Source organism: Nicotiana sylvestris, chromosome 2 (assembly GCF_000393655.2).
Source record: "Nicotiana sylvestris chromosome 2, ASM39365v2, whole genome shotgun sequence".
NCBI classification, from domain to species: domain Eukaryota; kingdom Viridiplantae; phylum Streptophyta; class Magnoliopsida; order Solanales; family Solanaceae; genus Nicotiana; species Nicotiana sylvestris.
The window spans coordinates 86,964,386-87,099,805 of NC_091058.1; the positions used below are offsets into that span (position 1 = coordinate 86,964,386).

The window sequence follows — 135,420 nt, forward strand, 5'->3', positions numbered from 1 at the left end:
ACCTTGAGGACGCCATTGTTGGTTTGAAGAGTTACCTCTATTCCCTTGATAGTTGTTGACATATTGGACCTCTTTGCTTTGATCCTCATAGCACTCATTTGAATAACCACCACCATCATTGTTGTTGTCATATTGTTCACAATTACCTTGAGGTTGTTGCCCTCTTTGACTCCTTTTCAACATAGAAACACCTTCCATTGCGTTGACTTGGCGCGAGTTTTGGACTTGTTGCAATTGCGCCTTTGCTAATTGATTCATAGTTGTTGTAAGCTCGGCTATAGCTTGGCCATGATCGTGCAATTCCTTGTGCAAATAGATGATCGTGGGGTCACCTTGGGGCACGTTTGCTCGGCTTTGCCATGCCGAAGAGGTGTCGGCCATTTCATCAAGTACATCACATGCCTCTTTGTAAGAAAGTTTCATAAAGTTCCCTCCGGCCAATTGGTTCACGATGCATTGATTTCTGGTGTTGATGACCCGATAAAAGGTTTGTTGAATCATAGCCTCGGTCATGTCGTTATTAGGGCACTCTTTCACCATTGTTCTATATCTTTCCCATATCTCATGCAAAGGTTCCGTTGGCTCTTGCTTGAAAGCTAGAATTTTATCCCGAAAAGCTGCCATATGACTTGGAGAGAAGAACTCGGCAATAAATTTGTCCGCCAATTCATCCCATGTTGTAATAGAATGATTGGGGAGACTTTCTAACCAATCCAATTCTTTACCCCGAAGATAAAATGGGAAAAGCCTCAATCTCAACGCATCATCGGACACGTTTGTCTGCTTGCTACCCCTACATGTATCCACAAACCCCTTCAAGTGCTTGTAGGCATTTTGATCGGAGGCACCCGTGAAATAACCTCTTTGCTCGAGCAAGGTCAGCATAACATTTGTGATTTGAAAGTTCCTCACCCGGATTCAGGGAGGAACAATAGCACTGGCGTATCCTTGATTTGGTAGAACTCTGGGAGCCACTCTTGGCGGTGCCGGAGGAGGGTCTGGAATGTTGTTGTTCTCATTTGCATTTATATTGACATGTCGGCCTCTCCGTGGAAGTTGAGATAAGACCTCATCTTGTTCTAGATCCTCTACCTCCTCCCCCGCTATCACATTGTCGAGAGGGTCATTTGCATTAAGAGCCATTGTACCTGATTGATCGACACAAACAAAGTTAGTAAATAAGAAGGAAAGAGAAGCAAAACACAATACTAGCTACACAAATAGTCAACACCATAAAGCTCCCCGGCAACGGCGCCAAAAAGTGATCGCAGCGGACTCAACCTAAGGAAGAGTGGGCGCTAATACTTTTACCCAATAGTGGTATCGGGGTCAATTTTCCACAGGGAGCTTCAATTTGGAGTTGAGTGTTTGTATGGTCTAGGACTATGTTTTAGCTCCTAATTGATCTTCTAACATTTTCGGTTTTCTTTTGACTATCAACTACAATTTATCAACTACAAGTTTAAAGCTAAGTTAGGCTAAGATATTGATTCTAAGTTGTATGCAATATAGAGAAAGACACTAGGGTCGTGGCAGGTACCTAGAGGGTCAACTAACGGGTAGAGATTTCTAATGCAAGAATGATGAATATGGGACTTATGCTATAACCGTTGCACTTTTGCACCCACTCTCACACCTCTCGGTAGAGAGACTGATTTTGCCCAATTGACTCTCTCGAGACCAATTGGGTAGGCCAATTTTCACAAGCAACTTATGGACTCTCTTTCCCAAGAAGAGTCAAGACTCACTAAGCTACACTTAGTGTTTGCAACCACCAAATCTTAATAAAAATATAAGATTAATCCAAATAACAAATACCCAACATCATTCATGCACCAAACAATCACACCCATTAATTACCCATACTAGGGTTGAGCCACAACCCTAGCTAATGGGTTTAGCTAGCCATAATAAAAATAGAAATTGAAGAAATAGTAGATGAAATTGACATAATAATTAACTACAATGTTAATCTACTCAAATTCACGTTAATACTAGAAGAAATTGCCCAAAATAGGCTAAAACTATGAAATCTCGAGTTCAGCTGCTATCTGATAAAAACCAGAAACTGAAAACTGCATCTAAAAAGTAAAATGTTCTATTTATACTACACAGGAAAAATCGGATAAAAATACCCCTGAGGGTCTGGTGCGGACCGCGCACAAATGACGCGCGGCCGCGTATGGGTTTGGGTCTTCATATCTTGCGTCTCACACTGGGGACGCGGACCGCACAAATGTGACGTGCGGCCGCGTAGGGTGTTTCTAAACTTTATCCACGCAGACCGCACTGATTAGGTGTGCTGCCGCGTGGGGTTTTGCCTTGAATGACTGAGTCTCTGACAGTCTTGGGCACGGACCACGTGGAAAGGAGCGCGGACCGCGCATCTAGACTTGAAAATTGCATGGTCTCTGAACTACCTTGCGCGGCCGCGTGGCAAAGCAGTGCGGACCGCGCAGGTTGACCTTGAAATTGCATGGTCTCTGAACTATCCTGTGCGGCCGCATGGCAAAGCTGTATGGACCATGCAGGTTGACTTGGAAATTGCCCAGCCTCTGAACTCTCCTGTGTGGCCGCGTGACACATCAGTGCGGACCGCACAGGTCATTTTGTTCCCCACTTCAGTTGTCTTTTGACACTTGGCAGATTTCACTCCTTTTTGAGTCGATCTTTGGTATTTGTCATCTTGTCGCTCAAACCTGCAATCAAGCGCAACTTGTAAGCATTTTGGGACTAATTTATGGCAGTTAATGCACAAGGCTTAGGTAAGAATGGGTATAAAACATGTAGAAATCACAGTTATCAGCAACCCACCTGCTCTCTGGTGCTCACACTTCACCTGCTGAGAGTTGAGACACCGAGCTACGAATCCAACTATATCTTTCTTTATCCGCCTCCACCAATAATGCTATCTCAAATCCTGATACATCTTCGCAACACCCGGATGAATGGAATACCGTGAGCTATGGGCCTCCTCTAGAATCGACTCTCGAAGCCCATCAACATTGGGTACACAAATCTGACCCTGCATCCTCAATACCCCATCATCACCAATAGTCACCTCTCTGGAATCACCATGTTGAACCTTGTCCTTGAGGATAAGAAAATGAGGGTCATCATATTGCCGGATATGATCAAATAAGGAAGATCGAGAAACCACGCAAGCTAGAACCCGACTGGACTCCCAAAGATCCAATCTCACAAACTGGCTGGCTAAGGCCTGAACATCCATCGCCATAGGCCTCTCCGGTGCTGGTAAATAAGCCAAACTCCCCAAACGTTTTGCTCGGCGACTCAAAGCATCGGTCACCACATTGGCCTTGCTCGAGTGGTACAAAATAGTTATATCATAGTCCTTTAGCAACTCTAACCACCTTATCTGGTGCAAATTTAGATCCTTTTTGCTTGAACAAGTGCTGCAAGCTCCGATGGTCAGTATAAATCTTACAAGGCACACCGTATAAGTAATGGCGCCAAATCTTCAGGGTGTGAACAATGGCAGCTAACTCAAGGTCGTGAACAGGGTAGTTCTTCTCATGTATCATCAACTGTCTGGATACGTAGGCAATCACCCTACCGTCCTACATCAACACCGATCTAAAGCCAAACCCTCAAGGCATCACAATAAACTTTATAAGACCCCAAACCTATAAGTAGTATCAAAATTAAGGTTGTGGTCAAAGTTGTCTTGAGCTTCAGAAAGCTCGACTCACACTCCTCCGTCCACTGAAACGGAGCACTTTTCTGGGTCAACCTATTCGTAGGGGCTGCAATCGATGAAAACCCCTCCACAAAACAATGGTAGTAACCCGCCAAACTAAGGAAACTACGGATCTCTATAGCTGAGGATGGTTTGGGCCAACTCTGCACCGCCTCTATCTTATTTGGATCCACCTGAATACCCTCACTCGATACCACGTGGCCTAAAAATGACACTGAGTCCAACAAAAACTCACATTTTGAGAATTTAGCATATAACTTCTTCTCTCTCAAAGTTTGAAGCACAGTCCTCAGGTGCTGCTTATGATCTTCCCGACTCCGGGACACCAGAATATTATCAATAAAGATAACGACGAACGAGTCAAGATATGGCCGGAACACACCGTGCATCAAATGCATAAAGGCTGCTGGGGTGTTGGTCAGCCCAAATGACATAACAAGGAACTCGTAATGACCATACCGAGTCCTGAAAGCAGTCTTTGGGATATCTGGCTCCCGAATCTTCAACTGATGGTAATGATAACAGTTCTTCACAGTAATCATGTACAACTGGCGATAATCAATACGCATACGCATAGAACCATACTTTTCTTCACAAACAAGACAAGAACGCCCCAAGGTGATATACTAGGCCGAATAAAACCCTTATCAAGCAATTCCTGTAACTGATCCTTCAACTCCTTCAACTTAGGAGAAGCTATACGATACGGAGGAATAGAAATGGGTTGAGTGCCCAGCAACAGATCAATGCCAAAATCAATATCTCTATCAGGCGGCATGCCTGGAAGGTCAGCTGGAAACACATCGGGAAAATCTCGTACTATTGGAACTGAATCAACTGAAGGGGTATCAATATTGTCATCTCTCACATAAGCTAAATACGCGTCACACCCCTTCTCAACCATACGTTGAGCTTTAAGAAAAGAAATAACTCTACTGGGAGTGTGGTCTAAAGTACCCCTCCACTCAACACGCGGTACACCTGGTATAGCCAGTGTCACGGTTTTGGCGTGACAATCAATAATAACATAATGGGGCGACAACTAGTCCATGCCCAAAATAATATCAAAATCAACCATGCTGAGTAACAATAAATCGGCCCTTGTCTCAAAACCACTAAGAGCAACCAAACATGACCGATAAACATTGTCCACAACGAGAGAATATCCCACAGGAGTAGAAACATAAATAGGAGAACTCAAAGAATCCCGAGGTACTCCCAAATGTAGAGCAAAATAAGAAGACACATAAGAGTAAGTAGAGCCTAGATCGAATAGAACTGATACATCTCTGTGGAAAACCAATATAATACCTGTAATGTCAGAATCGAAGGCAATAATCTCGGTACGGGCAGGAAGTGCATAGTATCTAGCTTGGCCTCCCCCTGTAGGGTAACCTCTACCTCCCCGACCTCTACCTCTAGCTGGCTGAGCAGGTGAGATAGCAACTAGAGCTGTAACCATAGCCTGAGAACTCTGCAAGGCACGCTGTGGCTGAGAAATCTGTGGAGGTGCACCCCTCCCAAGTCTGGGCCAATCCCTCACCATATTACATGTGTCACCACACTCAAAATAAGCAATGGGAGGATGTGGTGGCTGTGACTAGCTATGGCCAGGTCTGCTGGACTGACCTCTAAAAGCACCCTGCGCAGGAGGCGCGCTAGATACCGGTGGTGCATAATAAGGCTCTTGAGGTCTAGGAAGAGCTGGAGCACTGATCGCTGCCGACTCAACACTACACTATGGTAGGAAAAGCGGATCGCAATAGCTTTTACCCGAATAGAGGTCCGGGATCAAATTTCCACAGGGAGCTAGTAGTGGAGTTGTATTTTCTGTCTAGCCTAGACTTGCGGTTGTGCTTCTAATGTCACTTCAAGCATCTTTTGAGTTTTTGTATTTATAACTACTATTATAAAACTACGGATTAAAGCTAGATTATGCTAGGAGAATATTGCTAAGTTGTAATTATTGGGAAGGAAGAGCACTAGGGTCGTGGCATTACCTTGGTGGCTAATTGACGGGTAGATGTTACTTAGGTTCGATTGACTTATTTGGGGCTTATGCTATAACCATTGCACAATTTTACCCACTCTCACACCTCTTGGTAGAGAGAGTGATTTTTCCCAATTGACTCTCTCGAGACCAATTGGGTTGGCAAATTAGACCAAGCAACTAGGGTTCAAGTAGGGTGATTACTCTCTCGAGATTTAACCCGCTAATTGGGACTATCATTTCTTATGAGTCCATTCCAATTCCTTATTGGGTCAATTTTGAGGTCATAGACTCTCTTTCTCAAGAAGAGTTAAACCCACAAGGCTTGAATCAGTGTTTGCAACCACCAATTCTAAATTAAATCATAAAATCAACCCAACTAACAAACACCCATAGTCAATCTAACCCTAGATGGCAACACCCATCAATTACCCACACTACGGTTGAGCCACAAACCTAGCCAATGGGTTTAGCTACACATAATAAGAGAAGAAACTGAAGAAATAGATGAAGAACTACACATATTAATTAATTACTAAGAAGAAACTACAATAATCTATTGTTAATGGGAAGCAAACATGCCAAAAATGGCTACAACACCAAGCTCAGTTGTTCTTCTGTTCTCAGATATGACTGCTCTCTTAAAAAAATAGTAAAATGTTCTATTTATACTAGGCTAAAAAGTTGAACAAAAAAACCCCTGTGGGGTCAGTGCGGGCCACACAAAATAGACCGCGGCTGCACTGGCTCTTGGGCTTCAGTTGTTTGATGACTTGAACTGGGGGATGCGGACCGCGTGGGAGCGTACCGCAGTCGCGAAGGCAACTGGTGCGGTCCGCGTAGACGTGACCGCGGACCGCGTAAGGACAAATGCCCTTTGCTGAACCCTATGAACGTGGACCGCACAGAGCACGAGTGCGGTCGCGAAGCTTCTCCGCGGGCTGCGTGAATCCTACCGCGGCCGCGTGCCCTTAAGCTTGAAAATGTCCAGTCTCTGAACCTCCTAGTGCGGCCGCGGTCACTATTATGCGGTTCGCATTAGGCCCCTTTTTCTTCACTTCTCTTGGTCTTTGATACTTGAGAAGGTTTCACTCCTTTTTGAGCCGATATTTGACATTTTGTCACTTTGTCAATCAACCTGCAATCAAGCATAACTTGTGAGCATTTTGGGACTATTTTTGTATTAATTTATACTCAAAGCATAGGCAAGTAGAGACATAAACACTTTAAAATCCTAACTTATCAACTCCCCCAAACTTAAAACTTTCTTGTCCTCAAGCAAACAAAATAAGACCCACCCCTTAAAGTAACATCCAAGTAATTTCAGCTATCCTAAAATAACCTCAACAAGCATCAATTGGGACTAACAATTGCCCTCAATACGAATGCATCATTAACACATTTAAAACTTTGAAAACTATGGATCAAGTGTGACACAAGAGCATCAAGAGTTGACACATTTCATCAAAGAGCTTTTCTCACTTACTTTGGTCATTGTGGAACCCAAACTCTCACATCCTCAACTCTCCCTAAGCGAACCTCACCTTTTAAATATTGACACACAAATCGAAGCAAATGAAATTTCACTCATCTCTCTCAAAAAGGAAGGTCACAAGTCCGGCTCTAAGTACCATATGCTTGCCTCTTATGCAAGTATCCACTAATGTAAGCTCCTTTTAACTTGAGATCAAATAGGATTTTTGTGAAGTCGTTGTGAAGGCTTTTAGGCAAGGTAGGACATATTTTTATTCACGTGAGTTCAATCTTCCCTTAAGCACTTCTTTTGATTCATTTCGGCGCAACTTTCTTGGCTCTTTTTGAGGATTTCACTTCTTCACAAGGGGTTAGAGAGACACATTGTCACTCTTTCTTATACAATTCAAAACATTTCTCCTTTTTCTACTTTCTCCACACCTTTTTCACTTTTGTTTTCCTTGAATCCCTTTTTATTCTTGTTCACATGGGACTTTCTTTTTGTCCTTTTTCTTTTCTTGCTTTTTCATTGCCTTCTTTTCTTTCTTTTGTACCTTACTGCTTTGCTTCCTTTCTTGTCTCTCCCCCCAAACTTAGATTTTTGCCATTACTCAAGGGAAGATTTGGGTGCCGAGAGAGGGTAATCGTTTAGAACGGGTATAGGCTTGTAGCATTGGTTCTTGAAAGAAAAAGGTTTAAGGCTCAAAAGGGTTAACTAGGGATTATTTCATTGGAAGGCTATGAAATTGTTCAACTTAGAATTTGGATCAAGGAGAGCCTATAATCATTTCTCAAGTCAAATTTCACCTAGGATTTCGCCACAACAGACATTCAGGGCAAGTTCTAGACCATTGGCTCTGGACTTGCACTCAAATTTCAATTCCTCACCACACACGCTAGGGATTTGCTAAAGACATCGAGTCGAGGGCCTACAACGACCTTAGTTATGATTTAAACACACAATGGTCCAAAAAGACCACATGATGATCGTTTGGTCAATGCAAGAGTCTCAAAGCCACGACTTTCACCATCCTGAACATAACATTATATCTTTGACCATGAGATCAAAGGCAAATGTGCTAGGCCCAAGTGAAGATTTTCTTGAGGTGCCTTTAACTACGCTATCAAAAACAAAAGAAAAATCAAAGAAACAGACTCAAACCCCTAAGAAGGTTGACATGCCATATATCATTGGGAAGAGCCACCCGGTTCACACAATACTCCAACCTTGGAAAGAACCGTGGCATTAAGAAAACCAAGGGCTTATTGGAAACACCAAAATCAAAACAAGCGTCTACGATCCTAACTACAAAGCTAAAAATGCAAATTTAGCGAAAATAGAAAATAGAATAAATATGTACAATAGGGGAGTAGAATATACAACGGGGGATGAATATATACTGAAATGTAAAGTTATATACAGCCCAAAGTAAGAAAAACACAAAATCAATAAAAATAAACTAAGAATCTATATATATACAGTCATCCAGAAAAAAGTAGGGCGCACCCCCACGAATAAAAGCTGGCATTGTCCTCAATGCCAACTATCAAATAAATATCAAAACAATAGAAAAGATATAGGATCTCCCAAGGCCTGGTCCGTCTGCATAGGATCATCAGTGGTCCCAAAGTCCTCTGTATGTATGGGAACCTTAGACTGGTTCCCGATCTCCTGCTCAGCTGCTAGAACTGGGGCTTGCTCCTGAAACGGCTAACTGATAGGTGCATCACTAGAGGGAGTCTCATGTGGGTCTGGTAGCTCTATAACTGCACCAACTGAACTGGGGAGCTTCCTCTTCTTTCTTGGGTGCCTGGGTGCCTGCTCCTGCTCTTGTTGTGGCTGTGGCACTGGTGCTGCTGCTAGGGCTAGATCCCTGAATAACAAGTCTTAAGGCATCTGGTCTACCAATAGCCTATCCACATCAGTCTGTAGCACTCTCACCGACTCCTTGGACGCCCTTGACTTCCTAATCTTCTTGTGCTCCTTGGCAAGCTCCCTCAAAGACTTGCCATGTGAATCCACCGCCATAGTCAAGGCGTCCTGAGTCCTCATAATCTTCTCCTAATTTTCCAGGAGCTTCTTCAGTGTGTCATCAATGGACTGAGGAAACTGAGTAGTGGAAGGTGCTGAATGGGCCTCAACTGTAGCAGACAATGTAGACAACTTGGATGTTGCTGCTGACATCCAGTTTTTCAAACTGGCTAGTGTCCATCTCAACTGCTGGGTCGTGAAAGGATGAGTCCGGGAAGAAGGGACCCCCGTGTCAACTGAAGTACTGGGGCCAGCAGAGGAGGAGGGTCGTGGAGGCAAATCATCATCAGTGGTGACAGTAGGCATGGTGGAAGGCTCCAAGTCCCACCTCCAAGTCCCGAAAATACATAGTAAGGGTGCTGGGAAAAGGGTAGTTCCGGTCATGCTCAACCCCTACTGCAGAAATGGTGTGGGACATCACATTGCCCACATTGATAGGATAACCTGCCATAATAAAAGCAATAAGAATCTCCCGGGCAAGTGGAATAGTCTGATCATAAGTAGTCGGGTCGAGCCGACTACATACAAAGGTCAACTACCCTCTAGCCTCGAAGTTGAAAGTTCTCCGAAGTATTTTGGTCCCTGCTTGTAACCATTTTGGAACCATACCCGGGATTGCTAGGTACGAAGCTAACCGCGGACGAACCTCCTTGCCCATTGCTAACTTTTCATTGTACAGGGACTCATCTTCGTCAATGAACCCCAAATACTCATTCAACGCCTTCCTGGTAAAAACCATATTTTTGTTTCTCACTTTCGTCACTTTAGTGCCTTTCAAGATATGAGCCACATTGTTGTAAAACTCCTTGACCATATGCTCATTTGCCTTCAAACAATTGTCTTTAAAGAACTCCCAACCTACTCGAGCCTAGAACTGTCTATGCACATTGCGGTTTAGGGGTAGAGGGTCTTTGTCAATAAAGCTTCGCTCAAGTATCAACTTCCGTGACGGCCACCATTTTCCAAATTTGTGGAACGCCACCAGGCTGACAAATAGATCTTCCCAAACTTCAGGTTTTCTAGTTTTCTCAACACCCCCAACCTGGGGTACCCCACTGTCCGGCACCTCATTATCACTATTAGTCCCGCCTTCTGCACTCTCCCCAGATACTGAAACTGTGGGGGAGGTGGAGTATTCACCACTGCCTGCTGCTGAGCCATCAAACGACTCATAAGGTATATATTGTGGGGCTTGGGCAGTATGTGAAGCCGGTACTGTAGTAGCTGGCCCTGAATCAGAAGAGAGGTCCTGAGAGGGTATGTACTCACTCCCCAATTGGTCGTCTATAACAATTTGTTTCCTTGATTTCAGTTTAGGTCGGGAAGTCAGTTTAACTTGTTTTCCTTTTCCTCCCCGGGAGGAGTCACCTCGGCCAGGTTGTTTAGCATCTCTTCCTCGTTGTTTTACCATTGTCTGCAAACAAACACATCTAACATTGTTAGTTGAAGCACATGCAGTGAAACATGTGAGTGAATTAAAATTGCAGAAGCAAAATAAAAGTTACAGACACTGCTGCAGAACCAGGCACCGCAGACCTCCCCATCAAGAATGCAGCCGCGTTGGAGGCACCGCGGACTGCGCTAAGGCGATCGCGGGCCGTACTGAACAAAACCCCAGGAAGGGTATTCTCTGAATATCACACCGCAGTCCGCACAAAATAGGGTCGCGGCCGCGGTGGGCCAGCGCGGACCGCACAAAAGTTACCGTAGCCGCGCTGGACACAAGTTGTTCCTCAGTTATTCAAGCATTGCGGACCGCATGAAAGCATAACGCGGACCGTGTTAGGGCACCGCGGACCATGATAAGGCGACCGCGGGTCGCACTGGGTTAGGTTCAGTGAGTAAGCTAGGGATTGCATGCTTTTGTTCTATTTTTGTTCAACTTTTTACCCCTACTTGTCCCTACTCATGTACCCAATCCTTAGTTATTTCAAACTAACATGGAATCTACCCTAGACTAACAATTCAAAAACAATTGTGAAGGCGAAGAAGTTACAGACTACTGGCAAGCAATTAAAATAAAAATAAAAGAGTAATAATCAAAAATGCATGAAATGTTACCAGGATTATGAAGAATGAATGCAATCTATCCACAAAAGCAAGAATCTCAGTCTTGGACGGGGATGAACAGTAGAATTAGGGTTCTGGGTTTCCAATTTGCAAAAAGGGTAAAATGAGACCCTTGGTCTCTATTTATAGAGCTCCAGTAGGACCCGTACTTACCTACCAGCACGGACACACAAAAGTGACCGCGGACCGCGCTGGGTTTATTTGTGTGACGCCTCATGATGAAACCTATGCGGACCGCACAAACGTGTAACGCGACCGCGTCAGCCCACCGCGGACTGCACTAACTTGACCGTGTCTGCGGTGAAGAACTTCAGAGAGTCCCCCTTTTGACTCATGCCAGTGTGGACCGCAAAAAATGCACCGTGGCCGCGCTGGCAATCTTCAGAGACTACGCCATTTTCCAACTTTGTTTTGCACTGCTTCAACACAATCCCTGCAACATCTCATAAACAGTTAGCTAAAACATCCTAATCTACACATGGGTTGCCTCCCAAGAAGCGCCTGATTTAACGTTGCGACACGACGCATGTTACCACCACATCACTTTAGATGAAGAAGCACCACTACGTGGCTGCCATCGAACTTTCCGAGATAATGCTTGTCCTGATGACCATTGACTCTGAAGACTTCACCATTTTGTTTTTTAGATCAAGAGCACCAAACGGGGTCACGAACACAACTTCAAATGGCCCACTCCACTTTGACTTGAGCTTACCCGAAAACAGACGTAACTGGGAATTAAACAAGAGAACCATATCCCCAACTTTGAACTCCTTGCCCCGAGCATATTTGTCGTGAAGGTACTTCATTTTGTCCTTATAAAAGGACGAGCTGGAGTATGCATGAAATCTAAACTCATCGAGATCATTAAGTTGTTCAACCCTCAGATTCGCAGCAACATCCCATTCTAAGTTCAACTTCCTCAAGGCCCACATAGCCTTGTGCTCCAATTCCACCGGAAGATGGCAAGCTTTCCCAAACACCAACCGGTACGGGGACATACCAATCGGAGTCTTGTAAGCTGTCCGATAGGCCCAAAGAGCATCGTCCAATTTTTTCGACCAATCGGTCCTATTTGCATTTACAATTTTAGACAAGATACTCTTAATTTCTCGGTTGGAGACTTCCACTTGACCGCTAACTTGAGGATGATAGGGGTGGTTACTTTGTGATTAACTCCATATTTGGCTAGCAATGAATCAAAAGCTTTGTTGCAAAAGTGAGATCCCTCGTCACTAATGATAGCACAGGGAGTGCCAAACCTCGTGAAGATACTTTTTTTAAGAAATTCCACAACACTCTGAGATTCATTGTTGGGAAAATCCACGGATTCGACCCACTTGGAGACATAATCTACCACCACCAGAATGTAAGTGTTTCCACAAAAGCTCACGTAAGGACCCATGAAGTCGATGCCCCAAACATCAAAAATGTCTACCTCGAGAATTGTATTGAGGGGCATTTCATCCCTTTTTGAAATTCCACCAGCTCGTTGGCATTCATCACATATTTTGACCACATCACTAGCATCTTTAAACAAAGTAGGCCAATAAAATCCGCAACTAAGCACTTTAGAAGCCGTTCTCTCCCCGCCATGATGGCCACCATAAGGTGAGGAATGGCAAGCTTCCAAAATACCCAATTGCTCCTCTTCCGGGACACATCGTTGAATCACACCATCGGTGCAAATCTTAAACAAATAGGGCTCGTCCCAATAATAATCCAAGTTATCCCGTTTGAGCTTCTTCCTTTGGTTAGAAGAGAGCTCACACGGGATAATTCCGGTAACAAGATAGTTTGCAATATCGGCGAACCATGGTATTCCACTCATTGACACCAAAAGGAGTTGCTCGTCGGGAAATGTATCATTGATCTCAAGGCTGTCACAAGGCCTCCCCTCCTCCTCCAAACGGGACAAGTGGTCCGCCACTTGATTCTCGCTACCCTTCCGGTCAACAATTTCTAAATCAAACTCTTGAAGGAGAAGAACCCATCTCATCAATCTTGCCTTTGAATCTTTCTTGGTCATCAAATACCTAAGGGCGGCATGGTCGGTGTGCACAATAACTTTAGCCCCCATAAGGTAAGGACGGAACTTTTCCATAGCAAAAACAATAGCCAACAACTCCTTTTCAGTGACTGTGTAGTTCATTTGAGCCTCATTCATGGTCTTACTTGAGTAGTACACCGGATGGAACATCTTGTTGATCTTTTGGCCTGAAACCGCCCCCACCACAACTTCACTCGCGTCGCACATGAGCTCGAATGGTAAGCTCCAATTTGGTGCGGTGATGATGGGGGTAGTTGTCAACTTTTGTTAAAGGAGCTCAAAAGCCTCCATGCATTTCTCATCAAAAACAAACTTGGCATCTTTCTCTAGCAATTTGCACAACGGGTTAACTGCCTTAGAAAAATCTTTGATGAACCTCCGGTAGAAACACGCGTGCCCAAGAAAACTCTTCACCCCTTTAATAGAAGTAGGGGGAGGAAGCCTTGAAATAACCTCGATCTTGGCCTTATCAACTTCAATTCCTCGCTTCGAGATCTTGTGACCCAACATTATACCCTCTTCTACCATAAAATGGCACTTTTCCCAGTTTAGAACAAGGTTGGTATCTTAACACCGGGCCAACACTCTATCCAAGTTTACCAAGCACTCCTCAAAATAATCCCCAACCATGCTAAAATCATCCATGAAGACCTCCAAGATATCCTCCACCATGTCGGTGAAAATAGCCATCATGCAATGTTGGAAGGTCGCCTGAGCATTACATAATCCAAATGGCATTCTGGAGAAAGCGAATGTGCCATAAGGACATGTGAAAGTCGTCTTCTCTTGGTCCTCCGGGGCAATGAGAATTTGATTGTACCTCGAGTAACCATCCAAAAAACAATAGAAAGCCCGGCCCGCAAGACGATCAAGCATTTGGTCAAGGAATGGCAATGGGAGATGTTCTTTTCTAGTCACCTTGTTCAGCTTCCGGTAATCCATGCAAACTCTCCAACCCGTCACTGTCCGAGTCGGAATAAGCTCATTGTTGTCATTGGTTACTACAATCATTCCACCTTTTTTCGGTACGCATTGCACCTGAGAAGTCCATGAACTGTCAGAAATGGGATAAACCACACCTGCGTCAAGCCACTTGATAACATCTTTCTTTACCACTTCTTGCATAGCCTCATTTAGTCTTCTTTGATGCTCAAGTGAATTCCTCGCATCCTCCTCCAATATGATTTTATGCATGCAAAAGGCGGGGCTTATACCCCGAATATCAGATAGAGTCCATCCGATTGCCCTTTTTCGCTTTTGAAGAACCGCCAAGGTGGCCTTAACCTTCATGTTAGTAAGGCAAGAAGAAAGAATGACAGGTAAAGTATAATTTGAACCCAAGAATTCATACCTGAGGTGTGGAGGAAGTGGCTTCAACTCCAACACCGGTGGATCCTCAATCGATGGCTTCGTTGGTGGAGTTTTGCGGTTTTCAAGATCTAAAGATAGCCTTCTAGGCTCATAAGAATATGAACCCATACCATGCAATGCATTCACTCACTCCACTCTACTAGCATCATCATTGACATCCATGTTAAGAAGCACGGCCTCAAGAGGATCTTTAACATTGATCATGGAACTTGTGTCATCCACTATCACGGTTGTGACAATGTCCACAAAAGAACACACCTCCGTGCTATTTGATTGTCTCATTGATTTGCAAACATGGAATATCACCTTCTCATCTCCCACTCGGAATGTCAACTCACCCGCTTGAACATCAACTAATGCCTTCCCCGTAGCTAGGAAAGGTCTTCCAATAATAATCGGCACTTCAAAATCCACCTCACAATCTAATATGACAAAGTCGGCCGGCAATATGAATTTATCAACACGGACAAGAACATCATCGATAATGCCCAAGGGTCGATTCATCGATCGATCCGCCATTTGAAGTCTCATTGAGGTAGGTCAAGGTTGCCCAATTCCCAAAGTCTTGAAGACCGAGTACGGCATCAAATTAATACTATCCCCAAGTCACAAAGGGCTTTAGCAAAATCCGCACTTCCGATAGTACATGGGATAGTAAAAGCTACGGGATCCTCAAGCTTGGGTGCCATTGAATGCACTATGGCACTCACTTGATGAGTCATCTTAATTGTTTCACACTCCATCGACCTCTTTTTTGTAACCAAATCTTTCATGAACTTTGCATACCCCGGCATTTGCTTAAGTGCCTCAACCAAAGGGACATTGATTGTGAGGCTCTTCATCATGTCAATGAATTTTTTGAATTGATTGTCACTCTTTTGCTTTGCTAACCGTTGAGGATAAGGTGGAGATAGCCTAGGCAAAGGTGCCTTGGCTTTTTGTACAACCGGCTCAGGCATGTCAATCACGTGTTCCCTAGACGGGTTCACGGCATCTTGAGTCTCTACCTCGGCCTCATCATTAATATCAATCCACACATCATTACTCGCATTTTGATTAACCACATCATCAACAATCAAAGGTACATCATCATCCCGCAACTCAACATCTTCATCCATAACTTGCTTTTGCATTGAGGCATTCACATCACCGCCTCTCCCACTTTTTATTGTAAAGTCATCACATGATTATTATTCCCACCCTTTGGATTCACCACCGTATCACTTGGTAGCGCACCCTTGGTACGAGTATTCAATGCTTGAGAGATTTGGCCTAATTGCACTTCCAAGTTTCGGATAGATGTGTTATGTGAAGCTAGTTGGGCCTCAGAATCTTGGTTCTTTTTCATCATTTGCTCGAACATGCTTTCAATTCTCCCCATATCACTTCCGGACGAACTCGGACCTTGAGAAGGAAAGAGGGGTGGGTTGTTCGGTTGTTAGTACATGGGGGCCTTTGAAAGCTTTGCCCCCGATTACCTTGGTTCCCGCTATTGTTCCACCCTCCTTGAATATTGTTGTTGCCCCAATTATTGTTAATACCATTCCAATTTCCTTGGTTGCTTTGATTACCCCAATTGTTGTTTTGGTTGTTGTTATTCTAATTACCTCTGCCTTGTTGTTGATTGCCCCAATTTCCTTGAGGACGCCATTGTTGATTTGAAGAGTTACCTCTATTCCCTTGGTAGTTATTGACATATTGGACCTCTTCGCTTTGATCATCATAGCACTCATTTGAATAACCACCACCATCATTGTTGTTGTCATATTGTTCACAATTACCTTGAGGTTGTTGTCCTCTTTGCCTCCTTTTCAACATAGAAACACCTTCCATTGCATTGACTTGGCGCGGGTTTTGGACTTGTTGCAATTGCGCCTTTGCCAATTGATTCATAGTTGTTGTAAGCTCGGCGATGGCTTGGCCACGATCTTGAAATTCCTTATGCAAATGGATGACCGTGGGGTCACCTTGGGGCACATTTGCTTGGCTTTGCCATGCCGAAGAGGTGTCGGCCATTTCATCAAGTACATCACATGCCTCTTGGTAAGAAAGTTTCATAAAGTTCCCTCCGGCCAATTGGTTCACAATGCATTGATTTGTGGTGTTGATGCCCCGATAAAATGTATGTTGAATCATAGCCTCGGTCATGTCGTTATTAGGGCATTCTTTCACCATTGTTCTATATGTTTCCCATATCTCGTGCAAAGGTTCCATTGGCTCTTGCTTGAAAGCTAGAATTTCATCCCAAAGAGCTGCCATATGACTTGGAGAGAAGAATTTGGCAATAAATTTGTCCGCCAATTCATCCCATGTTGTAATAAAATGATTGGAGAGCCTTTCTAACCAATCCAATGCTTTACCCCGAAGAGAGAACGGAAAAAGCGTCAATCTCAATGCATCCTCGGACACGTTTGTCTGCTTGATACCCCAGCATGTATCTACGATCCCCTTCAAGTGCTTGTAGGCATTTTGATCGGAGGCACCCGTGAAATACCCTCTTTGCTCGAGCAAGGTCAGCATAACATTTGCGATTTGAAAGTTACCCGCCCGGATTCGGGGAGGAACAATAGCACTAGCATATCCTTGATTTGGTAAAAATCTGGGAGCCACTCTCGGTGGTGCCAGAAGAGGGTCTGGAATATTGTTGTTCTCATTTGCATTTACATTAACATGTCGGCCTCTCCGTGGAACTTGAGGTAAGACCTTATTTGGCTCTAGATCCTCTACCTCCTCCCCCGCTATCACATTGCCGAGAGGGTCATTTGCATTAAGAGCCATTGTACATGATTGATCGACAAAAACAAAATTAGTAAACAAGAAGGAAAGAGAAGAAAAACACAAAACTAACTAAACGGATAGTCAACACCGTAAGCTCCCCAGCAACGGCGCCAAAAAGTTGATCGCTACCGACTTGACACTAACTATGGTAGGAAGAGCGGATCGCAATAGCTTTTACCCGAATAAAGGTCCGGGATCGAATTTCCACAGGGAGCTAGTAGTGGAGTTGTATTTTCTATCTAGCCTAGACTTGCGGTTGTGCTTCTAATGTCACTTCAAGCATCTTTTGAGCTTTTGTATTTATAACTACTATTATAAAACTACGGATTAAAGCTAGATTATGCTAGGAGAATATTGATAAGTTGTAATTATTGGGAAGGAAGAGCACTAGGGTCGTAGCATTACCTTGGTGGCTAATTGACGGGTAGATGTTACTTAGGTTCGATTAACTTATTTGGGGCTTATGCTATAACCTTTGCACAATTTTACCCACTCTCACACCTCTCGGTAGAGAGAGTGATTTTGCCCAATTGACTCTCTCGAGACCAATTGGGTTGGCAAATTACACCAAGCAACTAGGGTTCAAGTAGGGTGATTACTCTCTCGAGATTTAACCCGTTAAGTGGGACTATCATTTCTCATGAGTCCATCCCAATTCCTTGTTGGGTCAATTTTGAGGTCATAGACTCTCTTTCTCAAGAAGAGTTAAACCCACAAGGCTTGAATCAGTGTTTGCAACCACCAATTCTAAATTAAATCATAAAATCAACCCAAATAACAAACACCCATAGTCAATATAACCCTAGATGGCAACACCCATCAATTACCCACACTAGGGTTGAGCCACAACCCTAGCTAATGGGTTTAGCTACACATAATGAAAGAAGAAACTGAAGAAATAGATAAAGAACTACACATATTAATTAATTACTAAGAAGAAACTACAATAATCTATTGTTAATGGGAAGCAAATATGCCAAAAATGGCTACAACACCAAGCACAGTTGTTCTTCTGTTCTCACAAAATGGACCGCGGCCGCACTGGCTGTTGAGCTTCAGTTGTTTGATGACTTGAACTGGGGGATGCGGACCGCGTGGGAGTGTACCGCAGCCGCGAAGGCAACTGGCGTGGTCCGTGCAGATGTGACCACGGACCGTGTGAGGACAAATGCTCTTTGCTAAACCCTATGAACGCGGACCGCACAGAGCAGGAATGCGGCCACGAAGCTTTTCCGCAGGCCGCGTGAATCCTACCGCGGCCAAGTGACCTTAAGCTTGAAAATGTCCAGTCTCTGAACCTCCTAGTGTGGTCGTGGTCATTGTTACGCGGTCCGCACTAGGCCCCTTTTTCTTCATTTCTCTTGGTCTTTGATACTTGAGCAGGTTTCTCTCCTTTTTGAGCCGATCTTTGACATTTCGTCACTTAGTCAATCAACCCTGCAATCAAGCATAACTTGTGAGCATTTTGGGACTGTTTTTGTATCAATTTATACTCAAAGCATAGGCAAGTAGGGACATAAACACTTTAAAATCCTAAATTATCAAGCACTACTGGCTGCTGGAAGAGCTGAATGAAAAGGGCGACTAATATAACCCCTACTATGACGACCTGCAGCTGGGGTACAGGCACCAGAATAATGGCCCGACTCTCAAGACCTCTTGGCCTCCCTCTCCTCTCTCTCCCTAGAAAGCATACCCTCGATCCTCCTAGAAATACTCACCACCTGCTAATATGAAATATCCATATCCAACTCACGAGCCATGCTAGATCTGATGCTGGGAATAAGGCCCTCAATAAACCAACGAACCCTCTTGCGGACAGTAGATACCAAGGCTGGTGCATGCCTAGCCAAACTGGTGTAACGGACAGCATACTTTGAAACAGTCATAGCACCCTGGTGCAAATGCTTAAACTCTGCACGCCATGCATCCCTAAGGCTCTGAGGAACATACTCCCTCAGGAACAGATCTGAAAACTGAGCCCAAGTCAGTGAAGCAGCCTCATCTGGACTGTTTAAATCATAGGTGTGCCACCACTCATAGGTGGCTCCTTGAAGCTAGAAGGTAGTGAAAGAAACCCCACTCGATCCTGAGATACCCATGGTACGGAGAATGCGGAAACACTCATCAAGAAATCCCAGATCATCTTCTAATGCTAGACTACTAAATGCAGGAGGCTTGTACTTCTTGAACCTCTCAAGCCTCAACTGCTCCTCCTCGGAAGTCACTGCCCTGTCCTCGGGATGAACTGGCACTGCCGGTGGTACAGGGATAATCTAAGGGACCTGCTCAATAGGCACTCGCTACTCAGGAGTGCGGGCGGCGGGAGTCCGTGCTCCTCCCTCAGCTTGGGACGTGGCTGCAGCAAGGGGAAGCACCCCTGCCTGAGCCAAAGTGGTGTACATGCTCATGAACTATGCCAAAGTCTCCTGAAGAGCTGGAGTGGTGGTAGTAGTAGGTGTGTCAGGTACCTGGACTCTGGCTAGATATTTTGGTGGTACCTCGGCGGCAGCTCGCGCAGGTGCTCTGGTTGTACCATGTGCGCATCCTCGACCTCTACCCTGGCCCCGAACTCGAGTAGCATGTGTCCTCACCATCTGTGAGAGAATAGAAGATAGAAATTTAGAATTGTGATGTCAAAATATCGCACGACAAGGAAATCAAATGAAGTGGAAATTTTCCTAACAGTTACATAGCTGTTCGTAGATAAGTACAGACGTCTCTGTACCAATCAGCGAGACTCTAATAAACCGACTTGTGATCTGTGACTCCTATGAACCTAGAGCTCTGATACCAACTTGTCACGACCCTGTTTCACCCTCCGTGAACCATTGTGACGGCACCTAATCTCTACAACTAGGTAAGCCTAAATTGCGGAATAAAACCAAAATTTGCGTAAGTAAACAATTTAAAAGAAGAAATAAGGTAATAACAGTGTTTAAATGTGCCTCTCGGCATACACCATGTATATAAATCTCAAAACCAATATCCTAATACAAGACCTGGAAACCCATGAATCACAAGCTAAGAAGAAGAAATACTACATAGCACTAACTCCAGAATTTGTCTAATAAGAACAGAAAGTACAGATGGGCTAAATACTAAAAGGCAGAAATAGAAAGGGACTCCTCAGTCTACGGACGCGGCAGATGTACCTTGAAGTCTCTAAGTAGTCGCCTCCCTCAAGTATGGTAGGCCTGAGTAGAAGTACATGGATCTACACATGAAAAACATGCGCTGAAAGGGCATGAGTACGCCACAACGGTACTCAGTAAGTGTCAAGCCTAACCTCGGTTGGGTAGTGACGAGGAAGGTCAGGGCCCTACTGAGGTTAAATACAATATAAGGGTTAACAGTGTGTAATAAAACTGTATGAATAAGTGCAAGAGTAAGAAATAACATAGAATTGATAGAACAACAACGACTAGAACAGAGATAAAATAAGCCACAGAAAGAAATTCAGCTCAACACAGAGATAACAACCGGGGCACCTTCTAAGATACCGTTCTGTAGTCCTAATTACAATTGTCCAGTGGATCTCCCGGGATACCATCCCGTAGTCCATCATATATATGTCCGAAGGATCTCCCGGGATCCTATCCCGTAGTCCAACTATCAATGCGCGAGGATCTACCGGAATCCTAATCCGTAGTCCTAAATGTAAATACTCAGTACTAGGGGAATCTACCGGGTGCATTCCCATATAACTGTGCAGGGGGATCTAATGGAAATCTAACCCGTAGTCCCAAAGTAAATAGACAAGGGGGAGATACCGGAATCCCACATCCATAATCCCAAAATAAATACACAGCATCAGCAGCAGGAAGATATACATAAATGGCAAAATTTCATATTAAGGAAATAAGTGATTCTAGCCTAGCATGATGCACAGAATTCAAGTAAGGTAGGTTGAACCAAATAAAGCAATTAAGTCACTTAGGCATGCTTTCCTAAGCTAACAATAGGTTTAATAGTGCAACAAATAGAAATAGGAAAGGAAACATACTAGTAATTGCTTAAAGAAAACCGGATTTCCAACAATTAGCACAAGTACGCACTCGTCACCTCACGTACAAGGCATTTCAATTACCAATTATACCAATCCTAATGGGAAGGTCCCCCACACAAGGTTAGACAAGCCACTTACATCGAATAAGCTCAAGTCAACCCGAAACCACGTTTTTGCCACGAGTATTCGACTTTAAATGGCTCAAATATATTCAATTCATTCGCATAATGTAAATAACACTTCAAGTAATTGATTCTACAATTAAATTCTAAGCTAATACGCGAAATTATGTAAAATGACGAAAATGCCCCTCGGGCCTACATCTCGGAATCAGGTGAAATTTATATTTTCGGAATCCTCATACTCTCACAAGTCTATGCATAACAGGAACACTAAAATTGGAGTTCAATTGACCCCTCAAATACCCCTTTTTGTTTCTCTTAAACTCAAGCCCTAATTACCCCTTTCTTCCAAATTTTCCACCATTAATCAGGTATTTAATCACATAAAAATTAGTTATGAAGTCAAAGATGTTACCTCCAAGTGATTCCTCTTGAATCCCTCTTCAACCATCTTTAAAAAGCTTCAAAATTGCCTAACAATGGAGGAAACTAGGCTAAAATTCGACTTTATCCATTCTGAGGCCGTCTTCACACTGTTCCGACTACGGTCAACTTTTCAATACTTAATCTCTCATTTAGGGACCAAGTGTCCCAAAACTTTCCGAAACTTAAAATCGAACATCCCGGCAAATCAAAATAGCAGAAATAAACTTGGGGAAAGCAGTTAATAGGGAATCGGGGCATTAATTCTTAAGACGACTGACCGGGTCATCACAGGTAGAGATGCTTCAGTGCTATTTGATCCATGGTCTACCTATTCATATGTGTCATCTCTGTTTGCTCATTTTCTAGATATTCCTTGTGAGTCCTTGGGTACTCCCGTTCATGTGTCCACTCACGTGGGCGATTTTGTGGTTGTGGATCAGATCTACCGGTCCTGTGTGGTCACATTTTGTGGTTTCAAGACTACAGCAGATCTCCTATTACTTGATATGACTGCTTTGAGGTCATCCTGGGCATTTATTGGTTATCCTCATACCACACCGTCCTAGATTGCCATGCCAAGACTATTATTTTAGCGATGCCAAAGTTGCCAAGGTTGAAGTGGAAGGGTTCCTTAGTTAGAACATCTAGTCGGGTGAACTCTTTTCTGAAGGCTCAACATATGGTCAAGAAGGGTTGTTTGGCTCACCTAGCCTATGTTTGGGACATCACCGTAGAGTCTTTGACTATTGATTCAGTACTAGTAGTCTGAGAGTTAGTCGATGTATTTCCTTCTGACCTTCCTAGCATACCACCAGATCATGATATTAATTTTTTCATTGATTTGGCTCCAAGTACCCAGCCAATATCTATTCCACCATAACGTATGGCTCTGAAAGAGTTGAAAGAGTTGAAGGAGCAGCTTGAGGAGTTGAAAGGGGTTTGTTAGACTAAGTGTGTCACCTTGGGGTGCACCAGTGTTATTTGTAAATAAGAAGGATGGGACCATGCAGATGTGCATTGATTAGCACCAGTTGAACAAGGCTACCATCAAGATCAAGTACCTATTGTCACGCAATGATGATGTGTTCAACCAGTTGCAGGGTGCTAGGGTGTTTTCTAAGATCGACTTGAGATCAGGGTACCATCAGTTAAAGATTCGGGACTTAGATGTTTTGAAGACTGCTTTCCATACTAGATATGGTCATTATGAGTTTCTGGTGATGTCCTTTGGCTTGACTAATGCTCTAGAGAGGTTTATGGACTTGATAAACATGGTGTTTAGGCCTTATATTAATTCATTTGTTATCGTTTTCATTGATGACATCTTGATATACTCACATAGCCTGGGAGAGCACGAGCAGCATTTGAGAGTAATGCTTCAGACCTTGCGAGAGCAGAAGTTATTTGCTAAGTTCTCCAAGTGTGAGTTTTGGCTAGAGTCGGTGGCATTCTTGGGGCATATTGTGTCAGGATAGGGTATTAAGGTGGATCCCAAGAAGATTGAGGTGGTTCAGAGTTGGCCACGTCTTACTTCAGTGACCGAGATCAGGAGTTTCTTGAGGTTAGCAGGTTATTACCGTCGACTCATGCAGGGCTTTACATCTATTGCATCACCTCTAACTAGATTAACCCAGAAGGGTTCTCCTTTCTGTTGGTCCGATGATTGTGAGACGAGCTTTCAAAAGCTCAAGTCAGCTTTGATTACAACATCGGTTCTTGTGTTGCCTTCCGGTTCGGGGATATATATGGTCTATTGTGATGCTTCACACATCGGCTTGGGATGTGTGTTGATGCAGGATGGGCGAGTTATTGCATATGACTCATGTCAGCTGAAGATTCATGAGAAAAACTACCCTGTGCATGACTTCGAGTTAGCAGCAATTGTTCATGCTCTTAATATATGGAGGCACTATCTGTATAGGGTGTCCTGTGAGGTTTACACTGATCATCGCAGCTTGCAGCATTTGTTCAAGCAGAGGGATTTTAATTTGAGGCATCATAGATGGCTTAAGTTACTAAAGTATTATGACTTCACCATTCTTTATCATCCGGGCAAGGAAAATGTGGTCGCAGATGCATTGAGTAGGAAAGTAGATAGTATGGGTAGCTTGGCATTCATTTCAGTGGAGGAGAGGCCACTAGCCTTCGACATTCAGCCCTTGGCTAACAGACTTGTGAGCTTGGACATCTTAGAGCCCAGCCGAGTCCTTGCGTGTGTTGTTGCTCATACTTCACTTTTGGGGTATATCAAGGCTCGGCAGTTCGATAATCCGCATTTGGCAGTTCTTAGAGAGACGGTGCTACATGTTAGTGCCAAGGAGTTTTCTATTGGTTAGGATGGAGTTCTGCGACTCTAGGGTCGCCTATGTGTTCCTAATGTTGGTAGCTTGAGGGAGAGAATTCTAGAGAAGGCACACAGTTCATGATATTCCATTCACTCAAGTGCTACGAAGATGTATCGTGACCTGAGACAGCATTATCGGTGGCGGCAGATAAAGAAAGACATAGTTGAGTATGTGGCTCAGTGTTTGAATTGTCAACAGGTTAAGTATGAGCACCAGAGGCTAGGTGGACTATTACAGCAGATGCATATACCTGAGTGGAAGTGGGAGCGCATTACTATGGACTTCATAGTCGGGTTGCCGTGGACATTGCGGAAGTTGGATACGATTTGGGTCATTATCGACAGGTTGACCAAGTCGGCACACTTTATTCCAGTGGTGACTACTTATACTTCAAAGAGGTTGGAACAGATCTACATTAAGGAGATAGTTCAGTTGCACGGTGTTCCCATCTCCATCATATCAGATAGAGGCCCTCAGTTCACTTCACATTTCCTGAGAGCTATTTAGAGTGAGTTGGGGACCCGTGTGGAGCTCAGCACAACATTCCATCCTCAGACCGACAGACAGTTAGAGCTAATATTTTAGATGTTGGAGGACATGCTTAGATCATGTGTGATTGACTTTGGAGGACAGTGGGATCAGTTCTTGCCTTTGGCCGAGTTTGCTTACAACAACAGTTATCAGTCCAGCATCGAGATGGCTCCATTTAAGGCTTTATATGGCCGGCAATGTTGTTCTCCTATTAGGTGGTTTGATCTCGATGAGGCTAAGTTGTATGGTATAGATTTGGTGAAAGATGCCTTAGAAAAGGTAAAGTTGATTCAGGAAAGGCTCCGCACAGCTCAGTCCAGACAGAAGAGTTACACGGATCAGAAGTCGCGCGATGTATCATTCATTGTCGGCGAGAAGGTTCTCTTGAAAGTCTTGCTGATAAAGGGTATTATGAGATTCAGGAAGAAGGTCAAGTTGAGCCCAAGGTTTATTGGCCCATTTGAGGTGTTGAGGCGAGTTGGGGAGGTTGCTTATGAGCGTGCTTTACCTCCCAGCTTCTCGGGAGTTCATCCAGTTTTTCATGTATCTATCCTACGGAAGTATCACGCCAACTTGTCCCATGTGTTGGACTTCAGTACTATTTAGCTGGATGAGAGTTTGGGTTATGAGGAGGAGCCAATTGCCATTATCGATAGGCAGAATCGCCAGTTGAGATCCAAGAGGATTTCTGTGGTAAAGGTCCAGTGTAGGGGCCAACCAGTCGAGGAGGTGACCTAGGAGTCCGAGGATGACATGCAGAGCAGATATCCACGCTTATTCGGCACTTTAGGTATGAATCTAAACTCATTCGAGGACGAATGTTTGTTTAAGAGGTGGAGAATGTAACGATCCGACTGGTCATATTGCTTTTTAGAACCTCGTGCCCCTAGATAAAACTTCCCCTACTTGCTTTTACTGATTTATGACTTTTGGAAGTAAGCTTTGGAGCGAGGTGAATCTCCTTTCTAACCTCGTAAGAGGGAAATAAACCCCTATGTGAATCTCATAAATGTATGCGATTGTCTATGAGGGCTACATACATACGTGGTGACGAGAGTCTGTACATATCTACTATCATGCTAATTGTCCGGGTAGTTTAGGACCCGTACCATGCCATACTTGTAAATGCTTATGTTCTTACTTGCTAATGAGATCACTTAGGACATGTTAAGGATTGAAAATAAATATAAACAAGCGTATTCACTTACTTGAGAACTTGTATGTTATTTGATTAAAAATGCGCCTTTATGTGCCTTCTTGATAATAATTGATATTTGTGGATCGGGCCGATCGCCTCGGTAGAAATAGAAGCATCTATGGTTCGCGCCATTCGACCCTCTGGCAATGCACAATTATTATTATGTTGGACTAAGTTGTACGACCTTGGCATAATGTGCACATGATATTTATGTGAAAATGACTCCATGATTTACTCTGTTTAAATTCTTGAAGTGCAAATTATTATATGGCATGGCTGAATTTGATATATCTTTTTCTTCTAAATTCTAAGATTGTTATTATATTCATACTAATCATGCTTAGTGTAAGCCTTATATATTATTATTGATATTGACCTTAGTAAGTGTCAAGTCGACCACTCGTCACTACTTTATCGAGGTTAGACTGGATACTTGCTGGTTACATGTTGTTTATGTACTTATACTATGCTTTTGTACTTAACTATACAGGATCTGAGGCAGGTGCATCTAGTTACCTCTCTAGTGCGCGTTCCTGATTCCTTATCGAGATCCCACGGTGAGCTGCCCTTTTGAGTTGTTCTGCAGCATACCAGAGTTCTCTTCTTTTCTAGTTCAATATGTACTGTCTACTCTGTTTCAGGTAGTAGGATAGTAGTATTATGTATATTCTACTAGTTGCCCTAGTACTTGTGACACTAGTTCCTGGCACACACTATAGACTATAATTTTGGGTTGCATTTCTATTGTTATGAAATTTGTGATTTTCGATCTGCTAAAATACAAGTTAAGTGAATATTGAAAATGTTTATATAAAACAAATTTAGAAGCCACTAGTTAATTAGGATTGGCTTGGTTGACAACGGTGTTGGGCGCCATCACGACCTAAAATTGAATTTGGGTCGTGACAGGTTTCCTCATATATAACTTATGAGTTTATGGTCTTCAATCTCATTCCCCTCGATGTACTCCAGACCCTTTTGTTGCCAAGGCCTTGGTTAGTGGATCTGCAAAATTATCACATAATCAACATCAATTTTACCACTTTTCAAATATCATACAATATTGTGTTTCTCCTTATAGGTCTGGATTTACTATTGTAATAATGGTTTTGCACTCTACCAATAGTTCAAATATCATACAATATTGTGTTTCTCCTTATAGGTCTGGATTTACTATTGTAATAATGGTTTTGTACTCTACCAATAGCAGCAGTGCTATCAAAATAAATTAAAAAAGGAAAAATTGGTTTTTCAAAATAAGAAATTTGAAATAATAAATCTCTCAACAAATTCACTTTCCTACTAGCTGAAGCTAAAGCAATTAGTCAAGCCTCCATAGTAGAGTTAGCAATTATTTTTTTTTAATTTCCAACAAACAGCATCACCTCTCAATGATAAAATGTTCCAGTCTGCATCAGAAAAGCCTTCAAGTACACAAAGATATTTTTTATAAGATAATCCATAGATTTTTTTCACCAAGTAAATACCTCATAACTCTTGTTGTGGCATGTCAATGTTCATTACCTGACTTGCTTGTAAACCTGCTAAGTACTTATACTGCGTATGCAATCTCAAATCAAGTATAATCAGTCATATATTCTCAAGCTTCCAATTAAGCTAGCATATTCCTTTTGATTTATCACATCATTATCACTTTGTACAGAAAATAACACTTGAAGCAAAAGGAGTTACAACATGCTTGCAATCAATAAAACTATTTTTATCAAAATTTTCTTAACAAAATGTGACTGGTCAAGGAAACATGCATTGCATGTTTTATTAAATTTTCATTCTAAGAATGAAATTTGTCGCACCCAAATCTTTTATGTCAAAATGGCTACTAGCATATTTTTTTAATTTCTCCAATAACATTTATGTTAGGGCAATATTAACTAATCATCAATATATAGGCAAACAACATGTGAATTATTCCAAGACTTATCATAGATGTAGGTACACACTTCTTGATTTAATCAATTTTCGCTCATACATGAATACTCAAATTACTCATGGAATAATTCTTTTTTACCCCCACTAATTTTAGCATTATTAAAAAAAATCATGAAAAAATATATTACATATTCATAAAAAATATAAGGTGAAAAGTTTATACCTTTTCTCCTCTTAAGCTAAGCAAGTAGAAAAATACTTTACCCTTCTATCTCTTAAAGAGAGTGAACTTCTACCTTGATATCTGTTATTTTCTAACTGCATAAAAAAATTGAATCTTCTTAAAATTGTTGGTGAAATTATAAGAAATTACAGTTGAAAAATAAGATGAAAAAAAAATATTCTTCAGGCTGAGGCCCGGATATCTCGCTCTCTTTAAGGAGATTCAAGCCCACTACGGTAGCATCTTCACCAGTCCAACAGTAAAACTCTTGACTTTTCTCCTCCGGGATACAACAGTCCGACAACGTCGTATGACTCTAACAAACTCTGGACAAGTTGTTGAGTCCAAAACCCCACCAAAATGAACACCTTCCTTCAACAAAATAATATTCTCTATTGTACAGAATAAGTTGGAAACTTAGATTTTCTCCTTCTCTTAACTCTTTTTTTTACTACACCAAGTTCACTTTTTTCATACACACTACCAGATTTTCTCACCTACAACCCAAGAAAGAAACACCACTATTTATAGGTGTAAAATTTCTTCCATAGAATAAATAACAAAGTAGTGGGTGTTATGAAATATTATAATTATATTAGTGGATGTCTATAACTCCTAAAGAAGTTACTCCCATTACTCTTCTACATTAACCTTCCAGTCTCCCACTACTTCTTATTATTGTTGTAAGTCTCACACCTCCATAATCCCCTCCATGATCTTCCCCATGATCTCAATAGTTAATACCATGTTCATGACATCCCTTTGTATTACCTCAATGTCATCCTATAAATAGAGGGTTTGGGCATCACATTGTATACACTTGGAAAACACTTGAATACATGAAAGAAATAAGAATCTCTCCACTCTTTTCCCTTTATATCTCTTGTCTATATTATTGTTTCGTATTGTTACTTTGAGCTTAATTTTTTAACACGTTATCAGTACGAAGCTTTAACCAACCTAGAAAATTTGAATGTTTTACAACCTTGAACCAATTTGGTTGAACCAATGGAAATATGGGCATTTGTTACGTATGCCATATTAATGTTTAGTTTTCTTCTTTTGTCCAGGGAGTATTATTTTTCAATAATACCATGAATTACATGTTTAATTTATGAAAATTAAGACTTCATGTAATTTTGTGTTACTCGGCCATTTAGTTTTATTTGTGCAGGAAAATAAGATGGTTGAATCAAGAATGATCATAGATGATTCTAATGATGGTTGTCTTGATTAAAAAATAAATTACTAAGGTACATATAGAGCACCTCTGCTGCCGAATGGCAAACAGGAGGTATGTATTTTTTTTTTCTTTCATGATCACATGAGCCTTATTTTCTGATGGTATAAGACAATATTTTAACGAAATCAATATTATTACGAAATGGAATTCTGACTATATGGTTATAAAACCATAAGGTTTTTCAATTATACTTTAATTTTTCATATCATTTATGAAATGCATATTTGGTACATAGAGTGAAAATACCGTGTATGACAATTTCTTTTCACGATTCTTTATTTTTAATGCACTTATTTATTTGACAGCTCTACAGAACTATTCATTTGCTTAAGTATGAAACTTGATTAACTATAAGTTTCGTAGCACGAAAGACTAAGTTGAATATTATGTGAATGTATGGGAAATAGATTGAATATTGTAACGTGTTTTGCTCTGTCAATTTTAATTTTATCTTAACTTACTAAGTTGACAGAGAAGCCTATCTATGATCCTTGCATTTCAACGTAACTAATGTTGCATAGAGCTTTCTCTTGTATAGCAATAATCTTTATATAGGTTCTTATTATTATGCATATGATCACGAAGTGTTCATATTTTTGAAGGTTTGAGGGTGAGTCCCTAAGTATTTCGGCCCATTATGATATTTGTTAAGGGTAAGACGGTGGATTTAAGTTCCAATGCACCATGAGGGTACGACATCGAGTTCGAGCCCTGATGCTCTATGATGATAAGAGTTGGGTTCGTGTCTTAATTAAATATGGCCTAACATGCCTTTATATGGGTAAGACATTGGCTTGAGTCTCAATGCACCATATTGAAAATGTAGTGATGACAAAAGAAAAATAATGTATTTTTCATGAAAAAGCATGAAGCTTGTCCCATTTGATTTGCTCCATTCTTGAAGTGAATGTGATAGCGGTGCATAATAAGTCTAAATGAAAAGAAGTGATTGATCAATGAACGTGGGCATGCCAAAGATCAAAATAATAATAGTCATCATTATGCTAATTGTAAAAAGGAGAACAATAAGGGTTCTTCAAAGGTGGAGGAAATGTGTATCAACATGGTCTGTAAATATTAGGCACGTGCAGACGATTATAGTCCACTTTTGAAATAATGCGACTTGTAATAAGCATTGTAAATGCAGACTCATATGTGATATAAATTATGCACAAGAATGTATTCATGCATGGTTGAATAAATACTACAACTCACCTCTACGGGAGGTTTGAGAGAAAGAAAGATAATAAACATTACTGTGTGGTTACATGAATATGTCATTGGTCGCGTACATGTGGTACGCCAAAAATATTTTGTCATGTCTTATAAAAAGTTATTAAAGACAAAAGTAAAGCAAGATCTGATTTTGCTTATGATGATTGACCATAACTATAATAATTTAATTTTTCTCCGTGAAGGAGACATTTACCATATGGATGGTGAGAAAAAAGTCTTGTAGTACAAAATCAATTAAGAGCTCCGGAAAAGCTAATTTGTTACTACTCGGATAAATGAAATTGACCATGACATTGATGTTGTAGTAAGTCTCAAAATGAATTTTTGAGTTTCAAATATACACTACGGGAAATTGAGGATATGACGACATTTATTTAGTAACTATTGAAATAAATGTCGGAAAATTTCCTTTTCTTTTGACATTTATGACAAAATGTCGTAAAAATTACGACATTTAATATTAATTGTCATAGAAACAATGACATTTGATACTAAATATCGTAAAAAATGACATTTAATAGGAAATATCATTAAAACAATGACATTTGATACAAAATGTCGTCAACATAATGACATTTTTTAAGAAATGTCTTAAAAAGTACGACATTTGCTGCAAATATTGTAAAAATTAGACATTTGATACAAATTGTCATAAAAAGGACGACATTTGGTATAAAATGTCATAAAACAATGACATTTGGTCTAAACTGTAGTAAAAATACGACACTTTAACAAATGTAAAAACTTTTGATACAAATGACAAAAAACATGACCTTACTTTAAATGTCATATTATTTGTCGGTAATTACGAGTAGAGAGGGGAACAAGCACCTCTCTCTGCCGCTCTCCTCCCAGATGTAGGTATTCCTGGAAGTGAGAACACCGTTGCCTAACTTGGTTCAACTCTATTTGTGACCTTTTCTCGTATGTGGGACTCTCTATCGGGGACAGGTACGGGGTCTGGGTCGGTCGATACGATGAACAGGAAATCAAAAAATCTTGCTTCATTGAAGTCCCTCATGGAAGAAGAATTGGCTGATGTAGAAGGCTCTTGACTAGCTCAAAAGGAAGCAGCTGGAGTGTGTAGATGGGCTTTGAATAAGAGTTGGGTGATTTATTTCCAATACATTAACATCTACGATTGGAAATTTCTCTATAGTTTCTAAATTTTAAATCATTCGTTGTCTTAAAAAAAATATCACGCCCTTTATATTTAATATTTAATTTGTTAAAATATTGTGATAATTACCTACAATATAGACGATTTCGTTTCTTGTTGCGTAATAATTTAAAAGGCTCGTCCAAGACTAGCTCCTGGGCGAGTCATTTGCACAATGTCTTGAGGCAGCTCAAGTGTAGGGCTTAATTTGTGAGGCTTACATGCACCCCAAACATAAGATTATGCACCTTACACGTTTATTGCTTGGCGCTCGGGCTCGCTCAATAAGTACTAGGTAAATCATCTGTTAAATTTTCTGATTAACAGTGTTGACCCTCAAAATACATTAACAAATGAATGATCTTAACTCAAATAACGAGTCATAGTATTGTATATTTACTAAGTGAGAACATCGTGAGGGTTAATGTTATTTGAACATTTTCTCTGAATATATAGATAGTCGAACTGTATATCCTCACTCGCTATTGATTTTGTAGTTCTTAGATTTATTTCTACCAAAAGAGACTTTAACACTTTGTATTTATTTCTGAAGGAGTAATATTTTGAATTATTATATTGATAAAGTTTGTTGATTATTACTTTTAGGAAGGTAATTAAATGTGTAGTTTGATAATAGTTTAATTTGTAACTTCGAGCCTTTTAGGGAAGTAATCAAATATATGTAGTTTAATAACAATTTTAACACTATTGCATTATTTATACTTGTAAAACATGTTAGATAGTTTGTTTTTTATGAGTTTCCTTAATCCTATGATTTTCTTAAACTTTTAATGTACTTTCTATATTTTTAGTTATATATATATATATATATATATATATATAATATTTTAATTAAAAGTTTTAAATCGGCAAAATTTTTGATTTCTTGAACTAAAAAATTTAAAGATTTATGAAGCTTATGCCTCCCCCGATATTCAGTGAAATGCCCACATCATATGCCTCGCCTTTTAATAAATTTTGCCGATTTAAAACTTTTAATTAAAATATCAATGTTTAGTCAAAATATATATTATTATTACTACTACTTTTGATGTTGGATTTAAAGATGAAATATTTTAAAAAAATAAAAATATATATGAAACCAAGGAACCAACATTTTTGAGAAAGCTAATTAAGTCGTAAGCCTTGGAAGAACCGGACTCATCCCCTCTCTCCTCTCAAAATCAATTTTGGATCAAAATCTTAAATTGGATTTGCCAAAATTTCTCAAGTTTGCTTCCTTTTCCCCAAGACTCAAAAGGAGCTATGTATGGAAAGTATGGGAGATTTAGAAGGAAAAGATTTTGGCGGTAAGAATTTTGCTTCCCTCCTCCCAATTCTAAAAAATATAGTTTTCCTTCCTTAGTTAGAATTCTACAAAAAACCTAATTATTTGCATTCCACTGTGCTATAATAGATACTTGGAGACGAAAATTGTTGAGGCTTTGCTGCTGAGATCCACAAAGCTTGTTTTCTACAAATTCAAGGTACCCAATTTAGTTAACAAATATCTTTCTTTTTCTTGGTTGTTCGGATTTGGGTTAACAGATTTCTTTCTTTTTATTAATTGTTCGGATTTGGGTTAACAATTTTCTCTTTTAGGTATTGATTGGTAGATTGATTTTGATTTTTTTGGTGGTCAAACAGTGTGTTTCTAGACGTCTGTTGTTTAGTACATTTATAAAGTTGGATATAAGATTTTCATTATTTAATGGTAGATTATGCTTAGAGTTCAATTAAATTATTGGTTTCTTGGTGATTAAAGGGTTGATTATTGTATAGTAACATATTGGTTATTCTTTTTGTTGTTTGCTTTGGTTGAAAAAATTGGATCTTTTATTATTATTTTTTTGTGTGTGTGAGAGAGAGAGAGAAAGTTTGGTGTTAATCTTTGTGAGGAGTACCTCATTTTGCTGTTTTTAATAAATATATTAATATTAATTTTTATCATGTAAAAGTTTATGCGGTCTATACAGTTATGTCACTTTATACAAAATATCTTTTAGATATTGATTATTAGATTGGTCTGAAAATGAAGAGGATATTAAATGGGTTAGAGAAGGTGTGCCAGGAATAGAAATTGACCCACTTATTTTGGAAAGTATTGAAACATATGATGAAGAAGACGACATATCTTAGTTACTTTTATTACTTTTGTCACTATTTTAGTAAAGATTGTTATTAAACATAAATCATCGAGTTCGGGAATTCTTATTATGCTTTTTAGTTGTTTAAATCTCACATGCGTATATATCTTTTTGTTTGGCCTGCTAATTTGATATTATTTTATACGTCTGGATAGTAGAAAATATTTTTCAATTTTGCAGGAACTATAGTTTTTGAGGAACTTTGTTGTGATGGAAAGAAAAAGACAGAGAAATTCTAGTCAAGAAATGCTTCTACCTGATTTTTCGGAGCAACAAGAAGAATAAATGGGCGGTGCAGTGATGCCTCAACCACCTCAAAATTGGCCACCAAATGAAGGACAAGCTATCCGATCTGGTAAATCAAGAAATGATTCGCATGAAACAGAAAATTTCCTAGGTACTTATTTTGTATAACTAGTGTATAACACGCTTATTCTGTGTGTTGTGCTCCACTATTTCTAGTTGTTAATAATTGAAGTGTTGTACTTTACACTATGGATATACTACAATGTAATTTGTCCATGATTAATTAAATACTCTTTAAGAGTGTCATGTACAATTACTTTTTTTAACCAAAAAAGAAAAAAGAAATAAGAAAGAGATATTAGTTGGGTGAAGATTCTAAATGTAAAGACTTTTCAGTAGTTCATTTCTTATTAAGAAAAAAGAAATTGAATGTTTCATTGTTGTTGTGTTTTGGCTAGTTTTCAATAGCAAATTGTTAATTATTTCTGAAAATTAACTTTGGTACTTAAGTATGCAATTAGCCAATTGTGTTCTTTTCCTAAATTTCTTTTGGAGCAAAAAGATCTAGAGTGCGATTTTCTGATGTAATTTTCGATAGAGCATAAGCAAAGGGGAGTGCTCCCTAATTATTATCAAAGGAGGTGCTTTAACAGTTTCTATGGTGCAACGCTCCAAGATGAATAACAAGTTGTACTTTCTTTTTAAATTTGCCTTCCTCCTAATGCAACTAGTCTGCAGTATAGTGAAGTTGCTACCTTACTAGTTATGAATGATTCTCTTTTTTATATTTGGTCATTGAAGACTCTAGTGCTAATGAAGAGTAATCTAAGCGACCTAGGGGTCCTACTATGATGCACTCAGGATGGGGAAAAGATGGTGGCATTTTACATGTTGAGTTGAATAATCTTAGTTAAGCTATTGGACCTGATGCAACTAGATTGAGTTCAAAACTTGGAGTCATAGCAAGAAATGACATTTTAGCTCCTTTAAATCATAAAGATTGGAGGCTTGTGCCTAAACTGTACAAGAATATGATATGGGCTCATATTAAGGTGCTTAGAAAATTAAAGATAAAGGTTATATACTAAGATGCTTATTGATTTTATGCTTTTATACATGTGTTATATGTTGATGTTTGCAGGAAAAATACTGATGCAACTGAGGATATGAGACGTATGTTGATGATATCGGTTGGATCTAAATGGAAAGAATGGAAGCATGAAGCAAAAATGATTGGTTATGAGCCATACAACAACGATATCGAGCGTTTAGCTAAACGTCCAGACAGGGTAGAAGAAGACCAGTGGCGTGCATTAGTTTATTATCGGAGCTCTAATGAAGCAAAAATATTCACCGAGCATCAAGCATCTTCTTCTCTTGCCCTTAGAATATGCTATTAGCGCATTCCGTATGCGGATCATACTTTTTCCTCTAAATATTTTTATGCTTTTCCTCTGTAATTTTTCTTACCTTTTCTCTTTTTTCTTTTAAAAGTTTTATTTTTTGGTCTGATATTTGGCCATGGATTATCTCTAATATATAAAATTACGTGCAACTTTTCTAGGAAAAGAGCAAGAGGAACAAAGAAAGTTGAGTATGCCACACACATCAGAAAGAAAAAGTCATTCTCAAATTATAGATGATGTATGCCATATTTACTATAAGTTTTCTGCAATTTATATATCAATACTTATTTTCTTGAATATATTTATTATAATTTTTTTACTATTTAAACAGATGACAAAGAAGAATGGTGTAAAACCAAGTCGTATCGAGGTATTCAAAGAAACACATACGAGAAAGAATAAACAACCAGTAAATGAGATAGCTGATGAAACTATGGTAAATTTCCATTCTTTATGAATATAAACTACTTTTTTCCAATATAAAATTTTATTAACTTTTCATTGTTTTGCCTTTTCTTTCCAAAAGAAAGAAATGGATGAACATGCTAAGGTGTACCCTGAGTTAAATTCCCTGGAAGTGCTCCCAATGATGTCAGGTTATGGGACCAGACACTCATGGAAATGTTCGAACTTTAGGAAAAGGAGCAGCTCCAAGTTTTGTTTATGGCCCTGCATATAAGCGATCCCAGGCTGAGCAAAGAGATTTTGATAGAAGGGTTGAGATAGAAGTTGAAAAACCTACCTCCACTATGAGAATTGCGATGGAAGAAAAATTGGCTGAAGCAAAAGAAGAAATATAAAAGACGGAGAAAACGTTATTTGAAGCAAAAGAAGAAATAAAAGCGATGGGGGGAAAATTTTAGAAGCAACAAAGGATATGGATGCAAAAATAGACGATAAAGTAAAGTTGGGTGTAAAGGCATATCTAGAATCTTTGGGTATTACTATTGGCTCAAATAGGAAATTATGTGGTGATGAGCAGGTAAAAAATATTGTGCTCTTTAGCAAAAATTTATTGTATATAAGATAATCTTGTAATTTAGTTTTCTTTTAGTTGTAATAATCTTCCTCTTTGGTGATAGGTTTCTGATAACTCAATGGACAATCACCAGCAATCACTATCACCTGTTTCACTTGTTCACACAAAGATGGTGAGTTTGTAAACTCATTTTAACTATATATTTTTCCGCATACTTTTGAAGAGTATAGTTTTAACTATGTCAATTTTCGCTTCAGTTACGTAAAGCTTCAAAATAGCATTTTAAAGTATAGAGGCTATTTTCCAGTAAAAACGATTATGAGTATGTCCTCACAAAAACGATTATGAGTATTTTCCAGTAAAAACGATTATGAGTATTTCTAATTGAGAGTGAAGCTGTTTATGAAGAGTTGATCAAGATTCATAATGTGTACAATAATGAACCAGAAGCTGAGCCAATGAGCAATAATAATGGTTGAAATTTAGTTTTTAGTGTTTTACAAACAATAGTTAGAATGATTTTTTTAGCAATAAGTATTATTGAGTTGATTGAATATTGAAGTATATCGAACTGATGAATCACAATTGAGGAGTCTGTGTGGAGAGTTGCTGAGAAATAATATGTTTTTGTCCTAGTTGTTGTAATCTGGAATTTATAAACTGAGTCTTACTATATTGTCCAGTCCAATATCAAATTAAAAGAAGAGATCTTCATGCTTTATCAGTCAGTATTCTTCTTCTTATCCAAAAAGTAATTGTACAGAACACCAAGATCACTTCGTCAATTGCACTAATTTCTGTTATCAAGGGGGGATCATAGGGGCATATGTTTCTTGTCATCAATTGTTGCCCTCTTTCTTTGAAGAGTCAAGGGTATCACAAGCAACTAAATCTTAGGAGCTTTCATCGCCTTTTTCCCGTTTTTGGTAGTGAAATTTTGGCGGTAAGTGTTGACATACTTCCTGATATCATCTTCCTTGAAAAGGTTGAAGAGCTTTCTCATCTTTGATGCATGTTCTTATGAAAAAGCATCGCACCTCTTGAGGCTCTTCTGCAGCTTACACTTAAGGATGGAGTTTCATTTTTTAAACTTGCGTTTGACAATGATGGTGGCATTCTTGTTGCAGCTGTGAAGAAGTTAGCTTCTTTTTTTTCTTTTTATTAATTGATAAGATTCTCATCAAGCATGATTTTACCCTTCTACACAAGATATTTAGCCTTTTGTAGAACTTGAAAGAAAGAGTAAGTTGAAGACTCTTACCTAGGTGAGGAAAATAAAGATCTATGATTAAAACGCCATCATATTAGGAAATAAAAATTATTATATGACTTTTGTCCTGTTTTTATATATCTTGTATTCACAATTTTCTAAGTTGTAAATTTTGTAAACTACAGAGTAACCAATCTAATATTTCTTCTCAGGTTAACATAATCAAGAAGGCTGGAGTTAGTGAAGTTGGCACAAAGAAAAAGAAGCGGGTAAGTTTGAAAAAATTACAAGGTTCTTGTTCCTCCTTTTCAAAGAGAGAAACCCTTCATGTTATAGTTTGCAAAACTTATATAACATTCATTAGTTTTCATCTCAATATACCATTTACGGAAACTAATATTTCAGAATTTAACCCTCCCCTCTCCCACCATGTTTTTACCTCAGTCTCAAAGAAAAATAAAAACTAAAAGAGTACGGAATGATTTTCTTAAGTGCAAGATGAATTGAGAATAGATGAGCATTTTCTTTTTCTCGGTAAAGGGTGAAATTGTGGTTTTTATTGAACACTATTTTTTTAGTACAGAATCGATGTTGAACTCTGATATGAATTTGCATTATTGACTATTGATATAGTATTTGTTGCCATTATTATTGTAGAAGTAAATAGATTCTCCTAAGTGAGCTATCTCATTAAGATTTTATTTCAACCTTTCTTGGACAAGTAGTTTTATGTGTGCTTACTTGTATTTAGCTTTTTAGGCCTGATCGTGTTTATATTTATTTAAATCTTGCAGAACCTCCATCGGGTGGAATTATATTTTCTCCCTTCCTCTCACATCCCCCCACAACCAAAAAAATATCATCAACTGCATTATGATATTACTACAATATTTCAGTTGTTGTTCGGTTTGGGCAGTTGTGTTCACTTTCTTGGATTTTTTGATTTATGTTGTCTGTTTCTTTCTCTCTTCATTTGCTAGTATTATATTCATTATAAATTTGTTTCTCTTTTATAACATGAATATGTTATTATTTTTGGTATTCTAATTATTTTAGAGGAGGAAAGAATTCACTTTATTATAAATGGATAATTCTTTGTTTTTTCTTGTGACCTCTTGTGAAACATTCTCGAAGGAAGTGATGTCAATTACTGGTAGTAAAAAGCTTGACTGTGGAGGGTTAGTTTTATATGATTTAGTCTAGAAGTTGAGGAAAATTAATTCGAATTAGGAGTGATCTTAAAGTACTTACACATTGAAATTACTGTCTTTTATGATTTAGTTAGATTTGAGTTTTACATGAGAACAAATCATTTGATTCGACATTATTTATCTTGTACTAAGTACATTTTATGTTGCTACTTTGTTCTTTGGATACTGTGCTAAAAGATATTTGCTTTAAATTTATTTCATGTTTGTTATATAAGTTGATATTTGTAAATATAAATGTGATCATGATGAAACTAAACAGAGCATTATTATTTACATTCTAATAAATATGATACAGATATTAATTTAAGTGTCAAACATTTAATGCGACATTTTGCTATGTTGTAAAAGATATGTAACTAAACTTTTTTAATGACATTCACATAAACTGGAAACGACATTTTGTATATATCGTGAATTTTCTTAGTGACATTTACCAAAATATCGGAAATTTCAATACGACATTTTGTAAAGATCATACGTAAATGTCGTATTTATTTTTAGTAACATTAATCTAATTGTCGAAAATTTTAAGTGACATTTCCTATATGTTGTAAACTAAATGTCGTAACATTCTTACCGATATTTACCTAAATATCATAAATTAAATGTCATACATTTCTTATTGATATTTACATAAATGTTGCAAAGTAAGTGTCTTAAATTTCTTATCGACATTTACCTAAATGTTATAAAATAAGTGTCATAATTTCTTATTGACATTTACCTAAATGTCGTAAAGTAAATGTCATAATTTCTTACCGACATTTACCTAAATGTCGAAAAATTACCGACATTGAAATTAATGACATTTGATGAAAATATAAATTAAATATCGGTAAATAAATTTGTAACATTTAAACAGTTTAATACGAGATTTATTAAATGTCGTCATATCTCCAATTTCTTATAGTGATATTAGCCAAAGTGGTTTTCACGACCCAAAATCTAACCATGATGTGATGGAACCTATTGTGTTATAAGGCAGGCCTATTTTCAAAAATATTCCTATTAAATCGATTATAAGAATTTAATAAAACATTACCAACATTCAAATTTCTCATAAACTAAATCAATTCTAAATATAATTAATATAAAAATACGGAAGCTAGCCTTAAACATCAAGGTGTCACTAAGTCATAAGCGTCTAGAGCTATAAACTAAGATATATATACACTGTCAACTGTCCAAAAGAAGAAATGACAAGAGGAGTAACAAGGTCCTGCGGACACTAGCAGCTACCTTGCAATCTCCACAAATAGCTGGCCTGAACTCAACGATCGTCGCGCTCTAACTCACCTGGATCTGCACATAAAGTGCAGGGTGTAGTATAAGTACAACTGACTCAGAAATAACTAAGGAACAGAGCAGTAGTGGTGAGCTAAGTAAAACAGCCAATTATTTATTTTCACAATTAAAAAAAATAAACAGAAATAAAAGGTAAATTCCATAAAGAATTTTAACAGATAAAAGTAGCAACAACATAAATAAATACAACCTCACAGCAATATCACACCATCACTCATCACTCGTACTCAGCACTCAACACACTCAAAACACTCAACACTCTGCGCTCACTAGGGGTGTGTACAGACTCCGGAGGGGCTCCCAAAGCTCAAGCGCTAAGCACGGACAACTCACGTGCCATTATATCAATACCTGGATCCGCACGGTCAACTCGCGTGCTACGCGGACAACTCATGTGCTAGGGTATCAATACCTGGACCCGCACGGTCAACTCATGTGCTACACGGACAAATCACGCGCTATGGTATTAATATCCTCACAATCAGGACCTCGGCCTTACTCAGTCATGTACCTCACTAGCCTCACCATCATCAATAAATAAAGGAACACAGCCCACATCAAGTATCACAACATAGTAGCAAATAACAAAGACTGAGGTAAACATGTACAATAATTTCTATGACTTAGTACAAATAATGTGAAAATGAATAAAGCCTAAGCATGATCTTTAACATGAAAACAAACAAGTTCAACAACAAGTAAACACATAACCACAAATAACAACCATTAGGCCTCACAGCCTCACGGGACGGACCAAGTCTCAATCCCTAGTGGTGCACACCCATACGCCCGTCACCTAGCATGGGTATCACTTCCACACAATCACATGATATCAAATCTCTGGGTTTATACCCTCGAAGCCAGAGTTAAAACTGTTACTTACCTCAACGACATAAAATCCTACTCCGAGATGCCCTCGTCTCTGGACTCGGTCTGCAAAAGCTGTGAATCTATCCATAATCAGATCAATACCATCACCATGTACTAAAGAATCGAATTCCACAATAAAAACTACAAAATATGCCAAAAATCTGAAATCGACCAAAATCTGGCCCCCAGGCCCATATCTCGAATTTAGTCAATAATGGCAGAATCAAAACCCTCGTCCTCTCCCGAGTCTAACCATCTAAAATATATCAAAATCGGACTCTGTTTGGTCCCTCAAATCCTTACCTAAATCTCTCCAAAACTCAAGTCCTAACTCCCTCAATTTCATTTCGAAATCATCAATCAAATCCCAAAAACAAAGATGAATTCATGAACTATAATAAAAAAACGAGTAGAGAACACTTACCCCAATCTAAATGGTGAAAATCGCCCAAATCCGAGCTCTCCAACGCAAAATATGACGGAATGAACAAACCCTAGTTTTAAATATTTTTTTGCCAGCTATTCTGCATCATTTCTTGTACCAAATGATCCCGAAACTCATATTTTATGCCTCCAATGGATTCCTTATGAAATTCTAGTCATGTTAGGCTATTTAATCACTCAATTTGACCTTATAATGAATGAAATATGTAGGTTTTAATATTTTCAAATAGTGCAGATTTTTAAATACGCCGTTAGTGGCAATTTCTTAATTACTATGAAAAATCTGACAACCTAATTCTTAGTAAAATAACCATAAAATCCTCATACGATGTCCAAATTCCACGATTCTTTTTTCTACGGTTCCGTAATTATGATACGGATCTAATGCTTTAATCAAAAGAAATCAGAGCTCATTTATTCAATATGATATCATTTATACTTGAAGAAACGTCGTCGAAACTTAAGAAAAATGAGCGCAACACAACCCAAACCTATCCTAAACTCACCCGAGGCCCACGGGACCTCAACCAATAATTCCAACAAGACATATATCACTACCGAACTTAGTCGAACCTCCGTAACACCCAAAACACCAAATCAACCTCGAATTCAAGCCTAAGAATTTCTAAACTTCCAACTTTCGCCAATTCAAGCCTAATTCTACCACGGACCTCCAAATTATATTCCGTACACACTCCTAAGTCTAATATCACCCAACGAAGCTAATCAAATCATAAAAATCCAAATCCGAATTCGTTTACTCATAAGTCAACTTCCAATCGACTTTTCTAACTTAGCTTTCTAACTAAGAGACTAAATGTTCATTTCACTCCAAAACTACTTCGAACCCAAACCTACCAACTCGATACAACTCAACACAGCTGAACAATACATAAAGAAGCATAGATGGGAGAAATGGGGTTATAACTCTCAAAACGACATGCCGGGTCGTTACATCCTCCCCCTCTTAAACAAGCGTTCATCCTCGAACGAGTCTAAAAACATACCTGGAGTTTCAAATAGGTGAAACCTTCACTAATACCTTCTCGTCACATTCAAATCATATGAACTCATTTCGCGGTCACATCATACTCATCATGTATCCATCCAGCCACCATTTTTACTAATAGGGACACTACCGGACATATAAGTCCACAAGCACGAGCTCACACAATCAACACATCAGTGCTCAATCTACAGTTAAAACCTAGCCTCAAGTCCTCCAAACTATCCCAACATCAACACACAGAAATCACATCTCGTACCTCATCCAGGGAATCACAATCCGTCGATTCACAACTAATACTGAGCGCTCATGTGCACATATGAATACGTGGAAGGAATTCAAAGAGTTACACTTCAAGCTGAATCAATACCACACGATAAGAATTCAAGAAGGTGAAGTTTTCCTAAATGTTCTGCAGCCTCTCGAAGATAAGTACAAACGTCACCGTTCCGATCCGCAACACTCTACTAAACTCACTCATGACTCGTGAGACCTAAGTAACCTAGGCTCTGATATCAACTTGTCACGACCCAAAATCTAATCATGTCGTGATGGAGCCTATCATGTTACAAGGCAAGCCTATTTCCCAAAATATTCCTATTAAATAGATTATAAGAATTTAATAAAATATTACAAACATTCAAATTTCTCATAAACTAAATTAACTCTAAATATAATTAATATAAAAATATGGAAGCTATCCCCATGCATCGGATTGTCACTAAGTTATAAGCGTCTAGAACTATAAACTAAGATATATATAAACTGTCTAACTATCCAAAAGAAGAAATGACAAGAGGAGTAACAAGGTCCTGCGGACACTAGTAGCTACCTTGCAATTTCTACAGATAGCTGGCCTGAACTCAACGATCGCCGCGCTCTAACTCACCTGGATCTGCACATAAAGTGCAGGTGTAGTATGAGTACAACCAACTCAGTAGTAACAAAAATAACTAAGGAACTGAGCAGTAGTGACGAGCTAAGTAAAACAGTCCAATTATTTATTTTCACAATTAAAAAAAATAAATAGAAATAAACAGGTAAATTCCATAACCAAGTAAATGCCACAAAGAATTTTAATATATAAATGCAATAACAACATAAAAAAATACAACCTCACAGCAGTGTCACTCCATCACTCATCACTCGCACTCAGCACTCAACACACTCAAAACACTCAACACTCTGCACTCACTGGGGGTGTGTACAGACTCTGGAGGGGCTCCCAATGCTCAAGCACTAAGCACAAACAACTCACGTGCCATCATATCAGTACCTGGATCCGCATGATCAACTCATGTGATATGCGGACAACTCACGCGCTATGGTATCAATACCTGGACCTGCACGGTCAACTCACGTGCTACGCAGACAACTCACGTGCAATGGTATTAATATCCTCACAACCAGGCCCTCGGCCTCACTCAGTCATGTACCTCACTAGCCTCACCATCATCAACAAATAAGGGAACACAACCCACATCAAGTATCATAGCATATTAGCAAATAATAGAGACTGAGGTAAACATGTACAATAATTTCTATGACTGAGTACAAATAATGTGAGCATGAATAAATCCTAAGCATGATCTCTAACATGAAGACAAACATGTTCAACAACAAGTAAACACATAACCACAAATAATAGCCATTAGGCCTCACAACTTTATGAGACAAACCAAGTCTCAATCCCTCACGGTGCACACCCACACGCCCGTCACCTATCATGGGTATCACTTCCACACAATCACATAATATCAAATCTCCGGGTTTATACCCTCAAAGCTAGAGTTAAAACTGTTACTTACCTCAACGACATAAAATCCTACTCCGAGATGCCTTCGTCTCTGGACTCGGTCTGCAAAAGCTGTGAATCTTGTTGCCAGCATTTCCCTACTACTCTTCTATTGTATTTAGAGGCTCCGTAGACTGTTTATGGGTGGTGGTTGATGTTGGGAGTCTGTCGCGTCCCCTTTTTCCTCACAGAAGTGGGTTCATGACATTTAGGAGGACAACTAGTTCCCTTTTGAGAAATGGGTTTGGATTGAAGAGTCGCCACCTAATGATTTGAGTACATTAGGACACTAGGAAGAATTTGATTTAGGAAACCAGAGATTGGGTAAGGGCTTGAAATTATCCTGAGGGGAAGGTGTTAGGCACCCCTCAAGATCCACTAATGTGGTTCCCGGCCAGGCTACGGTTGTGACTTTAAGTACAAATAACATGAAGGCAAGTAAGACTTCAAATAAGAGGGGATTTGCACGTAAGGGTTACAAATATGTGAAATTAAAAGAAAACAAAAGAAAAGTTGAATTTTGAGAAAATAGTTTGAGAGTAAACAATGAAATAAACAAGTAAAGGAAAAGGGGGTCCTAGGTTTATAAATAATACGGATCACCCCACACAACATCCGGTAATCACTCCTCAATGAGGGGCTACACGAGATGTTATCATGTGGTCATCATATCCATATCTACCATTTCCCACCCCGTTAAGGTATTAAAGTACGGAATAGTCTCGTTTACTTATTGCATGCTATTACCCGCCCCAATCCTATCAGTGGGACTACTAATCCTAAAAGGGCGGAAAAGTTGGCTTTTTTGTGGTTTCAAAGGCAAAATTCTAAAGTGACAAAAAACACATGTAGCAAGTTTGGGGAGAAAGCACATAAACAAATAAGGCTCAACAGACCTCCTTAAAACCAAAGAAAAGCACATAGTTTAGCATGTCTTGCACATACTGCTTAGGGTCTGATTAAAACTTAAAAGGTTGAGGCAAATTGATTTATTACATATTTCAGATAAGAAATCCGAATCAGGCCCGCCTGCTGGTTGTAGATAAAAAGAATCTGACAAGTTTGCCTTATGGCTTGCCTAAGTGTTAGACGAAGACCTATAGGCATGCTATCTACTGATTTGAGAAATAAAGAGGTAAATGGATTACAAATAGTTTAGAATAATACAAGTTCTGCAATCGATAATGTATTACTACAAACAGTTTAAACTTACAAGCGAGTGAAGCGATTCAGATTTGATTAGAACCCATATAGGCATGCTTTCTATGTGTTTGTTAACTTAAAACATGTTATCTAGGTGTTGTATTTTATTACGAACGCGATATCTAATTTCACTGGTTGTTAAAACCTATAACATGTTTTCCTAATGAGAGGCGAGTATGCAAGAATCAGAAAGGACTTATAGGCATATTATCTACTTGCATGTGCATTCTATAGACATGGTATCTATATACGAATGCAGAGATTCTTATAGTCAAGTTATCTACATGAATGCAGAAATTCATAAAGACAGGTTATCTTCATGAATGCAGAAATGTAGAAATTCCTATAGACAAGTTATCTATGTGAATGCAGAAATTAATAATCTTGTAGGCAAGTTATCTATGTGAATGCAGAATTTAGAAATTTCTATGAGCAGGATATCTACATGAATGCAGAAGTGCAGAAACTATAGGCAGGGTATCTGTATAAATGCAGAAGTGCAGAAAAGCCTACGAACAGGACATCTACCCCCTGCATGCATGGTTACCCCTCCCTTTTAACTCATCACCCCAAAAGTTTATTACAAAGTTATTACAATCCAAAAATAAAATAGAGAAAATACATCAGAAAATTGAAAATTGCAACAAAAGAGAGCCTGATTTAGACTTCCTGTCTGAAGTATGAAGTAAACCAACTCCCAAGATCAAGACCCATAGCCTTTCTCTCATTTGGATGTGTCAGAGTTCCCTAAGAGACTCATATGGACTCCGGGTAGTGCTCACATCCAAATACATTGCAGGATTAAGTCATAGTGTAGTGTGGAAGGGCCAGCCCTCAAGTGTCCAAGTTCAGAGGGAACTCAAGGTCCCAAGGCAAGGTTCACAGGAGGGGAGCAGAACTTAGAAGCTAAGAGTGAGTGCAAGTGCAGAGTTCTGAGAGGGGAAAGGAGAAGGAAGTAACTTAAAACTAGTGCACATAGAGGTATAGGGGAGTGGGGAATTTGCAGGAAGAGCGGGCAAAGGGGCATAGCCAGCAATGAGACATACTGGCACACCCTCCAGCCTACTTAGAGGTTAAGACCTCAGGGGTTCAAAACTCAGTTCATAAACAACAATTCTTATTGTCATGCCCTAAGTCTCGACTTACAAACACATAGGGGTAATGTGATAGGGAGAAAGTGTTCACAAAAAGAGGCAAGCAGTAGCACATAGGCATATTAATTTAGATGCTAAACTTTATAGAAAACAATAAAGTAGACATGGATACAAAGACTGTAAGTAAACACATTGGGGTGATGCTGAAAATTAAGTTAGGACATACCAGTTTCAAAGGGACAAATAAAGAAGAAAGCAGTAGTCTTGTAAAAGCCAAAGTGTAGACAAGAAGCAAGAACACTATAAGTATGAATTCAGAAGAGGTTGTGAGCTTGTGAAGTCTGAAGTCTGTAGTGGTGAAAAGGGGTCGTGCCTTTTATAGTGTAGAAAGCAAGCAGAAATAAGGTAAGAAAATAGTTTGAAGACTGATTACCAATCAATTACACAAGGTTTCCCTTAATTAAGGGATTTAGATTCAAACGGGTAAAACTAATTAAGGAAAGAAAGTAGTAAAATACTTTGTGCAAAGTAGTAAATTAGAGGCAAATACATAACGTTTATTTAAGGATAGGGTCTTGATAGTACACGATTTGTGCAAATAAGGCAAGGGAATCAGTTAACAGCCAGGAAATCAGAGATCACAGATTTGGTATGAATGAACCAAGTCAGAAAGGTGGAAAAGGTTTTAGCTTAAGGAAAACAGTAACAATCAATTAGACCTATTAAAAAGGAATTCTGAATCAATCACTAGTTTGAAAACCTCTTTGAAGAAAGAATCAACATATATAAAAAGCATACAAACACGTTTAAACATGAAATAAATTTGTCATGCCCTTGCAAAATTAGTAGAAAGAATCCAGTGTAGAAGAGTTTAGCAAAAAGGTTCAACATTGTATGAAAACAAAAGTGTCCAAACTCAGTTTAGAGATTCAAAAATCAGTCTGAAAGGGTTAAGGGTTCTAAAAAATAAAACCCTAGTTCACATAATCAAACCTCGGCGGAATCCCCAAATTCTAGGGTTTCCACCTTGACTCAAATACAGAGATGAGGAGGCAAGTAGTCGAAGCATACTCAGAGGTTTCTTTCAGAAACTCATGAGAAAACATGCAAACAAGTAATAAGGTCCAAGCAAACAGAGTGAGGAGACTAATTTGAGGCATAATGAAAGAACAACTGATAGTAGAAGAAAAAGTAGAAGCAAAACATGCTTAAGCAGGTTTTTTAGATAAACTTAAATAAGGTAAAATAGCATGAACACTTAAGAACATGGTAGAAGGAAGCAATAGGCAAAGCATATCAGATCGTAGTGGAAGAAAATAGCATAGCATAGTGAAAAGCATACAGGCACATAGTGTAGAAACACAGTAGAAGAGTATGCATGGTAAAAGAAGAACATAAGAACATAGTAGAGACACACATACACAAAGGAAAATGAAAAGAAAAAGCCAGAGAAACACTTTAAGCATTTTCAGAAAAACCTAAATCGGAAAGAAGTGATTTTGAAAATAATTTTTGAAAGAAAAGTTGGGAAAATCGTTTGAAAATTCAAGTAGATCATAGATACATAAAAGATCGGAGAAAACCTCGAAGAGTTAAGGTTTCAGAAGAGCCCTAGAAATGAGAAAGGCTTGGAAAAGGTCTGATCTGAGTCGGAGAAGTCAGAACCAGGCTCGAAACACCATTGTACGCCGGAGCAAGGCCGGAGATGGCCGTAGAACCTTAAATCAGCGGAGATATGAGCAAAAATCTTCGAGGTCAGACCTCGAATCTTCAAGTATAAGAGCAAAGGGAAGTGAGTTTAAGACTCCCATGGCCTGAGAGGCCATGGATTCCGGTGGTTTCAAGGTTTGAAGATGGTGAGAGAGGCTAGGGTTAGGGAATGTTCGAGAGATTCTGAGAGAGGAGAGGATTTAAGAGGCGGTAGGTTAGGGGAAAATTATTTTAGGGTTGGGTGTATGTGAATTAAATAAAGAAAGGAATGATTGTGGTCGTTGATCAAAATGATCAACGGCTTGGATCAAAAGGGGAGGCCAGGCGGGTTAGACTAGTTGGGTCAGGGGCGGGTTAAAATGGGCCGGTCAATTTGGGATTTTAAATTGGGTTAATTGGGGGGTTGATTCAGGCTATAATTGAAATGAAATAGGGGTAGCATTTAAATAACCACTTTCTCCCTTTTATTTTATAAAAAATAGTAAAATGATTTCTGAAAATAAATTAAAGGTACTAACTTAATTAATAATATATAAATATTAAATTAAAAATACTGGAACCATTTTCATAAGTATAAAATGCAATTAAATCTTAAAATCGGCTAAAATTGCAATTATATGCAATTTAGCCTTAAAAATACTAAATAAATTTGTAAAAATGTACAAAAATTACCTTAGCTATATTTTGGTATAAATATGAGAATAAAATATATTAATCATCAAAATGATAATTTGAGGAACAATTATTAGTTTTTGTATTGTTAAAATAGGGCAATAAATTGATTTAAAAATCAGGAAAAATACTAAAACACTTGGGCATACTTATATATATATATATATATATATACTATTTTGAAAGTATTTTGCATATATAATATATACAGGGAAAAATTGGGTATCAACAGCTGCCCCTCTTTACCCCAGAAGGATGAAAGAGTTGTCGGGTAAAGATATGATAACCAATTTGACCGAACGAAATGGTTTGAAGAGGTTGATTGTGCTTTGGTTCCTGAGCTGCCTACATATCCCTGGTCTTACAGGAATCAGGCCATATATAGTTCAGGATTCGTCGGCGGATATGCTGATGGAGATTTTTTCAAGAACAGATGAGATATTCGGGTTGGGATGGATGGTTAAAGTCTAGTAGGGCCGCGGGAAATGGAGCGGGATCGCTCCTGCTGAGACGTCCATTGCTAGCCGGTTTACCTGCAAATAAGCAATACCAGTGTATATTGTGCGAAAAATTAAACATGATGCAATTTCCTGTCGAACCATGAATGTTGTCTTTGAACGGTTAGGATGACGTCCTCAGACCATGACGTCCTAGGCCATGCAGCGTATAATAAGGGATTCACAGGCTATGAAATGATGTTCTCGGGCTATGAGAATGGTGCCTCCGAACCATGATGCTTTTGAATAATGATATGCAAAAGATGAAAAGGGGTCCTCAGGCTTTGGCATGGCATTCTCGGGCTATAAAAATGGTGCCTCCGAACAATAATGCCTTTGGATGATTTGGCGATCTTTCAGCCTATGAGATGCAGTAGGTGGCGATCTTTCAGCCAGTGCAAATGTAAATAAGGTGGCGATCTTTCAGCCAGTGCAAATGTAAATAAGGTGGGGATCTTTCAGCCAATGCAAATGTAAATAAGGTGGCGATCTTTCAGCCATGCAAGATGTAAATAAAGTGTCGATATTTTAGCCGATGCAAGGTATAAATATAGTGGCGATCTTTCAATCGATGCAAGATGTAAATAAAGTGGTGATCTTTCAGCCGATGCAAGATGTAAATGAGGTGGCGATCTTTCAGCCATGCAAGATGTAAATGAAGTGGTGTTCTTTCAGCCGATGCAAGATGTAAATATAGTGCAGATCTTTCAACCATGCAAGATGTAAATGAAGTGGCGATCTTTAAGCCGATGCAAGATGTAAATATAGTGGCGATCTTTCGGCCGATGCAAAATGTAAATGAAGTGGCGATCTTTCAGCCATGCAAGATGTAAATGAAGTGGCAATCTTTCAGCCATGCAAGATGGAGGTAGAGCTTAACCTCGGAAGGCAGAATGGTAGCCTTATGTAATGCAGAGAATGCAGATGGAGGTAGAGCTTAACTTCAGAAGGCAGAATGGTAGCCTTATACAACGCAGAGAATGCAGATGGAGGTAGAGCTTAACCTCGAAAGGCAGAATGGTAGCCTTATGCAATGCAGAGAATGCAGATGGAGGTAGAGCTTAACCTTGGAAGGCAGAATGGTAGCCTTATGCAATGCAGAGAATGCAGATGGAGGTAGAGCTTAACCTCGAAAGGCAGAATGGTAGCCTTATGCAATGTAGAGAATGCAGATGGAGGTAGAGCTTAACCTCGGAAGGCAGAATGGTAGCCTTATGCAATGCAGAGAATGCAGATGAAGGTAGAGCTTAACCTCGGAAGGCAGAATGGTAGCCTTATGCAATGCAGAGAATGCAGATGGAGGTAGAGCTTAACCTCGAAAGGTAGAATGGTAGCCTTATGCAATGTAGAGAATGTAGATGGAGGTAGAGCTTAACCTCGGAAGGCAGAACGGTAGCCTTATGCAATGGCGAGAATGCAGATGGAGACAGAGCTTAGTCTCGGAAGGCAGAATAGTAGCCTTATGCAGGAAGTAAAAATGGCAAATGGCAATAGAGTTTTCTTAGCTGATAGCAGATTGCGGTATCGTGATTGCTGGGGATATTGTGCCTGCTGGGGACACTGTTGTGCGGATAGCAGTTGCGAGCAAGTGCAACGGTTCAGAGAGTTGTATTCCTGAACTTTGTGAGTGAGCGTATAGTATATTTGATGATTTTGCAACTCAAATGCCTGCATCCAAAGAAAAATCTGAGTTTATAAAGGGGGAAAGGTTAGTTCGTATCCCCGCTGGCTTTGCTTGACCTGCTCGTCTTTGATCTAGTGATACTGTACGTATCATTGGGGTAGCATTGCTAAACAAGGCAATTTTAGTAATAAACATAAATGCATAATTAAGAATAATTTTCTTTAGATGAACCAACAACTATGACGTGGTTCAAGACATTGCAACTTCGCTTGCTCCGGAATTTTGAGGGTCCTCTTCAAAATTCTGCCCCAGTTTACTGGGTTGCTGCTCCTGATGGTTGTTAATGATAAATGGCTAGAATCGACTTCGAAATTTTGAGGGTCCTCAAATTTCTGCCCCAGTTTCCAATAGCGGGGGAAATGGAAATTTTATTGAATTATGACCGAACCCATAGGGCTGCCTACGTATCCCCTCTTAAACGGGAATCAAGTTAGGCGTAGTTCAAATTACATCATAAAAGAAAGCATAAAGGTTACACATAGTATCGCTTGACTGCGTCTGAATTGATCGGCTTTGGCCAGACTTCTTCGTCCATTTTTGCAAGTATGAGGGCTCCTCCTGTTTGAACCCGGTGAACCATGTACGGACCCTGCCAGTTGGGAGAGAATTTCCCTTTGGCTTCATCTTGATGTGGAAAGATTTTTTTAACACCAGCTGCCCCGGTGTGAACTGTCTCGGCTTGACTCTTTTGTTAAAGGCTCTGGACATCCTGTTCTGATAAAGTTGACCATGGCAAACTGCATTCATTCTCTTTCCATCTATAAGAGCTAGCTGCTCGTAACGATTCTTCACCCATTTATCGTCTAGCTTTGCTTCTTGTATGATTCTTAATGAGGGAATTTCCATCTCGGGGGGAATGACTGCCTCTGTACCGTAAACCAGCATATAGGGGGTTTCTCCTGTCGATGTGCGGACTGTGGTGCGGTATCCCAATAAAGCAAATGAGAGCTTCTCGTGCCACTGCTTATGCTTCTCTATCATTTTCCTTAATATCTTCTTGATATTCTTGTTGGCGGCCTCTACGGCTCCGTTCATCAGAGGTCTGTATGCTGTAGAATTCTTATGTTTAATCTTGAAGGTTTCACACATTGATTTCATCAAATCACTGTTGAGGTTGGAGCCATTATCAGTAATGATTGACTCTAGAATTCCGAACCGATACATGATACGGTCGCAGACAAAATCCGCCATGACTTTCTTAGTCACTACCCTGTAAGATGCTACTTTAACCCATTTGGTGAAATAATAAATTTCTACTAGGATAAACCTGTGCCCGTTTGATGCAGCGGGTTCGATTGGTCTGATAACATCCATTCCCTAGCGGCGAACGACCATGGCGATCTTGTTGCATTAAGCTCATTTGGAGGCACCTTTATCTTGTCTGCATGTATCTGGCAGCGGTAGCACTTTCGAACATACTGGATGCAGTCTGTTTCTATAGTCATCCAAAAGTAACCAGCTCAGAGTATTTTCTTTGCTAAAACAAAGCCGTTCATATGTGGACCGCAGGTCCTTGCATGAATTTCCTCTAATAGCCTGGATGCTTCCTTTGCGTCGACACACCTTAATAATCCCAAATCAGGAGTCCTCATGTACAGGATTCCTCCGTTGTGAAAGAAATTGTTGGATAACCTCCGAAGCGTGCGCTTCTGAATAGCGTTTGCAAGCTCTGGATATTCTCCTTTTGCCAAGTATTCCTTGATATCATTAAACCAAGGCTTTCCGTCTACTTCTTCTTCGACATGAGCACAATAAGCGGGCTGATCATAGATCTTTACTGAAATGGGATCAATGAAATTCTTGTCTGATGTTGTATCATAGATGATAGGGTAGCCAGTGCATCGGCAAATTCATTCTGGATGCTGGGAACATGTTGGAATTCTATCTTTGTGAACCTCTTTCTCAACTCCTACACATGATGCAGATAAGGGAGTATCTTGGAGTTCTTGGTCGCCCATTCTTCTCAGACCCGATGTATAAGCAAGTCTGAATCCCCAATTACTAGCAACTCTTGGATGTTCATGTCAATGGCCATCTTGAGCCCTAAGATGCAGGCTTCATACTTGGCCATATTGTTGGTGTAGGGGAACCTGAGTTTGGCAGACACTGGATAATGCTGACCGGTTTCTGATACTAGGACCGCTCCTATGCCAACTCCTTTGAAATTTGTTGCCCCATCGAAAAACATTCTCCAACCGTTATAGGATTCTTCAATGTCTTCTCCTATGAATGATACCTCTTCATCAGGAAAATATGTTTTCAGGGGTTCGTATTCTCCTTCCACGGGATTTTCAGCAAGGTGATCTGCTAGTGCATGTCCTTTGATTGCTTTCTAAGTCACGTAGACAATGTAAAATTCACTCAATAGGATTTGCCACCTTGCTAGATTGCCAGTGAGCATGGGCTTCTAAAAGATGTACTTCAAGGGATCTATTCTTGATATGAGATATGTAGTATAGGCACAGAAGTAGTGCCTCAACTTCTGAGCTACCCAAGTCAAAGCACAATAGGTGCGCTCTAACAGAGAATACCGAGCCTCGTACGAGGTAAACTTCTTAATGAGGTAATAGATAGCTTGCTCCTTCCTCCCTATTTCATTATGCTGCCCTAGAACACAACCGAACGTTCATCCAATACTGCAAGGTAGAGTAATAGAGGTCTACCCGGCTCAGGTAGAACTAAGACTAGTGGTGTTGATAGGAATTCCTTGATTCTGTCGAAAGCTTTTTGGCAATCATCAGTCCATATGGTAGCGGCATCCTTCTTCAACATCTTAAAGATCGGCTCATAGATGACCGTGTATTGTGCTATGAACCGGCTAATGTAGTTAAGTTTTCCCATGAATCTCATTACGTCCTTCTTGTTCTTTGGCGGTGGCAGTTCTTGAATAGCTTTGACCTTAGATGGATCCAGTTCTATCCCTCAGCAACTCACAATGAACCCAAGTAGTTTTCCGGTAGGAACCCCAAATGAACATTTCACGGGATTTAGTTTCAGGTTGTATCTTCTCAGTCTGTTGAAAAACCTTCTCAAATCTTCCATGTGGTATGTGGCTTTCTTGGACTTTATGATGACATCATCTACATACATCTCAATCTCCTTGTGTATCATATCATGGAAGATAGTAGTCATGGCCTTCATGTAGGTGGCCCCTGCATTCTTTAACCCGAATGGCATCATCTTGTAGCAGTACATCCCCCACGGTGTAATGAAAGCCATTTTCTCAGCATCTTCTTCGTCCATCCAGATTTGATGATATCCAGCGAAGCAATCTACAAATGATTACAACTCATGTTTGGCGCAATTGTCAATCAGGATGTGTATGTTCGGCAAGGGAAAGTCGCCCTTTGGACTAGCCCAATTGAGTCTTGGTAGTCGACATAGACTCTGACGTTCCCATCCTTCATCGGCACCGGAACAATATTGGCTAACCATGTCGTATATTCTACTACCTTGAGAACCTTAGCTTTGACCTGCTTAGTGACTTCTTTCTTGATTTTCAGACTCATGTCGGGTTTAAACTTTCTAAGCTTTTGTTTTACCGGTGGACATGTCAGATCAGTTGGCAATTTGTGGGCCACAATAGATGTACTCAAACCAGTCATGTCATCAAATGACTAGGCGAATATGTCCTCATATTCCTTCAGAAATTCTGTGCATTCTTCCTTTTCTGACGGTGATAAATGAACATTGATCCGAGTTTCTTTGATATTTTTTGCATCTCCTATGTTAACAATCTTGGTCTCGTCCAGGTTGGACTTAGGCATGTTCTCAAAATTCTCAAATTCTTTAACAATCTCTTCTGGTATGTCATCTTTCTCTGAATCTGTATCCGTTTGTTGCATTGTCTCGTTGTATGTCACAGTCATTGGTTCATCAAGCTAGGTAATAGTAATGCTGTATAAGTAATGAGAGAAAAATAATAAGAGTAAGATTTGTAAGGAAACTGAAATGCTTTGATAAATTCCATAAATGTTTAGAACATTGGAAGATCTTATTTCGAAAATTCAAAAATGCGAAAGGAAGATCAACTAATAAAATTAAAAGACAGTGCATGATGCTTTGTTCAACCTTGCTACCCCGAGGCTTTCTGGGCTTTGGTGGTTCTGATGGTCCAATTATTGAGGCATTCTCCTCTTCTCACTACCTGTATGGAAGGGCTTTCCTCCCCCTCCCCCTCAAGAACAACACAACAATCCATGTCATTGTCCTCTAAGAATAAATTTTTCATAGCTGCTAGTGCTTCCTCTTCTTCTGACCCATAGATAACATTGGTCGGTTGGAAAGTCTGCTCTAAATATGGTATTTGCTGCTCCAGCGGATAGTAAGGATCGCGCCATGGTGGCGACCAGTTGTTGAATTCCTCCCAAGTACACTCATATCCCAAATCGAAAGTAGTGCCATGTTTCTTCATTTTGATAGGCTTGGTGATTCCTTGGAGGTTCTTGCCAAGTCCCTTTCCAGGTTTATATCCGCTCCAGTTCAATATGCTTTCAATTTTGTTGTCCCACCATTTGTATTTGTCAACGGCGTTGACTCGTTCGATGTGGTGATAGGTTTCCCCACCTATCTTTCTCCTTCCTCCGATTACTGGGATGGTTTGGCGACTGTATATGGGATTGCTACTATCGCCGTGAATGATCACCTCTTGGTGGTTACATTCAAATTTCACTTCCTGATGCAGTGTTGATTCTACGACCCCAGCGGCATGAATCCACAGCCGTCCTAACAGTAGATTGTAAGATGATGGCATATCTATTACTTGGAAATCGACATCGAGCCAAGTAGGCCCTATTTGCAAACACAAACTGATTTCCCAAATGGTGGATCTTTGGGAACCGTCGAAATCTTTGACATTGATGGCCCTGTCCTTGATCTCATGCAGAACCTTTCCCAATATTTTGAGTGTTACCAACGGACAAATATTGAGATTGGACCCTCCATCAATCAGGACCCTAGTGATAAAATAATCTTCGCATTGCACGGTGATGTGCAACGCTTTGTTGTGACTCAACCCTTCTGGTGGCAGCTCATCTTCATGAAAAGTGATCTTGTGACTTTCCAATACCTGCCCTACCATGTTTTCCATTTATCCTCTGGTGATGTTGCTTGGTACATATGCCTCGCTCAGCACCTTCAACAAGGCATTCTTATGCACGTCGGAACTTTGCAGCAAAGCTAGGATAGAAATCTGTGCTGGTGTTTTGTTCAGTTGATCAATGACTGAGTATTCCTTGGCTTGTATATTTCTCCAGAGATCGTCGGGCCCTATTTCAGTGATGGTCGGCCGACCAGAGGCCTGCTTACTCGACTCAGCTAAATGCTCCGGAGTATAAACCCTGCCAGTTCTTGTCATACCCTGTGCCGCAACGGCTTCCCCGAACTTGACCTTCCCTGATATGTAAGTGGATGTATCAGATAGGCTTGGTATTTGATAGGGGATTTGTCTCTTTGTGCAACCATTACGGCACCTACGTCCCTTTTCTTAGACGTACCACCAGACTGCAAAGCCTTATTGGTATCTTGCAAAGCTTCAAAATTCATAACCATACCACTTTTGATACTTTCTTCAATCCTTTCACCCAGCTTGATAATGTCGAAAACTTTCTGGCTCTCAATCAACATCAGCCTTTCATAATACTGCGGGTTTTGAGCCCAAACGAAAAACTTGTTCATTTGTTCTTCTTCTAAAGCAGGTCTGACCTCAACAACTTTTGATCTTCAGTAAGTGGAATACTCGCGGAATGTTTCTGTGGGCTTCTTTTTTAAGTTATAGATGTAGAACACATCTGGTGCATTTTCTTTGTTGAACCTGAACCTGTCCATAAAGTCGAACGCCATACTCACCCAGTTCGACCATTTCTTCGGGTCTTGGCTAATGTACCAAGATAGAGCATCTCCCTTCAGACTCCTCATAAAAAGCTTCATGCAAATCCTTTTGTCTTTCCCTACTCCGACCAGCTTGTCGTAGTATGTTCTCAAGTGGACTCTCGGATCCCCTATACCATCAAACATCTAGAAATTAGGAGGTTTGTACCTCTACGATAGTTTGACATTCAGCTGTATGCAAAGATCTTCGTAGTTCAACCCTTCAATCCCCTCGACTAGTCAATCTCTTGAGTTCCACAGCCAGGTTCCTAATGAGTGAGTCTTTATCATCAGACTCGGGTGTGCTTGAGACAGGTTGGGTGGAGGGTGGCATGGTTTCCACATAGATGGGGGTGTTATGGTGGAAATTGTCATTTGTGGAATTCAGAGGTTCTGGGATGAGTAGTGGAGTGTGGCAAATATTGTAGTGGTGGTGAGGAGCGGGATGGTTTTGTGGTTTTGGGATGTTTCATGGAGGCGTGGGGTTCCGAGCGTTTGGAAAATTGATATCTGGAGTGGTGAGGAGTTTGCCAGATTCCGAACTTGATCAAGTTCCTCCTGAAATTTCACCAGTTTCTGCTCGAGTTGGAACGCATTTTCTTTGGAGACCTGAGCACTATGAGTGACCTCTACCCGTTCAGTTGAGTTTTCCTTTCTGGTGCTGTTCAAATCTTCCATCTTTCCTTTGTTCCTGCTTCCGATAGGACTAGGAGGAGGAGTGGGTGGAGGGCCCTTTGATCTTGTGGAATATAATGACGATGCCAGAGTGCACGAACTAACCTTTTGGGGGGGGAGGAATAAATAAAACAAAAGTAAAAACAAAAAAGGTAACAAGTCAGTGACGACTATAAGAAAATGTCACGATATTTAAACACATAGTGCAAGAATGTAAATCGCGTCCTAATTTGGGAACCTCATTGTGCCCGAGGTAGGCCTAGAAACAAATTGATTTGGAGAACTTAGAATGCTAAATGACTCATTTTATTGATAAAAAGTAGACGAGTCCCAAATCGATAAAAAATAACAGGAAATAAAATATCACTAGTGGCCATAGGCCTTATTAGATAAACCAAAAGAAAACTCCTATCTATTTGGTCCCAGAAAAACCTTCCTCAAACTCGGCATCTTTGGCTCCATCGAACAACTTCACCAGCTCGCGAAGTCCTAGCAGCAGGTAGGCTCTGGCCAGGTGTTCACCCTCGTTTCCTTCAGCATTTTGGCAGTCCTCGATCCTTTTGAGAAACCTCCTTTCCAGCTCCATTAAACCTCCTTCTAGGTATCCTAATCGCTTGTTGGCATTGACAGCCATGTATTTCCACTCTTCAATCAGTTTTTGGTGGGCTTCTTGAATCTCACGGTGCTCGCTTTCACATTCCCGAATCCTCTTGCGCAGTTGGTTGTATTTGACCTGTGCTTCATCCCTTTCATCGATGATTCTGTGACCTCAAACAAACCAGGGTTGGCTCAGACCATTGTGATTATCCTCCAGTCAGCCTGAATAGTATGGGCTGCAACCAGTATGGTATCTGTCTGGATCGTCCCATGATGATATTGCAATGCCACATATGCTGAGCTTGGCACTTATAAGGACTATCATCAGCTTGGAAGTCAGCCCAGAAGTGACTCATCTTGTCGACCCTTGGTATAACCTGCTTCCTACCAGCCTGTCTCATAACTCGGAGAGGGACATAAAGGTAGGTTCCTCTCAAACCGATCAGTATCAGAAATGGTGTGTCCATGGATCGGGCGATGAACTCTTCAGTAGGGAACTACTCGAACATCCATTGTATTTGATACTCAATTAGATTTTCAAACAGCTCCACCCATCCCTTGGCATCTTCTGACTGAGCAAACATGTTGGGCATGTAGTTCATTCACCTTGGTTGATGGAAGGCTATATGATCGTCCCAGTCTCTACGCTGAATCTCTTGCCGATATTCACCCCTTTGAAGATGCTCCATGAGCCAGAGTTGGAGTAGAAAGTTGCATCCCTCGAAGTGTGGGGCTCCTTGTTGACATTTTTCCAAGGCTCGGTATATCTCTGCGATGATCATGGGCACTATGCTAAATGGTTGTCCACCAATTCCCTCCATCAAAGTTTTGGTGACCATGGCTAGCCTGGTGTGGATCCTTGCTTTCTTCATTGGAAACACTATCATCCCCAAGAAGCAGAACATGAAGACAAAAACCCTTCGGTAATATGCCCCAATGATGTAAGGGCGAACTCATCTGGATATGTACGGTAGGATTTGTTGTGACCATACCTCTCGTATAAATAATCAAAGGGAATGTAGGACTCCTTCAAACATGTCAAGTCTGGATTCTTCTTTAGGCCCATCATTTTGAGAAAACCTCTACCCTTGCGATATTCCGGCATTAACAAACCCGGGGTCTCCCATGTTATACCAGCCAATCCTCCTATTTCCTCTAGCAGGGGTGTCATCTCAATATCTCTGAAGCGAAACACAGACCTATCACAATCCCAGAATAGAGTAGCAGCTTCTATGATTTTGTTGTTGGGTTGGACCTTCGGGAGGGAAGGTAGATTTCCTAGGTATTTCCGAACAAGAGTCTGATCACTGGAATGAAGATCCTCCCACCAGCTTAGCAACCTTAGGTGGATGTTTGTGACCATGCCGAATCTGGGGACTTCGTGCCTCATGTTTCTGCAAGACAAAAGGGTTAGGGCCTTACCCCCACCAGACTCGACTATTAAATACCAATAATTGGCATAAAAGCATTTAGTTCTCCAAATAAATGCACAAAACGTGATAGTGTCCATTTGGGTTTTTGGGAAACCCAGTGGACTTTGGACAAGGCTATCTTAAAGAGTCATTATGCGGACAACATAACTGACTTGTCTAGGTTTGACCATGATGCATGCACAGTTTAAACAGAGTAAGGTTTCTATGGGGTCTTAGACTGGTACCCTTGAGCGAACAACTCAAGAGGGAAAGGCACGGAACCGTCGACTACACCGTTGATCAACTGGTTTTACTGCAAATACGTCTTTGCCGGATTTAAAGGGTGATAATATAGGAAGAGTGCAACCACTAATAATAAGCGTTGCTATGGTATTTTCTTGGCACGAGTGGAATATGATGTTAAAAACATGTTTATGCAATAATTAAAACAAGTTGTCACGTATTTGCACGTTCATAAAGTAATAATTACAATAATTTAAAATAGTAATAAAGGAGTTCCGTAAAGGAAAGCAGTAAAAGAAACAGAGGAAAGAAACAAGAGACGAGTAAGCTTTTGCAGTAGAAGAGGGAATTAAATTCCTAAAGGTATTAAACAAATAAGGCACATAAGAATGTAAATTCATAGTAATATCTTGAAATGGTAGAAGCCTAAAAGATATTCCTAGCAGAGTCGTCACGCTGTCGCGCCCCCCTTTTTCCTCGCGGAAGCGGATTCATGACATTTGGGAGGACAACTCGTTCCCTTTTGGGAATTGGGTTTGGATTGAAGAGTCGCCACCTAATGATTTGAGTGCATTAGGACACTAGGAAGAATTTGATTTAGGAAACCAGAGATTGGGTAAGGACTTGAAATTATCCCGATGGGAAGGTGTTAGGCACCCCTCAGGATCCACTAATGTGGTTCCCGGCCAAGCTACGGTTGTGACTTTAAGTACAAATAACATGAAGGCGAGTAAGACTTCAAATAAGAGGGGATTTGCACATAAGGATTACAAATAGGTGAAATTAAAAGAAAACAAAGGAAAAGTTGAATTTTGAGAAAATAGTTTGAGAGTAAACAATGAAATAAAAAAGTAAAGGAAAAGGGGGTCCAAGATTTATAAATAATATGGATCACCCCACACAACATTCGGTAATAACTCCTCAGTGAGGGGCTACACGAGATGTTATCGTGTGGTCATCATATCCATATCTACCCTTTCCCACCCTATTAAGGTATTAAAGCGCGGAATAATCTCGTTTACTTATTGTATGCTATTACCCACCCCAATCCTATCAGCCCCGAAGGTACTTGGGACTACTAATCCTAAAAGGGCGGAAAAGTTGGCTTATTTGTTGTTTCAAAGGCAAAATTCTAAGGCGACAAACAAAAAAAACACATGTAGCAAGTTTGGGGAGAAAGCACATAAACAAATAAGGCTCAACAAACCTCCTTAAAACCAAAGAAAAGCACATAGTTTAGCATGTCTCGCAAAACTTAAAAGGTTGAGGCAGACTGATTTATTACATATTTCAGATAAGAAACCTGAATCAGGCCCGCCTGCTGGTTGTAGTTAATAAGAATCTGACAAGTTTACCTTACGGCTTGCCTAAGTGTTAGACGAAGACCTATAGGCATGCTATCTACTGATTTCAGAAATGAAGAGGTAAACAGATTACAGATAGGTTAAAAAATACATGTTCTGCAATCGATAATGCATTACTACTGACAGTTAAACTTTCAAGCAAGTGAAGCAATTCAGATTTGATTAGAACCTCTATAGGCATGCTTTCTATGTGTTTGTTAACTTAAAACATGTTATCTAGGTGCAGCATTTTATTACGAACGCGATATCTAATTTCACTGGTTGTTAAAACCTATAACATGTTTGCCTAATGAGAGGCAAGTATGCAAGAATCAGAAAGGACTTATAGGCATATTATCTAGATGCATGTGCATCCTATAGACATGGTATCTATATACGAATGCAGAGATTCTTATAGTCAAGTTATCTACTTGAATGCAAAAATTCATAAAGACAGGTTATCTTCATGAATGCAGAAATGTAGAAATTCCAATAGACAAGTTATCTTTGTGAATGTAGAAATTAATAAGCATGTAGGAAAGTTATCTATGTGAATGCAGAAATCAGAAATTTCTATGAGCGGGATATCTACATGAATGCTGAAGTGCAGAAACTATAGGCAGGGTATCTGTATAAATGCAGAAGTGCAAAAAATCCTATGAGCAGGACATCTACCCCTGCATGCATGGTTACCCCTCCCTTTTCACTAATCACCCCAAAAGTGTATTACAAAGTTATTACAATCCAAAAATAAAATAGAGAAAATACATCAGAAAATTGAAAATTGCAACGAAGAAGAGCCTGATTCAGACTTTCTGTCTGAAGTATGAAGTAAACCAACTCCCAAGATCAAGACCCAAAACCTTTCTCTCATTTGGATGTGTCAGAGTTCCCTAAGAGCCTCATATGGACTTCGGGCAGTGCTCACATCCAAATACATTGCAGGATTAAGTCATAGTGCAGTATGGAAGGGTCATCCCTCAAGTGTCCAAGTTCATAGGTAACTCAAGGTCCCAAGGCAAGGCTCACAGGAGGGGGGCAGGACTTAGAAGCTAAGAGTGAGTGCAAGTGCAGAGTTCCGAGAGGGGGAAAGGAGAAGGAAGTAACTTAAAACCAATGCACATAGGGGTATAGGGGAGTGGGGAATTTGCAGGAAGAGCAAGCAAAGGGGCATACCCAGCAATGAGACATACTGGCACACCCTCCATCCTACTTAGAGGTTAAGACCTCAGGGGTTCAAAACTCAGCTCATAGACAAAAATTCTTATTGCCATGCCCTAAGTCTCGACTTACAAACACATAGGGGTAATGGGATAGGGAGCAAGTGTTCACATAAAGAGGCAAGCAGTAGCACATAGGCATATTAAATTATATGCTAAACTTTACAGAAAAAAATAAAGTAGACATGGATAAAAATACTGTAAGTAAACACATTGGGGTGATGCTGAAAATTAAGTTAGGACATACTAGTTTCAAAGGGACAAATAAAGAAGAAATCAGTAGTCTTGTAAAAGCCAAAGTGTAGACAAGAAGCAAGAACACTCTAAGTATGAATTCAGAAGAGGTTGTGAGCTTGTGAAGTCTGAAGTCTGTAGTGGTGAAAAGGGGTCGTGCCTTTTATAGTGTAGAAAGCAAGCAGAAATAAGGTAAGAAAATAGTTTGAAGACCGATTATCAATCAATTACACAAGGTTTCCCTTAATTAAGGGATTCAGATTCAAACGGGTAAAACTAATTAAGGAAGGAAAGTAGTAAAACACTTTGTGCAAAGTAGTAAATTAGAGGCAAATACATAAAGGTTATTTAAGGACAGGGTCTTGATAGTACACGGTTTTTGCAAATAAGGCAAAGGAATCATTTAACAGCCAGGAAATCCGAGATCACAGATTTGGTATGAATGAACCAAGTCAGAAAGGTGGAAAAGGTTTTAGCTTAAGGAAAATCAGTAACAATCAATTAGACCTATTAAAAAGGGATTCTGAATCAATCACTAGTTTGAAAACCTCTTTGAAGAAAGAATCAACATATATAAAAAGCATACAGACACGTTTAAACATGAAAGAAATGTGTCATGCCCTTGCAAAATCAGTAGAAAGAATCCAGTGTAGAAGAGTTTAGCAAAAACGTTCAACATTGTATGAAAACAAAGGCGTCCAAACTCAGTTTAAAGATTCAAAAAGCAGTCTGAAAGAGTTAAGGGTTCTAAAAAATAAAACTCTAGTTCACATAATCAAACCTCGGTGGAATCCCCAAATTCTAGGGTTTCCACCTTGAATCAGATACAGAGATGAGGAGGCAAGTAGTCGAAGCATACTCAGAGGTTTCTTTCAGAAACTCATGAGAAAACATGCAAACAAATAAAAAGGTCCAAGCAAACAGAGTGAAGAGACTAATTTGAGGCATAATGAAAGAACAACTGATAGTAGAAGAAACAGTAGAAGCAAAACATGCTTAAGAGGGTTATTTAGAAAAACTTAAACAAGGTAAAATAGTAAGAACACTTAAGAACATGGTGGAAGGAAGCAATAGGTGAAGCATATCAGATCGTAGTGGAAGAAAATAGCATAGCATAGTGAAAAGCATACAGGCACATAGTGTAGAAACACAATAGAAGAGCATGTGTGGTAAAAGAAGAACATAAGAACACAGTAGAGACACACATACACAAAGGAAAAGGAAAAGAAAAAGTCAGAGAAAAACTTTAAGCATTTTCAGAAAAACCTAAATCGGAAAGAAGTGATTTTGAAAGTAATTTTTGAAAGAAAAGTTGGGGAAATCGTTTGAAAACTCAAGTAGAGCATAGATACATAACAGATTTAAAAAGATCGGAGAAAACCTCGAAGAGTTAGTGTTTCAGAAGAGCCCTAGAAATGAGAAAGGCTTGGAAAAGGTCCGATCTGAGTCGGAGAAGTTAGAACCAGGCTCAAAACACCATTGTACGCCGGAGCAAGGACGGAGATGGTTGTAGAACCTTGAATCGGCAGAGATCTGAGCGAAAACCTTCGAGGTCAGACCTCGAATCTTCAAGTATAAGAGCAAAGGGAGGTGAGTTTGAGACTCTCACGGCCTGAGAGGCCATGGATTCCGGTGGTTTCAAGGTTTGAAGACGGTGAGAGGGGCTAGGGTTAGGGAATGTTCGAGAGAGTCTGAGAGAGGAGAGGATTTCAGAGGCGGCGGGTTAGGGGAAAATGATTTTAGGGTTGGGTGTATGCGAATTAAAAAAGGAAAGTAAGGATTGTGGTCGTTGATCAAAATGATCAACGGCCTAGATCAAAGGGGGAGGCCGGGCGGGTTAGATTAGTTGGGTCAGGGGCGGGTTAAATTGAAATTGGTCCGGTCAATCTGGTATTGGAAATTGGGTTAATTGGGGGGTTGATTCAGGATATAATTGAAATAAAATAGGGCTAGCATTTAAATAACCACTTTCTCCCTTTTATTTTATAAAAAATAGTAAAATAATTTTTGAAAATAAATTAAAGGTACTAACTTAATTAATAATATATAAATATTAAATTAAAAATACTGGAACCAATTTCATAAGTATAAAATGCAATTAAATCTTAAAATAGGCTAAAATTACAATTATATGCAATTTAGTCTTAACAAATACTTAACAAATTTGTAAAAATGTGCAAAAATTAAATTAGCTATATTTTGGTATAAATATTAGAAAAAAATATATTAATCACCAAAATGATAATTTAAGGAACAATTATTGGTTTTTGTACTGTTAAAATAGGGCAATAAATTGATTTAAAAATCAGAAAAAATACTAAAACACTTGGGCATACTTATATATGTATATATATGCTATTTTGAAAGTATTTTTCATATATAAAATATACATGGAAAAATTGGGTATCAACAGAGTCCAAACTAGAAAAGTTGGTACTTGATAAGCATGTTTTTCATTAAACTTGTAACATTTTGTAAACTATGAATGAAGTCATTAACGGAAATGAAATGAAAATTTCTAATGGAAGATTGCTTATTATTTTGATAAATGGGATAACTTTCCCTCTTTATTCATGAACTAGCTTGGGTAGAATGAAATCTAACAGGCTTGCTCAATCGTGTTTACTTGGTTGAGCGCCGGTCGCATTCCACGATTTTTGGGGCGTGACACCAGTTAAGGTTGGGATTGAATCCCTTAAAATCTGGAACGAATAAGGGGTGATATATATATATATATATATATATATATGGGCTCAGTCGCCTGCTATGTGGACCGTTTACTATTATATAAATTTAATAGATGCACCTATTCTATGGTCATATGTGTGTTTGTTATCAACTTGTAGTTTGGCTTTTGCAAGGTTACTTGCTCAAACTATTAGAGCATAGTTCCAGAATATAAATCATGATAATTTATCTTGATAATGCTGGTTTAAATCCAAGTTGGTTTAGCAGAAATTGTATGCCTCCAATTATAGCTAAACCATTGGTTATGAGATGTATTATTTAACATACAACAACACTTGTACGCATCTAGGCAAGTTATGATAAATTCTCCCTATCACAACTGGTTCAAGGTCAAGAACCAAATAAATTTTATCTAAAAATATAGATGTGCTATATGATTTAATTATCCCACCCCAATGCACAAAGATGGGTTCTCAAAGAAGGTTGGGATATGTGTTGGTGATCCCAACATTAGGGGGAGAAAATGGGTAGCTGAAAAAGTGATACGTGGAATAAATTATTATGAGTACATCTAGATCCTCATACGAGAAAATGTGAACTTGAAGTTCAAGTGATACTTCATTTGCAAAATATTGTCAGGCGTATTTGCTGACCCAAAGTTAAATATCATATTTCAGCTGTTAATGCTCCAAATAGAATAACGTCCATGATGGATAGAGTTTATGGCATGCATGAAGCGTAATAAACTAATCGGTTCCAAAAATTAAATTTCTTGAAGAAGGAGAGGAGCAAATAATAAAGATGGTCATACTAAGGAGGCAAGTGCTCTAGAAAAGCACCACGACATAACACTGTATAAGACCTCATGGAAGAGGCTCAGGTACCTGAAAATAATGAGATCTCAATAAGTTATGTCTTTATTGTGTGATGATGGAACCGATGTAAAATGACCATCGACAATATTGTTGATATAATGTAGAGATTAATATTATTAATATTGACGAAGATATTGAACTCAAATCTGTCATGGAATTTGGACAGATAGATGATTGATCAAATGAAAAATGCGGAATGAAAATTGACTTCACGTAAAAAATGTGATGTTGGAAGGGTAGTCCTAACACCTGAAAGGGTTGATTCATAACCAACATATACTCCCAACCTTCTTTGAAAAAATGCGCAATGAAAATTGACTTCACCTAAAAATGTGATGTTGGACGGATAGTCCTAACACCTGAAAGTGAAATGAAAAATCAAGTCGATAGAGATAAAAACAACTTGTGTCACAAGATTTTTCATAAATATCTTGGCATTAGTTATATGGAAATATATTCTCTTGTGGTGGATGAAATCATTTTCAGGTTTTAATTTGACAATACATGAAAAAACTTGATATGCATATAATGAAAATCCTTGAAGGATTTATATTATTCTGAAGCATATTAAGGTTCCAAAGAAATTTATTGTCACGACCCTAAAACCGACCCGGTCGTCATGGCGCCTATCGTAAAACTAGGACAGCCGACACAACTCCCGAATTAACCATTTAATCAATAATAATCATTTTAAGTCTTTAATCAATCAGATATCTCATAATATAAGTCTAAATGAATAGTGCGGAATAAATACACAAGCTCGACATCGGGGTGTCACAAGTCACGAGCATCTACTAAGGTCTGAATACAATGAAGAGTCTAAAAATATACTAAAAATAATCTAAGGGAGACAATAGGGACAAAAGCAAGGCTGCGAACTTCGGGCAGCTACCTTGCTAACTCTGATGACTCTACCACTGAGCAAACAACACCCGCTACCGGGTTCAGAAATACCTGAATCTGCACACAAGGTGCAGGGAGTAATATGAGTACTCCAACTCAGTAAGCAATAAAAGTAAATGAAAGCTGAGCAGTACGAAAACACGTAAACCACGTCAAAACGCTACAACAAATGCAGGACATTTCAACACAATACAGAAATCATTTACTTCGTAAATCATGCTCAGTTTCGGTAAAACCCTTTTAAAACAACTTTCAATAGTTTCAAATGAGTGATAAAACAGTGAGTAAAAATAATAGAAACGTAAATGGCCCCTCGGGAAAAACATATACCATAAGCCGCCCCTTAGGCATAATTTCAACAGCACCAGCGCCTCGGGCTACCTCATAATCACTCGTAATCAGTCCCTCTGGCATAACATAAATCAAGAACCACCCCTCGGGCAAAACATGGAACAACTACAGCCCCTCGGGCTACATCATATTACTCACACTGGGTACCCGTGCTCACTGGTGGTGTACAGATTCTGGGAGGGTCTCCTTACAGCCCAAGCGTAATAACAATCCATCTCGTAGCATAATCAAACATGCTCTCAGCCTCATATCAAGCTACCTCGTGGCGTAACAAATCAGGACCTCGGCCTCACTCAATCAGAAATCTCTCAAGCCACTCGGGCAATCGTAAAACATAATGCTCAGCCCAAAATATCATTTAAAATATCAAAACGGAGTAAATATCACTGAGTTACAAAAAGAATAGAATACAACATGACTGAGTACAAATATGAAGTCAAAACAGTAAGGATGAAATGCCCATCAAATGCCCATTCAAATCCCCAAAAAAAATCTCAAACTTTTCTTCCATTTTTCCCCAATTTCCACTCGAATTTCTCAAATTAAATGATAAAATTTGATACTAAATCATGGAATTAAATCAAATATGATGAAGAATACTTACCCCAATAGCTCCACTGAAAATCTCCTCAAATTTTACCTTCTCCCCAGCTCTCTAATGGTTTTTGTGACATTGGACTTAAACCCTCGATTTCCAAATAAAATCTGAATGTCCAAACATTTCCTTCATCGTGAACGCGGTAGCACCCTCACGTTCGCGAAGTACAAAACTTCACTAACCAAAATTCTCTCCTTCGCAAACGCGAGGGCCCACCCGCAAACGCGATGACCACACAGCTCGACCCTACGCAAACGCAAAACACCAATCGCGAACGCTTAGGCTTAATTACCTGAACTCCACATGACCGTAGACTTTACGCGAACAAGAGGCCCAAGTCGCGAACATGAGTCCTACATTGAGAACGCGAAGAAAAACTTGACCGCCCCTCTCATTAACCCTTCGCAAACGCGAAGAAGGATTTTTCTGCAATAAAATACCAGAAAATCTGCCAAGTCCAAAGTCCAAAAATTGATCTGTTAACCACCCGAAAAACACTCGAGGCCCTCGGGATCTCAAACAAACTTACCAATATAACCTATATCATCATTCAAACTTGTTCCAACCTTCGAGATGCTCAAAACAACATCAAAACATCAAATCACCCTCGGATTCAAGCCTAAGAATTTCAAAACTTTCAAATTCCGCTTTCGATCAAAAACTTTATCAAATCTCGTCTAGATAACCTAAAATTTTGCACACATGTCACAAATAACACAACGGACCTACTCCAATTTCCATAATTCCATTCCGATCTTTATATCAAAATCTCACCTATCAACCAAAAAATGCCAAAATTCTAATTTCGCCAATTTAAGCCTAAATATACTCCGGACCTCCAAAACACATTCTGATCACGCTCCTAAGTCCCAAATCACCTAACGGTGCTAACCAAATCATAAAAATTTCAATCCGAGATCATATACTAACAAGTCAAACTTGGTCAAACCTTTCAAATTTTAAGCTTCAAACTGAGAACTGTTCTTCCAAATTCATTCCGGTTACCCTGAAAACCAAAACCGACAATTTACATAAGTCATAATACATCACACGAGGGTAGTCATGCCTGAGAACTGGAGAGTGAAGTGCAAAAGCTCAAAACGACTAGTTAGGTCGTTACATCCTCCCCCACTTAAACATACGTTCGTCCTCGAATGTGCCAGAGTTGTTCTGAAAACCATCAAATCATTGTGTAACCTTACCATGCACATACCTGAGGGTGATCCCACATCACCTTATCTCATATAGGTCCGACAGCACCATGTAACTGAAATTTCGCAATACCTAGCCCATAAACCTTAGAACCACATTTCCACTTCTGAAATCATCTATAAGATCAGAATCTCTCATCTATACTCTAAATAAACCCCGAACAAGTTAACAAACCATACTTATAACCTCAGATGCAATTACGTGATAACTTCTAATCTCAGCAGTTGCTCAAAACAACCGAATACCAATAATAAATCTCTTATCAAACAAATCCTCATTCCAACACTTCTGTATACTGCCAATGATAAAAGAAATACATAGAAAGTCATAACCATTCCTCAGATCAACCATTCGTGAAGCCACTTCTCTTTTGACAAGGACTATAGCAATTTCTAAGCCGAACATCGATATTATCCTTCCAACATACTGAAACTGAATCTGTTTGTATTCATTATAGATCCCAACGATCTCATCTAATCCAACACAACTACTTTGGTGACATGACACATCAATACAATCTAAAGCCACCACTCGTGCAATCCGCGCACTAATAAGCAACAATCCGAACATACTCAAATTATGAAAATGACTCAAATGAGAGAGTTGTACCGCAAGCTCACCAGTACCACCAAACACAATGATGGGAACCCATCACACGTCGTAGAGCCAGAGCACACGAATTTATCCTACAGGATCATACCTCCACATAGCTTCGCTCCAATGCGCGACCTCATCCAAACACTGGTCCATATGAAACACCTCAAGTCACAATGCTTAAATCGACAACCACGTGCAAATTTGATGTCTAGAACTAAAGCACATCATCTTAACCACGGTAAAGCAATTGACATAACATTACACAAACCAAAAAGGACACAATCGATACGCCATCCGTCGAGCAATACCTAATACTCTTCCCGCTCGAATTCCACTAAGAGGCCCCAATAAAACCGTACCACTTATGTCTATAAACAACAAATCCTAACGCCTCACAACACGGAAAGGTAACTCATAGATCTCCCCAGATCGCCAATAAACTCAATAACAATCGAATCAACACATCCCTCAACAATACAACTCGGAGTCAACCAAGCCAACGCGATGTAGAATCACACATCCATATTGTCCTACCAATGAACCCCTTATCAAGGAGTTCCTGAAGTTGCTCCTTCAAATCCTTTAATTCCACCGGTACTATACGATAAGGTGCCCGGCACGAAATTAATACCGAATCAACAACCCTGTCCGGCGACATGCCCGACAGCAGGAAACACATCCAAAAAATTCCTCACTACTGGAACTGAATCAATGGTAGAAGTCTCTGCACTGACATCCATCACGAAGACCAAATAAGAAAGACAACCCTTCCCAACCATCCGCTGGGTCTTCAAAAATGAAATCACCCTACTGGGAACATAACTCGTTGAACCTAGCCACTCAATCCGTGGCATCCCCAGCATAGCCACCGCCGCCGCCTTAGTGCAATAGTCCAGAATAACAAGACATGGAGACAACTAGTCCATACCCAATATCACACCAAAATCTAGCATACTAAGCAATAAGGATCCACTCGGGTCTCCAAACCTCAAATAGTTACCACTCAAGACTGATATACGCAGTCCACAACCATGACCTAACCTATTTATGAGAACTCCCAGTCTCCAAATCCACACAGCACGTGAATCACCATATCTGATCCCAACTCCACCGTCTGAATATACAACACACCTCTAATACCCAATCATCCCACGAGAGGTACTCCTATAATTCTTCTGTGCCACCAAGCAAACTTGAATATCAACAGTCGATCCAACAAGAGAGTGTCGCAATACTAATGAAGTATCATCAACTCAATCACATTGCTCTTTTCTAAAACGTATACCCTCATCAAGCCACACCAATTAGTAATATTATTTCCCTAATCATCTGAAGTTGCTCGTGCTGCCTATGAATTTTATGACCTTCCTTTCAGAACTGGACCGTGACCTTACACATGCAAATCTCAATCCTACAAAACATACCGCATATACCATACCATCCTAGGATAAACATGAGAACTTCATATCTCTTCCGAGCCACAAGCAACTACGTACTCAACTAGCCAAGAATTTTCCATTGATCTCATCTAGAAGAAAATCGCTATATATCTATGCTCCTCACGCTCATAGAAAACTTACATCTCTCACCGTGGTAGAAACCATCAAGAACTCTCCGAATTCTATTTGCACAAAACTAAACCGTCAGGACTGAATCCTTCTAACTCAACCAAGCTACGCAGGCCACTAAAACCCAAGAGCATTGCCGTGAAACAACTGCAGAAACTCATTACCTCGTAAGCATTAAAAGAACTAATCATATCCTTACCATGCCGATCCGGCCTACTACCAAGCTATCTCATCTATCCATGCTCCTTCTGATTTACCTTCAACTTGATACTTCTTCTCGCTATAACACCAAAATTCCTTAACCCAGACTCACCACACGAGACCTAAGCATAAAACCATACCATCTAAGGCTCATAAGCCGTTGAATACTCTGTTAAAATTTCCCAAAAACATCACATTAAAAATACCTACCCTAAAGTGACTCCATACAAACCCAAAGCCATTACCTTCACCTTCTTGATACTGATATATAGAATCCCATAATGATATAGAAATACCACGAGTCCTGAAACCCTCCAATGCAAACCTCAGTTTCTAGCCAAATATACAACTTGAAAATCTTCAATTATTACATGTAAAATCTTGAACCCATTAGAACCATTCTCGAGAGTCATCCACTCTACTCAAACCGCAATTAGACCGATCAAACGGACCGGACGACCTGTGCTCCAATAGCACTCCAACACCGCAGAATGTAACCTCACCTTAATGCAACCAAGCAACTTCCTGCTCTATGCATCGTACATCTGTTACCAATAATAACTCAAGTCATTCCATGATTCTCATACACCCATAAAGCATAACATAACCTTTATTGAAATTTCTTTTCTCGAGCCATCCTCGGTCTCAACCTCCATAAGCCATAACTGATTCGCTAGTATGCTTCAAACTGGAACCAACGTATCATATAACCGTGCAATCGACTAATCAATAGCAGACTCCCCCACTTGGCTCAAAGTCATAGGTCAAAACACACAATAACTCATAATGCATATACTCTATTACTGCCATAATACCATAGTGATATTAAACTCAATCCTTCATAAGATCGTGCAACACAAACCATATAGCACTTCAAACCTTCTACAAATCTCGCATTCACCCTCGTAACAGTCAACCCCACTCTCTTAAGTAACCCAAATTCAAATTGCAACACGTATATATTTCACGGGTAAAAGAGATCTTCCAACAAATAATATGAGGATCACACAACTTTAGAACACTCTGCAGGAGTTAACCCACCTGCTTCACCCAAACTAATAGCTCTTCATACCCTTCCATCGTCATAAACATTATGCAATCACTTAATCTTTCTAAGTATGAACTCATATTACAACATGAAATTTACATAACTCCCCAACTAGAAAACATGAAAAGATTCTTCACACTCCTATAACTCGGGGCTATACATCAAATCAAGATAGAAATCAAGCACCAAATAGTTCCTTCTATCCTCAAGCAGACCCTTCTCGTCACATCCAATCATATAAATACATCTCGCAGTCACATCATACTCATCACACAGCTATCCAGTCATCACCTCCCTTAATAGGGACACTATCGGACATATAAATCCAAAAACACGCACTCACACAATCAACAGCTGAGGGCTCAAGCTACAGGCAAGGCCCGGCCTCAAGTCCTCCAGACTGGCCCAACATCAACACACATAAATCACATCTCCCCCTTTAATCAGGGAATCACAAGCCGTCGATGCAAAGCTGATACCGAGCACACATGCATGCATACGAACGCGTGGAAGGAATTTAAAGAGTTTATTTCAAGCTGAATCAAGGACGCATGATAAGAATTCAATAATGTGAGATTTCCTAAAGGTTCTGCAGCCTGCCGAGGATAAGTACAGACCTCTCCATACCAATTTGCGAGACTCTACTAAACCTACTCATGACTTGTGAGACCTATGTAACCTAGGCTCTGATACCAACTTGTCACAACCCTAAAACAGACCTGGTTGTGATGGCGCCTATCGTGAAACTAAGCCATGTTGATACCCAATTTTTTCTAATATATTTTTAATATGCATAAATACTTTCAAAATAGCATATATATGCATATATAAGCAAGCACAAGGTTTTTATAATTTTTCTCATAATTTTAAAGATTTTAAATTGATTTATTTCCTTCCCTTTTACTCATAAAATCCCCAATAATTATCCCTCAAATAATTATTGTGGTGATTTAGTCCTCTAATTTCTATATTTATGCCAAAATATGGTTAAAATATTTTTTTATACATTTTTATAATTGCATTTTATATTTTTAAAGTTAAATTGCATATAATTACAATATTAGCTCTGTTAATGTATAATTACATTTATATGCATAAAATCGACCTTATATATTTTTAAAATGTTTAAAATCTATTTTAAATTATTTTAGTACATGAAATTATTTTTTAGAAATTGTTTATTATTTATTATAAATTATATAGGGATAAATTGGCTATTTAAAATATAGCCAGATTACATTTCAATTTTAGCCTTAATTTTAACCCAACCCCAGCCCAATTTCATATTAAATTACCCGACCCAAACCCTAAACCCACCTACTCGACCCAGAACTAATTAAATCCTGACCGTTGATCTAAGAGATCAACGGCCCGTATTAACTCCTTCCTTTTTTAATCCTAAACGACCCTAACCCTATCTCATTCTCCCAAACCCGCTGCATCTATATTCTCTCATCTCCTCTCTTCTCTCAGTAACTCAACCTAACCCTAGCCCTTTTAACCTCCGACCTCTCTTCTCCGGTCTTCTCTGGTGATGCCCATCAACTCCTAAGCCTCCAATGGCTTCTCTAATACCATGCTTGCCTTTTCTAAGGTCTTCAAGGGCCCAGGGCCACGCCGACTTGCATCTAGAATTTGTCACTTGTCTGTTCTTGGCTACTCCAATTTGATTTCGAGCAAAATCACGTCGTATTTGTTATGATCCTTGGGATTCTAGACATGTTCTTTCATCTCTATTTGAGTTTCTTCTGAAACCTTAATTTCTGCTTACATCTCCTAGATCTGTACAAATTTATAATTATTTGAGTTTGTTTCTTTGATGTTTTACACTATCCTTGGAACTCTTTTACGAGAATCATTGATTCCAAGTGCTTTTCGTCTCCTTCTAAAATTGGGGTTTTCGGAACTTCATCTAAAACTTTATTTAAACTGATTTGTTTATGTTTAAACTTCTATTTCTTGCATATTTCAACTGATTCTGTGAGTTTACAACCTCTTCAACTTGCCTATGTTGAAAGCCCTAATTTTTCTAGGTTTCTTCGTTTGATTTTGTGACTGGCCTATTCTTGTTTGAGTTTGTGACCATCTCGCTTCGAATGTGTTTCTACTAAGTTTCTTATGCCTAACTTACATTAGCTCTATGTGCTTGTATTTGTCTTAACTAGTCAAGACTCTCCTCTTTGCTTGCTATGTCTGGTTACTCCTATCTCACTCTATGTTTATGCTAAAACATTGACTCATGTCTCTCTCCTTGATTAACTCTGAGCTCCTTGTTTCTTGGCTTGATTTGAAAAACTTCCCTTTAGACTTTCGATTCTCCTATTTTAGCTTGTTTATTTGCTTATTCATAGGAACCCATGTTACTCTCCTTAAATCAGTAATTTCGAATCCTTGATTCCATGATTTACTATATGCTGATTGTTGATTATTTCCATATTCTGCAACTTTATTTTGTTTTCTTACCTTATTTGGTTAACCGACTATTTTACTGATTCGTCATTAGTTGTTTCCTTAATTGAACCCCTATGTACTTACCCCTAATTGTATATTTTGTACCTTATGCCCTACTTGATTTCTTTCCTTAATCATTTTTGCCTATTACCGTTGGTTGATTACCCCTTAATTAAAGGAGTACTTGCATGGATTTGATTTTGATTAGTATTTGGTTCCATAAATATTATGCTACTGTGATTTTTGCCTTATTTTTATCTAATTTCGAACTACTATATATGCACACTCTCTCACTAACACAAACACACGAACATTGGTTCAAAAACTCTCTATTTCACACTAAAAAGCTTTTTGCTCTCTTTTGGTCACTTACTACTGTCTAAAGTCAGCCGGCTACAAGCCAAGGCTGACTCTCTTTCACTTTGTGTTTATTGCCCCTTTTACTGGTATGTTCCAATTTTAATTCAAGTCCCAAAAATAATATGTTTTTCCTATTACTTCAATTTGTCATGTTTCTAATATGTTTTTATCTATGGTTTTGTTGTTCAACCTGGAATTAGCATGTCTATTTCATTGTCTTCTTTACTGCATGCTATATACCCCTTAGGATCCCCTTTATAGTATGTCTTAATGTGTTTATGTTTCCCTTATCCCTGGCATGCCCCCTTTCTGTGTAAAGTAACTGGCTATCCTATGCTTCTTGATTCTGTATTAACTCTACAGTTCATGTTATACTTTAAAAAGCCTTGACCCCCTTTTAAGCGCCCCTCTGGTTCTGTACCTATGTGTATCTATGTTTACTATGTGTCCTATGCTTACCAAATTCCCATTACCCTCTAGGTGGATGTGTGCACTTGTCTAACTTTATGTATTGAAGTGCTGATGAACTTCTTCTAGTTCTGTATTTGGTTTGGTTGATTGTTGATCACTTACCTTTGTTTAAAAATTGTATTATTCAATAACTCCCTATGTGTTTTACAAAACCATTTCAAGTAAATGTCTTTAATACTATTTTCCTACTAAAATCTTTCAAACTATGTCAAGCACTCTCACTCTACTTCTAAGTCATTAGGTTCTACCCCCTCCAGTGTGTGTACTACCTTGGGATCCTCTTGAAAACCCTCTGAACTCTGGAACACTGAGGTTGGCCCTTTCACACTGCACTTACTCAATTTGGTTACCAAGTCTAGGTGTAAGCACTGTCCGGGATCCTTGAGATCCTTAGGGAACTTTGATGCACCTAGACAATGATACTGTCTATGGAATTTGGGCATTTGAGGATGTTGGAGGCTTTGGAAACCTGGGCCTATTTGTAGGTTCCCTATAGAATAACTTTTTATTTTTCTTATCTACTTATGTAATTCATTCATATGGTCTGTAATAATTTGTAAACGAATATTGGGGTAACTAGTGAAAAAGGGCGGGTAGTTACATGTTTGTGGGGTAATACGGGTAGAAACCATGACTATAGGACTTTCTATTTTTTCTATGTTTTGCCTTATCATGTTAGAAATCATGCCTATAGGTCTCAATAATATAAATCATGTTTATAGGTCTTAAAATTGGTATCACAAGTAGATGTCATGCCTATAGGATATAATCCGATCCAACTTCTGTTATGAGGGATATTTACATGTGTTTTCATGCCTACCAGTTTCTAAAATTAGTTTTAAACAACTAGATATCATGCCTATAGGGGACACCATCAGAAATTCTGCCTATAGATTCAAACAAGTTTAGTTTAAATCCAGTCCATGATTAGTTCACTTCAAAACTGGTTTAGTTAGTGTCTTATTTTCCCTAAAACGATTTATTTCAAAAACTGCTTTAAATTCACTATTAGAAAGCATGCCTATAGGGATCTAAAAGTCTGTTTTAAAATTTGCCCTATTTTACTACTCTCTCCGTTTCAATTTATGTGAACCTATTTTATTTTTAGTCCGTGCCAAAAAGAATGACCCCTTTTCTTATTTGGAAATAATTTACCTTTACACAATGATTTATAGCCACACAAAATATATGTGCCTTATTTTACACCACAAGATCAAAAGTCTTCTCTCTTTTCTTAAACTTCGTGCCCAGTCAAATGGGTTCACATAAATTGAAACGGAGGGAGTATATAAAACATAATTATCATTATTCCGCATGTATGCAAGCCTATAGGGCATTTCTAAATCATGTAACTCTGAAACTATTTCTGTGGCTTAATGTTGTTCTGATTTTCACAAGCTTTAAAATTAGTAGGCAACTGATAGGGTCATTACTTCTGAGTTTATAAAATAAACTGCCTATCTTTTGTGTCTTGATATTCACTTGGACATCATGCCTTAGGATATTGTTTAACAAAAGGCCCTTATTTGTGCTTGAGTCGTGTTGCCTATGTGTATTGTTTGAGGAGGTAAACTTGAGCCTCTAATTGCTCCATTTTATCTTATGTGCTAAGGTCCTAATTTTTCTTGCCTGTCGCCTTAGTATTTTCACCTTTAAAACCTTAGGGGTCTGTCTAGAACTACCTATAGGTAGAGGTCATAAAATTCCTCCAGGACCATTAAGAAGGGACGGGCAACAGCATGCAATAGAGATCGCTGACCAACACTCGTTTTAATGACCACTAAATGGGTGGGAAGGGTAGATATGGGATATGATGACTACGCGCTAATGTCACGTGTAGCCCCTCATTAAGGAGTGTTTACCGGACATTGTGTGGGGTGATCCTATAGGCTAACAAACCTAGGACTCCCTCTTTTCCCAAAATTCCTTTTGTTTAAACTTTGTTTTATACGTATATAACTTGTTCAAAATCTTTGCCTTATTATTTGAGTTATACAAATGTGTTTATATTTATAATTGTTTGTTTCAAGTATTTATTTGTTAATGGAATAATTCGTGAATATAAGTTCGGCTGGGACCCACAGTTGTGGACCAAGAGGGGTGTCTAACACCTTACCCTCGAGATCATTTAGAGCCCTTACCCTAATCTCTAGTAATGCAAACTAGTTCCAAGAGTTACTCACTCTAGGTGCCCTAATGCACCATAACACGTTAGGTGGCGACTCTTCCAATACCCAATTCCAAAAAGGAAATGAGTTATTAACCTCCCCCCCCCATGAATGTCGAAACCCGGACTTCTCTCTCCGCGGAGGAAAAAAAGGGCGCGACAGCATGACGACTCTGCTGGGGAAACTTTTAGGCTCTCACCATAATGAACTTATCTTTTTACAAATTAGTCCAAGTATGTTTCATCCCATACCCTTCTCCCTTATTTGAATTTAACTGTTGTTTTTTTAAGCATTTATGGTTCTTTATCCCTGGAACTGACTTGTCTCTTGGTTTTCCTTTTCCTGTAACTGTCTTTCAATTATTTAAATGTTGTATTTATTTTCCCATACGTGCAAATACTTGACTACATGTTATTAATTGATGCATGAATCATGCTCCGCATCATATTCCACTCGTGCATATCAAATCCTATAGCAACGCTTTAATGAGTGGTTGCGCTCTTCCCATTTACTACCCTTAAATTTGGAAAGACTTATTTGCGGTAAAACCATTCAATCAGCGGTGCAGTCGATGGTTCCGTGCCTTCCCCCTCAAGTTGTTCGCTTGAGGGTACCAGCCTAAAACCCTATAGAAACCTTACACTGGTTAAAATTGTGCATGCATCATGGTCAAACCTAGTCGGATCAGTTATGTTGTCCACATAATGATCCTTTAAGATAAGCCTTATCCAAAGTCCATCGGGTTTTCCATAATTCAAATGGACACAACCACGTTCTATGCATTAATTCAGAGAACTAAAATGCCGATATGTTGATCATAAATGTATAAATAGTCGAGTTTGGTGGGGGTAAGGTCTAACCCTTTTGTTTTGCAAAAAAATGAGGCACGAGGACCCCAGATTTGGTATGGTTAGCATGTGAGAAAGTACCTGGGTAACCTTCCCTTCTTGATAGATATCCAGCCAAACAACAAATTGATCAAAGTTGCCACTTTATTCTGGGATAGTGAAAGGGCTGTGTTTCGTTTCAGAGATATAGAAATGGCACCGCTTCTAGAGGAAATTGGAGGGCTTGCAAGATTGACTTGGGATAATCCCGGGCTATTGGTACCAGAAAATCGTACATGCAGAGGAGTTTTGAAAATGATGGGGCTGAAGAAGAATGTCGACCTAGTGTGCTTAAAAGAATCTTACATACCTTTAGAATACCTGTACGAGAGGTATGGCCATAGCTAGTCTTTTCGTACTTACAATGATGAGATCTCTCTCACTTCTCTGGGTCACATCCACTGTAGAGTATTTGTATTCATTGTGTGCTTCCTAGGCCTGATAGTGTTCCCAATGAAAAAGGGAAGAATCCATACTAGGTCGGTCATGGTCGCCAAGACTCTGATGGAAGGGATTAATGGATAGACATATACCATAGTCCCCATGATCATAGCCGACATCTACAGAGCTCTGGAGCGCTATCAAAAGGGGTCAAGCATTTCGAGGGTTGTAATTTGTTGCTGCAATTATGGCTGCTGGAGCATTTCCAAAAGGGTCGCTATCGCCAAGAATTTCCGTGAAGGGATTGAGACGACCATATTGCCTTCCATCACCCTAAGCAGATGACTTACATTCTAGATAGATTTCAGTCGAAAAGCACCAAAGAATGGGTAAAGTTCTTCGACAATCTAACCGAGGAATAGGTGTAGTTTATGTTTGAATGGTTCCCAACAAACGAATTTATTATCAGGTCCAGGGATGCTCCGCACTTGGTGCTGATCGGATTGAGAGGGATATACCCATATGTCCCTATGCGAGTTATGAGGCAAGCAGGCAAGAAACAGGTTGTACTAAGGGTTGTCAAGATGAGTCATTTCAGGGCAGACTTTCAAGATGAGGAAGTCCCTTACAAGTGCCAAGCTCAGAACATGTGGCACTGCAAAATCATTATTGAGAAGAACACTGTTGAGCCAGAAGGTATCATGCACGATGCGAGCCTCTCTATGCGGCATGGTTAGAGGACAATCTGAAAGGGATGGTGACATCAGGGGTCAGTTGATGGAACAGAATCATAAATGAGGAAGCTGAAGCTCAGGTCAAATACAACAGGCTATGCAAGAGGGTCCACGACTCTGAAAATGAGCACCGAGAAATACATGAGAGGAATGTAAGGTTAATCGAGGAGTGGAAAAAGATGGCAATGACTTCCAACAGGAAACTAGAATATCTGGAGTGAGGAATAGTGGAGCTGAAGGGGGATATTTGGCCAAAGCCTACTTGCTGCTAGGGCTGCACGAGTTGGGGGATCTGATGGAGTCCGAAAGATCGAATCTGGAGAAGGTCCTTCTAGGACCAAATAGGCTAGATTTATTTGCTTTTTCCTAAAATGTAATAAGGCTAAGTGCCTGTAGTAACTTATTTTATTTTTATCTTAGTGTTGTTTTTGGATTCGTCTATTTTTATATTATGAAATGAAGCATTTATTGGCATTAAAAGTTCTCCGAATTTATTTGTCGCTAAGCCTACCTCGGGCACAACGAGGTTCCCAAAATAGGACACGAATTTATATTTTCACAATATGTGTTTAAATACTACAAATATTTCAGGATCATCACTGACATGTTACATTCTTGTTTTTTTCTTCTTTATTTTGATTATTCTCATCCCCTTTAGGTTGGTTCACTCATACTGGCCTCATCAGCTTATCACACCAGATCTAGAGGCCTTCCACCTCCTCCTCCTCCAAACAACACAAAGGGCAAAGGAAAGACAAAAATGGATGACTTGAGTGGTATCCGAAAGGAGAATATTGGGAATGCAGAAACTTCAGATTGTCGTAGTACTCCGACCCCAAATGATCTAGTCATGAGACTGGAACAAAAGATACTAGAATTGCAAGGAGAACTTGAGCAGGTTAGCAACTTGACAAACTTGTCAATCACCCTCAATGTCCCTGATATCCACCAACAAAACACAAAGAACCCGACACCTCCTCAGAACACACAAAACCAACACCCACAAAATCCTTCCGCACCAAATCAACATGCAACTCCACCCTAGAATCCCAACCCATTACCAACTCCACCACAACATCACATCAACCAATTCAGTACCCACCAACCACCACTTACCACACTCCCCAAAACACACCACCACTCATTCCCGATCCCCAAAACTCCATCAATGACCATCACTACACCCAAGTTCCTGGCACCCATCAAATCAACCCCATATATGTGGAAATTGTATCTCCATCTACCCAACCAACCTCATATGCACCAGAATCCTCCGATAAGGACCTGCTCATTAAAAACATGGCTGAAGAACTCAAGAAGTTAATAAGCCGAGTTCAAGGTGTTGAAGGCGACAGAGGAATAGAGGGTTTGAACTATGAAGATCTGTGCATACAGCCGGATGTCGAACTGCCAGAGGGGTACAAACCTCCCAAGTTCGAAATGTTCGATGGTACAGGTGATCCTAGGGTTCATCTAAGGACCAATTGTAACAAGCTTATCAGAATCGGGAAATATGAAAAGATCCGGCTGAAGCTCTTTATGAGGAGCCTTACTGGGGATGCTTTGTCTTGGTATCTCAGCCAAAATCCCAAGAAATGGTCCAATTGGGTAAGCATGGCGTCGGATTTCATGGACTGGTTCAGGTTCAACACAGAGAATGTACCGGATGTCTTATACATTCAGAATCTTAAGAAGAAACCTACTGAGACTTTTCACGAATACGCTACTCATTGGAGGTCAGAAGCGGCCAAGGTCAGGCCCTCTTTGGACGAAGAACAGATGAATAAATTCTTCGATAGAGCACAGTATCCTTAATAATATGAAAAGTTGATGATTATCGAAAATCACAAGTTCTCTGGCATCATCAAACTCGGAGAAAGAATCGAAGAAGGAATCAAAAGCGGGATGGTAACAAACTTCGAGGCACTGCAAGCCATGAATAAGGCACTACAATCAGGTGGCATATCGAAGAAGAGAGATGTTGGGGCAGTAATGGTGGCCCAGGGCCCAAAATCTTCACTTACCTATCAAACACCTCCACCCAAATATCAGACACCTCCACCCACATATCAAACGCCTCCACCCACATACCAAGCATCACCGCCTACATATCAACCTTCATCTCCCATATATTCCCAACCAGCCACTGTCCTTCACACCTACAACTCCCAACCATCCCACTTCTAATCACCACCAGCCCGTCAAATTTATCCAAGACCAAGACCTAACTTCGACCGCAAGCCACTCAGACAATACACCGCCATTGATGAGCCCATCGACCAACTGTATGAAAGGTTGAAAGTCGCAGGTTAAGTCATTTTTGTTCCCTTTGTAGCATTAGAAAATTCATCCCAATGGGTCAATCCGAGAAAAACTTGTGCTTGTCATTCCGGTATGAAAGGGCACACCACTGATGAGTGTCGAACATTGAAGGATAAGATCCAGACGCTAATTGACAACAAGGTCATACAAGCAAAGGAGACTGCACTTAATGTCCGCAATAATATCCTCCCTGATCACAGAGGTGATGGTGTACATGTGATAGAGACAAATGAAGAATGGGACCCTGAGGGGTCGATCGGGCTTATTCGAGAAGGCGATGACTTTAAAGTTGCAGTCACACTTACCCCTATTGTGATACAGACTCAGTCCCCAATCGAGGTTGAGGTAACTGCATCAGTTCCATTCGAGGTGGAAGTGGTTCCGCCCTCAGCCACCTCCGCTCCATTTGAAGTAGAAGTGGTCACACATTTTACTATGACAGTATCAACCACACCCCCGTTCAACTCAAAAGCAATACCTTGGGATTATGTTGCCAAGGCTGGGCGAAAAGGGAAGGCCAAGGTAGGGGAGTCTGACGCTACACAATGAATGACTAGAACCGGAAGAATCTATACACCTAAACACCTGGGAGGTTCAAGTAAGTAGGCCACCACTAGACAACCTATCATTGAGACAAGACCAGATGACCTGTGGAGGAATGTACATGCAAAGGAGTATTCTGTTGTTGACTATCTAAACAAAGTCCCTGCTCAGATATCTATCCTGTCACTATTGCGGAATTTAGAGGCACACAAGAACGCTTTGATGAAAGTACTAACCGAGGCTTATGTACCCAATAACATCACTGGTGGAGAAATGGCCAACATTGTTGGCAAGTACTGGAGAGCCATAAGATTATCTTCCACGAAGATGAGCTACCACCTGAGGGCTTGAATCACAATCGAGCACTGCATATCACGGTACAATTTGAAGACAAGTTCATTGCCAGGGTCCTGGTTGATGGAGGTTCGAGCCTAAATATTTGTCCATTGGACACTCTGAAAAGGTTGGACAAAGGTTTCCAAGAAATACGGGTAGGAAGCATGAATGTGAAAGTTTTCGATGGGTCCCAGAGGGCCACGATTGGGGAAATCAACCTTTACTTGCAGATGGGGCCAACTTGGTTTGGCGTTGAATTCCAAGTGTTTGACATACCAGCCTCATATAATCTTCTATTGGGCAGTCCATGGATCCATGCTGCTGGAGTCGTGCCTTCCATACTACATCAAGCCGTAAAGTTTTAATAGAACCGCCAGGAGGTAATAATTCACGAAGATGGGAGTAACCCCATTTACACTAGTCAAACCATCCCGGCCATTGGACATAGAAGAAGGCTAGGAGGGGAAATCAATCATCACATTGAACGGATCAATGTTGTCGAGAAGGATAAGTGATAGAGTAACAAAATAGAAAGCATACTAGCATGGTCCGGATATGAACTCGACAAAGGATTGGGAAAGAACCTCCAAGGCATCACCAAACCAATACAGCTAAAAAATCTTGGTACCACTTTTGGGCTCGGATACCAGTACACATTGCAAGAGTACAGGAATTGGTCGCCTCTGTGGCGTGGACCATATTACCCTCTTGAGAAACCAGTGCCACGTTTGGAATAGGCTTTTCATCAGGCTGACACAATATGGGGAACTGGATAGGAAGAAGCACTAGCTGGGTTGAAGAATTTGTTCTTGGAAGATGAGGACATGGACAGCGGTGCCATAATTGAGGAGGAGGAGGAAGAAGGCTGAGGCGGTGGAGAAGGGAGTTATTCTCAAAAATTGGACCGCCACACCATCCCAAGCCCATCGAGTCCCTGGGTAGCTTGGCAGAATTTGCTTCAATAGTCGTTCTAGGCATTTAAAATTTCCTGTAGTTTCGTTTAAAGTTTTACTTGTTTCAAAATAAATGCTCGATTCATCGAGTCGTGCTTTGTCTGAATAATTTTTCAAGTTTTAATCAAATGCATTTGCTCTTTATTATTCACTACTATCTTTACACTTTTTTCTTTCCACAGCGTTAATATTACTTTTCCTGATGAACCAGTGACTATGACATGTAATGAGGTAATGCAACATAAGAATAGTGATTCAGATGAAGAAGATGAGATACCCAAGGAAATTATTAGGGAGATTGGAAATTTTGAGAATAAGCCTAAGTCCAATTTGGACAAACCGAAGCAGTAAATTTGGGAGACACCGAGGCCGTCATTCCAGCCGAGGTAGAATGTACTATTTTCACTATTTTTTTTTATTTTTACTTTATTTTTATCACAAAAAAATATTTGTTCATCTTTAGGTTAAAGTCAATTAGCATATTTATATTTATAGTATTATAATATTTAAAAATACAAAAAAATTAGTTTCACTCGTAGTATTTAGTTTTATATTAGTTTATTTTAATTTAGAGTGATTTTTATATTTTTTATAGATACATTATATTATTTGGTCTTTTTAGCCTAAGTTCAAACCCAAAAAGACATAGTCCAACTCAATTACTCTTAGCTCATTCTTCTCAACTCATTAACCCATTTAAGTGCAAGATTTAATCTTAGTCATTTTTTTCCTTCTAACCCAATGGTCATCATCTCTTCTCATCTTCATATAAAATACTCAATTATAGAAATTTTACCCTAAGTTTTCAAGACCTATACCTAGCTAAGAAAAAATCCCAAAACAAAAAGGAAATCAGCCCCAATCCTGAAGGGACGATTTTTGGACTTAAATCCAACAAACTTCTGTCATCAAAACCTTGAATTCCTCCCTTAGCTAAGAGCATAGATCTTTGAATTCCACAAAAAAATGCACACACACTCACGCAAGGGAGATCGAGACAAAAACAGAAAACGGCAGGCCACTGCAAAGAAGGGGATCTCCCTTTCTAATCTGATTTTCAAGAAAAAGGGACCTCACCCAATTCAAGAGAACCGGCAGCCACCGTTTCTCACTTCTGATGCGACACCAGCCACAAAATGCAACAGAACTTGCTGCGAAACATACCCAGAAACGACCCTGAAACAGTAGCTCAAGTCGCTACTAATTCCATTGTGAAACGGTGTCAAAATACTACCAAAATTCTAGCCGAAGAATCCTTGGAACACAAGCTTTAAGTCGAGTCTGAGGTTGCGGACGAGGTCGTAGTTCATTAGTTCCGGTCGAGTCCATCTGAAGTTCATGTATATCGGAGAGTTTGCAAAAGACTGTGTTTGGAGGCTCTTTGTTCTATTTGTTCAGATTCGTTGAGATTGCTATTCATGATCGTGGAAATCAGAAGGTCTCAAAAACTGCTATAGTGATTGTCTCTGTTGCTTGGTTAAGTGTTGCAGTTTGTGTTTTTGTTGCTTTCTCTAAGCATTCTTGGCTATGGCTTGTATCCTGCTTCAAGTAAGCCACTCTCATTTAAATCCACAATTAGTTGTACTCAACATCCTTTGCTTCGTGTTTTAAAATTTTCATAACAACCAAATTGATCAAGTTAAAATACAGTACTTTATCCATTTAACCACTATAATAATAGTATCTCACACTTTTATGTCTTTTTCCTGTTATTATTGTTTGGTAGTCCATTTTATTGTGCATTCCCTGGTTACAATATTAGGAATTGATATTCTCCTCAATTCAAGAAGTCAAAATTGTCCAAATCTGAATCCCTAAACATTGATTTAAGACGTGACTATTATTGCTTTATCTGAAGAAATAGCTTTAACTGTTCGACGTAGTGTTTTTGTGGTGAATCATACAGAATAATGTCATAATAAAGAAATCATGAATATATTAGAATGCTTTGGGCACGGTGAATAAATTATTGTGACTATGGGTACGGTTTTCGTAGCATAGTCATGATCCGTGATTCCTAATTCGAGTGTGCGTTTCACGTGACTCGACCATAACTTCATAAGAATAAAATAAACATGTCGTAAATCGCGGCTACATTTCATGTAGCGCGGTTTGCAACGTGTACCAAAACGACAAGTGTACGACATCATGACTTGTTCCCAAAATTAATTCCATAAATATTAAAAGCGGTTATAAAGTTAAAACGCACAATAGACTTAAACCATGTAATAAATCAGATAATTAGGCCAATTATTAATAGTTGAGCGACCGTGCTAGAACCACGGAACCCGAAAATGCCTAACACCTTCTCCCGAGTTAACAGAATTTCTTACCTAGAATTTCTGGTTTCGCAGACTTTTAAATAAAGTCTATTTTCCTCGATTTGGGATTTAAAAAATAAATCGGTGACTTGGGACACCAAATAAACAATTCCAACTGGCGACTCTGAGAATTAAATAAAATAATCCCATTTTGATTTATGTCACTTTAGTTGGAAAAACTCCCTTATATACTCTCGGGTGTAAAAAATGAGGTGTGACAGTTCTGGCGACTCTGCTGGGGAAAAAAACCCAGAACTTCTGGTTCAGGGTTCAAGAATTCGAGCTTAGAATAACTATTATACTTGGCTTTATTTTTATCTGATTTTTACATGTTTGAGCCTAATGTGCTAAATGCCACTTTTTACCGCTTTGATATTGTTTGGACTATAATATAAATTGTTACGAAACCCTCTTCTCTTTGAGTCTTCTAAATCTTCTGGGAAGTGTGCACTTCGTGTAACTTCTTTTCTGTTAGAGTCATATCCCAATTTTAGAACGAGGTTCGGACAAGTTGCAAAGCCGGTGAAACTTCTGTATTCCCGGTACGCTGCCCCTCGGCTCGAGCTGTCCGCTCGGGTAAGCTAGGTCTAGAACAATACACCCAGGTTTTTAAACCTAGTATAACACACCCTCATGCCGGATCCCTAGTAGGAACGCTTGTTTGCATCACGTGCATTTGACTTTGGGGACTCAACACAAGGGTTGGTTCCGTCTAGGACAGGTGTACCCGAAATCAAAAGACCATCCTAATGCATTTTACTTGCTACTTGTACATTTATTTGCTTCATATTGCATGTTGACCGACTTCTAGAGTAAGGGAGAAAAGTTGGAAAAATCATATGAGAGAGATAATTACCCGTTTTCGGAAAATCTAGTGTCCAAAAAAGTACCGAAACTCTGCCGAAATTTTGAAAAACAAAAACAGAGAAAAGAAAAGGAGAAAAAGAAAATTGTTTCATAAAGTTGGTGTTGTTTTCTGTTGCGTCAAAATTGCCGAACTAGACGGATCTGATTCTCATCGGATGTGAGATACGTAGGCAAACCTCATCGATTCCGGCCCACCATTTTCAAAAAGTCCAAAAAAAATTACTTTACTTCCTTCTATATAAAGTCTTTATTTTAAGACCCCAATTTTCTAAAATTCAAAAAAAAAAATCTTTAAATTCCTTCTTTAGAAAGTCCCAAATAAAAAAAATTTAGCCAAAAATATTTTCTTGCATTTTAGAAGTCTTTCATTCGAAAAGAAAATCAAATCAAAATCCAAAAAAAAATATTTTCTACATTTTTTTGGAAGTCTTTTTCCCAAAAAAACAAAAAAAAAATCAAAATCAAAAATTCAAAAAATATTTTTTTCTTCTTTAGAAGTATTTCTTTTAAAATTTTGAAAACAAATCAAAAAGAAATCAAAATCAAAAATCCAAAAATATTTTCATTCTTCTTTCATTGAAAAGAAAATTCAAGATTCAAAAATATTTTCTTTCTTCTTTAGAAGTTTCTCTTTCGAAATTCAAAATTCAAAAAAAAAACAAATCGAAATTCAAAAATATTTTTTTTCTTTTTTATAAGTCTTTCTTTCGAAAATTAAGGGGAAAAAAAAAGAAATGAAAAAAAAAATTCAAAATCCATAAAAGGGATTTAGTTTATTTCTTTTATTCCTAATCTTCCCGAACTACGCAAGATCTTATTCATGTTCCCACATGATACGTAGGCAACCCACATCAGGTCCGATCAACCATTAAAAAGAAAAATGAAAAAAATAAAAAACAAAGTGAAAAAATAATGATAATAATAAGGACTGACTGAGTCCATTCTAACGTGTCTTTTATTTTGAATTGTGAAGAAAGTTTGAGGTGGTCGGTTTGTAGTAAGCGGACAACACAAGATCCAAGGAAAAATGATAACTTACATTGAAGTTGTTGCGAGTGCTCAAGAGACTCAGGGTCAGAGAGTTCAACAAGATTATACTATGGTTGAGGAAAATAGAGCACTGAAACAAAATATGACTGAAATGTGTCAAGCATGGGCCAATAACCAAGGACCGCCCTTATCCATTTCTGGTTTTTTGGAGTTTACACCCATCTCGACTACTACGACTCAGGTCTTATTGTCTTATTAATCATATCCACCTGGGTTCAATCTTTATCCCAACTGTGCGGCTATAGTTGGAACTTCTGTTGCACGCTTCCAAAGTGTTCCATTGACAACCAATCAGATAACAACTACTGTTATGCATGTCTTCACCGTCCCACAGCCGACAGTGGTGCAGAGGAAAACTCATGAGTCACAGTTTGCTACCCAGCAAGAACAACCCCACTCTTCTAAGTACCACTCGTACCTATTTGATCTTCCTGCAAAGATTGAGAAGCCTTCCCGAAAGATGGCACAGGAAGAAATGACACAAAGAGTGAAAAGCTTAGAACACCAGTTGAAAAACATGCAAGGATTGGCAGGTCAGAAGAGTATTGCCTTAAAGGATCTATGTATGTTCCTCGATGTCCACTTGCCACCTGGTTTCAAGATCCCCAAATTTGAGAAGTATGATGGACATGGAGACCCAATAGCCCACCTGAAAAGGTATTGCAATCAGCTAAGAGTGCAGGAAGAAATGAAGAATTGCTAATAGCTTATTTTGGAGAAAGCCTTACGGGTGTAGCCTCCAAATGGTTTATGGATCAAGACACATCTCGCTGGTATGTCTGGGATGACATGGCATGGGCCTTTGTCAAACAGCTCCAATACAACATTGACACCGCTCCAGACCGCAATTCCCCTTCAAACTTGAAGAAGAAACCAACTGAAAGTTTCAGGGAAATATGCCATTAAATAGACAGAGCAAGCGGCTAGAGTTAAGCCACCCATGGATGACCACGAGCTAATCACTGTCTTTCTTCAGGCTCAAGAGCCAGATTATTTTCAAAACATGATGTCTGTAGTGGGTAAATTCTTCTCAGAAGCAATCAAAATGGGGGAAATGGTTGAGAATGGTCTTAAGACAGGCAGAATTATAAGTCAAGCAGTTCTCAAAGCCGCAACTCAGGTTGTCCAGATTGAATTTGATAATTTTAGTGACACGAATGAGAAAGACGAAGAAATCATGATGACATCAGGGTCGAGAAAAGGTCCTAGGAGAGTGTCTCGAAGGTATGACCAGCCTCGTCTATTTTCAGATAACTCCCATGAGCATTACTATCCACCTCAGAACCCACAATACTCTGTTGTTTCACCTCAGTATGTTGTCCAGCCACCAAAACACCCTAGAAGGCAAGTGCGAGAACCGCAAAATCTCCACCAGCCTCCACAAAATTTTCAAATGCCCTATAACCCACATCCAAGCCAGGGGTATAGAAGGAAACAAAGATTGAAAGATAATTTTACACCAATAGGAGAGTCCCATGCAAACTTATTTGAGAAGTTAAATCATTATGACATGATTGCACATATTCCTCAAAATCATGTGGACCCACGTGCAATGAGCTTTGACCCTTCTAAAAGGTGTGAATACCATTCCAATGCCCAGGGGCACGATGTTGAAAGATGTCGGGATTCGAAAAGAGAAATAGAAAGGATGATCCAGGAAAAATTGATTGAAATAGGAGAAGACCCTGGTGATTATGATGAGCATATGGGTGGCTAAATGTCAAGCTTAGCAATTGAATAGTCCTTCTCTCCTCACTACGAAGGAATCTTGGTAGCTTGTTTTGATATTTTTTCTAGTATCTGGGTTATTTCAGGGTTGTGATCCAGATTTTATTTATTTTTATTGAGTCGAACCCTTCTATCCCTCTATTGTGTTTGTGGCAGTCTTGTCTGTATGTTTTGTTGTTATTTTCATTAACCGGGTTATTTTATGGTTCTAACTCGGATTTTAGGTTGTTTGTCTTATTGTTTACTCAATGAAATACAATTTGTCATTTTCCCTGCTTAGTTCTCTTCCCGCTAGTTTTAGTGACATGACATGCATGCAAAAATTTTGGCCAAATTTTAGAAAATTGATTTAAACTTGAATTGGATAACTGAGAACAAGACATTTTTGAGGATGAAAAAGAGTTGAAATACCTTGGAATTAAGCCCGAGTAAAATTCAAGTGGAACTAGAATGGTTATACACGTGGAGGTTAAGGATCTTTACCTTCAAAATCATTGTGAAGATCGGGTTGAGGAAGAATCAATTGAAGTTTGTTGAAAAGTTTGACATTAAGGGATGGTGTCTTATGACCACGACACACCAAGAAGACAAACATGTTCACCAATGTCGTGATTGCAAAAGGATACTATGTTTGGCGTTCTCGAGGCAGGGATGCTCTTTTTCTGCTATCCAAACACTTTATATCCTTCGCTACCCCTTTTGAGCCTGTGTTATTTTCTTTGACCACCCTCTTTTGGAATCAAATTTAGAGTCAAGAGTCAAAAAAATGAACGAAAAAAAAAAGAAAAAAAAAAGATACGTAGGCAGCCTCACGGTTCAGTCCAACTAAAAAAGAATTCAAAAAGAAAAAAAATCCAAAAAATCCCCATTAGATGAAACTGGGGCAAAGATTTTATTTCACTTTTGAAAGAATCGATTCCAAGAGTTGAAAGTCTACAACCCCCTTTACTTTGAGTCTATTTTGAGCCTTCATGACGTCTTTTATTTCCAACCCTATCCAAAAGCTTTCCAAACAAACACCTCCTAATATGCCTTCAAGAATGCCAAGAGAAGCATGCAATGAGGAACGGTTGTCACGCGACATAGAACTCTGTCAAGTTGCTCACACAAGAAAACAAAAGCGAAAGAAAAAGAAAAAGAAAAATGAGAGAGTCTTATTAGTGAAAACCCTCACGGGTACGGTAAGACGACGGTAAGAAGAGATGAATAAATGAGAGAGACTTGTTGGTAAATATCTCTCGAGACACCACTAGTCGAAAGTGAGACATGAAGTTGATGCAAAGAATTGGCACAAACAAGCCCGACTTCAAAGGTCATAAGAATGGTAAAAGGGAAGATTGGATTAGTTTGATAGATCAGGCCGTTAAGTCCAAAATGCATGTCATGATCATTAAGGCTAGTTAGCGCAAAATACAAAAAAATGAAAAAAGAAAAAAAAAACTTTTCCCTCTTTCCTTCCCGACAGGGGCAATTTTTTGTTGATAATATTTCTTTGCATTATTGTGTCCCTTCACTCTGAGTCGGTCCTTGTCAAAACAAGCAAGAAAAGATTTTAAAATCTGCTACCAGCTTTTCAGTTGCACAAAGTAAATTTGGCCAGCACACTCAGTTGTTACTGTCAACAAGCCTTGAGAATTCATGCAAAGGCTCTCCCAAAAGACTCTTGTCAGCCTGCTTGGTGGAAGCAAAGATAACTTGTGATTCTCTCTGACAGACAAATTGCTCAAAAAGTAGGAAGTCATTCAAGATATCAGAAAAGGTCACCTAAGCAAAGATTTTCAGTTGGGATAAGGCTGATTGAGCCACAAATACAAATGGTAATGGGTGTGAAACAATCTGGGTTGATGCAGAGCAAAAGTCCCTTGAGACCGACTCAAGCTAATTAAGCACAAAGCCAAGCTGCCAAAGACTCAAGACCACAAACCGACCACCACCTTTTAAAACTGACAAAATTTTCTTTATTTGAAGCAGGAACAAAGAAGTACAAGGAAAGTGGTACAAAAAAAAAAGAAGAAAAGAAGAAGAAAATCAAAATAAAAATAAAAAGAAGAAAAGAGCCGACAAAGGGAAGTTTCTCAAATTTTTGCCTTTTTCTATCTTGCTCATGTGCATAAACTTTGCCATTTGGTCGTCACATTTTGCCTCCTAGGATAAAAAGCCCTAGTCTGATGGATTTTTTCCCAATAAAAATCTTAGTCTGATGAATTTTTCTCCTAAGATAGAAAACCTAGTCTGATGAATTTTCTCCTAGGATCGAAATCTTAGTCTGATGAATCTTTCTCCTAAGATAAAAGACCTAGTCTGATGAACTTTCTCCTAGGATCGAAATCTTAGTCTGATGAATTTTTCTCCTAAGATAGAAGACCTAGTCTGATGAACTTTCTCCTAGAATAGAAATCTTAATCTGATAAATCTTTCTCCTAAGATACCAAAAAAGAAGAAAAGAGACCTAGTCTGATGAACATTTTTCCTAGGATCAAAATCTTAGTCTGATGAATCTTTCTCCTAAGATAACAAATTAGAAAAACCTAGTCTGATAAACTTTCGCCTAGGATCAAAATCTTAGTCTGATGAATCTTTCTTCTAAGATAGAAAACTTAGTCTGATGAATCTTTCTCCTAAGATAGAAAACCTAGTTTGATGAACTTTCTTCGAGGATCGAAATCTTAGTCTGATGAATCTTTCTCCTACGATACCAAAAAAGAAAAAAAAAAGAAAAAAAGAGGACCTAGTCTGATTAACTTTCTCCGAGGATCGAAATCTTAGTCTGATGAATCTTTCTCCTAAGACAGAAGACCTAGTCTGATGAACTTTCTCCTAGGATAAAAATCTTATCTGATGAATCTTTCTCCTAAGATACCAAAAAAATAGACCTTGTCTGATGAATTTTCTCCTATTAGTCTTGTGAGCATGTGATTTTCCCTATACGAAATACTCCTACAGAATCCAAGAAAATAGATTTTTCTTAATTATTTGCCATTTTTAGGAATTTTTGTAGAATTTTATTAATTGTTTGCATTTCTGTGCATGTTTAATTTTTATTTAAATCATGAAAAATACCAAAATATCATGCATTGAATTTAGGCTTTATTTTTACATTTTTTAAGATTAATCAGTAATTATGTGTTTTATAAAATGAAAATCACCAAAAAAATGCTTCATTTTACATCTTTTATTTTATTTTTAAGTTATTGATTTTTCTCTTTTAATTTAGGATTAAGTAGCTTTTATAATTTTTATAATTAGTTACTTAGTTTAATTTCACATTTTTAGATAATTTAGGACTCCAATTTTTGGATTTTTAATAAAAAGAAAAAGAAAAGAAATTGGAAATAAAAGAAGGAATTGAAGAGAGGGGTTTTTGAAATCTGAATTTGGGTTAATTCCACACCAAAATCAGCCCAAATATTTACCCAAATCTATCCAAACCCAGCCCAAAAAATCAAGCCTACTCGGTCCAATTCTCACTCTCCTAAAACGATCCCGCATCACCCCCTTTTGATCCCAGCCATTGATCATATTATATCTAACGGCTGGGAACTGATCAACCATTTAGATATAACTGTCCGAAGACAACCCCCCCCCCCAATTGAACTCCCCCTCATTTCACCTTCGTCCACATTTCTTTTTGAAACCCTAGCTGCCCCCTCGTTCCCACGCCGCCTCCGCCACAAACCACCCACCGGAAATCGCCTCACAGGGGTTTCGGTGCTCCAAACACCACCATTTTTACACCACAAAATTCTCATTCCCTCCTCATCTTAAATCCCCAATCATTTTTCCCAAATCCCCGCCGAATTGCTCGAATTTCGAATCTAAGATTCAAAACAAAAACCCTAACTCCTCCAAATTACCCCAAATTCATACCAGGTGATCCTCACCTCCCCTTCTTCCCAAATCCACTACCAGTTTCCCTCAAATCACCCTTAACACTGTCAATTTTCAAATCCAAGATTCCGAAAGAAAACTAAAAACCCCTAATTCATTTCTAATCTGGTTTCAACGGTTTCGAAGGATCGATTTGAGCCAAAGTTTACGCCAATCAATTGTTCTTGACAAGAACAATCGATTAGCATTAGTTTTGGTTGATTTCAAGACCTACTGGATTTCGACCAAGTCAGCACTAACCGGCCAAGCTTCGTCAAATTCCGTCGTCCTTTGATTTGCTCTGTTTGTTCAAGCTTTTCCGACCAAAATTAGTTTGTTTCTATTTCTTCTCTTCTTTTCTTTTAGTTAGTTATTTTTATTTTTATCATTTAGGTATCAACCTTGCTTGTTTTGATTGCTGGTTATTTTGAATTTCAGTAAAATAAGTTTATTTAGTTAATCATCTTAATTAAACATAGTTTGATGCATTTAGGATAATTAAGTCTGGTTAGTTTAAATTAAGGTTTTGCTTCTTTTCAATTGGTTCTACGTCTAATTTAGCCGCATGGTTTAGGTTCTCATTTTTCTTTCTTTAATTGCTAGTTTCATTACTTGTACGTAGGTTTAAGTTTTTTAATTAGGTTTTAATAATTTTCCTTTGAAACTCATACTAGTATTAAGTTTAAATTTTTCTTCTGTGTTTGTTTCATTTCTGATTCTGTTCATGTCAAATGAATTTAGGTTTAATTTTAAGGGTTTGGTTGCTCAATAATCTGTTCTTTTGATCTTTTCTTGTGTGTTAACTTTTGTCTTGTGGTGTTGGTTCTGATTTGCCAACAAATAGGAACCTTAGGGACTTAATTGAACCAAAAAGGTCTAGGTAAAGATGAAATAAGCAGAATTTAAAAGGGCAAATTGAGGTTTTACACTGAGGGAAATATCAGAATGTTCTAAGAATATCACAGTTGTCCCTATCCTTAGCATAAAATGCAGGAATTGGATAAGAAAAGGACAGACAGTTGTATAGAAATGTTGTACTATTCTGAAGTATAAGGAATTAGGTCAGAATATTCCTTTCTTGGGATGCTTTTTGTGCACTCTATAAATGGAAACTTTCCCGCACTCACACACACACATTGAGCATTATTCTCTGCTTGAAAAAAGTTCTAAAAAAAATTTTTTAACATCATTTTGCTGCACAAAAAGTCCTTTCTTCTGAAAAGATCAGATTTCAGAAAATTTTATAAAACCTTCAAAAACTTCTTTTTCTTTTGAATTTTTGTTGAAAACATGGTTTGAAGTAGAGGTTTTTTTTCTTGAGTTTTGGCTGGAATTTTTTGTTTCAAGACTGTTGGGGTTTGCTCTTGGGAATCCTGGTTTATTTGAGGTTTTGCTATGCTGTGTTTTACTGCTGCTGCTGTCAGCTTTCGTTTGTTGTTCGATCTTTGGATTTTCAGTTATTTATCTCCTTATTTTCTTTGCTGCTTCTCACTCTTCAAGGTATTGTTTCAGATCTCCTATGTAGTTTTTTTTATAAGTTATAAAAATATCAAAATTTGTAAATATATGTGTAATGAATGAGTGTTCCCTTTGTATTATTTGATTAATCTCTTTTTAACTTAGCTAATCTGATTGTAAGTGTGTTAACATGAGCATTTGTTGTGGTTAATTGATATTTGTAGCCTTCTTTTCAAAAAAAGAAGAGGGATGTCCAAATGAGAATGTATTAAACTTCATGTTGATTTTCAACTTCTGTTATTAAAGCTGCAGCCATGCCTCTATCCAATTTTGTGCAACAAATGTGTGCATTTTGCTTTTATTGTCTTATGTTTATCCTATTGCATATAATAGTAATTTGAACTTCCATGCAATATTGTGATTTGGCCTCCGATATTTTGGGAATTGTCATATATTTGGTTTGTTTATTGTTGTAGATCTGTAGGGTGAAGGTTCAGTAAACTTTCATTTGCTTCTGGGAAAAAATGATTTTAGAAAGGTTGTTAATCACGTGTCTTCTTTGAATTTGGATGTATGGAATGCAACATTCCTTCTAACATGTTTATCACCTTTGTTTTCATTTGTGGCAATGTGGTTGTAGATTTGCAAGCTAGCTCTGTAGCTAGCCTTGCAATTTCAAGATGTCTTTGAGTCACCAAATTTCATGGACTAGAGTAATTGCATTAACGGAAGGTCAGCATTGTTTGTTGGAGATTAATTATTGATTTAGCATAGAGCTGTAGAACTGATACAATTTGGTCTTCTGTATAAAACTTTTATAATTTATTTTTGTACGAGTGATTTATTTAGAAAAGATAGGTATTATAAAATTTAAAAGATGTATGCAATTGTTAATCAAGTATAGAGATTCAGCATGTTCTGGTAGTAACTAGGCCTGACTTTGGCCCAATTGGGCACTCCTCATGAGCCAGGCTCGAACTGAGGGGATTCTGCCTTACCATAGTGTTTGGGCCCAACGATGAGCCCAAATGCCCTTTTCTATTTTTATTTGTCACTTAGTTTGCCTTAATATGAAGCCATTTCACCTGTAGCTATTTTTCTGTTCAATACAAATGCTTTTTTTAAATGAACGTTAGGCCTAATCTCTTTGCCCTTCTTCTTTTGATCTCCTCTGAATAATTGTGGGTTTGCTATCGGCCCAGAACTCCCTTAATAAGTGCCTATGTATATTAATCAAAACACGCTTGTAATCAGGGAATTAGACTCGCTTTAAGATCTAAACCTTTAGGCTCTTTTAGTTAAATATAATTAAAAAAACGAGTTGAGGTGTGCCATGTCAAACAAAATTTATAATTCATGGCTCTCATAAGGTTAGATCAAGAACTAACACTTATAGAAAAGTTTTGAGGTATGCCATAAATAAATTAAATCATCCATGGTCCTCACAAATGTTGCTTTTAAAAATTGAATAATCATAGTTTGCTTTAGGCTCGATTTAAACTAGTATTGTGATTATGTATACGTTCGTGTAACATAATTGCGAATTTAATTCTAAAATAACTCAAGGATGCGTTCGCGCAACTTCAACCAATTGTTTCTTAATAAAATAAACAAAGTGTTATTAATTGTGGATACGTTCGCGTGACATGATTTTCGACGCGCCAAAAGAAAAGAGTATACGTATGCGTAACTCAATTCTTAAATTACGAATAAATCAAGTGATTAAAAGTAGTAAAATGATAAATGCACATTGGTCCTAAAAATGAGCAGTTAAACAATTTAAGACAAGTAATAATCACTAAGCGATCGTGCTAGAACCACGGAACCCGGGAATTCCTAACACCTTCCCCCGGGTTAACATAATCCTTATCTAGAATTTTTGGTTTGCAGACGTTTAAATAAAAGTCAAAATTTCATCGATTTGGGATTTTAAAATAAATCAGTGACTTGGGACACTAAATAAACTATTCCAAGTGGCGACTCTGAAAATATTAATTAAAATAATCTCATTTCGAATAATGTCACTTTATTTGGAAAAACTCCCATATACCCTCGGGGTGTAAAAAAGAAGGTGTGACAACTCTGGCGACTCTGCTGGGGATGGAGAACCCAGAACTTCCGGTTCAGGGTTCAAGAATTCGAGCTTGTTAATGTGATTTTATTTGGCTTTATTGTCGATATTACTGTTTTTTATGGACTTAATGTGCTAATTTCTATTTACCGCTTTGATATTATTTGGACTATATTTAAAATGTCTTCTTATGCCTCCCTTCTGAGTCTTCTAAAAAATGGTGCTCGCGTTCGCGTGGCCCACTTTTCTATTAGGGTTATACCAAATAGACCTGGGCTGGGCAAGAAACAAGGCCGGGCAGACTTTCGTGCTCCCGGTATGTTGCCCCCTCCTCGACTCGAGTTTGTCCGCTCGGGTAAGCCAGGTCTAAAACAGAAACCGGGATTTTAAACCTAGAATAACGTAACCTCATTCCAGATCCCTAGTAGGAACGTTTATTTGCATCACGTGCATTTGACCTTGGGGACTCAACACAGGGGTTGGGCCCATCTAGGACAGGTGCACCCAAAATAAAGACCATCCTAATGCATCCTACGTGCTACGTGAATATTTATTTGTTTCGGCTTGCATGTTGACCGGCTAGGGAAAGAAAATCAAGAGAAAAACCAAGAGTGAGGTAGGATAGAGAATTTACTCAGTTCTAAAACATCCCGGTATCTGAAAATGTATCGAAACTCTGCCAAAAAAAATTTTGAAAAGAAAAAGAGGAAAGGAAAATGTATTTCAAAAATAAGAGTGAGTCAAATATCATGTTTTTTCCAATTGTGTCAAAGTTGACCGAACTACGCAGGTCTGATTCTCACCGGATGTGGGATACGTAGGCAACCCACATAAGGTTCGACCTCATTTTTTACAAAAAATAATCAAGTAAAGTGTAGTTTAGGGCTTTGGTCAAAAGAATAAGCCGACCCAGCTTCGGTTGTATTTTTAAGTCGTTCTTACTGGAATAGCATTAGATTATCTTTTAATTGTCGAAAGGCTATTTTCGGGAAAAACGGGCAAGTCTATCCGTAAGGTTTCTCTTTCCATAAAATACTTTCCCCCGGCCTCAAAATTTGTTTGGAATTGTGAAAGGGCCACATTTACAAAAACGACTATTTTTTAGCATCAAGGGGGTCTTTGTTCGTTGATTTTCTTTTAGAAATTGAAAACTTGTATTGCAAAAAGAGTCCACAAGAGTCAACCCAAAACCTTAACCCTACACAGGTACAAATGAATACTGTCCAGAACCTGTTACAAATGAATACTGTCCAAGACCCGTCACAAATGAATACTGTGTAGGACCCGTCATAAATGAATGTTGTTCGAAACCTGTCACAGTTGGTCATAGAACAAGCTCAGCTGCAGCTTCGCATGTGGTGGCATGATTTAGATAAAGATGGCCAGGATTGGGTGAAAAAATCAGTCGGGTCACCTTATCGACATCATAAGCATCGAACCCCGGAAGGATTTAATCAAAGCCTTGGTAACCTTTTGGGATCATGTCCATAACGTGTTCCATTTCTCGGATTTCGAGCTCAACAACTTATATTCCCGAGGGCTCCCTCTGTGCACAAGTTCTTTGATCTTCTGAATATAAGTAAGAAAATGAAGAAGGCCCATGTAAGCAACGGATGTTGTTCTTTATACTTCTTGTACTTCAGGTTGGGGCACTCAGATGGGTTTGAAACGCATGAAAAGGGGTTAAACAACAAACAAGATAAAAGCACTTGGCAAATTCATCGTCACTTCTCTTTCATCGTGGCGTTCTTAGGAACCATGGTCTTTCCAAATGCAAAAGGGACAATAGATACTCGCGTGGCTAGAATTGCACAAATCCTCACTACCAAGAAAGATCACACACTTGTTCTGTTAGTGCTGGCAGACATTTATCGAGCATTGACTTTGTGCAAATCCGGGGCTCAATTCTTTGAGGGTTGCAACATTCTTCTTCAAATATGGTTGATCGAACATCTCCATCGTCACCCCAAGTTCATGAGTTATGGTTCGGACGGGAACAACTTCATCAAGAATTATGAGGAAAGGGTGGAAGACTACAAATCTCTTGAAGGGTTTGAGGCCTGGGTATCCCGTTTAAGAACTCTGAAAGCAAGTCAAATTGAATGGACCATAGGGTGGCTTCCGATAATGGAAGTCATATACATGACAGCTTCAAAAGGCTACTTGATGATGATGGGCCTGAGAAGTATCCAACCATATGCACCGCAAAGAGTTCTAAGGCAACTCGGAAGGTATCAAGTGGTACCCGAAGATATAGATTTGAGTACCCAAGTCATTGAGCTACACCCAGAAGTAACACTACCTGAGGCTTTAGTCCAACGGGATTGGAATGGTTTTCGATATCTGTAAAGTGACACCCAAGTACCGGATCTTGCAAAAGGAGAAGTGGATCCAAATTATGCTGCATGGTTTAAGAGAAGGTTTTATGCGAATGATGAGCCAGAGCCCGAGCCTGAAAGGCCCACCAATAGACCTCATGTTCAAGATTTTGATGATAAAATTCGGGAAAGGTTGGCTTGGGGAGAGAAGGAGAAAAAATATCAAGCCACCATCCACTCTTTGCAAGAAGAATTGAGAAATGTCGTATTCAATAATGATTTACAGGCACAAGAAGCTTAAGGTGAAAGAAGAAGGTTGGTCCAAGAAAATGAATCTCTCCGAGTCCAAGTTCGAAAAATGAGAATAGCAGCTGAGAACCCGGGCAGAAGCAGGAAAGATGAAAGGCCCATTTACAACCTTATGTAAAAAGTACGTGACTGTGAGGATGATTTGCAAAAGACTGAGTCTGAGCTAGTAAAAGTACGAACGAAGTTGGCCAAAAATGTAAAAGAATGGGCAACCTTTGTTTGATAGTTGAAGGAAAGATATGACAGAGGGGTCATGGGTTGGAAAAAGGAGCTTAATATCCTTGAGGTTGAAATGACTAAACAAGCCAAGAGCTTCAAAGCCGAGAGAGAACATTTCTACGCTTTGATGGCACAGCTAGAGGGAGACCTACAGCATTTGCAAGAACAGAATCATAGGGCCACCCAGGTTTTGGAGGCTAGATCTCAACAGATTAGGCAGTTGTTGCAAGAAAAGGGCTTCATTATGGAAAGGGTTAGAAGAATCGTCGACTATATTGTGATGAAGTGCAACGTGTGCGAGGACATGACTAGGTCCATGTTCTTCGCCACAGTAATGATCTTTGTTAGCCAGATAATGGATGATCTTTGTCGCCTCCAGGATGACATGGCACGTAGGCCCGCAGCAAGACCAGTTGGTGTTCCTAGGGCAGGATTGGAGGCATTGATGTACTCCTGATTGTTTTCTCTTTTTCGAGTCTGTATTTTCATTCCTAAAGTCTGTTTCAAGTCTATTTTAGTTTTCAATTCTCAAGTATGTAGTCTTTGTAATAGAGAAAGATTAGAAGTCTTGTTTTAATGAAAATTTGAAAAAATAACAAAAATGTTTTATTTATTTTATTTATTCCTTGAACTACGTGATGATCTGATTCACACGGCATCGTGATACGTAGGCAATCCCCATCGAATCCGGTCATGATTTTTTAAATAACTCAAATAAAAGAGAAAATGTTGAAAAGAGAAAACCAAAAAGAAAAAGCAAAAAGAAAAGAGAGATAACAAGGAAAAGAGAATGAGAACAAGAGAGAAAATAAGAGTGCAAAAGAGAGCAAGAGAGAAGATCGGGGAGATAAACAAAAACTGGGATGAGACATGCAATCGTTGCAAAACATGTAGAAACATATTTAACTGTATAGGTACATCACACCCCCAATGTGTGATTCCCTATGTGTTAATTGCTTCAAACTAACCGGCTTGTTGTGTCTACTGTTGAGTATAGGTTCTATTTTTAAGGTGGTTCGTTTGTGGTAACCTGGCTTCACAGCCTTACTTTACAAGATCCAAGGGTAGTGTAGAAATGTCATAAGAAGGTCATCCACCAACAATTCCCATCCTAAAGGATAGCCCGCTATCGGTTATCCCAACCTCAGAGTCAGCGGCTGCTGAAGAGAATAGGGCGTTGTGCCTCCGCGTGCTGGAAATATGGGACGCTTGGTCCAATGGTAGAGAGCCACCAAGTGCCATCCTCGGTTTCCCCAAGCTACTTGCTAGAGCAAGTGGAAATTCCAATGTCCCAATAAGTTACCCAAATACCCCACTTGGATACCCCACCATCTCTGCTCACTTCGCCGGAACACCTTCTTAGGTTCGCCCCCAGGTGATTTCGGGAGTGGCCTCCAACATATTTATCGCACCACCAACTTCGGCTACGACACATTCAACTTTGCCCAGGCCAAGCTTTGATCCACCATCCTTCACTTTCCAAGTATCGTCTTTTCCACCAGACCCTACCCATTTCACCACCAATTCTTACCCCCAACAACCCCGGTACGAGTTTACTGCAAGATAAGAGAAGGCTACAAATAACCCCGAGAAGAGGAAATCATTCGGAAAATGAGGAGCATGGAACAGAGCTTCAAGAATATACAAGGCTTGAGCGGCCAAAAGAGCGTATCCTACGTTGATCTATGCATGTTCACCTGGCTCTTGGTTTTAAGACCCCCAAGTTCGAAAAGTATGACTAGCACGAGGACCCCATAACCCACGTTAAGAGGTATTGCAATCAGCTAAGAGGGGAAAGCGGAAATGAAGAGCTCATAATGGCCTATTTCGGAGAGAGTCTAGTTGGCACTGCATCTGAGTGGTACATGGATCAAGATATGTCTCGCTGGCACATATGGGATGATATGGCTCGACATTTTGTCAGACAATTCCAATACAACATAGACATAAATCCTGATAGGAATTCCTTGTCAAATCTCAAAAAGAAGTCATCGGAAAGTTTTCGAGAATATGCTATTAAATGGCGCAAACAAGAGGTCAGAGTCAAGCCCCTGATGGATGAAACTGAAATGGTCAGTGTTTTTCTGCAAGCCCAAGAGGCTGACTACTTTCAAAATATGATGTCTGCAATGGGAAATCCATTTGTTGAGGCTATCAAAATTGGGGAGTTGGTCAAAAATGGTCTGAAAATAGGTCGTATATTAAGCCAATCTGCTATAAGAGCTACGTCCCAAGCAATCCAAAGCGGGTCAGGAGGTATAGCAAACAGAAAGAAGAAAGAAGAGGTGGCGATGGCGGCTTCAAGTCTGAGAAACCCCTATCCACCCAGAGATTACTTCCCTCCAAGCACCCACAACATTATTATCCTCATTAGGATATGGCTATGCTATGGCTCCTCAGCCATATATAGTAATGAACATCTAGTCATACGCTCGGCCACAACAACAGTTTAACCAAAACCGAGCACCACTTCCTAGAAATAACCCTCCTCACCAAGATCCATATAATCCCCACAAATTTCATGCCAATTGGTGAATCCTACTCTAGCATTTTCCCTAAACTGGTCCAAATGGGTTTGTTGCAACCCATACCCCAAACTAGGCAAAACCCAAAATCGCCCTCCTACTGATATGGTACTCGATGTGCTTACCATTCAGGAGCGAAAGGGCATGACACTGAAGACTGTTGGACTCTCAAAAGGGCAGTCGAAAAGTTAATAGAGTAAAAGAGGGTAGTGCTGAAAGATGAAGAGATCCCCAATGTGACCAACAACCCATTGTCGGCTCACAACAATGGGCCAGTTATTGGAATGATTTGTGAAGATAAAGAGTTTGACCCAGCGCTAAAATCCATCATTGCCATCGCCAATATGGAAAGGAAGCCAAAGGCTGCTGCAAAGCAAGATAAGGGGGAGAAGAAGAGTAACTCCACTCCTCGAAGTGAAGAAAAGACTGTGGAAACCAAAATAGGGGCAGCACCCCCTAAAGATGCCATTCTTTATGTTCCCTGAGCTCACAAGAAAGAACAATTGGCGTGAGTCCTCCTAAGAGGTTCGAGCTGAACAAGGGACACAAGATGTATGTACCCAAAAGGAATTATGTGGCACGGGGACCAGTAATTCCACCCAGGTTGAACGAGCCTATGATCATTAGCCGCGCACCACAAAGGCCTATGAAAGACCCCATTGCAGTCCCCTGGAACTACAATAGAGCAATTGTAACATACAAAGGGAGGGAATCATAGGGAAAGTAAATGAAACCAACCCATCTTGGATGTACTTCAATTTGGAAGAAGTCAACAACACCAAGCATAAGTGTTTCCCGCTCAAAAAGCCAGTTAGTGCCGAAGAAGCAGAGGAGTTCTTCCGAAAAATTAAAACTACGGATTACGAGGTAATTGACCAACTCCGGAAGTCTCCTGCTCAGGTCTCACTCTTGTCTCTACTGATAAGCTCGAATGAGCATCAGAAAGTATTGATAAAAACCCTCAATGAAGCCTATGTTCCGATTGAAACCACTGTGGAGCAAGAAGGATGGCAGAAAGATTCTTCGCAGTCAACCAGATTTCATTTAGCAAGAATGATTTGCCCTCGGAAGGGGCTGCCCACAACAAAGCAATTCATCTAATAGTTAAGTGTGAAGGGTACTATGTAAAAAGAGTCATGGTGGATGGTGGATCAGGGGTCGACATATGCCCTCTCTCAACTTTGCAAAGAATGGAAATTGGGACTGAGAGAATCAGGCCTAATAATGTTTGTGTGCGTTCTTTCGATGGCATCAAGAGGGACACAATAGGGGAAATTGATTTGATCTTGACTATCGGTCCTGTGGATTTCAAAGTGACATTTCAGGTCTTGGACATGGATACCTCCTATAAGTTTCTTTTAGGAAGGCCTTGGATCCATGTTGTGGGGGTCGTACCTTCTACCCCCATCAAATGGTGAAGTTTGAACACAAAGATCAGTAAATTGTGGTTTATTGAGAAGACGAACAATCAATTTACCGGGACCCATCAGTCCCATGCCTCGAAGCTAGAGAAGGTAGAGAGTACATAGTTTATCAGGCTTTTGAGGTTGTGGTCGCAGATCAATGTGAGGAATGAAGCCCGTGTCCTTAACCCTTTTTGTCAAATGCATCCATCATGGTCGCTACTGAAATGATCAAGCGTGGTTATAAGACTGGGAAGGGACTCGGGGAATCATTGCAAGGTATCACAGAACCTATCACTTTAGCTACCAGCGAGAAGTTCTTCGGTATGGGTTTTCACGCCACAGAAACTGATATGACATGGGAAGATGAACGAAAGAGCAATGCTTGGGTATTACCTCAGCCAGTCCCGCATCTCTACAAAACATTCGTCAAGCCCAAGTTCACCGAAGAAGAAGAAGATGAGGCCTTCACGGCTGAGGAAATTGAGGACATATGTGGAGCCATGAGGTAAATGTTATATGAAGCTCATATGGTCCAGCCGGGTGAAGGCGCGAGCACTGCTGAGGTGCAATTTATGGGGCCCGATGCCAAGCTGCAAAATTAGAAGGCTACTCCGTTCTTAGTCAGGCGGGAATCCTGGTAGTCCAGTCTTGCCACTTTTTCTGCATTTCGAGTTATTCCAGGGTGTAACTCGAATATTTTCTTTTAGTTTATTGTCTTTAAAATTCCAATGTAAACCCTTCTATCTTCAAATTCAATGAAATGAAATCAATATTTCATCGTCTATGAATCTCTTTTTTTATTCTTTCTGATTTTTTTTACTTTTCTTATTTCTTCCTTTCAGTTCTAATAATGCGGACTTAAATAACATGACATGCTTGCGGACTTCATGCTCAAATCATAGCAAGTTGTCTAACTGTGAAATAATGAATCAAGAACCGGAATATGATGAAGATGAGGCTTTTAAGGAAATAAATCGAGAATTGAAACAATTCGAGAATAAACCTAAGCCAAACTTAAATGAAACTGAGCCGGTTAATTTGAGTAGTTCAGAAGAGGTCCAAGAAACCATGATAAGCATTCACACGGATGAAAGAACTAGGGATGCATTGATCCAACTTTTGTTCGAATTCAAAGATGTGTTTGCTTGGTCCTACGATGATATGCCAGGATTAAGTGTCGATTTAGTGGTCCACAAATTGCTGACTTACCCCGATTATCCCCCTGTCCAGCAAAAACAGAGGAAGTTCAAAACTGATATCAGTGACAAGATCAAGGAAGAGGTCACCAAATAGTTGAAGGCGGGGGTGATCTGAGTGGTCCGATACACCACATGGTTGGCTAATGTGGTTCTTATGTCGAAGAAAGATGGGAAAACTCGAGTGTGTGTTGACTATCAGGATCTGAACAAAGCAACTCCCAAAGACAACCTCTTTTTTCCAAACATCCACATCCTTGTTGACAACAGTACCAAACATGAAATACAATCTTTCATGGATTGTTATGCTGAATATCATTAGGTCTTGATGGATGAAGAAGACGCAGAAAAGACAGCCTTCACCACACCATGGGGAACCTATTGTTACAAGGTCATTCCTTTTGGTTTGAAGAACGCTAAGGCAACTTATATGAGGGCTATGACTACCATCTTTCACGACATGATACATCAAGAAATCGAGTTGTATGTAGACGATGTGATCATCAAATCCAGAACACAGGACGACCATGTCGGGACTTGAGAAAGTTCTTCGAGCGGCTGTGTAAGTATGATTTGAAGCTAAATCCAGCTAAATGTGCATTTGGGGTTTCGTCTGGCAAACTCTTGGGATTTATAGTCAGTCAGAAGGGCATCGAGCTAGATCCAATGAAGATATAGTCTATTTGGGATTTGCCTCCTCCGAGAACCAAGAAAGAAGTTATGAGCCTGTTGGGAAGGTTGAATTACATCAGCCGGTTCATTACTCAGTTAACATCCACATCTGAACCCATATTTAAGCTATTAAAGAAAGATGCGGTGATTAAATGGATAGATGAGTGTCAAGAGGCCTTCAACAAAATAAAAAAATATCTATCGAATCCGCCAGTCTTGGTCCCACCCAAACCTGGGAGGCCTTTGTTTTTGTATTTGACAGTCTTGGAGAATTTTTTCGGATGTGTCCTCGGGCAACATGATGTGACCGGCAAGAAAGATCAGGCAATATACTATTTGAGCAAGAAGTTCACTAGCTACGAAGCCAAATACACTTTGTTGGAAAGGACTTGTTGTGCCCTAACTTGGGTCGCTCAGAAGCTTAGGCATTACCTATTGGCCTACACCACTTATCTCATCACCAGGCTGGACCCTTTGAAGTATATATTCCAAAAGCCGATGCCCACAGGAAGATTAGCAAAATGGCAAATCTTGCTCACTAAATTTGACATAGTCTATGTCACCCCCACGACAATGAAAGCCCAGGATTTAGATGATCACCTAGCTGAAAACACCTTTGAGTACTTACTTCCTGGACAATGAGGTGAATTCAGTTGAGGTAACATCAGAAGACACCAATGCTTGGAAAATGTTCTTCGATGAAGCTGTGAACACAAAAGGTGTCGGGATTGGGGAAATTTTGATCTCACCCACTGGTCAACATTATCCATCCACAGCCCGGCTTCGATTTTTTTGCACAAACAATACTGTCGAGTATGAAGCCTGCATTATGGGTATGAATATGGCAATCAACCAAGATGTGGAAGAATTGATAATCATGGGAGATTCGGATCTAATTATCCGACAAGATCAGGGAGAATGGGAAACTCGGGATGTCAAGCCTATTCCATATAAGCAACATGTGGAAGATCTTAGCAAGCAATTCAAGTCATTCGAGTTCAAGTACATTCCTCGTTTTCACAATGAGTTAGCCGATGCACTCGCTACTTTGGCCTCGATATTGCCGTATCCAAGCAATCTCCACATTGACCCGCTGGAAATCCAAATCTGGGAAAGGCATGGCTACTGCAATACGGTTGAGATGGAACCAAATTTTTAGCCATGGTATCATGATATCAAGAGATTTCTGAAAACAAAAGAATATCCCGAGCAAGCCAATGGAGACCAAAAGAGAACCATTAGAAGGCTTGCCAACGATTTCTTCTTGAGCAGCGAGGTCTTGTACAAAAAGACTCTAGATCTCAACTTGTTAACATGTATGGATGCCCAAGAGGTCGGAAGAATCATGCATGAAGTGCACGCAGGAGTGTGTGGACCCCAAATTAATGGATACATCCTGGCAAAGAAAATCCTTCGAGCAAGCTATTACTGGATGACTATGGAAAAAGATTGCTTTAGCTTTGTCCGAAAATGTCATCAATGTAGTGCACGGTGACCTGATTCATGAACCACCTACAAAACGGCATCCTATGTTAGCACTGTGGCCATTCGTTTCTTGGGGTATGGATGTCATCGGGCCAATTGAGCCAAAAGCTTCAAAAGGGCATAGATTCATATTGGTTGCCATTGACTACTTCACAAAATGGGTTGAATCAGTCACTCTCAAAGCCGTCACTAAGAAAGAAGTGGTGGATTTCATGCACTCCAATATCATCTGCCATTTTGGTATTCCTACGACTATCATTACGGACAATACTGCAAACTTAAATAGTCACTTGATGAGGGAGATATGCAAATAATTTAATATCACGCATCGGAATTCCATATTGGCCCAAAGCTAATGGTGATGTTGAAGCAGCAAACAAGAACATCAAGAAGATTCTGAGAAAGATGATACAAAGTTCAAGACAATGGCATGAAAAGTTGTCGTTTGCATTATTGGGATATCACACAACTGTGCGCATATCAGTCAGAGCAACACCCTATCCATTGGTTTATGGCACTGAAGCCGTAATACCCGTAGAGGTTGAAATTCCATGTCTCTGAATCATCATTGAGGCTGAAGTTGAAGATAGTGAGTGGGTCAAGACCCTCCTAGAACAGTTAACCTTGATTGACGAAAAGCGGATGGCCGCAATTTGCCACGGGCAGTTGTATCAACAAAGAATGGCCCGTGCCTACAACAAGAAAGTGCGGCCTAGGAACTTTGAAGTGGGGCAACTCATTTTGAGACGTATTCTCCCTCATCACAAGGAAGCAAAAGGAAAGTTCGCTCCTAACTGGAAGGGCCCATACATTATCAGAAAATTATTGCCAAAAGGAAAATTGTACCTGGGAAACATTGAAGGAAATGACCCTGAAACAGCTGTAAATGCAGACGCGGTCAAAAAGGTATTATGTTTAACCCTTTTGTGGTACCAATATTATCCGATTCGGATGACGAAGGCTTTCATTCTCGCTACCCCAAACACTTCAACCCTTTTACTAACCCTTTGAGCCGATTACCCTTCTTTGATTACCCTCTTTGGAACCTGAAAACGTTTGTAAAAAAACAAAACAAAAATCAAAAACAAAGTTTCCCTAAACTATATTTGACTTGATTCCAAAAGGATATGTAGGCAGCCTCTCTCTGGGGTTCAGTCATACCAAAACAAAAATCCAAATTCCCCCAAAGTGAAACTGGGGCAGATGTTGTAATGGTTCAGCGATGATCCTGCCTGAATGGTTCCAAAGTTGTAATTTGATACAAACTCTTTTTTTACCCTAAAGCATGTTCAAGTCCTTCCGATCAATCGGTAAAAGATATTCAAAATTGGAGAACATAGTTACTTGGATCTGATGCAATCAAAATGAGAGAAGCAAAATGAGAGAGTCTTGTTGGTGAAAACCCACACGGGCACCATAAGGCGATGGCGAGCAGAGAAATTATAAATGAGAGAGTCTTGTTAGTGAACACTCGCAAAGAGCACTATAAGGCAACGGTAAGAAGAGAAATGAGAGAGGTCAATTGGCAAAAACCCACAAAGGGTGCCATTGATCAAAAAGAGGGAATCCCCTACAACCATCGGCATTGGAAGAGTCCCGACAAGATTTCTCAATTTTAAGACACAAATTAGGTTGGGTTTATGAGAAATTGGACGGTTGCGCCGATCAGGTATCCAGTCTAAGAAGCATGTCATGTCTATTGAAGTCTGCATGCACTCCAGATAAGTCCTACTTTCTTTCCCCGAAAGGGACACCTCTTGTTAAATTCAGTATCCTCTCCTTTGTTTACTTTTCTTTAAATCTCTTTCGGTTTAATTCTTCTCCAAAACTAATACAAAGAAAAGATGACAAGATTGGTTTTACAGGGTTCTGCTTAACAAAATCCGAATTCAAAGATAAGCACCCAAACTCAGCAGGTGCATCAAGTCGATCTCGACTGGCCATGATGGCCGAGGCTACAAAGTCAAAATTATGGAAAATGAAAGAAATCCAAAGTCAAATGCCCATAAAGGCGAAATAAGATGAAAAGGCCAAAACCCCACACGGTTTGAACCACCGTATTGAAAGTTTTGGAAACTCAAAATCCCAAGTATTAGAAGAGAGATCAATCTCCAAAAAGCCAGCGAACAATAGAGGTTTTCATCAAAAGAGTTGGGCCAAGATCAAAACAATCAAGGCCATAAAACCAACCACCGTTTCAAATTAACCATTGTTCTTTGTTTGAAAATATGAAATAGGTGCAATTCAAAGCAACCTTCCAAGAAGCAAGTGCAACCAAAGAGAAACTGTGCAAGGGCTAGAAGCAGCTTTACAGCATCAATCCATAAAAGGAAGTCCCCTCCAAAATTCTTTCCCGCATTTACTCATTCTATGAAATAAAAAAATAAAAATAAAAAGATAAAAAAAACATAAGAAAAATTCAAAAAAAACATGGTAGCCTAGGGTCCCCAATCTCTAGTTACGTTTTTTTCCATCATAGGGTCTCCACTCCCTAGTTGATTTTATTTTAGACATAGGGTCTCCACTCCCTAGTTGTTTTTTCAACATAGGGTCTCCACTCCCTAGTTGATTTTATCTTAGACATAGGATCTCCACTCCCTAATCGTTTTTCCAACATAGGATCTCCACTCTCTAGTTGAGTTTTATCTTAGACATAGGGTCTTCACTCCCTAGTTGCTTTTCCAACATAGGGTCTCCACTCCCTAGTTGATTTTATTTTAGACATAGGGTCTTCACTCCCTAGTTGCTTTTCCAACATAGGGTCTTCACTCCCTAGTTAAGTTTATTTTAGTCATAGGGTCTCCACTCCCTAGTCGTTTTTCCAACGTAAGGTCTTCACTCCCTAGTTGAAGTTATTTTAGACATTCGGTCTCCACTCCCAAGTCTCTTTTCCAACATAGGGTCTTCATTCCCTAGTTGATTTTATTTTAGACATAGGGTCTCCACTCCCTAGTCGTTTATCCAACATAGGGTCTCCACTCCCTAGTTGAGTTTATTTTAGACATAGGTCTCCACTCCCTAGTCGCTTTTTCAACATAGGGTCTCCACTCCCTAGTCTCTTTTCCAACATAGGGTCTTCACTCCCTAGTTGAGTTTATTTTTTATATAGGTTCTCTACTCCCTGATCGTTTTTCCAACATAGGGTCTCCACTCCCTAGTTGATTTTATTTTAGACATAGGGTCTCAACTTCCTAGTCGCTTTTCCAACATAGGGTCTTCACTCCCTAGTTGAGTTTTATTTTAGACATAGGGTCTCCACTCCCTAGTTGATTTTAGTTTAGATATAGAGTCTCCACTCCCTAGTCTATTTTCCAATATAGGGTCTACACTCCCTAGTTGATTTTATTTGAGACATAGGGTCTCCACTCCCTAGTCGCTTTTCCAACATAGGGTCTCCACTTCCTAGTTGATTTTATTTTAGACATAGGGTCTCTACTCCCTAGTCGATTTTCCAACATAGGGTCTCCACTCCCTAGTTGATTTTATTTTAGACATACAGTCTTCACTCATTAGTCGCTTTTCCAATATAGGATCTCAACTCCCTAGTTGATTTTATATTAGACATTGGGTCTTCACTCCCTAGTATCTATTCCAACATAGGATCTCCACTCCCTAGTTGAAGTTATTTTAGACATACGGTCTCCACTCCCTAGTCTGTTTTTCCAACATAGGGTCTCCACTCCCTAGTTGAAGTTATTTTAGACATAGGGTCTCCACTCCCTAGTCGATTTTCCAATATAGGGTCTACACTCCCTAGTTGATCTTTTTTAGGCATAGGGTCTCCACTCCCTAGTCACTTTTCCAACATAGGGTCTCCACTCCCTAGTTGATTTTAGTTTAGATATATGGTCTCCACTCCCTAGTCTCTTTTCCAACATAGGGTCTTCACTACCTAGTTGATTTAATTATAAATATAGGGCTCCACTCCCTAATCTTTTTTTTCCCAGAGATACACAATCCTGATTTTAATTGCTTTCAATAAAGAAATAGTTTAGATTTTAGTTACAATAACTCACGAAATTTTCCTAGTGAAAATTAGGGCAGAAAATTTCGTTCCTTTGTTTGCTTTTGTGTCTAAACATCTTTTCACCGTGAGGCACAAGGTTTGAGATGACCAAAAGAAGAAGTCTCAACCCAAATAAAAGAAAAGAAGGAATAAGGAAAGAAGTTGAACTCTAAGTGTAGAAGCGGAGAAAAGATGCAGACTGCCCAAGATATGATTGAAGTCGCCAGTTTTGCATGTCCCGCCTTGATCCGACAAGCTGAAGAAGAATGAACTAGCGGTTGCAGCTAACGAGCATCAAGATTCAAATCAGAGACTGCAGGAAGAACCATCCAAGACTGAAGATCAAGCTTTAGAAGGTTTATGTATAGGAATCTTGTAACTCGTAGTTGATAGACTTAGCTAGTTTAGATTTTCATCTTTTATGTCGGTGTAATAAGGAGCTCAGCAAGCAGAAACAGCAGTAGCAGCAGTGAAATCATAGTTTCTTGGTAGTCCCAGCTACCAAAACCTCCAGAACTACACTGACTTGATTTCTTCACAGCCAAGGATATATAGGCAACCTCTGAAGCAAGGTTTGGTCAGACTTTTTCAAAAAGATGTTTCTCATGGAGTTTCAAACGGGCAAAAATTTCTCCTAATTGCTCATTTTATTTTTGCCCGAAAACTCTTCATATTTCTGAGCAAAAAGAGGTAGCTCTGAGCATGTGATTTTTGCCCTATACGAAATACTCCTACTGAATCCAAGCAAATAGATTTTTCTTAATTACTTGCCATTTTTAGGAATTTTGTAGAATTTTATTAATTGTTTGCATTTCTGTGCATGTTTAATTTTTATTTAAATCATGAAAAATATCAAAATATCATGCATTGCATTAGGCTTTATTTTTATATTTTTTAGGAATAATCAATAATTATTTGTTTTATAAAATCAAAATCACAAAAAAAATGCTTCATTTTTACACTTTTCCTTTTATTTTTAGGTTATTGAGTTTTCTCTTTTAATTTAGGATTAAGTAGCTTTTATAATTTTTGTAATTATTTAATTAGTTTAATTTCACATTTTTAGATAATTTAGGATTTCAATTTTAGGATTTTTAATTAAAAAAAGAAAAGAAATTGGAAATAAAAGAAGGAATTGAAGAGAGGGTTTTTGAAATCTAAATTTGGGTTAATTCCACACCAAAATCGGCCCAAATATTTCCCCAAATCGATCCAGACCCAGCCCAAAAAATCAAGCCTACCTGGTTCAATTCCCACTCTCCTAAAATGACCTTGTATCACCCCCTTTTGATCCCAGCCTTTGATCATCTTAGATCTAACGGCTGGGAACTGATCAGCCATTTAGATATAACTGTCCGAAGACAGACCCCCCACCCCCATTGAACTCCCCCTCATTTCACCTTCGTCCACATTTCTTTTTGAAACCCTAGCAGCCCCCTCGTTCCCACGCCGCCTCCGCCACAAACCACCCACCGAAAATTGCCTCACGGCGGTTCCGGTGCTCCAAACACTACCACTTTTACACCACAGAATCCTCGTCCCCTCCTCATCTTAAATCCCCAATCAGTTTTTTCCAAATCCCTGCCGAATTGCTCGAATTTCGAATCTAAGATTCAAACCAAAAACCTTAACTCCTCGAAATTACCCCAAATTCATACCAGGTGATCCTCACCTCCCCATCTTCCCAAATCCACTACCAGTTTCCCTCAAATCACCCTTAACATTGTCAATTTTCAAATTCGAGATTCCGAAAGAAAACTGAAAACCCTTAATTCATTTCTAATCTGGTTTCAACGGTTTCGAAGGATCGATTTGAGCCAAAGTTTATGCCAATCGATTGTTCTTGACAAGAACAATCGATTAGCATTAGTTTTGGTTGATTTTAAGACCTACCAGATTCCGACCAAGTTAGCACTGACCGGCCAAACTTCGTCAAATACCATCGTCCTTTGATTTGCTCTGTTTGTTCAAGCTTTTCCGACCAAAATCAGTTTGTTTTTATTTCTTCTCTTCTTTTCTTTTAGTTAGTTATTTTTATTTTTATCATTTAGGTATCAACCTTGCTTGTTTTGATTGCTGGTTATTTTGAATTTCAGTAAAATAAGTTTATTTAGTTAATCATCTTAATTAAACATAGTTTGATGCATTTAGGATAATTAAGTCTGGTTAGTTTAAATTAAGGTTTTGCTTCTTTTCAATTGGTTCTACGTCTAATTTAGCCGCATGGTTTAGGTTCTCATTTTTCTTTCTTTAATTGCTAGTTTCATTACTTGTACGTAGGTTTAAGTTTTTTAATTAGGTTTTAATAATTTTCCTTTGAAACTCATACTAGTATTAAGTTTAAATTTTTCTTCTGTGTTTGTTTCATTTCTGATTCTGTTCATGTCAAATGAATTTAGGTTTAATTTTAAGGGTTTGGTTGCTCAATAATCTGTTCCTTTGATCTTTTCTTGTGTGTTAACTTTTATCTTGTGGTGTTGGTTCTGATTTGCCAACAAATAGGAACCTTAGGGACTTAATTGAACCAAAAAGGTCTAGGTAAAGATGAAACAAGCAGAATTTAAAAGGGCAAATTGAGGTTTTACACTGAGGGAAATATCAGAATGTTCTAAGAATATCACAGTTGTCCCTATCCTTAGCATAAAATGCAGGAATTGGATAAGAAAAGGACAGACAGTTGTATAGAAATATTGTACTATTCTGAAATATAAGGAATTAGGTCAGAATATTCCTTTCTTGGGATACTTTTTATGCACTCTATAAAAGGAAACTTTCCCTCACACACACACACACACATTGAGCATTATTCTCTGCTTGAAAAAAGTTCTAAAAATAGCTTTTAAAATCATTTTACTGCACAAAAAGTCCTTTCTTCTGAAAAGATCAGATTTCAGAAAACTTTATAAAACCTTCAAAAACTTCTCTTTCTTTTGGTTTTTTGCTCAAAACATGGTTTGAAGTAGAGGTTTTTTTTTTCTTGAGTCTTGGCTGAAATTTCTGGTTTCAAGACTGTTGGGGTTTGCTCTTGGGAATCCTGATTTATCTGGGGTTTTGCTATGATGTGATTTACTGCTGCTTCTGTCTGCTTTCGTTTGTTGTTCCATCTTTGGATTTTCAACTATTTATCTCCTTATTTTCTTTGTTGCTTCTTACTCTTCAAGGTACTGTTTCAGATCTTCTATGTAATTTTTTTTATAAGTTATCAAAATATCAAAATTTACAAAGATATGTGTAATGAATGAGTGTTCCCTTTGTATTATTTTATTAATCTCTTTTAAACTTAGCTAATCTGATTGTAAGTGTGTTAACATGAGCATTTGTTGTGGTTAATTGATATTTATAGCCTTCTTTTCCAAATAAAAATAAGAGGAATGTCCAAATCAAAATGTATTAAACCCCATGCTAATTTTCAACTTCTGTTATTAAAGCTGTAGCCATGCCTCTGTCCAATTTTGTGCAACAAATGTGTGCATTTTTCTTTTATTGTCATATGTTTATCCCGTTGCATATAATAGTAATTTGAACTTCCATGCAGCATTGTGATTTGGCTTTCGATATATTGGGAATTACCATATGTTTGGATTGTTTATTGTTGTACATCTATAGGGTGAAGGTTCAGTAAACCTTCATTTGCTTCTGGGAAAAAATGATTTTAGAAAAGTTGTTAATCACATATCTTCTTTGAATTTGGATGTATGGAAAACAACATTCCTTCTAACAAGTTTATCACCTTTGTTTTCATTTGTGGCAATGTGGTCGTAGATTTGCAAGCTAGCTCTGTAGCTAGCCTTGAAATTTCAAACTGTCTTTGAGTCACCAAATTTCATAGACTGGAGTAATTGCATTAACGGAGGGTCAGCATTGTTTGTTGGAGATTAATTATTGATTTAGCATAGAGCTGTAGAACTGATACAATTTGGTCTTCTGTATAAACCTTTTATAATTTATTTTTATACGAGTGATTTATTTAGAAAAGATAGGTATTATAAATTCAAAAGATGTATGCAATTTTTAATCAAGTATAGCCTGACTTTGGCCCAATTGGGCATTTCTCATGAGTCAGGCTCGAACTAAGGGGATTCTGCCTTACCATCGCGTTTGGGCCCAACGATGAGCCCAAATGCCCTTTTCTATTTTTATTTGTCACTTAACTTGCCTTAATATGAAGCTCAGCATTCCACCTGCAGCTATTTTTCTGTTCAATACAAATGCTTTTTTTTAAATGAACATTAGGCCCAATCTCTTTGCCCTTCTTCTTTTGATCTCCTCTAAATAATTGTGGGTTTGCTATCGTCCCAGAACTCCCTTAATAAGTGCCTATGTATATTAATCAAAACACACTTGTAATAAGGGAATTAGACTCACTTTAAGATCTGAACCTTTAGGCTCTTTTAGTTAAATATAATTAAAAAAAACAAGTTGAGGTGTGTCATGTCAAACAAAATTTATAATTCATGACCCTCATAAGGTTAGATCAAGAATAACACTTATAGAAAAGGTTTGAGGTGTGCCATAAATAAATTAAATCATCCATGGCCCTCACAAATGTTGCTTTTAAAAATTGAATAATCGTAGTTTGCTTTAGGCTCGATTTAGACTATTATTGTGATTACGTATACGTTCGCATAACATAATTGCGAATTTAATTCTAAAATAACTCGAGGGATGCGTTCAAGCAACTTCAACCAAATTTTTCTTAATAAAATAAACAAAGCATTATTAATTATGGACACGTTTGTGTGACTTGATTTTCAACGCGCCAAAAGAAAAGAGTATACGTACGCGTAACTCAATTCTTTAATTACGAATAAATCAAGTGACTAAAAGCGGTAAAATGATAAATGCACATAGGTCCTAAAAATGAGTTGTTAAACAATTTAAGCCAAGTAATAATCACTAAGCGACCGTGCTAGAACCACGGAATTCGGGAATACCTAACACCTTCTCTCGGGTTAACAGAATTCCTTATCTAGAATTTTTGGTTCGCAGACCTTTAAATAAAAATAGAAATTTCCTCGATTTGGGATTTAAAATAAGCCGGTGACTTGGGACACCAAATAAACTATTCCAAGTAGCGACTCTAAAAAAATTAATTAAACGAATAATGTCACTTTAATTGGAAAAACTCTCATATACCTTCGGGGTGTAAAAAATAAGGAGTGACAGCTCTGATGAATCTTTCTGCTAAGATAGAAAACCTAGTCTGATGTACTTTCTCCTAGGATCAAAATCTTAATCTGATGAATCTTTCTCCTAAGATAGAAGACTTAGTCTGATGAATCTTTCTCCTAAGATACCAAAAAAAAAGACTTAGCTTGATGAATTTTCTCCTAGGATCAAAATCTTAGTCTGATGAATTTTTCTACTAAGATAGATAACCCAATCTGATGAACTTTTTCCTAGGATCAAAATCTTAGTCTGATGAATCTTTCTCCTAAGATAGAAAACTTAGTCTGATAAACCTTCTCCTAGGTAGATGTCTTAGTTTGATGAATTTTTCTCGATATAAAAGCCTAGTCTGATGAATTTTCTCCTAGAAAATTAAAAAAAGAAAAGCAAAGAGGATGTCTCGATTAAAAAAAAGTCATTTTTCATGCTATTGAAAAAAAAAGCGTTGGGGCAATTTGTTTAAAAGAATGATTTTCTCAACAAAAAAAATGAAATTGATTTTCTCAACAAACAAAAAAACAAAAAAAAAATCCTTCTTGGTTCATTTTAGCATAGGTACACAATTCAGTAGTCTCACTAGCCGATATCAGCATAACCTAGTAATCTTTTCCAACACAGGGTCTCACTCCCTAACTGATGCCAGCATAACCTGGTAATCTTTTCCAACATAGGGTCACCCTCCCTAGTGGATGCCAGCATAACCTGGTAATCTTTTCCAGCATAGGGTCTCACTCCTTAGTTGATGCCAGCATAACCTGGTAATCTTTCCAACTTAGGGCCTCCAATCCCTAGTTGATTTCCTTTTAGATATAGGGTCTCCACTCCCTAATCTCTTTTTCTTAAGGATACACAATCCTGACTTTTATTGCTTTCAATAAAGAAGTAGTTTAGAATTTTGTTACAATAACTCACAAAATTTTCCTAGTGAAAATTAGGGTAGAAAAATTTCGTTCGTTTGTTTGTTTTGGTGTCTGAGCAGGTTTTACCTCGAGGCGCAGGGTTCGAGACGATCAAAAGAATGAGTCTCAATCCAGAATAAAGAAAAAAGAAGAAAAAGAAGTGAACTCAAAGTGCAGAAGCGAAGAAAAGATGTGGACTGCTCAAGACGTGATTGAAGTCACAAGCTTTGCATGTCCCGCCTTGATCCGAGAAGTTGAAAAAGGAAAGAACCAGCATCTGCAGCTAACAAGCATCAAGATTCAGATCAAAGTCTGCATGAAAAACCATTCAAGACTCAAGATCAAGCATCAGAAGACTCATAGATAGAAATATTGTAACTTGTAGCTGATAGGATTAGTTAGTCTTTTCAATTTTAATTTTTGATGCAATAATAGGACCGCGGACCGAAACTTCGACGGAACGGAACCTCACTCGACTCTCCACCTCGGTACACTCCATCACCTCATTCACTTCTGAACTATATGTGGCCTGATTCCTTTATAGCCAAGGATATGTATGCAGCTCAGATAACAAGGCTCGGTCACATTCTCCTTTTTTTTATTTTTTGGTCTCTCTAAATAAGGGTCGGGTCAAAAAATCTGTCTCATTGTTCTTTATGTGAAAACTCTTCGTGTTTCCAGTCAAAGAGGGACAGCTGTAAACATGTAATATCTGACCCTCCACAGAATTTTCACATTCATAGTGTTTAGATATTAGTTCAGGTCTAATAGTACTATTTTCACTATTTTATTTTAATTTTTACTTTATTTTTATCACAAAAAAATATTTTTTCATCTTCAGGTTAAAGTTAATTGGTATATTTATATTTATAGTATCATAACATTTGAAAATTCAAAAAATTAGTTTCACTCGTAGTATTTAGTTTTATATTAGTTTATTTTAATTTAGTGTGATTTTTACATTTTTATAGATACATTACATATTTGGTCTTTTTAGCCAAAGTTCAAACCCAAAAAGACATGGTCCAACCCAATTACCCTTAGCTCATTCTTCCCAACTCATTAACTCACTTAAGTGCAAGATTTAATCATAGCCATTTTTTTCCTTCTAATTCAATGGTCATCATCCCTTCCCACCTCCATATAAAATACTCAATTATAGAAACTTTACCCTAAGTTTTCAAGACTTAGACCTAGCTAAGAAAAGATCTCTACACAAAAAGGAAATCAACCGCAATTCTGAAGGGACGAGTTTTGGACTTAAATCCAATAAACTTCTGTCATCAAAACCTTGAATTCCTCTAGCTAAGAGCACTAGATCTTTGAATTCCAAAAAAAAATGCACACTCACTCACGCAAGAGAGATCGAGACAAAAACAGAAAACGGCAGGCCACTGCAAAGAAGGGGATCTCCCTTTCTAATCTGATTTTCAAGAAAAAGGGACCTCACCCAATTCAAGAGAACCGGCAGCCACCGTTTCTCACTTCTGATGCGACACCAGCCACAAAATGCAACAGAACTTGCTGCGAAACATACCCAGAAACGACCCTGAAACAGTAGCTCAAGTCGCTACTAATTCCATCGTGAAACGGTGTCAAAATACTACCAAAATTCTAGCCGAAGAATCCTTGGAACACAAGCTTTAAGTCGAGTCTGAGGTTGCGGACGAGGTCGTAGTTCATTAGTTCCGGTCGAGTCCATCTGAAGTTCATGTATATCGGAGAGTTTGCAAAAGACTGTGTTTGGAGGCTCTTTGTTCTATTTGTTCAGATTCGTTGAGATTGCTATTCATGATCGTGGAAATCAGAAGGTCTCAAAAACTGCTATAGTGATTGTCTCTGTTGCTTGGTTAAGTGTTGCAGTTTGTGTTTTTGTTGCTTTCTCTAAGCATTCTTGGCTATGGCTTGTCTCCTGCTTCAAGTAAGCCACTCTCATTTAAATCCACAATTAGTTGTACTCAACATCCTTTGCTTCGTGTTTTAAAATTTTCATAACAACCAAATTGATCAAGTTAAAATACAGTACTTTATCCATTTAACCACTATAATAATAGTATCTCACACTTTTATGTCTTTTTCCTGTTATTATTGTTTGGTAGTCCATTTTATTGCGCATTCCCTGGTTACAATATTAGGAATTGATATTCTCCTCAATTCAAGAAGTCAAAATTGTCCAAAGCTGAATCCCTAAACATTGATTTAAGACGTGACTATTATTGCTTTATCTGAAGAAATAGCTTTAACTGTTCGACGTGGTGTTTTTGTGGTGAATCATACAGAATAATGTCATAATAAAGAAATCATGAATATATTAGAATGCTTTCGGCACGATGAATAAATTATTGTGATTATGGGTACGGTTTCCGTGGCATAGTCATGATACGTGATTCCCAATTTGAGTGTGCGTTTCACATGACTTGACCATAACTTCATAATAATAAAATAAACATGTCGTAAATCGCGGGTACATTTCATGTAGCGCGGTTTGCAACGTGTACCAAAACGACAAGTGTACGACATCGTGACTTGTTCCCAAAATTAATTCCATAAATATTAAAAGCGGTTATAAAGTTAAAAATGCACACTAGACTTAAACCATGTAATAAATCAGATAATTAGGCCAATTATTAATAGTTGAGCGACCGTGCTAGAACCACGGAACCCGAAAATGTCTAACACCTTCTCCCGAGTTAACAGAATTCCTTACCTAGAATTTCTGGTTTCGCAGACTTTTAAATAAAGTCGATATTTCTCGATTTGGGATTTAAAAAATAAACCGGTGACTTGGGACACCAAATAAACTATTCCAAGTGGCGTCTCTGAGAATTAAATAAAATAATCTCATTTCGATTTATGTCACTTTAATTGGAAAAACTCCTTTATATACCCTCGAGTGTAAAAAAGGAGGTGTGACAAGGGTCCTCAAAATTCTGGAGCAAGTCCAGTCAATACCAACATGTGCCAGAAGGTCAGTAATCAACTAAGAAACTGGGGCGTTAATCAACTAAGTATTATGTCAAGTTGCATGAGTCTAATCCCTGACTCTCTATTTGCATGAGTCTAATCCTTGACTCCATGAGGCTAATCCTTGCCTCCCCATTTGTATGAGGGTAATCCTTGCCTCCATACTTGCACGAGTCTATTCCTTGACTCCATGAGGCTATTCCTTGCCTCCCCATTTGCATGAGTCTAATTCTTGACTCCATGAGGCTAATCCTTGCCTCCCCATTTGCATGAGTCTAATCCTTGACTCTGTGAGGCTAATCCCTGCCTTCCTATTCGCATGAGTCTAATCCCTGACTCCTTATTTGCATGAGTCTAATCCTTGACTCCATGAGGCTAATCATTGCCTCCCCATTTGCATGAGGCTAATCCCCCCCCCTATTTGCATGAGTCTAATCCCTGACTCCATACTTACATTGAGGCTAAGTCATGCCTCCCCATTTGCATGGGATTAAGCAATGTCCCTCGACACGAATATTGCTCTATTTCTAGCATGATCTATTTGCTTTCCAATCGGGCTAAGCTCTGCCCTCTATTTCACAAGACTAAGCCTTGTATTGCTAATACCATATCATTGCATATCATGGGCTGAAATATTGTCAATCTATCCAAAGGCGTCATAGTCTAAAAGGCATCATCCTCATAGCCGGAAGACACCATGTCATGGCCTGAGGATCCCTCAAACTTGTATATCATTATTCAAAGGCGTCATGGTTCGGAGGCACCATCTTCATGGCCCGAGAACATCATTTGCCTGCGAATCCCACACTAAAAAATTCATGGCCCAGGACATCATGGTCCAAGAGTGTCATCTTTAACCGTCCGAAGACAATCGTTATAGTTCAAAAGGAATTTGCATCATGTTTAATTTTTCGCAAATACATGTTTGTAGCATCTTTTATCTGCAGGTAACCGGCAGGCAACTGCTACCCTAGCAGGAGCGATCTCGCTCCAGTTCCCTCTAACCATCCGAGCTTTAACCGCTTACCATAACCGCTCATCGTAGCCGCTTCCGCATCGCGTGTCCGTTCTTGCAGTAATTTCATCGGCATATTCTGCAGATGAATCCAGAACTACACATGGCCTGATTCCTGTAAAGCCAGGCATATGTAGGCAACTCAAAGACCGGAGTCCGGCCTCTGTCCTTCCAAAACATCCCGCCCGGTCAAAATTGGCCATCATTTCTTTACCCGAAAACTCTTTTATCCTTCCCGGGTAAAGAGGGGTAGTTGTTGATACCCAATTTTTTTTATATATTTTTAATATGCATAAATACTTTCAAAATAGTATATATATATATATATATATATATATGCATATATAAGCATGCACAAGGTTGTTATAATTTTTTTCATAATTTTAAATATTTTAAATTGATTTATTTCCTTATCTTTTACTCATAAAATCCCCAATAATTATCCCTCAAATTATTTTTGTGGTGTTTAGTCATTATTTTCTATATTTATGCCAAAATATGGTTAAAATATTTTTATGCATTTTTATAATTGCATTTTGTATTTTTAAAGCTAAATTGCATATAATTGCAATATTAGCCCTGTTAATGTATGATTACATTTATATGCATAAAATCCACCTTCTATATTTTTAACATGTTGAAAATCTATTTTAAATCATTTTAGTACATGAAATTATTTTTTAGAAATTGCTTATTATTTATTATAAATTATATAGTTATAATTTAGCTATTTAAAATATAGCCAGATTACATTTCAATTTTAGCCTTAATTTTAACCCAACCCCGGCCCAATTCCGTATTAAATTACCCGAACCAAACCCTAAACCCACCTACCCGACCCAGAACTAATTAAATCATGGTCGTTAATCTAAGAGATCAACGGCCCGTATTAACTCCCTCCTTTTTAATCCTAAACGACCATAACCCTATCTCATTCTCCCAAACTCGCCGCCTCTGTATTCTTTCATCTCCTCTCCTCTCTCAGTAACTCAACCTAACCCTAGCCCCTTTAACCGCCGACCTCTCTTCTCCGGTCTTCTCCGGTGATCTCTCATCAACTCCTAAGCCTCCAATGGCTTCTCTAATGCCAAGCTTGCCTTCTCTAAGGTCTTCAAGAGCCCAAGGACATGCCGACTTGCATCTAGGGTTCGTCACTTATCTATTCTTGGCTACTCCAATGTGATTTCGAGCAAAATCACGCCGTATTTGTTACGATCCTTGGGATTCTAGATAGGTTCTTTCATCTCTATTTGGGTTTCTTCTGAAATCCTAATTTTTGCCTACATCTCCTAGATCTATACAAATTTATAACAATTTAGTTTGTTTCTTTGATGTTTTACACTATCCTTGGAACTCTTTTACGAGAATCATTGATTCCAAGTGCTTTTCGTCTTCTTCTAAAAATAGGGTTTTCGGAACTTCTTCTATAACTTTATTTAAACTATTTTTTTATGTTTAAACTTCTATTTCTTGCATATTTCGACTGATTTTGTGAGTTTACTACCTCTTCAACTCGCCTATGTTGAAAGCCCTAATTTTTCTAGGTTTCTTCGTTTGATTTTGTGACTAGCATGTTCTTGTTTGAGTTTCTGTGACTATCTCGCTTCGAATGTGTTTCTACTGAGTTTCTCATGCCTAACTTACATCAGCTCTATGTGCTTGTGTTCGTCTTGACTAGTCAAGACTCGCCTCTTTGCTTGTTATGTTTGGTTACTCCTATCTTACTCTATTTATATGCTGAAACATTGACTCATGACTCTCTCCTTGATTACCTCTAAGCTCCTTGTTTCTTGGCTTGATTTGAAAAACTTCCCTTTAGACTTTCGATTCTCCTGTTTTAGCTTGTTTATTTGCTTATTCATGGGAACCCATGTTACTCTCTTTAAACAAGTAATTTCGAATCCTTGATTCCATGATTTACTATATGTTGATTTTTGATTATTTCCATATTCTGCAACTTTATTTTGTTTTCTTACCTTATTTGTTTAGCCGAGTATTTTACTGATTCTTCGTTAGTTGTTTCCTTAATTGAACCCATATGTACTTACCCCTAATTGTCTATTTTGTACCTTATGCTCTACTTGATTTCTTTCCTTAATTATTTGTGCCTATTACCGTTGGTTGATTACCCCTTAATTAAAGGAGTACTTGCATGGATTTGATTTTGATTAGTATTTGGTTCCACAATTACTATGTTACTATGATTCTTGCCTTATTTTTATCTAATTTCGAACTACTATATATACACACTCTCTCATTAACACAAACACACGAACATTGGTTCAAAAACTCTCTCTTTCACACTAAAAAGCTTTCTGCTCTCTTTTGGTCACTTACTACTGTCTAAAGTCAGTCGGCTGCAAGCCAAGGCTGACTAATGGGTTCTTTTTCACTTTGTGTTTACTACCCCTTTTACTGGTATGTTCCAATTTTAATTCAAGTCCCAAAAACAATATGTTTCTCCTATTACTTCAATTTGTCATGTTTCTAATATGGTTTTGTTGTTCAACCTGTAATTAGTATGTCTTCTTTACTGCATGTTATATACTCCTTAGCATCCCCTTATAGTATGTCTTAATGTGTCTATGTTTTCCTGATCCCTGGCATGCCCCCCTTCCTATGTAAAGTAACTGGCTATCCTAAGCTTCTTGATTCTGTATTAACTCTACAGTTCATGGTATACTTTAAAAAGCCTTGACCCCCTTTTAAGGGCCCCTCTGGTTCTGTACCTATGTGTATCTATGTTTACTATGTGCCCTATGCGTACCCCAAATTCCCATTACCCTCTAAGTGGATGTGTGCACTTGTTTGACTTTATGTATTGAAATGCTGATGAACTTCTTCTAGTTCTGTATTTGGTTTGGTTGATTGTTGATCACTTACCTTTTTTTAAATTTGTATTATTTATTAGCTCCCTATGTTTTTTACAAAACCATTTCAAGCAAATGTCTTAATACTGTTTTCCTACTGAAATCTTTCAAACTATATCAAACACTCTCACTCTATTCCTAAGTCATTAGGTTCTGCCCCTCCAATGTGTGTACTGCCTTGGGATCCTCTTGAGAACCCTATGAACTCTGGCACACTGAGGCTGGCCCTTCCACACTGCACTTACTCAATTTGGTTACCAAGTTTAGGTGTAAGCACTGCCCGGGATCCTTGAGATCCTTAGGGAACTTTGATGCATCTAGACAATGATATTGTCTATGGAATTTGGGCATTTGAGGCTGTTGGAGGCTTTGGAAACCTAGACCTATTTGTAGGCTCCCTATAGAATAACTTCTTATTTTTCTTATCTACTGATGTAATTCATTCATATGGTCTGTAATAATTTATAAACGAATATTGGGATAACTAGTGAAAAAGGGTGGGTAGTTACATGTTTGTGGGATAATACGGGTAGAAACCATGCCTATAGGACTTTATATTTTGCTATGATTTCCTTACCAAGTAGAAAACATGCCTATAGGACTTTATATTTTGCTATGTTTTGCCTTATCATGTTAGAAATCATGCCTATAGGTCTCAATAATAGAAATCATGTTTATAGGTCTTAAAATCGGTATCACAAGTAGATGTCATGCCTATAGGATATAATCCGATCCAAATTCTGTTATGAGGGATATTTACATGTGTTTTCATGCCTACCAGTTTCTAAAATCAGTTTTAAACAACTAGATATCATGTCTATAGGGGACACCACCAAAAATTCTGCCTATAGATTCAAACCAGTTTAGTTTAAATCCAGTCCAAGATTAGTTCACTTCAAAATTGGTCTACTTAGTGTCTTATTTTCCCTGAAATGATTTCTTTCAAAAACTACTTTAAATTCACTATTAGAAAGCATGCATATAGGGATCCAAAAGACTATTTTAAAATTTGCCATGTTTTACTATATAAAACGTAATTATCATTATTCCGCGTGTAGGCAAGCCTATAGGGCGTTTCTAAATCCTATAACTCTGAAAATGTTTTTGTTGCTTAATGTCGTTCTGATTTTCACAGGCTTTAAAATTAGTAGGCAATTGATAGGGTCATTACTTCTGAGTTTATAAAATAAACTGCCTATCTTTTGTGTCTTGATATTCACTTAGACATCACGCATTAGGATATTGTTTAACAAAAGGCCCTTATTTGTGCTTGAGTTGTGCTGCCTATGTGTATTGTTTTATGAAGTAAACTTGAGCCTCTAATTGATCCCTTTTATCTTATGTGCTAAGGTCCTAATTGTTCTTGCTTGTCGCCTTAGTATTTTCACCTTTAAAATCTTAGGGGTCCATCTAGAACTACCTATAGGTAGAGGTCCTAAAATTCCTCCAGGACCATTAAGAAGGGACGGGCAACAGCACGCAATAGAGATCACTGACCAACACTCGTTTTAATGACCACTAAAGGGGTGGGAAGGGTAGATATGCGATATTATGACTACGCGCTAATGTCACGTGTAGCCCCTCATTGACGAGTGTTTACCGGACATTGTGTGGGGCGATCCTATAGGCTAACCAACCTAGGACTCCCCCTTTTTCCCAAAATTCCTTTTGTTTAAACTTTGTTTTATACGCATACAGCTTGTTCAAATCTTCGCCTTGTTATTTGAGTGATACAAACATGTTTTATTTATAATTGTTTGTTTCAAGTATTTATTTGTTAATGGACTATTTCGTGAATATAAGTTCGGTCGGGACACACATTTGTGGACCAAGAGGGGTGTCTAACACCTTCCCCTCAAGGTCATTTCGAGCCCTTACTCTAATCTCTGGTAATGCAAACTAGTTCCAAGAGTTACTCACTCTAGGTGCCCTAACACACCATAACCTGTTAGGTGGCGACTCTTCCAATACCCAATTCGCAAAAGGAAATGAATTATTACCCTCCTCCCCCCCCTCCCATGAATGTCGAAACCTGGGTCTCTCCACGGAGGGAAAAAAGGGGGTGCGACAGGACAGCCGACACAACTCCCGAATTAACCATTTAATCAATAATAATCATCTTTAAGCCTTTAATCAATCAGATATCTTATAATGTAAGTCTAAATGAACAGTGTGGAATAATTACACAAGCCCGACATCGGGGTGTCACAAGTTACGAGCATCTACTAAGTTCTGAATACAATGAAGAGTCTAAAAATATACTAAGAACAATCTGAGGGAGACAAGAGGGAGACAAGAGGGAGAAGAGCAGGGATGCGAACGTCGGGCAGCTACCTTGCTAACTCCAATGACTCTGCCACTGAGCAAACAACACCCGCTACTGGGTTTAGAAATACCTAAATCTGGATACAAGGTGCAGGGAGTAATGTGAGTACGTTAACTCAGTAAGTAATAAAAGTAAATGAAAGCTCAGCAGTAAGAAAACACGTAAACAATGTTAAAATGCTACAACAAATACAGGACATTTCCAACACAGTATAGAAATCATTTAGTTCGTAAATCATGCTCAGTTTTGGGAAAACCCTTTTTAAAACAATTTTCAATAGTTTCAAACGAGTAATAAAACAGTGAGTAAAAATGATAGAAACATAAACGACCCCTCGGGCAAAACATGTACCATAAGCCGCCCCTCGGGAATAATTTCAATAGTACCAGCCCCTCAGGCTACCTCACAATCACTCGTAATCAGCCCCTTGGGCATAACAAAAATCAAGAACCGACCCTCGGGCAAAACATGGAACAGCTACAGCCCCTCGGGCTACATCATATCACTCACACTGGGTACCCGCACTCACTGGGGGTGTACAAACTCCGGGAGGGGCTCCTTACAGCCCAAGCGCAATAACAATCCATCTCGTGGCATAATCAAATAGGCTCTCTGTCTTATATCAAGCCATCTCGTGGCGTAACAAATCAGGCCCTCGGCCTCATAATCATGAATCAGTACAACACTGCTATGGCGCGCAGCCCGATCCCACACTATCCTCACAATAAAGGCCCTTGGCCTCACTCAGTCAGAAATCTCTCAAGCCACTCGGGCAACACTAAAACATGATGCTCAGCCCAAAATATCATTTAAAATATCAAAACGAAGTAAATATGGATGAGTTATGAAAATAGTAGAATACAGCATGACTGAGTACAAATATGAAGTCAAAATAATCAGGAATAGTAGTAAAAATCCCCTAAGGGTACAAAACAGTTGGCACGAAACCCAAACATGGCATTCAGCCCAAAACATGATAATACTTTCCAAACACAATGATAGCAAACAGTTTTAAATCAAATACACAGTTTAATAGTCATGCAGGACGGACTAAGTCACAATCCCCAATGGTGCACAACCCCACGCTCGTTATCTAGCATGTGCGTCACCCCAATGTAGCACAACGATGTGAAATCCGAGGTTTCATACCCTCAGGACAAATATTTACAATCATTACTTACCTCAATCCGGTCCCAACTCTAGCCCGCTATGACCTTGCCTCTCGACTCGGTCTCCAAACGCTCCAAATCTAACCAAATACAGATATGTACCATCAAAATATGTTAAGGGAACAAAGCCCACTCGAAAATAACCAATTTATATAAAACAAATCCTGAAATTGGCCAAACCCGACCCCCGGGCCCACGTCTCGGAATTCGATAAAAATCACATCAATAAAATATTTATCCTCTCACGAGTCTATACATATCAAAATCATCAAATGACCATTCAAATCCCCAAAAGAATTCTCAAACTTTTCTTCCATTTTTCCCCAATTTCCACTCTAATTTCTCAAATTAAATGATGAAATTCGAGACTGAATCATGGAATTAAACCAAATATGAGTGAAGAATACTTACCCCAATAGCTTCACTAAAAATTTCCTCAAATTTCACCTTCCCCCGAGCTCTCTAATGGTTTTTGTGATATTGGAATTAAACCCTCGATTTCCAAATAAAATCTGACTGTCTAGACATTTCCTTCATCGCGAACGTGGCAGCACCCTCGCGTTCGCGAAGCATGAAGCTTCACTAACAAAAATTCTCTCCTTCTCAAACGCGAGGGCCCACCCATGAATGCAATGACCACACAACTCGACCCTACGCGAACGCGGAACTCCAATCGTGAATGCGTAGGCTTAACTACCTGAACTCCACATGACAGACTCTACGCAAACGCGAGGCCCAGGTCGCGAACGCGTAGCCTTAAACTCATACACCTTGGCGAATGCGGGACCTACATCATGAACGCGAAGAAAAACTTGACTGCCCCTCTTATTAACCCTTCGCGAAAGCGAAAAAGATTTCTCTGCAACAAAATACTAGAAAATCTGCCAAGTCCAAAGTCCAAAAATTGATCTGTTAACCACCCGAAACACACTCGAGGCCCTCGAGACCTCAACCAAACATGAAAACATAACACATATCATCATTCAAACTTGTTCCAACCTTCGAATGCTCAAAACAACATCAAAACATCAAATCACCCTCGGATTCAAGCCTAGGAATTTCAAAACTTCCAAATTTCACTTTTGATCAAAAAGTCTATCAAACCTTATCCGAATAACCTGAAATTTTGCACACACATCACAAATGACACAACGGACCTACTCCAATTTCCAGAATTCCATTATGACCTCTATATCAAAATCTCACCTATCAACCGAAAAACGCCAAAATTCCAATTTTGCCAATTCAAGCCTAAATCTACTCTGGACCTCCAAAACACATTTCAATCATTCTCCTAAGTCCCAAACCACTTAACGGAGCTAACTAAATCATAAAAATTCCAATCCGAGATAATATTCTAACAATTCAAAACTTGGTCAAACCTTTTAGATTTTAAGCTTCAAACTTAGAACTGTTCTTCCAAATTCATTCTGGTTACCCTAAAAAACAAAACCGATGATTTACATATGTCATAATACATCACACGGGTCTAGTCATGCCCGAAAATTGGCAATAGAAGTGCAAAAACTCAAAACGACCGGTCGGGTCGTTACATTTATCAAATAAAGTTTTAGCAAATCCTTATGTGGATCAGAGCAATCACGGGGTACATGATTTGTTTTTTTGTCTAGTGCAATGTGACGACCCGGCCGGTCGTCTTAAGAATTAATGCCCTGATACCCTATTAACTTTTTTCCCCGTATTTGTTTCTGCTATTGTGAGTTGTCGGGAGGGTTTATTTGGAGTTTCGGAGAGTTTTGGGACACTTAGTCCCTAAATGAGAGCTTAAGTTTTAGAAATTTGACTGTAGTCGAAACAGTATGAAGATGGACTTGGAATAGAATTTCGATGGTTCCATTAGCTCTGTTGGGTAATTTTGGGTTTAGGAGCATGTTCGGATTGTGTTTTAGAGGTCCTTAGCTAATTTAGGCTTGAAATGTCGAAAGTTGAATTTTTGAAGTTTCCAGTTCGATAGTGAGATTTTGATCCGAGGGTCGGAATGGAATTTTGGAAGTTGGAGTAGCTCCGTAGTGTTGAATGTGAGGAGTGTGCAAAATTTCAGGTCATTCGGACGAGGTTTGATAGAATTTTAGATCGAAAGCGTATTTTGAGAGTTTTTGAAATTCTTAGGCTTGAATCTGATGCTAAAATGGATGTTTTGATGTTGTTTTGAGCGTTCCAAAGGTTGGAACAAGTTTGAATGATGTTATGGATATGTTGGTAGGTTTGGTTGAGGTCCCGAGGGCCTCAGATGTGTTTCAAATGCTCAACGGCTCATTTTTGGAACTTAGAACATTGCAGAAAATGTTGCAGCAGTCAGTTCTGGTTTCCTTCTTTGCATTCGCGAGTGGGGTCTCACGTTTGCGAAGAGGAGCTAGGGCTGGTGAGGAATTTATGCTTCGCATTCGCGAAGTGTCTCCTGCATTCGCGAAGCTGGTAGTTCTATACCTACGCGTTCGCGATGGTTTTCCCGCGTTTGCATAGGAGGAGGAAGTTTTAAATCACATTTGCGACCTAGGCATCGTGTTTGCGATGAAGAAATTTGGGCCCAAGTGAAATTGTGCTTCACGAACGCGAGGGGCCTTCTGTGTTCTCGAAGAAGGAATATCTAGGCAGTATTTAAATAGCCCTCCGCGACCCTTCTTCATCTTTCCACCATTTTTGAATGGGATTGAAGCTTTTGAGGGTGATTTTTGAGGGAACCAAAGGGGAATCACTTGGAGGTAACATTTTTGACTTCATAACTCATTTATATATGATTAAAGACCTAATTAGTGGTGAAAAATTTGGGGAAATTGGGTAATTAGGGCTTGAGATTAAGAGACCTCAAAATGGGTATTTAAGGGGTCAATTGAACTCTGATTTCAGTGTTCTTGTTATGTATAGACTCGTGAGAGTATGAGGATTCTGAAAATGTAAATTTCACCCGATTCTGAGACGTGGACCGGAGGGGCATTTTAGTTATTTTACCTAATTTCGCGTATTAGCTTAGAATTTGATTGTATAATCAGTTACTTGAAGTGTTATTTACATTATGCAATTGAATTGATTAGATTTGGGCCATTTGGAGTTGAGTACTCGTGACAAAGACGTGGTTTCGGGTTGATTTTGAGCTGGTTCGAGGTAAGTGGCTTGCCTAACCTTGTGTGGGGGACCTTCCCTTAGGATTTGGTAAATTTGATAATTGAAATGCCTTGTACGTGAGGTGACGAGTGCGTACTTGAGCCAATTATTGAAAATCCGGTTTTTCTTAAGTAATTTCAATTGTGTTCCTTTTTTATGCTTTATACTACTTGCAATTTAAGTCTGCTATTAGCTTAGGAAAAGCATGTTTAATTGACTTAATTGTTTATTCGCGTAAACTGCCTTAATTGTATTATGTGAAGCATATTAGGTTAGAATTACCTGATTTACTTGGTACAAAATTGAGCTTAATTGACTATTCTTTGTGTTGCGCCTGTATGTTTTAACTTTGGGACTACGGGACGGCATCCCGAGAGATCCCATGTACGTATTTATGATTTGAGCTGAGGTGAGGGATACCAAGAGATCCTTGGCACATATATTGAGGATACCAAGAGATCCTCGGGATACTAAGAGATACCTAGCATATATTGAGGATACCAAGAGATCCCTGGCACACATTGAGGGTACTAAGAGATCCCCGGTTATTATCCTTGCGAAGAGTGGTATTTCCTTGTGATTGTTTTTATCTTTATTCCAGTTATTATATTTCCTTATTATCCTATATAAAATTCTTATTGTTTGCTTTCAACTATACTGCTTATCTTATTTTGTCATCCCTTATATTTTATTTAATCTTAGTAGGACCCGGACCTTCCTCGTCGCATCCTGACCGAAGTTAGGTTTGGCACTTACTGAGTACCGTTGTGGTGTACTCATGCCCTTTTTCTGTGCATGTTCTCATGTACAGATCCAGGTACCTCCACTCAGACTTTTCACGCTTTAGACGAGGCATTTTGTAGAGACTCCGAGGTATATCTACCGTGTCCGCAGACCGAAGAGTCCCTTTCTACTCTCCCTTTTAAGTATTAGACCTTCTGTATTTTTCTGTCCTTGTTAGATATTCTGGAGTTAGCTATTGGTATACATTCAAAGGCTTGTGTTCATGAGATTCCGGGTGTTGGTAAATGTATTAGTTTTTGAGAGTTAATATTGTGTATGCCGAGCGACACTTTTAAAAGCTGTTTTATTTCACTATTTTGGTTTTTAATTGTTTTCTTCTGCAAAATGGTTCATTTTTCGCATTGTTAGGCTTACCTAGTCGTAGAGACTAGGTGTCATCACGATGGTTCACAGAGGGCGAACCGGGGTCGTGACAAGCAATTAGTGCACTAATGTATCTTGCTAGAACCATGAGTATAACAGATATAGATTTGTTTATCCTAAGAAATATTGCCAAAGTTTTGTTGGTTATGCAAATGCAGGGCATTACATGAAGTTCGATTTTCATACCAAGATACAAACAACTTATAAATTAAATGACTCAATATGAATGAGACGTGTGATATTTTTTGAAGAGAAGGTTTCAATTCCATTGAAGATGATACTGCATGCATAGCTCAATTTAAAGAAGGATTATCGAAGAAGACAAAATAAAGCATATTTCACCAACGTTCTATTTCAGACATGATCGTTGTTCAACAAATTTGTTCAAGTGATAATTTGACAAATTTCTTCACAAGGCATTGTCGATCTCAATATTAGAGAAGTTGTTATACAAGCTTGTAATTCGTCGTCTCCGATAAACAAAAGTGATGTTTTCATCAGGGGGAGGCAAATACGCGTTGTACTCTTTTTCCCTTAGCTAAGGTTTTATCCCATAAGGTTTTCCTGATAAGGTTTTTAATGAGGCAGCAAGTAATTTGTATTACAAGATATGTGTACTCTTTTTCCTTCACTAATATTTTCTTCTATAGGGTTTTTTCTTAGTAAGGTTTTAATGAGGCACATTATCTATATACATCCAAAGATGAATGTTATGAAATATTATAATTATATTAGTGGATGTCTATAATTCCTAAAGAAGTTACTCCCACTACTCTTCTCCATTAACCTCCCAATCTCTCACTACTTCTTAATATTGTTGTAACTCCCACACCTCCATAACCCCTTCCATGATCTTCCCCTATAATCTCAATAGTTAATACCATGTTCATGATATTCTTTTGTATTACCTCAATGTCATCCTATAAATAGAGGCTTTGGGCATCACATTGCATACACTTGGAAAACACTTGAATACATGGAAGAAATAAGAATCTCTCCACTCTTTTTCCTCTATATCTCTTGTCTATCTTATTGTTTCGTATTGTTACTTTGAGCTTAGTTTCTTAACTGTGGGATATTAATAGTAGAATATGGGTTGGTGGTTACAAGATAAAAGTTTTAGTGGGTAATAAGTGGTAGAACATGGCATTAGCAGTTTCAAAAGTTACACGAAAATAATGACCACTTTTTTGAAAATTTCTAATTACTATCTCACAAAAATAATGCACTTTAATATTATAATTTTAATATTAAAATGCACTAACACCAAAATTGGGTTTTATAGGCAAACACTTTTTCTTGTACAATACGTAGCTTAAGAATACATGCTGCGTTTACTCATTTCTCTATCACCTTAATTATTACCTCTTTTGTTAAATCTTAATGCCATAATAGAAAACATAACACACTGAGATTTTTGTTTTGAACAATATCCTAAGAACTTGATGGAGAGAAATACACACAATGAATGGGACTTCAATATGGGCGGTGTTGCCAGATTATATGTTAATGGACCGACTTCAAAATGTTGCTGAAAAGCAATTGTTTACCCTAAAAATTAGATAACAATTAAACTTATAATGTGGTTTTAAGGATATGCAATTTTACCTAATACCAATTAATAAATGTAAAGCTAAGTGATGCAAATTGACAATAATATAAAGCAAACCAATGTTTGGAAACAGCCCTCGAGCTCGGATACCCTCAAGATAGTTATGCAAGAATAGTTAAAGGCGCAATAAACTGATAAAAAAGAAAATAAGCTGAGAAATATTATATTGCTTTGATATTCGTGAATGTAAGATGTCTACAAACAAAGAGGACTCCTCTTTATATAGTAAAAGAATCCTAATTATGGTATAACTCTAATTGCAGAAGTAAATCCCATGATTAGCCTAAACAACCGCCCTTGATCTGATCTATTCCGGGATTTTTGCCGCGATCTTCGATCGATTACGGATATCTCACCTTTTTGTTATTGCGCTTCATTCAAAGTCTATCATATATTGTCTCGATCGTTGTTGACCTCGATCTCGATGAGCACCTCGATTCTTGGGCTCGATATCTTATCTTCGTGCTCTGAACTGATCCATTACGAGACTAACCCTTGACGTGATTCCCCCGGTCTTCGATTAAATGGCAAAATCGAACAAGTCATATTTTAGCTGTATACAGATAGTCCCCTTGTTTCTTGGAGTGTAATGAGAAGAAACAAACTGAGCCTTCGATTTCATACTTCAACTAGTTATGATGTCACCCTTGTGACGTAAGCGACATAAATAACTAAAGTGTCGCGTCGTTACGGTTCCCAAGATCATTAATGAGCGTCAGTTGATAGTCGGCCACTAGTACCTGTGAACCGTACCGTGAATCCTTAAATAGGTCTTCTTCTCACTTCTTTAAACTTTAATTTGAATCTTCCTTGCACTAATCTTCAAAATCCTTCTGAGTTTTTTAAGTCTCTCTACAAATCTCCAAAGTTCTTCATAATTTATCAAGTCTTTCTGTTCTTGCACAGTTTCCAACCTTTTCCAAAAACTACAAATCTCATCTTTTTCCTTCCCTGAATACATATAAAGATGGAAAAAACATCAAAAATCATTCCTCAGAAGCAGAAAGCTTCTTCATCACGGTC

At 38.9% G+C, this 135,420-nt stretch overlaps 1 protein-coding gene and 1 pseudogene across 1 annotated transcript; both read left to right on the plus strand.

The window, feature by feature from the left end:
* The first annotated feature begins 24,972 nt into the window (after window positions 1–24,972).
* On the plus strand, window positions 24,973–49,602 carry LOC104241144 (uncharacterized; annotated as a pseudogene).
* Window positions 49,603–104,325: 54,723 nt separating this feature from the next.
* LOC138885194 (uncharacterized) lies at window positions 104,326–104,736 on the plus strand. The gene has a single exon (XM_070166104.1). The coding sequence runs from the start codon at window positions 104,326–104,328 to the stop codon at window positions 104,734–104,736; it is 411 nt and encodes a 136-aa protein (XP_070022205.1).
* The last annotated feature ends 30,684 nt before the right edge of the window (window positions 104,737–135,420 follow it).

Excerpts from the sequence above, each read along its gene's own strand:
- LOC138885194 (XM_070166104.1), top strand. The coding sequence starts at position 104,326 with ATGGCAGAAAGATTCTTCGCAGTCAACCAGATTTCATTTAGCAAGAAT.